The sequence below is a fragment of the Nycticebus coucang genome, chromosome 4 (genome assembly GCF_027406575.1).
Source record: "Nycticebus coucang isolate mNycCou1 chromosome 4, mNycCou1.pri, whole genome shotgun sequence".
NCBI lineage: Eukaryota > Metazoa > Chordata > Mammalia > Primates > Lorisidae > Nycticebus > Nycticebus coucang.
The window spans coordinates 136,250,696-136,372,591 of NC_069783.1; the positions used below are offsets into that span (position 1 = coordinate 136,250,696).

Genomic DNA, 121,896 nt, shown 5'->3' on the forward strand with positions numbered 1-121,896 from the left:
TTGTTGTTTAGACTGTATAATCCAATATTTAAAATTTTTTTTAATCTCCATTTCTTTCCTTTTTTCAGTTTTTGGTCAGGGCCGGGTTTGAACCCACCACCTGTGGTATATGGGGCTGGTGCCCTACTCCTTGAGCCACAGGCACCACCCTGAGTCTCTATTTCAATGTAGTAAGAGATCTTTTCCAAATGACCTTCACAGCCAGGAGCACTGACCCCAGTGCAATGCTCTCAGGACACATTGTTTGACTATATTGCAGTAAGAGAAGAAAATGGCCAGGTATCTGAACTCAGGCATCCCCTCTGCTCTGAAGGTGAGCAAGCATTTAACATACTGTAAGCAACACAGAACTCCATTCGTCTAGAACTCCCTCAAATTCAGAATGCTTCCACTTCATAAGTCAATATATTATCCTTAAAAATTAAGGTTTGATCACCAGGAAGGACTTAACTTTACTTCCCCACAAACACAGGCAAGTAGTCTGAGACTTTAAATCTGACATTTCACCTCCTAAAACATTGCCACTCATTGCTCAAAGTTGCAGGTCTACGTATTTCCTTCCCCAATACTTCCCCATTTTTAAGGGTAGAGAAAAAATCCGCATGACCCATGTTATAGGTGGAAAGGCCAAGAGGTAATGTGTCAATCCGATGTGCTAGAAAAGTCAGTCTAATGTTCTGTGCACAGGGCTAAACTTCAGTACTGGGACAGGTGCAGGGAAACCACCTGATCTCAGCTACATCCAGAGCTGTGGGTCTCTTTCACTGCCAGGCTAACGTCGGGAACCGCTCTCACCAATCTGCTCTCCCGGCTTCTGGGGACGGCACCTTCACTGCTGGAACAGCAATTTAAAACGTGATTATATTTGTTTCCACCATCTGCAAACTCTGGTGAGTATTTAGAACAAAGTACACCCAGGAGTTCCTGCTGCTGTTTTAAAATTCCATCCACCTATCTGAAATTATTAATATTTCTTTCAAAAATACCTTGGGTGATGGTAGACGCTCATGTAGGAGGTGGCCTCAGCCACACTAGGCTCATCTGTCGGAGAAGCTGGGCTTCTGCTCTCGGGGACCACAGGGCTCTCTGCGCAGCTTCTGCAGGGAGTCCCCCCTCTCCCCCAACCCGGCACGGCGACCCTGGTGGTGGCGGCGGTTCCTGCCCATCACCGGGTTGCCGGGCCTGAAGGCGAGTGGCTCAGACCGCGGCAGAGGCGGCGGTGCCACCACGTCCAGGTGAGGGCAGAGCGCAGAGCCCGGAGACGAGGTGCCGGGCGCAGGCGGAGCAGCGCGTGTGACCCCGGGCGTCCCCGCTCCTTCGGTGGCTTCGGGGGCGCTCACTTCCCTCCGCTTGCAACAGCCGCTACAGGGCTTATCACCCTCCCCTCCGGCCCTCGTGGGCCGCCTCTCCGCGTCCCCAGCCCAGCGACCCCCGCGTCCGGCGACGCCCCCAGTCCCCAGCACCCCGCCTGGCGACCCGCGGCCCTGGGTCCCCCGCGCTCCGCCCGGAGACCCCAGCCCCGGGTTCCCCAAGCTCCGGACCCGGCCAGCCTGGTGTCCTCCGCCCCCGCGTCTCCCGACGCCCCGCCTCGCGCCGGGAGACCCCCAGCCCGCGACCCCCGATCCCCCGCCCAGCTCCCCTAGCCCCGCGTCCCTCAACCCTCATCCCCGCGTCCCCGGTCCCGCGCCCAGATCCCTTTCCAGGGCCTACACCTCCCCTAAGGTCCTTTATATTTTCTTTTTTTATTTATTATTATTATTATTTTTTTTATTGTTGGGGATTCATTGAGGGTACAATAAGCCAGGTTACATCGATTGCAATTGTTAGGCAATGTCCCTCTTGCAATCATGTCTTGCCCCCATAAAGTGTGACACACACCAAAGTGATTAGCGTTTTAAATACCTTTAAAGGCCTACCAAAGACTCTGGACTATAAACATGCTTAGTGTAATTATTATTCTCATTCAACAGATGGGACAGGACGTTCAAAGTGCAGAAGGTTCAGGAAAATTCCCCAAACCTGCCAGCAGTTAAAAGAAGCTGAGATTGAAACCCAAGACCATCTGATTCCAAAGCTCTGGGTCCCAACCACAGGGCCTCAGGTCATGTGATACCAGCTGGGTGGGTATCAGCCTTTCTCCCCAATTTAACTATGAGTTCTCTAGGGGTGTAAATGGACGGTAGCATATAACAAAAGTTTGGGCAGACAGGTAACACTAACTGTACGTGATTGATGTAGGATACTGAGATGCTTGGGAATTTTCAACCATATAGAACAATGTTTATTTATTCATTGCATTTTCTTTATCGCAAATTAATTGGCAGAGCTCCTGCAGGAAGATAAATATACTTCAATAAATGCATATATTAGCCACTGCAATTATACACACTTTATTACTTAATCTAAAAATCACAATAGTTTCTTTTTACGTAAGCACTTTCTTCATGGAGCTATTGCTCTTGAAAGGTTTGCCAATGCATCTGGTTTATAATCATTTAAATTTATTCCAATTTAAATATGCAAATATGGTGGCTTTTTTATTTTTTGGAGAAAACAAATTGCTACAAAAACAATTTTTCTGAGAACTTAGTGTGTGAAACTATGGTTCTTTTCACAAATGTCCTTTATTTTTCCCCTGTATTGAATGAAGACAAAATATTTTAGTTCATTGAAGCAGAATGACTGGACGCAAAGCTGGCCCTTTACAACTTGCCAAAGTACAAAAATAAAACCCAACCCTGTAACACCTGGATATAGGCAGGAGAGGCTAAAATGACAGTCTGGTTGAATTTTGTGCCCTGAGTCCAACACGATATTTTCAAAGAGCCATTAAAAAAGTCTATTTAGAATGTACAAGAGAACAAAATTGACTCAAAAGAAAATGAAAAATCCAATAGTCCAGTAACTATTAAATTAATAGGGCAATGTTTTCAATGAATTGCCTCACAAAGATTTCTAGTCTCAAAAGTGTTACTGAAGCCTTTCACATTTTCAGTCGCCAGAACAGATTGCCTTTTCAAAGTAGTGTAGTAACCCACCTGGCAAGAAGACCCCTAAAGGCCCCTAACCGTTTCAGCCTGAGTCCCCATCCGTCTCAAACCCCCCTTATCAGTTTAATTCTGAGAACTGGTTACAAAGACGTTCTCTCTGAATTCCCTGGCTCCCTTGCCAAACAATAGTGAAAACTCACTCAAGCAAAGTTTCCCAGGTTCTGTAAACCCCCTGAACTTACCCTAACCCCCTAGCAGTGGCTAAACAATGGTGGAATTTCCCAAGCCAAGTTTGTCCCCATGCCAGCTGCCACAATGTAACCCCCTGACTTGCTGTAACTCTGCCCTCATGCCAACCACCACGCTGTAGCCCCCCTGAGCCAATTCTGTAACCCCTCCCCTGGGCTAACTAACTGCCACATTCTGCTTTTGTTTTGCTCGCATGACAACAAAAAAGTATAAAAGGCAACCTGCTTTTCTTTTCAGGGCTGTTTGCCTTTGGGCAGTGACCCGCCTGGCCTGCGCTGGTGTAATAAATCACCATCTGATTTATACCTAAAGTGGGGTCCAAGTCTTTCTTTCAGGTGTCATGAGTACAACAGTAGAAAGTATTGACAACTTCCCAGTCGTTAAAGTAGCATTCCCTGATTGCAATGTCAAATGAATCAGAGTGGTGATTAAGGAAAAAGGAGCTGATTAAATAGAGGAGCTGGGAAGAGAAAGGGCCTTATCCCTGAAGGGATGAGGAGATCTCCCCTGCAGCTGGAGGGTCATAGGAAGAGGGGGCACACAGGGGTCCTGACACAGGGCTGGAGGGAGGCAGATCCTCGGTGAAAGGAGGTGTTGAGAGCACCAGATGTGCACGGAGCACGGACGACAACCTTGTCTCTGATGTTACATTTGGCTCTCAGAGCCCAAGGCTGAGGACAAAGAGGCACCAAAAAACCTCAAGTCCTTCACATTTTAAAATAGCTGCTGTTGGCCGGGAGGCTGGTGCCCCCTGAAGGCTAAAGAAGTGCTCTCCCTGGCTCTGTTGCACCTGCTGTCACCCCAGGTCCTCTAACCCTGACCTTCAGGAGCTGGCGTCTTTGTCTCGTTTTTGATTGTAAAGGGACTATGTCAAAGGTGCCTGTCTTTGGGTGGGCGGGTGGGTCATGGTTTGTGACACACCTCTTGGGGGTGGGACACAATTATAAGAGCGACTTTACCTAAAAAATGAAAGCAATGTAACCTGGTTCTTTGTACCCTCAATGAATCCCCAACAACAACAACAAAGGTGCCTGTCTTTAAAACAAACATTTTTTTCCCTAGGTGTTTCTAGGTTTTTTTTATTTGTTTCAATAAATATTATTTTCTATTTAAGAATGTGTAGCTATTTTCTTAATTTAGAAATTGATTTTATGATAAATGAAGGTCAATATGTGTAAGTCAATGTCTTATCAAAGTTTAACACACCTGCAAAAATGGGAGCATAACCAATGTACTACTTGCTAAACTTTGTCAAGATAAGCACATTCCTGTAACCAGCACCAAGACCCAGAAACAGAATGTTGCTGCATCCTACAAATGGCCCATCCTTAAGGGAAAGCACTACCCTGCCTTCTCACCCCATGGGCTAGACTTGCCTGCTTTGTCCTTTTTACAAATGGAGTCACGCTGCACACATCAGTCTGTATTTTCATCCAATAAAAGTATTTCATGGGCTCAGCACCTGTGGCTCAACAGGCTAAGGCGCCAGCCACATACACCAGAGCTGGTGGGTTCGAATCCCGCCTGGGCCTGCCAAACAACAATGACGGCTGCAACCAAAAAATAGCCAGGCGTTGTGGCGGGCACCTGCAGTCCCAGCTACTTGGGAGGCAGAAGCAGGAGACACACTTGAGCCCAAGAGTAGGAGGTTGCTGTGAGCAGTGATGCCACCTCACTCTACCCAGGGTGGCAGCTTGAGGCTCTGTCTCAAAAAAAAAAAAAAAGTATTTCATGGTATAAACATACTGGTTTATGCATCTGTCCATTGCTGGGCACCTGAGAAATTAATAGTTGGACCATACAAAATAAATGGTGCTTTCATAAATGTTTTTTATATATCTTCCGAAGAACATATGTGTACATTTTCTGTGAGGTTATGAACTAGGGATGAAATTGCTACGCATAAGGTATGAATTTGTTGGGCTGTAGAAAATTCGAGCAAATGGTTCCCCAAAGTGTTTGGACCAATTGCACTCCCACCAGCACTTTCTCCACATCTGTGTCAAGACCTGCTACTGCCTGTCTCTCATGTTTGGGCCATTCCGCTGGCACTGAACTGTGGCTTTCATTTGCATCAACCTGATGGCGATGACTTGCAACAGATTCTTGTATTTGAATGTTTATTTTTAGGAATTGTCTTCTCAAGCTTTTGGACCCATTTGGTTGGAGTTGTCTGCATTTATACTATCATTTATATGTATTTTTAATATCTTTAACTACAAGCCCATTTGTCCTGTGTCTGATGTGTGTTGTATGTTTTCAATCATTTTCTCCCACTCTCTTTTGTTTTGCAGATTGATAGGAAAGAACAAATGATTAGGTTCCATTGTTTGCGTTTCTAAGGTAAAGTTCAAGTTGAAGTGAGCCCTTCACCCAGGGGTATACAGGGGGTGTACTGTTTACCCTTACACTGTGCAGGCCCCCTCCCTTCTCCCCTTTCCTTCCTTCTCCCCTCTTCTCTTGTGTGGGCGTGCAGTTGTTTCACATTAGTATTGGGTATATTGGATACTTGTATTTCCATTCTTTTTTTTTTGGCCAGGGCAGGGTTTGAACCCGCCACCTCCGGCATATGGGACCGGCGCCCTACTCCTTGAGCCACAGGCACCGCCCTGCATTTCCATTCTTAGGATACTTTGCTAAGAAGATTATGCTTCAGCTCCATCCAGGTAAATACAAACGATGTAAAGTCTCATCTTTTTTTATGACTGAACAGTATTCCATGGTATACATATACCAGTTGATGGGAACTTGGATTGTTTCCACATTTTGGTTATTGTGAATTGAGCTGCTATAAACATTCTAATGCAAATGTTTTTATGATAAAATGATTTTTTTTTCTTCTGGGTAGATATCTAGTCATGGGTTTGCAGGGTCAAGTGGAAGATCTACCCTGTTTCCCTGAAAATAAGACAGTGTCTTATATTAAGGTGTGCTCCCAAAGATGCGCTAGGTCTTATTTTCAGGGGACGTCTTATCTTTCCTGTGAGTAGGTCTTATTTTCGGAGGATGTCTTATTTTTGGGAAAACGGAGTAGTTTTAGCTCTTTGAGGAGTCTCCATACTTCTTTCCATAGAGGCTTTCTTAATTTGCAGTCCTGATGGCAGTGTGACAGTTCTTACCACATTCTTGCCAATATCTGAAGCTTTGGGACTTTGTGATATGGGCTGTTCTCAGTGGGGTTAGAGGATAATTTTTTTCATTCTTTTTCTTGCCTTTCACCTGTGTTAATATGTCTTCTGACAGCCTGATCACACATATCCGTTCTTTTCCCATTTTGCTTAGCAATTGAAGTATCAAGTTTAAGACTTTACCTAATTCAAGACCATAAACATGTCCTCCTATTTTTTCTTTTTTGAAAAACTTTCTTATTTGACCCTCCATATTTAGTGCAAAATTCCATCTTTGACTTTGCATGTGGTATGAGATAACAGTATGTTTCTCCCTCCCTGTGGATACCCAGTAGACCAAGCACCGTTTAGGGGCAAGACTGTCCTTTCCCTACTACATGGCAGTATCAATTCTATTATAAGTCAGGTGATTAAAAATGTGTGGGTTTCTTTTTTGGTTCTCCATCAGCTTTCACTGTCTATTTGTGTACACTTACACTAATATCATAGTAAAGTCTCAGTTACTACAGTTTTATAAGGATTCATTATATGCCATGTTGCACGTCATGGAGGTTTGTTTTGTTTCTTCAAATTGCCTTGGGTATTCTTAGCATTTTGCATTTCCATATAGATTTCAGACTCAACTTGCTCAATTTCTATAAGCATACAAATATTCTTGGGAAATCCTGATTGGGATTGCATTAAATCTATTCCTTGATTTAGGAAGAACGGTCGCATTTAGATTATTGAGTCTTGCAATTAACAATCATGGCCTATCTATATAACCATTTAATTTTTTTTTTTGTAGAGACACAGTCTCACTGTACCGCCCTTGGTAGAGTGCCGTGGCATCACACAGCTCACAGCAACCTAACCATTTAATTTTTCTAAAAACTTATAGTTGTTATATGCAACAGTGTTTCTCAAGCTGACTATGAAGGACAAGATTTTTGCTTTGTTTTATCTTTTAATTTCGAAATCAGTATGTCTTAAAAATTAAATAAAACATTTGTAGCAATGTCTACATTGTGATAACATTTCTACATGCCTGCACTAAAATTTTTATCTCATCATTAACCATAAAACTTCCCTTTAACATTTCATCTTTGGTATTATTATTTATAAATTCTTTCAAATAAATTATTAACTCTCGTTTCAAGCCAGTTGTTTATACAATCTGAGGTTCAAAATGAAAAAAGAAACACTTCAACAGAGTCGGTGGGTCATGCATAAAATTCCGTTAGTCCTTCAAAACATTGAGATAAGAAACTAAGAACACTTAATCAATCCCGTAGGCTGAAATGTAAATACAGACACTGGAGTGGAATTAAAAGACTAGGTACAGGAAAAGCACAAACAAGATTGGACAAAGAAGAGAAAAGCAGTGCATGTGGTTTGGGTTGCATTGCTGTGAAGATTCTGACCATCTGTGGTTAGTTTAATTGGTAGGTATTTGCCTTTGGTGCTATTTTAAAAGACATCATTTTACACATTTTGTTGTATATTTCTTTGTTTCTGATATACAAAACTCCCGATATCTGGATCCTATTTGTGATCAGTCTGGTTGAAGTGCAGGTGGAGCGTGGGCTCCACGGCTGGGCTCTCGCTGTGCTGTGCACCGCTGTGCTGTGCACCGCTGTGCACCTGCCAGCAGGACTCAGCTCCCACCCAGGCTTTTTCCCCAGGAGGCACCTGAGAACTGGGCAGGTGTCCAGAATCGTTTATTATTGGGCCACAAATCCATGTCCTGAGGGGCTGTCCAGGCTTGTGCTGGAGACAGTGTGAACAATGATCATTTGTAACTGCTGCAGTCCTGAAGCCACAGGTGCGAGTGGGTGTCCCTTCGGATAACAAGATCAGGGAGACCTCCCGAGTCACCATAGCCTGGGAATTGGACTGACTCATGTTAGGAATAAGGGAGCAGGACAGAGGGCTCTCCTGTAAAGGCTGGTTTGAAACCTCCATGAACCTGGGCACAGTGTGAGGAGGAAGTGGGGGAGCAACCTTGGTGCAGACATTAGCAGGGCCCCTTCTCCCCATGGCTGGTGTTGGACCTGGTGGCTTTTGTGTCTCTTCCTTAGCTGAAGGGTCGTGATTGGTGCACAGTGTGTACTTGTGGGCCTTTACCACCGTCACAAACATTAGATTGTGTGTCTTCAGCCCTGAGAGCAGTGCCCGCTCAGGGGAAGGCTGGGGCTGCTGTGAGGTTTGCCCCAGGAGAGGAACTAGGTACCTTGGCCTTTCCTACAGGCCACTGAGCATGGGGGCTCGGGGCCACGACACTGACAGATTTGATCTTCCTTCAGCCCTTTGAGAGGACCCACAGTGCCCTTTGGCGGGCTCCTTGAGGTCCCTGCCCATCTGTTACTATGTAACTATTATTTATGTATTTAAAAACTTTTCCACCTTGTATCTCAGGGCAATCACATTCACTGCTTTTCTTTTCTTTGTCCATTCTTGTGTGTACTTTTCTTGTAGCTAGTCTTTCCATTCCACTCCAGTGTATTTAAATTTCAGCCTACAGGATTGAGTGTTCTTAGTTTCTTATCTCCATGTTTTGAAGGACTAATAGAATTTTATGCATGACCCACCGACTCCGCTGAGGTGTTTCTTTCTGTGTTTTATTTTTGAACCTTGCATTGTATAAACAATTGGCTTAAAACAAGATTTAATAACTTATTTGAAAGAAGTTAGAAATAATATTACAAAGATGAAATGCTAAAGGGAGTACTTGCTATGAGTTCCATGGAGAATAACGTCAGCCATGAGAGTGGCAATCAAGTCTGCCTGACCAAGCCCCAGTCACAACTCTGGACCCCAGCAGCTTGGGGGAGCTTCCCTGGTTGTCAGATTTCAGGAAGGGTGTCACACAGTGCTGCCAGGAGAAGTTAGCATTGCTTATGATGCCACTGGCGGAGAACAAGTGGAAGCTAGCACCTGGATTTTTTTTTCTTTTTTATGAGACAGAGTCTTTGTTGTGCTCAGTAGAGTGCCGTGGCATCCCAGCTCACAGCAATCTCAAACTCTTGGGTTTAAACAATTCTCTTGCCTCAGCCTCCCAAGTAGCTGGGACTACAGGCACAGGCCACAACGCCCGGCTATTTTGAGAGAAGAGGTCTCGCTCTGGCTCAGGCTGGTCTCGAACTCATAAGCTCAGGCGATCCACCTGCCTCGGCCTCTGAGACTGCTGGGATTACAGGCGTGAGCCTCTGCGCCTGGCCTGGAGCTTGGATTTCTTATACACTTTGCCCCCTGAGATTTTTCCCTTGGCTTATTTTCATCTGGATCCTTTCATTATAAAAGTCATAGTCATGCTTCTGAAATCTCAATGTGATGTTCTGTGAGTCCTTCTAGAAAACTCAGAACTGAAGGTGGTCTTGGGGACTCCTAACTTGGCAATTTTTCTCAGAAGTGAACGTAATGATGGGGACACTCAGACTATGCAGAGTCCAAACTAGAGGTCCTCAAACTTTTTAAACAGGGGGCCAGTTCCCTGTCCCTCAGACCGTTGGAGGGCTGGACTATAGTTTAAAAAAAAAATATGAACAAATTTCTATGCACACTTCACGTATCTTATTTTGAAGTAAAAACCCCAAACGGGAACCAATACAATCACACTGCCTCATGGGACCCGCGGGCTGTAGTTTGAGGACCCCTGTCTGAGTGACCTTGAACGAGGCACCCCCCAATCTGTTGGTTTGTGAGGATGCTGCAGGCCCGTCCTGAACAGAAAGACGTGCTGTATTTCACATGCATGTGCCCCTACCCTGTCCTCTGCTATCGCTTTTGAAAACACAGAAACCTCAGGCAATAAAGGTAGATCTTCCTCTTAGTAGAGTTTCTATAAGTGACGACTGACCTCTGCAGTGGGACTGGCTATTTAAGTACCCAGGCCTGCACGTGCTCCCTCGCTGGCCTGCTATCCAATCGCTGCTTCATGCCTCGTGTATCAGATACGTGTTGCTGCCCAGCAAACAATTTCAAGTGTTCACATTTATTAATCGCATATGCGCTTGAAAGGAGCTCCCATTGCAAGCCAGAAGCAATCCAGGGAAAGGTCTTCTTGGTAACAGTAGAAGCAAAAGAGGACAAACTAAGAATCTTTTAAACTCTACTTTTCTTTTTTCTGGTTTAATAGAAATTTAATAGAAATAATGGCAAGTCTATGTTCAGTTCAAAGTTCCATGTGTGGGATGCCTGGCTTGACAATTGTTTGCTTATGAAAGACGTGGAGCTTTGAAATGTGTGCGTCCTCAGCTGTGCCAGCCAGCAGAGTGACCCAGCTGCTAAGAGTGTCAACCAATTATTAATGCATTATTTCATTATTTCATAATGTGTTACATGGTGTGGTGTCAGGGACTACAAAACAGCCATCTGTAGAATAAATCTAGCCTGCAGACAAGTTTTGTTTGACTTTCCAGTACTTACTGGCAAAGCGTTTACATTTTTAAAGAATCATTTGCCTACATATTGGGAGATTTCAGAGAAATGCCCAGATTTCTGTTTTATAATGAAAAATCAGAAGTCCAGTCATCTGGAACCCTTACTCCTACGTGGCAACACTGGTAAACTCTACTTTTCATAAGACCTCTAATATCACCAATATTCCATTGCCGGAGTGGGGGGATAGCAATATTTTTGTTCCTTAGGATGAAATTCAAAGTTACATAACAAAGTCACGGAGGCAAGTAGGTGTGACGCTTGAAGTCAGTAACCCAATCTATTTATCCATCCATTATGCTGTCCGTGGGAATATATAACAATATATTGCCGGGTAAGTGGATAAAATGCAGGTACCCACTGTGATAGCTTCTTCAGGTGGGAGGTGCAGGAAGACAAGTGGGTCACAGTCTCCCTGGAGTCTAGCTCAGCACTCGCCTGATATCCTGGTCTCCAGGCTTAGCAGCACCTAGATCTTTCTTTCATTGGATGTGCCAATGCCCAACAGAGCCATTGTTACGTGAACTTACAGTGTCTGCACTCACTTCCTGGTGGTAATGACTTGATATTAATATGCAAATATTTATGTGTAGTATTTAGCTTTGTGAAGGAAAAATCATATTGAGCATAAATGGAAAATGTTGGGCGGCACCTGTGGCTCAGTCGGTAAGGCTCCGGCCCCATATACCGAGGGTGGCGGGTTCAAACCCGGCCCCGGCCGAACTGCAACAAAAAAATAGCCGGGTGTTGTGGCGGGCGCCTGTAGTCCCAGCTACTTGGGAGGCTGAGGCAAGAGAATCGCCTAAGCCCAGGAATTGGAGGTTGCTGTGAGCCGTGTGACGCCACGGCACTCTACCGAGGGCCATAAAGTGAAACTCTGTCTCTACAAAAAAATAAAAAAAAAAGTAAAAAAATTAAAAAAAATGTTTATATGTCTCCACAATTCATTTTGACATCTACTAATGGTGCTTACACTAACACCTGTGATTCAATTCTAACACTCCACTGTTCATTGCAGCATTTTCATTTCAGTAACAGCTCCTTTGTCTTTTAGGGAGAAAACCAGCTCCCAATAACCGTGTTATATTTTCTTACCCGCTCAGTCTACAAAGCTCGTTACATAGATTCATAACTGCTAATTTATACGACTAATATAACCAAACCAAGTAACTAGAGTTAAATATATTTTTCTGGTTTCTTTATCTCTAATGCTTATAGTCATAGCCAAAATAATCTGTCCCAGAATGACTTTGATTATGTTTGTTTTTCAGTCTATTTATAAAGTGACAATATTTTATTTTTTTACATCGGCCACTTCATTTTTTTTTTATTTGTAGGAGGAATTGAAACAAATTTTAAGTGAGGTTTTCTTTCTTCCCCCAAACATGAATCATTCAAGTAAAACCAACTTAACTACAGAAATGTAGCAAAGTCAGGGGAAAGTAGCAGAGCAGCCCAAGAAGCAAAGGTTGGGGAGAAAGAGATGGGTGCACTCTGCATATAACATATACATAAACGCCATGGGGCCCACCTGCTCTGGACCGCCTCCCCAGAAGATAAGCACAAGGACCCTTTTCAGAGGATGTTTTCCTCCAAAACATCTGAGAATGTTTCAAATTAAAGCTTACGGTTAAAAAGGAAAAAAAGAAAACTAAACAAAAAGACCCAAACCCCAGGAACCGCCCAGCCATCACCACGTTCCTTAATCTATCATAGGAGTTTCTTTTCATTTCATAAAAAGATTAATAAAAAATATTGAAAAATTATTTTCTCATCTTATATTTATAAAGATAATAGAATTCATAAGTTTCTTAGAAAACAGACCAGAAACTGCCCTCCGTTTCCACCCTTGTTGCTGAGCAGATCGGCAGGACTACAAAGTTAAAGGATACTGGAGCTGCTGGTGGAGAAGGGGAAGCCCAGCCCAGAAGAAATAAAAAAATATGAGCAGAGGGAGGGGCCTGTGGGATGTGGTCAGGAGCAACTCCACGTGACACATGGCTGCACAGAAAAAGGGATTGTAAGGTACTAGGGAGGGCCTTAACCTCCTTGACACACAAAACCAGTTTTTTTTTTTCAAATTTTTCTTTTTTAAAATTTTATTTATTTATTTATTATTTTTTTTCTGAGAGAGAGAGAGTCTCACTATGTTTCCCTCTGTAGAGTGCTGTACTGTCACAGCTCACAGCAACCTCCAACTCTTGGGCTCAAGTGTTCTCTTGCTCAGCCTCCCAACTACCTGGGATTACATGCACCTGCCACAACACCCAGCTTGTTTTTTTTTTTTTTTTTTTGGAGACAAGGTCTTGCTCTGGCTCAGGCTGGTCTCGAGCTCTTGAGCTCAGGGCAATCCACCCACCTCGGCCTCCCAGAGTGCTGGGATCACAGGCATGAGCCACCGCGCCTGGCCACACAAAGCCGGTTTTTACAAAGATCCAAACAGTTTGGTCCCAAACTGAGGTGAACACTTCCATGTTTATTCACATGCTTTCTCTTGGGAAACAAAGTTGCCCAAATTAAATCTAATATTATTACGTGTGCTGTGTCCCCCAGGATAGAAAGACAGAAGCACTGTCAGTCCTGGTTGGCTTTTACTGGGACATACACCCGCCTTGTCGTTTTAAAATAAGGCCCTTCTGGACTAAGCCTGGGACTTTTCCGTTCTGCCCAGTCTCCTCAGCTATGGAATATGAGGGTGTAGCTCTTCATCATCATGGGCGGATGCAGAATGGCTAGGAGGCCATTCATTTTGGCAAAGACCATACTTTTTTTTTTTTTTTTATTAAATCATGGCTGTGTACATTAATGCAACTATGGGGTACAATGTGCTGGTTTTATATACAATTTGAAATACTTCCATCAAACTGGTTAATATAGCCTTTTTGATAGCTGACCCACAAATCTCTACTGTTCTCTGGCTTACATGGTGGAATCCAAGGCAAGTTTTTTTTTTTTTTTTTGAGACAGAGCCTCAAGCTGTGTCTGGGTAGAGTGCCGTAGCATCACAGCTCACAGCAACCTCCAACGCCTGGGCTCAAGCGATTCTCGTGCCTCCGCCTCCCAAGTGCTGGGACTACAGGCACCCACCACAATGCCCAGCTACTTTTTGGTTGCAGCCGTCATTGTTGTTTGGCGGGCCTGGGCTGGATTCAAACCTGCCAGCTTAAGTGTATGTGGCTGGTGCCTTAGCCGCTTGAGCCACAGGCACCGAGCCAAGTTTTTTTTTTTTTTTTTTTTTTGAGATAGTCTCACTATGTTGCCCTCGGTAGAGTACTATGGCATCACAGCTCACAGCAACCTCAAACTCTTGGGCTTAAACAATTCTCTTGCCTCAGCCTCCCTAGTAGCTGAGAGTACAGGTGCCTGCCACAATGCTATGGCTATTTTTTGTTGCACTTGTCATTGTTGTTTAGCTGGCCCAGGCCGGGCTCGAACCCACTAGCCTTGGTCCATGTGGCTGGCGCTGTAACCACTGTACTACAGGTGCCGAGCTCTATCCAAGGCAAGTTTTAAATGTGAACACAACATTGCAATGTAGTCTAGAGAAACTGTATGCTGCAATACAAATTTAGGAAGGTAGGAAAGCTAGAGTTAAGCTAAAGATTTCCTTGGGTGATGCTTTTAATGTTTACTAATGAAAAGTTTAGGAAATGGGGATTACTTTATGAATCAGGGCTCTAACTTAGATCACACTACGATTACACTGCCAACTAGCGAGATGAAAACACAACCAGGCAGGGGAAAGGAGATACTTGCCTCTTTGTATAGGCTGCTTCTCCTGCAGTAGCACTCTCCTGCTGAGACGAGCCATGTGTGGAGCCAGGGGCTGGTAAACTCTTACCCACGGGGCTCTTTTGGGATGGACTCAAGAACCCAGAACCATGGTGGAACTGCCCTTGGTGTGTCCCACACTGATACCCAGCACCACTTGCCACAATTGAGCCCATCTGGGATGTGTTGGAAAGCAGAGGACTAGGATTTGGCACAGGGCTAAGACGGGGTGACCTCTGCCTCAGCACCACAGACTGGAGGGGGCTTTTGAGAGCTGAGCTTGGCTTCTGAGGACTCAGCTCAGGAACTGCCAAGGCTGTGTTGCAGAACCAGCTCTGTAGGTGGTGGCATCTGGCCGTGGCTTTGACCAGCACTGCAGGTGGTGGCATCTGACCATGGCTTTGACCAGCACTGCAGGTGGTGGCATCTGGCCATGGCTTTGACCAGCACTGCAGGTGGGGCATCTGGCCATGGCTTTGACCAGTACTGCAGATGGGGCATCTGGCCATGGCTTTGACCACGACTGCAGGTGGGGCATCTGGCCATGGCTTTGACCAGCACTGCAGGTGGGGCATCTGGCCATGGCTTTGAGCTCTCAGACGCTTTTGTGTCTTGAGAGATGCCTCCAGAGACTGTCTGCTCCTTGGGCTCATCCCAGCAGCCTCAGGTGGCCAGCTAACCTTGAAAGAGGACTTCTTCTCCTTTCTAGACTTGAGCTTCGAAGATTCAACTCGTCTGTGGTTGGAGGAAGAATGAGAAGATGAGGAGTGCCTTGACCTGCCAGAAACAACTTACCAGAATTTCTAGAATGCCTCCTGGACCTTGGTGAAGGGGACCTTCTCTTTGGGGACTAGGAATTTGAATGACCCCAATGAGGACTTTTAGCTTGCTGGTAATTCTGCCAATTTGAGCGGTAATTTCCATGTCCTCCTTGGTTATATTGGCCCCACAGATAAAAGCCTCTGTTGTGTCCACAGAAATAACAGGGCCTTCCATAGCCTCTATTGCGGCCTCTGAAATCCCGATTCTGATATATAGTCTTGGGTGATTTCTTTCTCTGTGATGAGTTGGAGTGTACGATGTAGGTCAAGAGCTAGAACTCAGCCTGGCTTCCTTGAACGAGAGACAGATCGGCTTCGGGACAGAGACTTGGTAAATGAACGAAAACGAGATCTTGATGTGGATGTTGAGTGAGAAGAGTGAGATCTAGACTTGGATTTGTTTGTCTTAATGTCTCTGAAGAGAGGGTCACTTTTCAATTACACCTGTGTGAAAAATGATTCAACATGCACTGGATCTCAGATACTATCTCCAAAACATACTGGCAATGCCACTAGTTTCTCCAATTTATACATCAGGATACACTTCTGGGCCCACTGCAGCGATTGCAGCCACAGCCTCCCAAAGGCACAACTGGCCCGAACCTCCAAAGTGACAAAATTTTTAAAACTTATAATTCGTAAGACTCGGTATATCTGGGAGGCAGAGCAAGATGGCAGCCGAGTAACAGCTTCCTTGCATCTGGGCACCATGAGTCTGGGGAGATAGGACTCCAGGCATCTCTGGCTGGTGGGATCTGCCTATCATCACCCCTGAGAGGATACAGGGAGTCAGCGAGAGACTTCTGGACCCCAAGAGGAGGACTAAAACAGTGGAAAACCGGCAAGTGGTCGCGTGTGTTCAAAACATCTAAACCCGCCCGCAACTGTAAGTTCAGTAGCAGCGAGACTGCAAACCAGAAAGGCCTTACCTGTGAACTGTTTTGGTGTCTTTGGACTTGGCACTCAGCTGAACTGCCTTGGGGAGAGCCTGAGCGGGAGTGCAGAGAACTTTGGCCTTTTTCTAGGGCCCCAGTCTGAGCCGCTGAGCCAGACAGAGCTAATAGTGTTTGGCTCTGGGTCACAGGCAGACATTGTGAGCGATCTGCCCCGGCAAGCTCCGCCCTCAGGGTCGCAGAGCTGGAATTGGGTGGGAGCTGGTAACCCAGCGACCAGGTAGCCTCAGGGCCGGGTCTGAGCCGCCTTGCAGCCCTAACCCTCGGGGGCAGAGGGAGACCAGTTTTGACACACAGAGTAAGTGGATAGCCACTTCAGCAGTGATTCCAGCAACAAGCACTTCCCTGAGAAAGCTTCTGCTCAGTAAGTGAACAAGTTCAAGTGGGCTGAAGAGAGATTTAGGGTGTCTACCTGCTGGGGTTTGAGAAATCAGCAGCCTCCAGTCATATCAGAACTGTGATTGACATCTCATACCCCAGAAGACCACGTGTTGCCCAGACAATATTCAATAACATATACATACTGCTTTGTTTTTGGTTGTGTTTTTTTTTTTGTTTATTTTGATGTTGTGGATTGTGGTTTTGTTTTCTAAGTTCAACCTTTTCCATACAGATCCTTTTTCTTTCTCAATTTTTCTAGTTTAATTATAATTTCCCATTGCTGCCTATTTCAATAATGAAAACTTCATTTTTGTTAGTGTATCTATCACTATTATTTGGTTTTTCCAGCCAATTTTATCCCGTAAAGTTTTCTGTTTGCTTGTTTTGGTTTGATTTATAGCATTTTTGTCTTTCCTCTCTACTTGGTGGAGGTGGGGTACTGTGTCTGATCAGGTTAGCAAAGAGCTGCTGACCTCAAGGGAACCACCCAACTGGGCACCCCCAGAAGGTGGTTTTTTTTTAAGGTTGTATCAAAGTACCCTACTGTACACCTATATTGCTCTGTCTCCCTCTTTCTGTGCCTCTCTTCTTTTTGTCAATATTCCCTTTACCCACCCCCTCTCCTTTCTCTATTGTTCTTTTTTTTTCCTTATCACTCGGTCCTCCTTTCTTTCATCCCTTTTTTGCTCTTAAACCTTCTCACCCTTCTGGTCCTGTAACCCTTAGTCCACAGGCATGAGAACTTAAAGAGCAAGAGGAAGTGAAAGGAAAATTAGGGCAAGGAAACAGATAAAAGAAATCACCCATGAGGAAGAATCAGCAGAAAACTCCAGGCAACATAAAGAACCAGTCCAGAACAACCCCGCCAAGGGAACATGAGGTAGCTACTGCAGAGGATTCCACCTATACAGAAATGTTAGGAATGACAGAAAGGGAATTTAGAATACACATGTTGAAAACAACGAAAGAAATGATGGAAACAATGAAGGAAACTGCTAATAAAGTGGAAAATAACCAAAAGGAAATCCAAAAACAGAATCAAATCAGAGATGAATGATATGAAGAATATAAAAAGGATATAGCAGAGCTGAAGGAAATAAAACAGTCAATCAGGGAACTTAAAGATGCAATGGAAAGTATCAGCAACAGGTTAGACCATGCAGAAGAAAGAATTTCAGAGGTAGAAGACAAAGTTTTTGAGATAACTCAGATAGTAAAAGAGGCAGAAAAGAAGAGAGAGAAAGAAGAACTTTCACTGTCAGAATTACGGGACTTTATGAAGCGTTCCAACATACGAGTTATAGGAATTCCAGAAGGGGAAGAAGAATGCCCCAGAGGAATGGAAGCCATACTAGAGAATATTATAAAAGAAAATTTCCCAAACATCACCAAAGATTCTGACACACTGCTTTCAGAGGGCTATCGGACCCCAGGTCGCCTCAATTCTAACCAATGTGTCTTCTCCAAGACACATTGTGATGAACCTGTCCAAAGTCAAGACAAAAGAAAAGATTCTGCAAGCTGCCAGGAGTAAGCACCAGTTGACCTACAGGGGCAAATCCATCCGCAGACTTCTCTAATGAAACTTTCCAAGCAAGAAGACAATGGTCATCTACCTTTAATCTACTTAAACAGAACAATTTCCAGCCCAGAATTCTGTACCCTGCTAAGCTAAGCTTCAAAATTGATGGAGAAATCAAATCATTTACGGATATACAAACATTGAGGAAATTCGCCACAACAAGACCAGCTCTACAGGAAATACTTCAACCTGTTCTGCACACTGACCACCACAATGGATCAGCAGCAAAGTAAGAACTCAGACATTAAAGGACAGAACCTTACCTCCACACTGATACAAAAGATAAAACTAAGCAATGGACTCTCACCAAATAATATGAATAGAATACTACCACACTTATCAATTATCTCAATAAATGTTAATGGCTTGAATTCCCCACTGAAGAGACATAGATTGGTTGACTGGATTAAAAAACACAAGCCATCCATTTGCTGTCTGCAAGAAACACACCTGGCTTCAAAAGACAAATTAAAGCTCCGAGTCAAGGGTTGGAAGACAATTTTTCAGGCAAATGGAATTCAGAAGAAAAGAGGAGTTGCAATCTTATTTTCAGATACATGTGGATTTAAAGCAACTAAAGTCAAAAAAGACAAAGATGGTCACTTTATATTGGTCAAGGGAAAAATACAACAAGAAGACATTTCAATTCTAAATATCTATGCACCCAATTTAAATGCTCCCAGATTCTTGAAACAGACCTTACTCAGTCTGAGCAATATGATATCTGATAATACCATCATAACAGGGGACTTTAACACTCCTCTTACAGACCTGGACAGATCCTCTAAACAGAAATTAAACAAGGATATAAGAGACTTAAATGAGACCCTAGACCAACTGTGCTTGATAGACGCATATAGAACACTCCATCCCAAAGATAAAGAATATACATTCTTCTCATCACCCCATGGAACATTCTCCAAAATTGATCATATCCTGGGACACAAAACAAATATCAACAGAATCAAAAGAATTGAAATTTTACCTTGTATCTTCTCAGACCATAAGGCACTAAACGTAGAACTCAACTCTAACAATAATGCTCGACCCCACCCAAAGGCATGGAAATTAAACAATCTTCTGTTGAATAACAGATGGGTGAAGGAAGAAATAAAACAGGAAATCATTAACTTCCTTGAGCATAACAACAATGAAGACACAAGCTACCAAAACCTGTGGGATACTGCAAAAGCAGTTTTAAGAGGAAAATTCATCGCTTTAGATGCCTACATTTGAAAAACAGAAAGAGAGCACATCAACAATCTCACAAGGGATCTTATGGAATTGGAAAAAGAAGAACAATCTAAGCCTAAACTCAGTAGAAGAAAAGAAATATCCAAAATCAAATCAGAGATCAATGAAATTGAAAACAAAAGATTATTCAGAAAATCAATGAAACAAGGAGTTGGTTTTTTGAAAAAATAAATGAAATAGATAAACCATTGCCCAGACTAACGAGGAACAGAAAAGTAAAATCTTTAGTAACCTCAATCAGAAATGATAAAGGGGAAATAACAACTGATCCCACAGAGATACAAGAGATCATCTCTGAATACTACCAGAAACTCTATGCCCAGAAATTTGACAATGTGAAAGAAATGGATCAATATTTGGAATCACACCCTCTCCCTAGACTCAGCCAGGAAGAAATAGAGCTCCTGAACAGACCAATTTCAAGCACTGAGATCAAAGAAACAATAAAAAATTTTGCAACCAAAAAATGCCCTGGTCCAGATGGCTTCACTCCAGAATTCTATCAAACCTTCAAGGAAGAGCTTATTCTTGTACTGCAGAAATTATTCCAAGAAATTGAGGAAGAAGGAATCTTCCCCAACACATTCTATGAAGCAAACATCACCCTGATATCAAAACCAGGAAAAGACCCAAACAAAAAGGAGAATTTCAGACCAATCTCACTCATGAACATAGACGCAAAAATTCTCAACAAAATCCTAGCCAATAGATTGCAGCTTATCATCAAAAAAGTCATTCATCATGATCAAGTAGGCTTCATCCCAGGGATGCAAGGCTGGTTTAACATATGCAAGTCCATAAACGTTATCCACTATATGAACAGAGGCAAAAATAAAGATCACATGATCCTCTCAATAGATGCAGAAAAAGCATTTGATAAAGTCCAGCATCCTTTTCTAATTAGAACACTGAAGAGTATAGGCATAGGTGGCACATTTCTAAAACTGAAGCTATCTATGACAAACCCACAGCTAATATTTTACCGAATGGAGTAAAACTGAAAGCTTTTCCTCTTAGAACTGGAACCAGACAAGGTTGTCCTCTGTCACCTTTACTATTCAACGTAGTGCTGGAAGTTCTAGCCAATACAATTAGGCAAGACAAGGAAATAAAGGGAATCCAAATGGGAGCAGAGGAGGTCAAACTCTCCCTCTTTGCTGACGACATGATCTTATACTTAGAGAACCCCAAAGACTCAACCACAAGACTCCTAGAAGTCATCAAAAAATACAGTAATGTTTCAGGATATAAAATCAATGTCCACAAGTCAGTAGCCTTTGTGTACACCAATAACAGTCAAGATGAGAAGCTAATTAAGGACACAACTCCCTTCACCATAGTCTCAAAGAAAATGAAATACCTAGGAATATACCTAACGAAGGAGGTGAAGGACCTCTATAAAGAAAACTATGAAATCCTCAGAAAGGAAATAGCAGAGGATATTAACAAATGGAAGAACATACCATGCTCATGGATGGGAAGAATCAACATTGTTAAAATGTCTATACTTCTCAAAGCAATCTACCTATTCAATGCCATTCCTATCAAAATACCAACATCGTACTTTCAAGATTTGGAAAAAATGATTCTGCGTTTTGTATGGAACCGGAAAAAACCCTGTATAGCTAAGGCAGTTCTCTGTAACAAAAATAAAGCTGGGGGCATCAGCATACCAGATTTTAGTCTGTACTACAAAGCCATAGTGCTCAAGACAGCATGGTACTGGCACAAAAACAGAGACATAGACACTTGGAATCGAATTGAAAACCAAGAAATGAAACTAACTTTTTACAACCACCTAATCTTTGATAAACCAAACAAGAACATAGCTTGGGTGAAAGACTCCCTATTCAATAAATGGTGTTGGGAGAACTGGATGTCTACATGTAAAAGACTGAGACTGGACCCACACCTTTCCCCACTCACAAACATTGATTCAAGATGGATAAAGGACTTAAACTTAAGGCATGAAACAATAAAAATCCTCCAAGAAAGCATTGGAAAAACACTGGAAGATATTGGCCTGGGGAAAGACTTCATGAAGAAGACTGCCATGGCAATCGCAACAACAACAAAAATAAACAAATGGGACTTCATTAAACTGAAAAGCTTCTGTACAGCTAAGGAGACAATAACCAAAGCAAAGAGACAACCTACACAATGGGAAAGGATATTTGCATATTTTCAATCAGACAAAAGCTTGATAACTAGGATTTATAGAGAACTCAAATTAATCCACATGAAAAAAGCCAACAATCCCTTATATCAATGGGCAAGAGACATGAATAGAACTTTCTCTAAAGACGACAGATGAATGGCTAACAAACACATGAAAAAATGTTCATCATCTCTATATATTAGAGAAATGCAAATCAAAACAACCCTGAGATATCATCTAACCCCAGTGAGAATGGCCCACATCACAAAATCTCAAAACTGCAGATGCTGGCGTGGATGTGGAGAGAAGGGAACACTTTTACACTGCTGGTGGGACTGCAAACTAGTACAACCTTTCTGGAAGGAAGTATGGAGAAACCTCAAAGCACTCAAGCTAGACCTCCCATTTGATCCTACAATCCCATTACTGGGCATCTACCCAGAAGGAAAGAAATTCTTTTATCATAAGGACACTTGTACTAGACTGTTTATTGCAGCTCAATTTACAATTGCCAAAATGTGGAAACAGCCTAAATGCCCACCAACCCAGGAATGGATTAACAAGCTATGGTATATGTATACCATGGAATACTATTCAGCCATTAAAAAAAATGGAGACTTTACATCCTTCGTATTAACCTGGATGGACGTGGAAGACATTATTCTTAGTAAAGCATCACAAGAATGGAGAAGCATGAATCATATGTACTCAATTTTGATATGAGGACAATTAATGACAATTATGGTTATGGGGGGAACAGAAAGAGGGAAGGAGGGAGGTGGGTGGGGCCTTGGTGTGTGTCACACTTTATGGGGGCAAGACATGAATGCAAGAGGGACTTTACCTAACAATTGCAATCAGTGTAACCTGGCTTATTGTACCCTCAATGAATCCCCAACAATAAAAAAACAAAAAACTTATAATTCACTGTGCAGGAAAGTGGGGATGGAAACTCAAAGCTTCTCACAAGTTGATCATTCTTAAAATTAGCTAATGGTACAAGGTCATCCCTTATTCTATTCTTTTACTTCTCTATGGTTTGGAAATTTTTATTAATAGAGCATTTAATTTGTAATTGACATAAGTAATGATGGGAAAGAGAATTAAAGAGAAGCATTGAGAATTCTCGCTTTCTACAAATCAAAACTAAAAAATGGCAATAATAACAACACTCATCACAGAGCATGATGCCACTGACACCATCCCTGGGAGGACAGTCCCTGCTCTCCACACTCTGTGACCCTCCTGACCAGGAAACCTTGGCTCCACAAGCCGTATCTCTGCCTTCTCAGAGACCAGTACTGGGATGAGAGCGGTGCCTTCTTTTCCAGAACAGGGGTGAGAAACAGACTTGGCACTTGGCATATTGGAAATCAAAAGCTATCAAAGCTTCACTATTTGGTAAATTGTGTAACTGCTCAGCTCTCTCTTCCATCTCATCTCCTCCCTCACTCCACTGGCCTCCCTCAGCTTGCTCTTCCATCTCATCTCCCTCTCTCCACCGGCCTCCCTCAGCTCGCTCTTCCATGTCATCTCCTCCCCTCTCTCCACTGGCCTCCCTCAGCTCGCTCTTCCATCTCATCTCCCTCTCTCCACCCGCCTCCCTCAGCTCCCTCTTCCATCTCATCTCCTCCCTCTGTCCACTGGCCTCCGTCAGCTCGCTCTTCCATCTCATCTCCTCCCTCTGTCCACTGGCCTCCCTCAGCTTGCTCTTCCATCTCATCTCCCTCTCTCCACCGGCCTCCCTCAGCTCGCTCTTCCGTCTCATCTCCCTCTCTCCACTGGCCTCCCTCAGCTTGCCCTTCCATCTCATCTCCCTCTCTCCACTGGCCTCCCTCAGCTCTCTCTTCCATCTCATCTCCTCCCTCTCTCCACTGGCCTCCTTCAGATCTCTCTTCCATCTCATCTCCTCCCCTCTCTCCACTGGCCTCCCTCAGCTCTCTCTTCCATCTCATCTCCTCCCTCTCTCCACTGGCCTCCCTCAGCTCTCTCTTCCATCTCATCTCCTCCCCTCTCTCCACTGGCCTCCCTCAGCTCTCTCTTCCATCTCATCTCCTCCCTCTCTCCACTGGCCTCCCTCAGCTCTCTCTTCCATCTCATCTCCTCCCTCTCTCCGCTGGCCTCCCTCAGCTCGCTCTTCCATCTCATCTCCCTCCCTCCACCGGCCTCCCTCAGCTCTCTCTTCCATCTCATCTCCTCCCTCTCTCTGCTGGCCTCCCTCAGCTCTCTCTTCCATCTCATCTTCCTTCCTTTCTCCACTGGACTCCCTTAGCTCTCTCTTTCATCTCATCTCCTCCCCTCTCTCCACTGGCCTCCCTCAGCTCTCTCTTCCATCTCATCTCCTCCCCTCTCTCCTCTGGCCTCCCTTCACCTAAAGCACATCTGCCTTCTTCCTGCCTCAGACACTTTGCCTGTGCTATTCCCTGCCCTGAAAGTCTCCTTCCTTGATACCCACTCAGCACCCTTCAACTCTTCCATTGATTGTCTGTGGGCAAAAACCAGTATCCTGCCATGAATTCCCACTCACTTTATCTGAGTTGGGTTCTTGTGGTTGTTGGCAAACAACACAAATTAATTCATGATATGATCTCATGCAAGAGGCCCCTCTCTTCTTTGTCATTGATTTCTGTATTCTCAGGACAGACACTAAGTCAGTGTCAGGAATTCAAAAATGAACAAATTCATGATAAATTCAGACTTGCTGTTGAAAGATCCAAAAATCCCCAATAATGTGAGGATGCAGTAAAAATAACTGGCACTACTCCTATCTCTGTTTTTTTTTGCTTGTTTTTTTTAAATCTCATCCTAAACTCTTAAAAGTAGTTTAATTTTCCTTGAGGTTCGTGAATATATTTTTAAATGCATAATCCAGCACACTAACATAGTCTTGTTCCTTTCATAATTTACAGATTTATACCAACTACATAATTCTTTACTGGTGAATTTCCCTGAACCCTATATTCAGAGATAATTCCAGACATCTTTATTATTGTTTTATTATTATTATTTTTTATGGCTACATAAAAGTAATTTCATACATGTGGCATCTCCAAGAGAACTCATAGGTTGATGGTATGTGGTGCTATTGCAGATGTTAAATAATTTATTCATTTATTTATTTGTTTGTTTTTTAGAGACAGTCTCACTTTGTCACCCTTGGTAGAGTGCTGTGGTGTCACAGCTCATAGCAACCTCCAACTCCTGGGCTTAGGCAATTCTCCTGCCTCAGCCTCCCAAGTAGCTGGTATTACAGGCGCCCACCACAACGAACAGCTATTTTTTGTTGCAGTTTGTCTGGGGTCAGGTTTGAACCCGCCACCCTCGGTATATGGGGCCAGCGCCCTAATCACTGAACCACAGGTGCCACCCCAATAATTTTCTTTTTAAATTAGTTTTACCTTTACTAATTCTTCCATGAGATGTCTTCAGTATTTAAGAAACAAAAAGATTTTAATATCCATTCTGTAACTTATGACATATTGTTTTCTTTAATATTTGCCAAAAATAATGCTTTATTTTTAATTTAAAAAAGTGACCTAAAGACCATAAATTATAACTACTAAGGCAAAAAAAAAAAAATCACAGGAAAACATAATTGGATAAAAAACACTAAACTACTAAATTTTAATGGCAAAAAGTAATCAATGACTTTAGTTATGCCGCATGTTGAAGATGAGTCATAGGTGAAAGTGACTATCCTGTCCCTCCTGGGGACATGGTCAGTGAGGGCTCCCGAGTCACTGGACCCTGAAACAGAAACAGACACATGTCAAGAGTGAGGAAAGGGGGCAGAGGGATCACCCCAAAGACTGGTTTGAAATCCCCATGAACCTGAGCACAGGGAGGAGGAGGACTGGGGGCGAGTCCAGGCCATAATGTGGGAGTGACAAGGATATTCTGGCCCACAGCTGGTGCTCGTCTCTGTGACAGCCCTTAATCTCCCCTCAGCTCCCTGGGTGCAGAGTTTGTTTCTCAGTGGTATTTTAGTCCATTCTGAGCCCTTTCCCACCCACAGCCGTCCTGTTCTGTGTCCCCAGCCCCAGGAGCAGCTCCAGTGTCAGGAAGCTCTGGTGGGTTGAGCTCTGAGCGTTTCCCTTCCCTGCAGGAAGCAGCTGCTGTGACTTCCACCTCAGGCCAGTGAGCAGGGACCTAGGGCTCTCTGAATTTGAACTTGCTTCTGGCCTTGCTCACCCTGAGCAGATAATGGCACCCTGGTGACACCCTCAGGAGAAGGCTAGCGTGGGGAGTGCTGTGCAGACTGAGGGGTCACCTTTACCTTTCCATAAATAAATGTTGTTTAATCTATTTAACCTTTCTACCTTATTTGCAAGGTCAAACCAGCTTCATCGGTTTTTCTGTCCTTTCCTAATTCTCATTAGTATCTTTTGTTCTCCCGTTGTGCTAAAATAAATATCCTCCTCTATATCTGAAATGACATCTAACAATGGTCATTGTTCCTGAACTCATCTGATGAGTTTTGCTTCATCTTTCATGGTTTTCAGCCTTATAAGTTTCATGGTGTTTGTATGTATAACTTGTATTTCAATTCTGAGATTTTTCTCATTTTTCATTTGTTTGAAAAGTTTATTATTGCTCATCAAAATGATTTTATGATTTCCTATTTACAATGTGTGTCACATCTTTCCAGTATCCACATCATCTCAGCGTTGGTGTCTACTGATTGTCTCTTCTCATTCAAGTGGTGATTTTCCTGAACATTCGCATGATGTGTGATTATTTATATCGTGCCTTGGGCATTTTGGCTACTGTATTATGAGACTCTGGGTCTTACTCTGTCTGCCTTTGATCATGGAGCCCCCTGTGGAGTGCAGCTCTGGCCCAGGGGTGTGTCCAGCTTCCCCCTTCACAGTGGGGCCCTGAATCTCAGCGCTGTGTGCTGACCCTTCCTGGGGGCGTGGGCAGTGATTTATCCTGACTCCTTGTCTCCAAGGCAGGGGGGCTCATTGTGCCTCAGTGTCCCCCCCATCTCAATCACTATGGCCACTTTGTCATGAACCTTCAGGCAGTGACCAGAGTGTGTGAGCAAAAATGCTGACTGGCACCCACTGAAAGGCTCATCCTGCCTCCCCAAGGGTAATTCTTTTCTCTGAGGTCACACTTTGGTGAATATCCACATCACATACAAACATCTCCTTGTTTTTGTCCATTAAGAGAGGTTCACCCATAAACCTCTTCCTTAGACCTCCTTGTCACCAATTTCCAGCTAGGTCCCTTTCAGGTCCCTAACCATCTAGAGAAATCATTAGCCACAGCTCAGGAATTTCTTTCTGGTTCTCCTCCATTGGGAAATGAAAAAAAAAAATGTGAAAATGCTCTAGAGGTAGGTGGAGGCAGTGCAAAGGCCCTGAGGCAGAAATGATCTTGCTGTGTTAGGGGAAATCCCAGGAGGCCAGCATGGCTGGAATGAAGTGGGTTGGGGAGGAACTAAGTGGGGATGAAGAAGTAAGGGGGAGCCACTCTGTGGTACTTAAAATTAGAAACGAAGGCTTTGTACACCATGGATAATGCTTACAGTTCAATGTTAGGTGAAAAGCAGACTATAAAACTATATACCACGGTATGATGCCACCTGTGTGAATCATCTCAATCTGCTGTAAAAAATAATGAAAAGGGAAATATAGCCAAATATTAATAAGGGGTAAGGGAATTTTGTGTTTTGTGTTTTCCAAATTTTCTACATAGGTTGAGGAATAATTTTTTTTTTATTAAATCATAGCTGTGTACATTAATGTGACCATGGGGCACCATACCCTGGTTTCATAGACCGTTTGACACATTTTCATCACACTGGTTAACATAGCCTCCCTGGCATTTTCTTAGTTATTGTGCTAAGACATTTACATTCCACATTTACTAAGTTTACTAAGTTTCACATATACCCTTGTAAGATGCACCACAGGTGTAATCCAACCAATCTCTTTCCCTCTATAGAAACAAAGGATTTATTAAAACAAGTCACAATCACAAACATGTGGGATTAATAAACTGTGTTATATGTATACCATGGAATAGTTTTCAGACATAAAGAGATGGAGATTTTGATCTTTTATAGCAATCTGGACAGATTTGGAGAACATTCTCCTAAGGGAAGTATTGCAAGAATAGAAAAGCAGGCATCACACGTACTCGGTACTCAATTGCAACTAGTAGATTAACAACCACAGGCTCACATGAGAGAAAAACTCAACTAAATTCAATTAAGTAGCCTTGGGGAGCAGGTTTGGTAAATTCCCACCAAACATGTGCATAGGTATATTTGCACTTCCGGGGTGAAGGACATGACGACAACTCAGACTTTAACCTCCCAGATGTGAGCGATGGAACCTACTCATATGTATCCTCATATTAATGTTAAATTTTAAAACTACAACAGATAAACAAAACATTAAAAAGAAATTAAAACACACTACCAGAGAAAATCACCTTTAACAAAGAAGTCAGGAAGGAAGAAAACAACCAGAAATCAAATAGCACCACGGCAGTATTAAGTCCTTACCTACTGAAGATGACAATCTGTGTGGAAGGGACTAAAATCTCCAATCGAAAGACAGTGGCTAACTGTGAAAAGGCAACATACCAGAATCTGTGAGATACAGTAAAAACAATCATAGGAAAGTTTATCGTGATAACTGCCTACGTCAAAAAAGCAGAAAACCTTTAAATAAACAACCTAACAAAGCGTCTCAAATAATAGCACAACAGCAAACCAAAAAGAGTCTACAAGAAACCCACTTTACCCATAAAGACACACAGAGAATAAAAATAAAGGGATGAAATAAGGCATTCTATGCAAATGGAGACCATTAAAGAGCAAGAGAAGCTATACTTTCAACAGATAAAAGAGATTTCAGGACAAAAAATGATAAAGGGAGACCAGGAAGGTTGTTACGTAATAATAAAGTAGACAGTTCAGTGAGAGGATAACAATTCTAAATATAAAGGCTGTTCATGTGCAATTTCCAATGTAAAACTATATTAAATTGCACATGAACTTTACAGACCCCCTGTATATGCACCTGACACCGGAGCAATCAGATATATAAAGCATTATTAGGGCTAAAGAGATAGATACTTTAATACAATAATTGTTAGAGACTTTAACACTCCACTTTGATCAATAGACAGATCATTCATATAGAAAATAAACAAGGAAACATTGGACTTAATCTTTTCTATAAGCCAAAGGAACCTAATAGATATTTATAGAATGTTTCAACTGATAGCCACAGAATATCTCCTCAGCTCATGGATCATTTTCAAGGATAGACCACGTTAGGCCACAAAACAAGTTTTATAAAATTAAAGAAAAATTGGCTCAGCACCTGTAGTACAGTGGTTATGGCGGGTTCAAAACTGGCCTGGGACAGCTAAACAACAAGGACAACTGCAACAAAAATAGCTGGGCATTGTGGCAGGTGCCTGTAGTCTCAGCTACTTGGGAGGCTGAGGCAAGAGAATTGCTTAAGCCCAAGAGTTTGAGGTTGCTGTGAGCTGTGTTGCCACAGCACTCTACTGAGGGCAACATAGTGAGACTCTGTCTCAAAAAAAAAAAAAAAAGAAAGAAAAATTGAAATCATATCATATATATTTTCTCTGACCACAGTGAAAGAAAACTAGAAATTAATAACTAGCGAGACATTGGAAACTATACAAACATATAAAAACTAATCGATATGTTCCTGAATTACTAGAGCAGTGGTTCTCAACCTTTCTAATGCTGCGACCCTTTAATACAGTTCCTCATGTTGTGGTGACCCCTAACCATAAAATTATTTTCATTGCTAGTTCATAACTGTAATTTTGCTACTGTTATGAATCACAATGTAAATATCTGATATGTAGGATGGTCTTAGGCAACCCCTGTGAAAGGGTTGTTCGACCCCCAAAGAGGTTGCGACCCACAGGTTGAGAACCGCTGTACTAGAGGGTCAGTGAAGAGATTTAGAAGGAAATGTGCTTCTGGGAGCAAGATGGAAGACTAGAGACATCTCTGTACCAATCACTCTCAGCGAACTTAGGTAAAGGGGACTCCAACCACCTCTGGCTGGAGTGTCCTGCCCAGAAACAACACTCTGAGGGCCACAGTGAGACAGAGGGTGACTCCAGGAGCCAAGGAGGAGGTCAGGAGCAGTGGATGACTGGCACAGAAGGCAAGTGCCAGGGTGAGTGTAGAGGCCAGCCGGCCCTCTGGTGAAGGGCTAGAGGCAGGGAAGTCCTGCAGTTTTTTTGGACTTGGGTGCTCACCAGAGCTGCCTTAAGAGTGCTTAAGTAAGTGAGTGAACTTGATAGGTGACAAGTGGCTGGAGGGATTTAACCACTGGGCAGGATGGACCTCCTGGACAGCTCAGCTGCCAGCAGGGAGCCACCTGCCACCCTATGGGAAGACTGTGGGAATAGCCCATAGAGGTGCGGCATGTGGCCAGCTCTGGTGCCCACTGAGTTTGGGCAGCCAACATTGGGGTGAGTCTGGTGGCTTTGGCACCCCCAGGAAAGCCCCTTTTTGGCCAAGAGGCACTGTTTGGAAGGTCAAGGAGTAGCTCCTAAGAAGTCTGATGAGAGCTTCAGGCTCTCAACCCTGCAGGAATTGAATGGTAAGGAAGCAACCACTCCCTGATTGAGGACAAATAAATCAGGAAGACAGGACCAGGTCTCCACAGAAACTATATAGTGGCTTCCCACCTGCATTTTATACAGCAGAATCAGTAAGCTTATTTTGCATCTCCTAACCCTGGAGCGTCATCTGGTGTCCAGACAATATATTGCATTATATTTTTCATTTTTTTCTATCTTCTTAGAGCACCACCTGGTGTCCAGGTAATATATTGATATCTATCTATCTATGTATCTATCTATCTATCTATATATATATATACACACACATATAATATCTATATATAATAAATATTATATATAGAATAATATATATCTATATATAGAATCGATATATAAGAATAAATATTAATAAATATTATTTATTCTTATATATAGAATAATCCATATTTCTTTCTTTTTTTGTTTTTTTACTTTTGTTATGTTTTTATGTTTTCCTTTTTACTTTATTATCCTGAAGTCCACTTTTGTTACAATCTTTCTTTCTTTCTTTCCATTTCTCTCCTTTTTTCTTCTTTTGGTAGAGATATTTCTACTTTTCTCATCTTTCCCTCATAAATTTCTCAAACAACTATGATATCCCTGCTTTTTTCATTTTATATAATGTTATTGTTTTACTTTATTTATTTTTATTATGATTTTTTTCTTTTTTGTTTGTTTATATTTCATTCTGTATTTTATTGATGGAACAGAGCCTGGCTCTGAGACCAGGGCTGGAGTGTCACAGCATTGGCCTGGCCCAAGGAGGCCTGGAACCCCTGGTCTAGGGTGTTCTTCTAGTTTTGACCTTTTGAAGGACTATATTGGTAGGTTACCACCAAGACACTCTGCTAATTTTCTTCTACATTTCATGGAGGTGAGGTTTTGCTTTTGCAAAGGCTAGTAAAGAGCTCCTGACCTCAAGTAACCCACCTGCCCTGGCCCTCCCAGAGCCTTGGAATTGTGAGTGTGGGTCAACGTGCTCTGCTGAACATCACTATCAGTCCTGTCTTTCTCTTTCCATCCTTCTTCTCTCTTTTTCTTCATCTTTTTCCTTTCACCTTTATTTTCTTTTTCATTCTTTTCCCCCTTCTTTACTCTTCTCTTCATTTTGTCCCTCTACCCAAAGGACATTCCAACAGCTAAGCACAGAGACAAGGAAATTTAAAGAGAGGAGATAGTGAGAGAAAAAAGTAGGGGAAGGGAGTGAACAAGAAGAAAACACACATGAGGAGGAGCCAACAAAACAATTTTGGCAACATGAAAAACCAGAACAGGTTAATCTCCCCCCAAGGAGTCATGAGGTAGATACCACACAAGAGTCCACTTATAAAGAAATTATGGAAATGACAGAAAGAGAATTTAGTGTATGGTTGGCAAAATTAATGAAGGGAATTGAAGGGAAAGTGGAAAACCATCCAGAGAAAATCCAAAAATTGATGAAAGAAGTCCATGAAAGGCATGATGAAATTAGAAAGGATATTTTGGAGCTTAAGGAGTCATTCAGGGATCTTAAAGATACAGTAAAAACTATCAATAACAGATTATACCGTAGAGAAGAAAGAATATCTGAGTGAGACAATAAGGCTTTTGAAGTAACACAGACATTTAAAGAGGAAGGAAAAAAAAGTAAAATCAGAGCAATCATTAGAGAATTATAGGACTTCACAAAACATTCAAACATATGAATTATAGTTATTCGTGAAGGGGAAGAAGAATGACCCAAAGGAATGGAAACCTACAGGAAGATATCATAAATGAAAATTTCCCAAACATCACCAAAGATTCTGACACACTCTTTTCAGATGGATGTTGAATACTGGTTCGTCTCAACACAAAAAGAGCATCTCCTGGGCACTTTGTAATGACCCTGGCCAAGGTCAAATTGAAAGAGAACATTCTGCCAGCAGCCAGGAGTAAGCTCCACCTGACCTATGAGGCAGATCCATCAGGGTGACAGTGGACTTCTCAGATGAAACTTTATAAAGCAGAAGATGGTGGTCATCTCCTTTTAACCTCCTTAAATTTTCAGCCCGAGTTTTTGTATCCTGCTAGACTAATCTTCAAATTTGATGGAGAAATCAAATCTTTTACTGACATGCAAACATTGAGGAAATTTGCCACAGCAAGACAAGCTCTACAGGAAATTCTCAAACCTGTTCTCCACACTGACCACCACAATGGACCACCAGCAAAGTACCACCCAGAAACCAAGGGACAAAATCTTGCTTTCACCACGTCACAAGGGATAAAACTAATTGATGGACTTTAACAAACTAAGATAAATAGAACTCTACCACACTTATCGATTCTCTCAATACACGTAAATGGCTTAAATTCTTCACTGACTGGATAAAAAAACACAAGCCATCTATATGCTGCTGTCTCTAAGAAACACACTTAACCTCGAAGAACAAAATAAGACTCAGAGTGAGGGATTGGAAAACAGTATTTCGGGCAAGTGGAAATCATAAGAAAGGAGGGGTCACAATCTTATTTTCATATACAAGTAGATTTAAGCAACGAAAGTTAAGAAAGATGAAGATGGTCACTACATACTTGTTCAGAGAACAATTTAATAAGAGGATATTTCACTTCTAAATATATCTATGCCCAACTTAAGCTAATGAGTATACATTCTTCTCATCAGCCCATGAATCATACTCCAAAACTGATCATATCCTAGGACACAAATCAAGCCTCAACAAATTAAAATAATTAAAATTATATCTTGCATCTTTTCAGACCATTCTTTTTTTTTTTTTTTTTCAGAGACAGAGTCTCACCCTGTCGCCCTTGGTAGAGTGCCGTGGCATCATATCTCACAGCAACCTCCTGGTCTTGGGCTTAGGTGATTCTCTTGCCTCAGCCTCCCGAGCAGCTGGGACTACAGGTGCCCACCACAAAACACCCGGCTATTTTTTTGTTGCAGTTTGGCCGGAACTGGGTTCAAACCCACCACCCTTGGTATATGGGGCCTGCACCCCACTCACTGAGCCACAGGTGCCACCCCTTTTCAGACCATTCTTTACCCAAGATAGGGTAGAACTCAACTTCTTATGGTCTGAAGACACAAGATATATTTGAAAAGCTCCCAACAAAAACCTTCATCCCCACACATAGGCATGGAAAGTAAATAACCTTATGCAGGATGACAGTTGAGTTAAGAATGAGATAAACAAGAAAATTATTAGATTCCTTTAACATAATGACAATGAAGCCACAAGCTACCAAAACTTGTGGGATACTGCAAAGGCAGTCCTCAGAGGGAAATTTATTGTGTTAGATGCCTGCATCTGAAAAACAGAAAGAGCACGCATCAACAACCTAATGACTCATCTCAAGGAAAAGGAAAAAGAAGAGAAATCTAATCCCAAAACTAGCAGAAGAAAGGAAATAACCAAAATTAAATTAAAGCCAAAGAATCACACGCTGTCAACAAACAAGCACAATGTGAATGTGTACGGTGCACCTCCTGGGGACAGGGAACTTACCTGACAGACACAAACATTGTAACTTAATTGTTTGTACCCTCATATTAATCTGAAATTTAAAAGAAAGAAGCAAATTCAAAAATGTCTCAAACACAGATGAAAACACAACTCTATGACATTCAGCAAAAACAGTAATAAGAGGATTGTTTATAGCGCTAAGTGTCTACAACAAAAAAGTAGAAAAGTTTCAAATAAACAACCTAAGAAGTCATCTCAAATAATAGCCAAAACAAAAAGAAAACCAAAATTAAAATTATTAGAAGAAATAATAATCATCAGAGAATAAATAAGTGAAATTTAAACAAAAATGTAAAAGACAGAAAAAATGTATTTTTTTTTTAAAGATAAACAAAGGTGACACAGTTTAGCTGGACTAAGGAAAAAGTGAGAAGACCCAAATAAATGAAATCAAAGATGAAAAAAGAGACGTGACAACTGATACTGCAGAAATCCAAAGATCATTAGAAAATACTGTGAGAAACTATTGCCAGTAAGTTGATGAGCTTAGATGAATATATTTCTGTATTCAATTTAATAAGAGGATATTTCTAGACAAATACAATCTACCAAGATTGAACCAGGAAGAAATCTAAAACCTGAATAAACCAATAACAAGTAACAAAATAGGAGCACTAAAAAATACTCTCCCATCAAAGAAAAGTCTAGGACTCAAGGGCTGCCCTGCTGAATTCTACCAATCATTCAAAGGTTGGTAGATTAGACTAACACTAATTCTACTTAAACTATTCCAAAAAATCAAGGAACAGGAAATACACCCTAACTCATTCTGCAAGGCATGTATCACCTTGATATCAAAACCAAGACAAGACACACACACACACCCCAACAATGGGGTGCAAAACATAGGTGCAAAAATCCTTGACAAAATAGAACTGAATTCAACCACACATGAAAAGGATTATTCATCATGGTCAAGTGGGATTCATCCCAGGGAGGCAGGGATGGTCCAGCATACACAAATTAATGGATTATGGTACAATGTATCAACAGAATAAGGACAAAACCATATGGTCGTTACAACTGATGCTGAAAAAGCATTCAATAAAATTCAACACCCCTTCATGAAAAAAACTCTCAAAAAACGGAGCAGAGAAGAAACTTACCTCAACATGATAAACGCCACACATGGCAGACCCGCCCTAAATGGGGAAACACTTAAAGCCTTTCTTTTAAGATCTGAAACAAGATAAGGATGTCCACTTTCACTACTGTGATTAAACATAGTACTGGAAGTTTTAGTTAGAAGGGTCAGACCAGAGAAAGAAAGGACTTCCAAATTGGAAAGGAAGAAGTTGAATTTTCCTTGTTTGCAGATGATGTGATCTTATAGAGAGAGATACTTGAAAATGCCACAAAAGAAACTGATAACCAGACAGAGCCCGTAGCTCAGTCTGGCACCGCCACATACACCTAGGGTGGCGGGTTCGGACTCAGCCCGGACGTGCTATGTAACAATGACAATTGCAAGCAAAAAATAGCCGGGCGTTGTGGTGGGCACCTGTATTCCCAGGGACTTGGGAGGCTGAGGCAAGAGAATTGCTTAAGCTCAAGAGTTGGAGGTTGCTGTGAGCTGTGATGCCACAGCACTCTGCCCAGGGCTATAAACAAAAAAACCCTGATAAACAAATTCAGTAAAATTGCTGAATAAAAAATCAATGTATGAAAATCAGTAGCATTTTCATATACCAATGGGAAACGATCTGAAAAAGAAATGAAGAATATAATGTCATTTACAATAGTTATGAATAAAATAATATACCTAGGAGTGAACTTAACCAAAGCAGCTAAAGATTTCTATAATGAACACTATAAAAGCATTGATGAAATCAATTGAAGAGGATTCAGACAAATGAAAAGATATTCCATGGTCATGGCTTGGAAGGATCAAAATTGTCAAAATGTCCATACCATCCAGTGCAAGCCTCACCAAAATATCAGTGGTATTCTTCACAGAATTAAAAAAAAAAAAAAAAAAAAAAGTCCTGGCTTGCCATCGTGGTTCACGCCTGTCAGGCTTGTAATCCCTGCACTCTGGGAAGCCAAACTGGGTGGATTGCTTGGGCTCAGGAGTTAGAGACCATTCTGAGCAAGAGTGAGACACTGTCTCTACTAAAAATAGAAAAGTTTGCTGTGCATGGTGGCAGGTGCCTGTAGTCCCAGCCACTTGGGAGGGCGAGGCAGGAGGATTGCGTGAGCCCAGGAATTTGAAGTTGCTGTGAGCTAGGGTGATGCTACGGCACTCTAGCCTGGGAAAAAGAGTGAGACTCCTTCTCTGTTAAATAAATAAATTAAATAAATAAATTTCTAAAACTTATATGGAATCACAAAAGACCCAGAATAGCCAAAGCCATCCCAGAGGAGCAAAGATGGCGGAGTGAGGTGTGCCCCTGCTGACTGGCTCTTGGGAGACCCGGTGCGTTTGTCCAACCATGCAGGTTCCTTATCACAGGAGGAACATTTTCCTGACCTTTAAGTGTGTTTATATTCATCTCAGAAACAAAATGCTAAACTCAGGACTTGGAAAATATCTCTATGCTGTCTCCTGTAATGGGTAGTCCTGCTTCTTTTATCCAGCTACTTTCCCTATTCTTGAAAAGTGGGTATCTCTTCTCTACACATTACCTCTATGATTTGGAATGGAAAAAGACCAGGAATTTTTTGTTCCACCTCTCAGATTCAACACAGAGAAGCCCCTAAAATGCATTTATCCTTGCTACCTCAAACTCTTGGGCTCAAGCAATCCTCTTGCCTCAGCCTCCCAAGTAGCTGGGACTACAGGTGCCCAGCACAACACCCGGCTATTTTTAGAGATGCGGTCTCGCTCTTGTTCAGGCTGGTCTCGAACTCCTGAGCTCAGGCAATCCACACATATCCACGTTTTTAGATCAGAAGAGGGATTTGTCTAGAGAAGAAAGCTGGTTTTGAATTCTTTCTCAGAAGACTTTTGTCATGTGATTTTTTTTTTTTTTAAATGTTTTTCATTCTTCTAAGGCAGGACCAGATTGGGCAGCAGTTAACTCTATGAATTCATGCTTGACTTTAGGGAAAGAGTATCAAAAACAAACAAACAAACAAAACAACAAAAAAACAGTTTGAGTCCAACGATGGACCTTTACACTTCCCTAGGAGGAAAAACTGCTACAATTTGCTTCTTTCCTTTTTTTGCGGAATCTTCTATAGCATTTGAGACTTTGTTTTCCACAAGACTGGAAGAAAAGTGACTTTTGAACTGTTTTTTCAGTTCAGAAGATGTAAGATGTGACAAGCCCAGTAGTATGACCTGCCTTCAACTTTGGAGGCGTGGAGGGAAGGGGGAAAAATGAGAGATTTTTCTTATTCTTTCTCCTAAGAAGCAAAAATGCCTCATGCATCTCCATCTGACTTTACGGTGTGTTATACAGCTCCATATTTTTTTTGTAAAAGCATAAAAATTGATACTGGGACGGACCAATATAGATACATGTATGTTTGATTTATTCTAGGTGATAGGTGTACTGTTATCCTGAAAAGGCTGGCACTCAGGTACCTTGCCCAGTTGGAACCGAATTTTCTTATCAGAGAATGGGCCTCAGAAGCAATTTTCCCAAACTTGTGTTTGGGTCGATGTACCTTCAGGGTGTGGAAAAGAAACCTCTAAAAAAAAAAAAAAATAGTTCCAATAAGAAATACAGATTTTTTTTTTTCCTGGAACGTTTGCTCAAGGCCGTGCATGGGAACTTGGGGGCAGATTCAGCAAAATTTGAGTGATGGAAATGGCCCCATGTGGAAACGTTGAGTGTTCTTAATCATTAGTGAGATTGGTCAACTAATTGGAATTGGAATAAAAAATAATTTTAGTAAAATAATGTAGATAAATATAATTTCTTTTAATTGAGGGTAATTCTGAATCAGAAAGCATAGTACAGCTAACTTTGGTTAAAGGTAACTTAATTGTTTTCTCTAAACAATCTCCCAGCCATGTCTGATGTTTTCCCAGGATTTCGGAATGGTTAAAGACAGAATGGCACCTACCTGCCTGGGTCCCGCTGGGGTGTCAAGAACACCTCCTTGTGGAGAATGTGTACCTTCCCGGGCTCTGTTAGGCCTCTTCCCCATGCTCTCTGGCGACTTCTTGGTATTATTAGCAGGGGGGAAACCAGCTGTGGCCTGTTGTTGGAACAGGTATCAGACTAAGCTTCTCCAGATGCTTTTTATAGTTTTTCATTTCTCAGTTCAGACAACCCATGTTTCATGGTCTTTTTCAGGTTGTTTCTGCATCTTCCATGGCTGACATCCAGTGGCGTTTAACAAAATGGGTCTGTTCCTAGTGCTCCCTTGGTACGTGTAAATTTTTTCTTGTCCGTTTGGTCTCCTGCTTGATAGCAGACGCTGTCGTTTCAGTGCCGTCTGTGGTTGTGTTTTCTTCCTTTTGCTTGCTCTTCCATGTTAGCTTGGAAAAGTCTAACAAAATGAGAGATGTGTCCAATAGGAATATGTATACATACACACAAAAATACATACGTATGTTTTAATACTTGTGGACAAATGCTTCGAGTTGTTTAAGAGCAACAAAATCACCACCGTTTTCCACTCTGAGATGAGCGTGGTTTTGTAAGCGTGAGAGCTTGGTAGTGTGTTATAGCACCTGCCACGTCAGGGGTTAGCGCAGGAGCAACCATTTCACGCTTCAGGATGAATTGTCGATTATAACAAATAGTGGGAAAAGGGTGTAAAGAGTAGACTTTTTTTTTTGTCACAAATTATCTGAATCTGGGCAGCGCCTGTGGCTCAGTGAGTAGGGCGCCGGCCCCATATACCGAGGGTGGCGGGTTCAAACCCGGCCTCGGCCGAACTGCAACCAAAAAATAGCCGGGCGTTGTGGCGGGCGCCTGTGGTCCCAGCTACTCGGGAGGCTGAGGCAAGAAAATCACGTAAGCCCAAGAGTTAGAGGTTGCTGTGAGCTGTGTGACGCCATGGCACTCCACCGAGGGTGATAAAGTGAGACTCTGTCTCTACCAGAAAAAAAAAAATTATCTGAATCTATGATATTCTCCCTGGGGAAGAGAGAGTAAGGCCAAGTAAGACTCATTTATGAACAGAAATGTGGGGTCAAAATCTTGAGATGCTGTGTTTGAGGGTATTTCAGCTTTCCGTGAGCTAGCTGGAAAGAAGCTGCCCTTTTGTTTTATGAAACCTCAAAATGAGACCCCATTTCCTAATTCTGCTTTGCTTTTAGTTTGAGGTTATCTTGTTCTTAAACAGTGTTCCTATCATATGCTTTTTAGGTTGGTTCATTACTTTTTCTACTCCTTGTATGTCAAGAAATTATTTTACTTTTTTTTTTTTTTTTTTTGAGACAGAGTCTCACTTTGTAGACCTTGGTAGAGTGCTGTGGCGTCATTGCTCACAGGAACCTCAATCTCTTGGGCACAAATGATTCCCTTGCCTTGATTCACAGCCTCCCCAGTAGCTGTGATTACAGGCACCCACCACTTTTTAGAGACGGGGTCTTGCTCTTGCTCAGGCTGGTCTTGAACTCCTGAGGTCAGGCAGTCCACCTGCCTCGGTCTCTCAAAGTGCTAGTATTATCAAGGCACCAGCCACACCAGACAGAAATTATTTTACGTTTTGCATGGCGTGCTGAGATGCTGTGTGTGCTGCTGAGGTGAATGCTTTCCCAAACTTTACATTTTCAGAACATTTACATTTCCTGTCTGCAGCGTGCTGTGTGTGAACACTGGCGATAATTCATGTGTCCGAGTTTATCTGTAGCAGTCTCTTACTACTTCCAGATCTGCTGAATTATACATTAATGAGATTTCAGACCTTTTCATGAGAACTGGAGATGTCAGCTGATGGCTCCCACCTAGGTTGCCACATAACCAGTGGACTCTCCCTTGGTTACAGAAAGCCCCGGACAGCTTTCACGTTTTACTACTATCCCCGGGGACAGCCTGTAGAAAAGGAGTTCCTACCTCTAACAGCTACCTTGAGAACTTGGAAGTGGCAATTTTCTGAAGTGACTTTTAAAAGTCAGTATTAAAGACTTGAGTTCAGGGTTTGTTGACACAGATTGTACAGTTAGTGAGATAGGAAACGCCAAACTATTTTAGTGTGGTATTATCTCCCGCACAAGCGGTTAGGGTAAGTAGACTCTGGCCATGGGTTTCCAGGGGCTCAGGTTTGGATTCTCGTGGTTTACTTAAAGTAGTTGTGGTCCTGATGCAGACAGTTTATTGCCTGGGAGAATCCCTTTCTGAAAAACACTTAATTAAAAAAAAAATGCTTCTGAAAAGGAACACAAAATAGCACAGAATATAGGAAATGTTTCCCATTGCAAAAAAAAAAAAGTCATAAAATGAACTAAAAATTTTCAAGAGGAAGAATTTTAGTAGCAATTAACAGTTTTGTTCATGAACAATGCTGTACAATAGAATAAGTGATGCTGCTTGAGTTTGTGGGGCTCTGGAATCAATATAAGGAAAAAGGGTATTCTGGATCAAGGGCATAGAAAAGGCACTTTCTTTAAGAAAAAATGTATTAAAAAAAAAAACCTGGAGCAAACACTTTACCTGACTTCAAATTATACTACAGAGCTACACTTTCCGAATCACATAAGACTAACATAAAAGCAGTCACATTGACTACGGGAGCAGAAGAGAGAAACCAGAAGTTAATCCACACACCTATAGTGAACTTATATTTGATAAAGTTGCCAAGAATATGCTGGGGGGAAAGGATGGTCTCTTCAATAAATGATGCTTGGAAAACTGGATGTCCCTGTGCAGCAGAATGAACCTGGATTATTGTCTCTCATCACATACAAAAAAAAAAAAAATCAAATCAAAATAAATTAGAGACTTAAATCCAAGACCTGGAACTATAAACTACTAAAAGAAAACATTGCAGAAACCCTTCAGGTCACCGGACTGGGCAAGGACTTCCTGGTAATACCTCCGTAGCACAGTCAACCCAAACAAAAACTGCACACGTGGAATCACATCAAGCTAAAAATCTTCTGTCATAGCAAAGGAAGCCATCGACAAAAGGAAGAGACAGCACGCACAATGGGAGAAAATATTTGCAAACTACCCATCTGGCAGGAGATTATCGAGAATACAAAGCAGACAAAAAGCAGACCCATTGGGAAATGGAAAACCTGTATTAAAATGTTAATACTCAGTATTTACTGACAATAAAAGATGAACACCGGTCACTTTTAACTTCTGCAGTTCCACGAGGTGCTCAGAGTGGTCGCCATCAGCGTCCAGACCACGTCCAGAAGGCTCCTGCATCTTCCGTTGTGTGCAACACTCGCAGTACCAGGAGTCTCGCGGTTACTGCAAATGGGTGCAATTCTTAGGCGTGTGGGAGCTCCTGCTGCACACTCAGGCCTCCGTTGCTGTCGTACGTCCACAATGTTCTCAAATTTCAGATGCTGCTTCAAAGCGGTCTTGCACTCGACTAACAGCTGTGCTTCCACGGTCTTCTTTGCCTTGTCTCATGGTGACATTGGCATTCCTTTGATTAATGCCATTTTTTTTTCTGAGACAGTCTGACTCTGTCATCCAGGTTAGAGTCCCATGGCATCACCTTAGCTCACAGCAACCGCAAACTCCTGTGCTCAAGAGATCCTTCTGACTCAGCCTTCCCAGTAGCTGGGATGACAGGTGCCCACCACCACACTTAGCTAGTTGTTTTTTTTTTTTTTTTTCTATTTTTAGTAGAGATGGGGTCTCACTCTTGCTCAGGCTGATCTCAAACTCCTGAACTCAAATTATCCTCACCTTGGCCTCCCAGAGTGCTGGGATTACAGGCGTGAGTGAACATCCTACTACACATTGTTACTGTATTTCAATTCAATTTGAAAAGTAATACATAGATAATATGTCTTAAAACGCATATACTTTTTTTTTTGGCACTTCTGGTATAAGGGCATCCAACAACTCAATAAGAAAAAAAAATCAACTAATTGAAAAATTTACCTAACAAATGCAATCAGTGTAACCTGGCTTATTGTACCCTCAAGGAATCCCCAACAATATAAAAAAAAAAAGAAAGAAAAAAGAAAAATGGGCTGGCCAGGCACGGTGGCTCACCCCTGTCTTCTTAGCACTCTGGGAGGCTGAGCTGGGTAGATTACTTCAGTTCATGAGTTTGAGACCAGCCTGAGCAAAACGTGAGGCCCTGTCTCTACTAAATATAGAAAAACTGAGGCAAGAGGACAGCTTGAGCCCAAGAGTTGGAGGTTCTGTGAGCTATGATGCTGCAGCATTCCACCCAGGGTGAGAGCTTGAGATTTTGTCTAAAAAAAAAAGGAAAAATGAGCAAAGGATCTGAATAGACATTTCTCAAATGAAGACTGATAGGTATATGAGAAACTCTCAACTTTATTAGTTATCAGAAAAATGTAAATCAAAATTATAATATCATCTCACTCCAGTTAAAATAAACTTGTTTTCCCCCCCAAAAGACAGGCACTGATGAGTTAGAGAGGATGTGGAGAAAGGAGAACCCTCGAACACTGTGGGTATAAATTAGTAAATTAGTGCAAACACTATGGGGGACTGTATGGAGATTTTTCAACAAACTGAAAATGGAGCTACCATTTGACCCAGAAATGCCACCGCTGGGCATATATCCCAAGGAGGAGAATTCAATAAATCAAAAAATTATCGCAAACCCACGTTTATTGCAGCACATTCTTAGTTTGGAATCACCCTAAGTGTCCGTTCATGGATGGATGAAGAAATTGTGGTACGTGTATGTAATGGAATATTATATAACCCCCAAAGAGTAAAATCCTGCCATTTGCACCAAGATGGTTGGAGCTGGAGAGCATTGCGTTAGGTGAAACAAGCCAAGCACAGAACGACAAATCTCACATGTGCTCACTCGGGTGTGGAAGCTAAATATTAAAAACAGTTAATCTCATGGAGACAGAGACTAGAATAGTGGTTGCCAGAGGCTGAGAAGGGCAGCAGGGAGCGGGGAGAAAAAGTAGGGTGGTGAATGGATGAAAGAATACAGTTAGATAGTTAGGTGAACGTTTGATAGAACAACAAAGTGACCACGGTCAGCAGTAAGTTAGGGTATACTATAAAATAAATAAACAGTGGAATTAGAACGTTCCTCACATGAAGAAATTATACATGCCTGAAGCAATGAATACCCCAGTTACTCCGATTTGATTCACCCACACCCTGTGTCTGTATCAGAACATCACATGTGCTTTATAAAGATATACAAATTTTATGTACCCCTCATAATTAGAAAAAATAAACAGACAAAAAATATAACATGGAATGTGATCACCACAGAAAGAAAAATAATGAAGAAATGCGAAACTTAACAAAAGAATGCGTGGTCAACATTTGCAATAGAATACTATTCAGCCATAAAAAATAAAATCCTTCCATTTACAGCAACAGGGATGGAAATGGAGGACATTATGTTAAGTGGAATAAGTGGAGAATGGACAGATAAATATGGCATATTCTGACTCACATGTGGAAGGTAAAACAAGATGATCAAAGAGATGATAAAAGTAGAACAGGAAACTAGAGGCTGAGAAGGGGAAGGGAAAGGGGGGACTTATTATAAGATACAAAGTTGCAACTAGATAAGAGGAAGAAGTTGTAGTGTTCCATGGCACTTTAGATGACTATAGTTAAAAATAAAATGTTAATGGTAGTGCCTGTGTCTCAGTGGGTAGGGCGCCGGCCCCGTATACCGAGGGTGACGGGTTCAAACCCGGCCCTGGCCAAACTGCAACCAAAAAATAGTTGGGCGTTGTGGCGGGCGCCTGTAGTTCCAGCTACTCAGGAGGCTGAGGCAGGAGAATCACCTAAGCCCAAGACCTGGAGATTGCTGTGAGCTGTGATGCCATGGCACTCTACCGAGGGCGACAAAGCGAGACTCTGTCTCTAAAAAGAGAGAAAAAAAATATATATAAATATATATAACATATCTATATATAAATATTTATTATATATAAATGTATATAAAATATTTATATATAAATATATATATATATAAAATGTTAATTCAAATAGCTAGAAGGGGGCTATTGAATGTTCCCAACACAAACCAATGAAACATGTTTGAGATGATGAATATGCTGATATGCTCATTCCCAACTCTACATCTCTGTGATTCATTTCCCTGGAACCAAAAAAAAGAAGCCTCTAACTCACTTCCACAGCTGCACTATTCCCAAGAATTATCAGCAAAACCTGGGTGTCCCTCCCCATCCAGTTCTGAGGCTCTCACTCTCCCTGTGTCTCTGATGCTGCCTCAGGGCCATGGTGCAGCAGCTGGGAAAAGAGGGGGCTGGTGCTGTTAAAAGATGAAGGTCAGGGAGTATGAGAGGCCAAGGCGACCTCCAGCATTGGGCCTCCCAGTCCTGGGGCCACAGGAAGGTGCAAGCACTGGGTGGTGCCTGGACGCCATGCCCATGAGGCATTAGACTCATTCCAATATCAAGTGTCATCTGGAACGTTGATGTTCTGACCTAAATACATCAGCATGTGGAGTTTCCTGCATTTTTCTGGTGATCTGAGAATGATCTAGTGTATAATTTTAGTCTTAAGTATAAACGCAGAGAACATCGGGTAGGACCTGATATTTCTAGGAGGGAAATGGTGCTGCTGTACCATCTTTCTTGTCATCCTGCAGACTTAGAGAACTGGAGAGGACAGAGCCTCGTAGGAGGTCACAGCTGCACAGTCACTGGGGGGAGAAGCTGAGGGTTTAAACACTGTGGCTGTTTCTTCCCCAGGTCCCTCTGTCTGTCCACTAACGCCCCCTCACCTCCTAGGAAGCAGTGTGGAAAGAGGAGGATGGGTGGTGTGAATTGTGGGTCATGTCCCCTTCTTGCTGAAAATGCTCCTGTGTGTCAGGGAGGAGAAAATTCACAGAAGCCTCATCAACTCCTCGATGGGCCTAAGACACAGACCCCTGTGCTGTCCTGAGTCCTGTCCCTGCTGTGTTTCTGTTCGCCACAGAAATGAACACCTTCTGCTGTTCTGTCTCAGTTACTTGTTTAATATGCAGGCGGGTTATTTCCTATCTCAGGAAAGTGGAACTTAGCTCCAAGAATTGAAAAATTTTGTGTCTGTCTTAAAAAATATTCCCGAGCACCAGTGCAGTGGCTGGCACACAGTAGGTACTCAGGCAATAATTGTAAATGATACAATTACAATTGAGACTAATAGGGATCAATTATGTGGGTAACACTGGCCCAAATCAATCCAGAAAAATACTTCTAGTATTCTGAGTTTATAAGCTCAGGAATATGGAGCTCCTATTGACAAATAGGAGCAAGTTACCTCTAAGAAAAATGAGAATCTCATTTATGTTTCTGAGAGCAGTAGTTTGGGCCCCAAAACAATGCAGTGGTGCACTTAAGAAATTCAAAAAAAGGAAGTCTGTGCAGGGTGGCTCAGGCCTGTAATCCTGGTGCTCTGAGAGGTCAGGGTGGAAGGATGGCAGGAGCTCAGGAGACCTCCTTTCTACAAAAGATATGAAAATTAGCTGAGTGCAGTGCTGTGTGCCTGTGCTGGAGAGGCTGAGGCAGGAGAATCACTTGAGCCCAGGAATTTGAGGTTGCAGTGAGCTATAATAATGCCTTTGCCCTCTAGCCAGGGTGATAGACTAAGTGAGATGCTGTCTACAAAAAACAAAAGAAGAGAAAGGGAAAGGGAGGAACGGAAAGGAGGGGAGGGGATGGGTAGCAGAAGGGGAAGGAAGAGGAAGGAAGAAGGGGAGGGAAAGGGCAGCGGAAGGGGAAGGGGAGGGACTTTGAACTTTGAATCTTAACATTTGGCAAAACTAGTGTTCAGGTACAAAAGACCCTGGCGTGCCACGTTGCACGGAAGCCCTTAGATGATATTATTTCCATGATCTCTTCCAGAGGAATGAAGAAACTTCAGACGACGAAAGGCCAAAAAAGACAGAAAGGATACATCACAACAACTAGATTTGCTGTTATTTGTACAATTAACTCTAAATGAGGGAGAGATGGGACCTATCTGGTGGTCACCAAGGTGACTGCCTTGTGATAAACTGTTATCTATCAGAGCTTTAGTGCTTTTAAAGTACATATGCATTTTATATGAAAGGTTTCTAAAAACACATATAACCAGGTAAGTACTGTTTAATGGAACAAAGTTCAACATTACATATAACACATCTCTGAAGATAATTCTTGTATAGACCATTGACAGGCGAAATAGCTGGAGCTCCATCAGCTGACTTGGGGAGGACGAGCAGTGGGGCGGCCCCTGTCTCATGGCCTCATGTCTGATTCAAGCTCCCAACCTTGTGCCAGCTGCAGCCCCTTGAGGTCCAGGCTGAGCCCTTCACATCATGGCCAGGTGTCGGTTGAGGAGAGTGCAGAACAGACGGCTGCAGGGAGCACTGAGCAGGGGCTCTCTGGGGGCTGTGCAGGACCCAGCAGGCTCATCGGGATCCAGGGACATTTTATAGGTATTAAAGTCGCAAGTACATCAATTGTCTGATGAGATCAGGTCTTTCAGGGAGAGAGTCAGGAAAATAGGGAAAGAGTGAGTGGGGAAGAGCCACCAAGAGGAGCTGAAGTATCGGAAATAGAATAGAAAAGCGATGCGAACAGGAACTAGATTACTTGTCAGGTTGCTCTCTTCCTCTTCATCTGAGGACCCTGCCTCGGCATGGACCAGGGCAATAACTATGATCTGGTGGCCTTGGGAAAAGAGAAAATAGAGTTAGCTTTCAGGTTAACAAGTGGACTCTGCTACTGCTGGTATTTTATAGCCAATGACAGAAGTCAAGTCTTCCTGTCTCTGCAGACTTGTCTCAGAGACTCATAACTTCACCTCTGCAGTGAGAAATGGCCTGTGGATCTCCAGGGCCCCTTAAGCAGTTAAAATTCTGTAAGTATAACCAGGAGGGGACACCTGTACCATCCTGTCCCTCCAGAGCAGCCACTGTCCCCATGGTCCCCTGTGCCTGGCACTTCCCCTTTCCAGTTTCCCTCCCTCCCTGGCTCCAGGCTCAGCTGGTGCTGGGGAGGGTGGTGCTTCCTGGGAGGTGTTTTCCAGTGAGGTTCAACATCAAACATTCAAACCATAATCTCTCGTGCACACTTCCCAAGTGCTGCGAACCAATGAAAAGCTGAAGGCTGTCATGTTTGCAAGAGGCAGATGAGAAAAAGCAAGTCTGATAGGAAAGATCACCATTCACTGATAAAGCAAGAAAAGAAGCTACAATCAGCATGCTCTGTGCCAATACACACTAGCTCTTATTTTCCTGTCATTACAATGTGAAAAGGTCACATAATTTTCCCTTAGGATTTCATGCACCTGCCTCAGTGTCCAAAGCAGCAGGAGTGACCCAGCCCCTCCCAGAACCGCTTTCTCCTGGGGACCTGGCTCAGACGTTGTCCCTACCTGCAGGGTCTTCCTTCTCCTCACTGGAGGGGTACTTGATGTCATAGGTCCACTCTGCAGAGACACAAACAGGAGCCAGCAGGTTACCCAAGGGACTGACTCTCCCATCCCTCCTGCTCCAGGTGAGGTCAGCAGGATCACACATGGTCACCCTGCCCTTTCCTCTGGGTTCTCCAGACCCTCCCTGGGCTCTGCGGAGTCAGAGGTCTTCAACAAGACATGGCTCACAGTTGCAAGCCACCAAGGGAGGGGACCCCCCCCTGCATCTTCTCACTTCCCCATTTCCACTGGATCAGCACAGTTTTAACTCCGTTCTCATCACCCCGAAATTCTCTCACTCAGGCGCGCTCACCGAGTCAGAGGACTTTAACAAACACTCTCTGTGCCAGGCTGCCCAGAGAGCCTGCTGCAGGGACGGAACTGCTCTCTGGAGTTCAGACATGTCACTCTGGGGCTCTGGACATGCGGCTAGTATGATGAAGTTGTGAATTTTTAAGTTTATTTTAATTAATTAATTAAAATATGCATAGGCACAGCTGTCCCGTGATGACCACACAGGACAGTACAGCTCTAAGGATCTGAAGATCTCCCCGTGTCTCCTGGCAGAATAGTTGGCTATTCTGACCAGTCATTCACTGTGGCACCCCCTGGGCACAGGGTCAGGGCCAGGCAGTCCCTGAGGCCTGGGACACTACCGCAGTGACGGTGTCCAGGGTCTGAGGGATTCCCTGCAGAAGGTGCACTTTAAACAGAGAGGGAGAGTGTAGCCCTGGGGACAGTCCCTGGGCAGGATCAGAGCAGCTGAAGAGAGGGGACAGGGGACACCTTGCTATCCCGAGGATCCCCCCCTGACCACCCTTGACTGAATCAGAATCTGGGATAGCACCTGGACTAGTGTTCAGCCAACAGGTGGATAAGCTGAGGGGGCCCTTTCCACACCTGAGCTCATTCCTACCCGGGGGGTTATTTATCAAGCTCTACAGGGGCCTAAAACAGGTTTCCCAGGGCTGAGCTCTGGAAGAGGGGGGACAAGAGAGGAGGACCCGGCCACTGACCCTGCTGTGACCAGCCACGGCCTATGAGTGGGATGACAAAGACAAAGTTTGGGACTGACAGTCCTATGACCATCCCATACCCACACTCACGTTTTGCCCGGTGCGTCCTACCAGAGAGTCGCAAGGACCCCCTGGACTCCAGGACCAGCCACCGGCACTGTGCTGAGCTCACCCTGCTCTGGAGCCTGTGCCCCTCTTGAGGTCCCTGCAGCCAGAGTGCGTTACAGCTGCCTGGACAGGTGCTGGGAGCCTCCCTCCAGCTAAATGCATTTCTACCCCAAACCACAGCCCAGCACCGTCCGCTTGTCAGACGACTCCCAGAAGCAGGTGAAAAATAAAAACTGGCCCCTGCCTCAGCCACAGGGTGACCAGGCCTGGGAAGCCCTCTGTGCCTGGGCTGGCCTCGAGGGCCACCCCTGCAGGCTTATGGCCTTTCCCATCTGAGTGAGGATACTGGGGACCTCACTCCTGTTCTCTGCATCTCACGGAGTTCTATTCTCATTGCCGTCCTCAAGAGGGAGATGGAAGGTGGAGGAAGTTCCTCCCTCCAGGTGAAGGGCCCGGTGGGAATCTTAACCCTGCGGTGGGGCAGAGAAGTGGGGGGAAAAGCGGCTACAAGTTTAAACAGACTATTTTTTTTCCCTCTAGTTTTAAATAAGTAATTGACCTTGGGGCTTCTGCAGAATCCCAGCACCTTATCTCAAGATAGTTTGTAACACAGCAACCACAGTTTTTTTTTTTTTTTGCAGCAAGAGGAATCATTTTTAAAAACTTTGTAGTAACTATTTTTTTTCTCAATAATTTTAATTTCGTCATGTTGGTAAGGAAAAATACTTGCTGGTAGAGAGGAAAATGATATTGTACAGGGAAAAGTGATTTGGGGGTCAAAAGAACAAGGTAGTTTTTGAGCAAAATTTAAACACACACATACACATTCCCCCTAAACAAACATGTATTGAGCATCTAGCGTGTGCTGTGAGTTTTCCTAAGGACAAAAACAGAGGATAGCCCCCAAAAATGTACACACATTTTCATGAGGGAAAAAATTCGTATTAAAATTTTGCTGCTCAAGGCACATTTGACTTCTGCAATTATCAGAGGTACAATGTACGCTATACGGGAGAGCAAATGGTGTTGGTATTTAGTTAGTACAATTTTAATACAGTTTTTTTTTCCTTTTATAAAACATGTACATACTTTTTGGCACGCTATAAATATTGAGTGTTCTAAACCTTGTAGTAACTCTTTAATTGCTGGAAAGAGAGGGCTTTGACTACAAGTGAGTTATTACACTACAATGCTGACTAACTCCCACCCAGAGATGTTGAGGGCAGGGGGAGACACAGGGGGTATAAGAGAGAAGGTAGAAAGGTTAGTTAGCAGGGTGAGGCAGGGGGACAGAGTCCGTCTTTCATCAGGGGCTGAGAGATTCTCAGCGGCCACCCCCTGGGTAAAAGTTAGCCCTTGTACCCTAACCACAACCAGAGGCCCGCCCTCCCGGGTCTCATAGCCTCGGAGCGGGGTCCAAATAGAGCCAGCCAATCCAACATGCACTCCTTGGTTCTCGCAGCTTCTGGGTGGGGCCCATCCTAGACAGAGCTAGCCAGTCCTAAACCTCCTAAATTACCTCAATCCCTGCGCCAACCAACCCCCAACTTGGTCCCGGTTTCCCCCGGGAAATTCCACCCCCCCTCCGTTTTGTTGCAACCCAAAATGCATCACGCCAAAAAGTATAAACCCTGACATCATCTCTACCTCGGGGTCGTCCCCTCTGAGCAGAGTCCTGCCGGAGGTACGGGCCCAAGCCTGCTTGAATAAAGTCACTCCTTTGTTTTCTGCATGTGTCTGGTGATCTCTCGGTGGCGGAATTTGGTCTTAACACAGGCTATGAGGAAAACACACAGACAGCACTCCTGCCGGCCACAGAGGCCATGTCCTGCTCATCCCCACTCAGAAGAGGCCCAGCCACGGTGTGGGACTGAGTCTCCTCACTCGCCACGCTGGGATCCTCCCCAGACTATATATTTCCACAGAACACAGGCTCCAGAAGGAGACTCCAGCCACAATTTGGTTCACTTTATGTTCATATTGACTACGAGTAACTGCCTTCACTTCTTTCTTCACAAAAGTCTTCAGAAGCAAACAAGAACCCATTGCAAGAACCTGAAAGGCCTCCTCTCTCTGCAGCAGCCTCTAAATGAACTCAGGCTGGGCCTCTGCGCTGCTCTCTCTCATCAGTGCCACCAGTCAACGTGAAGTCTTGCCACCCCGGTGTTGGTAACACTGATATCTACCTTTTTATTTTTATTTTAAGCACAGAGACTCACTCTTCTGCCAGGGCAAGAGTGCAGTGGTGACATCAGAGCTCACCGCAACCTCAAAACTTCAGGCTCAAGTGGATGTTCCTGCCTCAGCTTCCTAGTAAGCTGTGACTACAGCCGTACAGCACTATGCCTGGCTAATTTTTCCTCCTCCCCTTCACCTCCCCTCCCCTCCACTTCTCTTCCCCCCACCCGCTCCTCTCTTTTTTTTTTTCTAAGAGATGGGTTCTCACTGAGTTGTACCTATCAACGTCTTGGGATGACAGGCACAAGCCACCAGGCCCCGTGATATTTACCTTTAATCACACACAGCAGGGGGCCCTTCAGCACCATTGGGAAATTGTAATCTAGACATTCAAGGTGTTCAAGACTCTCCTGTCTTGAAAAGACAGTGTCTGGGGTAAATTATTAAATCAAGCAGTCTCTTGAAAATCATCAGCACTTACAGGGCAATCTTGTTCTGTAAAAGTACAATGGTTTCAGCAGAATGCAGGCTCCAAAAGAAAACTCAAGCCGTCATTTGGTTTACCTTATGCTTCTTTTGACCAGCAGTTCCTCAACCTTCCTAATTGCTGTGTTGTTACAAATTGAACAAAGGTGTCGCGACCCACAGGTTGAGAACCACTGCTTTTGACTGAAAACATCTACCTTCACTTGTTTTTCACAAAAGTCTTCAGAAGCAAACAAGAACCTACTTTAACTGGCAGGTTCCACGGGGACATCATGGAGACCATCCTGTCCCACAGCTGGCTTTGCCCTTCCCCACCCTGCAGGGCCCGGCCTGCCCCTCACCCTCCTAGGGAGGAGGCCACGTGCTCACTCTGGGGCTCAGATCCTCCCGCAAACCTCTGGTTTCTCCTTCCATTTCACAGGCATCCTCAGGGGAGCACACACCATGACTGGGCTCAGTGCCGGGAGACTGAGTGTTCCCGTGAATGTGCCATTTCCTATTCTCGGGAATGTTATCCGAAGCTAAATATTAGACCTCGGGGAGAAAGGTGGATGGATTTCCCCCAGCTCTGCCCATAGGCTCGTCCTATTCAGCATCCTAAAAGAACTGGGTGTGGGATGTGGCTGGACCAAGTGTAAGTGGGGAGGAAGGAGCCGGCCCCACTCTGCAGGCTGAAGAGGGTTGTGCAAGATTAACTCTGAGGCTTTTGCTATAAAAGGCTGTGAAAGGGGAACATGGACACAGCGAGGCATTGTGATTGTGCAGTCAGGAGGGGGCAGAAAGGCCGGTGAAGAAGTGAGATTATTAAATATATAAACCTTTAACTGATGTTAGCAGGGAGTCCCAAAGTGAATCCTTGTAGACATCAGTGAACATTTTCCAGGTGCAGATGGGATTCAATTTAAAGGCTAATTGAGGCACATGTGACATGTAGTTTACTAAAATGCAAACATGTCAAACATTAAAGTTTTGAATTTCTACAAATGCATATTTGCATCCTCTGTAGGATGCCACAATAATAGCTGGGTTTTTAAAATTAAAAATGCAGATACTGGGTAGATAGTTCAATGTGTATCTGGGGAAACACTCAACCATGCGAACACACACGCTCTTGAAATACATGAGTGGACTCACACGCAGACACACTCCAGCCTGAGCATGCCACCCTGCCCCACCTCCAGGGAACACAGTGGGGTCTGGGGACTACTCAACGTGAACATGGTCCCTCATCTGGAGAATCGATTTCTATCATCACAGCCCCCATCCTCCTCTCCACAGGGAAGCCATCCGGGCAGTGCCCCCTTTCCATCATCTAACTCGTTCCTGAGCAAGGGAGTCCAGCATACATACCCTGTCTCCTCACTCCAGAGGCCACCTGTAAGTGCAGAAAGGAATTAGCATGAGCTTTAGAGCATTCTGTGCCCTGTTCACACAGGGGTTTCGCTCACGTGGTGACATTACAAAGCAGATGGGAAACAGCGGTGAAGACAAGGGAACCCAAGGGGAAGCTCACTCACGCCCAGAGACACAGCCTTTTTGTGGGCGATGTGTCTGCTGAGTGCATTTTGGTTGGCAGTTATAAAAACTTTATCCAAAGAGGGGAAAATGCTGCTGAGGAAAATCGTCACCAGCATGCAGTTTGTACCTGATGCCGTCATTGTCTAAGTAATGTCTTGAATCCCTGAATCAGGTCTCACTTGTAAGGACACTCTCAATCAAATTTTCTCCTACCATACAAAACATGTAAGCCATCTACACTCTGGGTGTCCGGGTTTGCCCGTACTTTGTCAACTGCAAAGGAAAGAAACCAAGACAGCGATATTTCCATTTCTGACCTTGGTCGTTGATGGAATCGCATCTGCTCTGGTGCCAGTGCTCTTATCCCGTGGGTCCTGAGTTGGAGCTAAGAAGGAGGGTGACTGTCAGGGCCTCGCAGGGGTCGGTCATGAGTAATTCAGGGGACATTGCTTGGTGTGGACGTGGGATGAGAGAAAAGGCAAATGAAGGACCAGGAAAGGCACAAGAACAAAGCCTTTGCTGTCTGGCTGAAGGCCACTTCACCAACGTGAACTAATCTATCTAAACACTAGATGCCCTAGAATTGTCTCCTGTGTGTTCAGTGACAGGGTCTCTGGCTCCCCTTGCCCGTGAGGAAGGCAAGTTAAATGTCTCTACCTTCCTAACACCGGCCAGGATCCTTTCCACTCTGGGAGCCACCTGTGCTGCTACTGTCTAGGTCAGCTCTTCTAGAAGGCTTTCCACCGGCTACAGGCATCTTTACAGGGGACTGGGTTCAATTCTGGGTAATACAGCCAATGATATTTGCTCATCTTTTGTTATAAAGATAATTAAACGATAAGCATTAGAAAATGGTGAATTCTCCTACCATTTAGAGATAACACTACTGACCCCGTGACACTTTTCCTTCTGGATCTCTGTTCAATACGTGGTGTGTGTCCCTTGGTGAGTTGGTGCTCATGCTCGGGCTCTGGCAGAGGGACAGTGTGGCGTGGGGATCAGAGTGTGGTGAGGGCTGACCCTCTAACCAGCTCTGTAGGAAATCTCATGGGGGCACCAGGCTGACAACCGCATTGTCCTTTGAGTGCTCATTTGGAAGTGATCTATGGATTTGTGCAATGCTGGATTCGAGCATTTCTAAGGCTTGAGGTGATTGCGTAATCAAATATAACATCTCCTTGGGTCTTCCCTGCTTTTGAGAAAGGGTTGAGGGATGATATCAGCTTTACCAGATGCTGACCTCACTGTCCTATGTGTATTTCACATTAATCATCATACTTCAATTTGCTGCAAAATGTACCCATTGCTACCCTGAGTGAAGTGACCACTGAGGCCACCTTATATTGATGGACACTGTGGGGATGTCTGTGCACCATGGCATCCTGGACATGTAGGCAAGTGCTCCACCCTACAGGCCAGTGGTGATTTCAGTTCAATGTCCCAGCACATCGACACTGTCACTAGAACTGAGTTCACATGTGCCTCTTCTTAGGTCAGGACCTTGACCCTTTCATCTCTGCACCATCCCCTTGGAAGGGGTGACAACAGTAAACCAAACTTCAGATGTTTTTGTGCTGATGGATGACTGCGTGGATTTATGTAAATTGTGCATTGGTGTTGCAATGATTTTTTTTTTTTTTAAGAAAAGTGACGATTGGCTCGGTGCCCGTAGCACAATGGTGACAGAGCCAGCCACATACACAGAGGCTGGTGGGTTCGAACCCGGCCCAGGCCTGCTAAACAACAATGACAATTGCAACAAAAAATAGCCAGCCTCCTGTAGTCCCAGCTACTGGGGAGGCTGAGGCAAGAGAATCGCTTAAGTCTAGGAGTTTGAGGTTGCTGTGAGCTGTGATGCCGCAGCACTTGACTGAGGGCGACATAGTGAGACTCTGTCTCAAAAAAAAAAAGAAAAGTGACAATTGTTCTGTGCTGTGCATGTTGGTACAAATCTTAGGAAATACATTCACAACTACATTAATAATCACTGCACACAGGCTTACCCCTAGATACCCTCCAACCCTCACACACACAATCCCTGCCATGTAATAACTCAGGTGTTCCAGGGACTCCTATCTATGGCCCCAGCTCTTTAATGCACCATCAGTTCCCTGCCCCACACCCCGGTCCCTGTCTCCAGCAGGTGGCTGCAAGCAGGAGGCTCTACCGATAACAGCAAGCAAGTCCCAAATTGTCACCACTGATGGTGAGAGATTGACGTGAGGATACGTACAGTTGACGTTTGTTCCGGAGTCCTCCTGCAAGGAAAGAGAGAAAAACACTCTGAGGCCTAGCAGTGAGCTGTTTGCAGAGGTTTTTTGTCCAGTTCCTAACCTCAGAAAATCAGATGGGTAACAGTGATGGAGGCAAGGGCCCCAAAGTACAGCACAGAAGATCATGTGTAAAAGTTGATCATTTTCATGAAGGATTTCTTAAGCCCATTCTGGTAAACGCAAAACTCTTTTTCAAGAGGGAAAAATTACGGCCAAGGAGAATGCTCACTAACATACAGTTTGTAACCAACGTTGTCATTTTCTTTCTTTCTTCTTTTTTTATTGAGACAGAATTTGGAGTTTAATATCAGAACAGGGTTACATTAAACCGACAAACAAAAAGAAATACTTTTCTGGTTATCAATCTTTTAGACTCAAGGGTATTCCCCAAAACATTGGAGATCCAGCTTATTCCTGAGAGACATCAACCATCACAAAAGGTTTTTACTCTTTGCATTATTCACATTTTGTAGCAAAAAACAAACAGAAAAAAAAAAAACAGAACAAAGTTCTGCAGACATCCTCCCTTTCCTTTCTAAATGTATTCACAAATGGGGTCTTTCCATAGTTCAAGAGAAACAAATAGCTTTCTTGCTTAGCCAGCTGGCCTGTTACTCTCACTCTGGGATCAGATTTCTCAATGAGGGGGTTCAGGGCACCAGACCCAACCAGATATTTCCAGGACATGAGGAGCTACTGCACTTGTCTTTCCAGGAGGGAACGGGTCCTTCAGTCTTTCTCTGAGGGGGTGTCACTCTCCTGAGATTATTGTGCCAGTCAATAGTCCTAGGAGAAGTGGGGAGGAGGTGAAAAAGTTGCTGTTCAAAACTGTTTTGAAAACATATCTAAACATAGGTCTGTAGTCATCTTAAAGATAAAAGGTCACTCCTCAGATAAGAGGAGTTATAGATATTATCAGATACCAACACCTGAGGTATCTTTGAGTAAATCTGAAAAATGGCCTGGCAGGGAGAAAGAAAGGAAGGAGAGGGAGGAAGAGAGGGAGGGAGGGAGAAAGGGAGAGGCCAGAGCACCGGGAAGAACGCATTTTACAGCCCATGCTTAGGGCCGTGCCTGTGGGTAGGGCACCGGCCCCATATACTGACAGTGGTGGGAACAAACCCGGCCCCAGCCAAAATTGCAACAAAAAAGTAGCCTGGTGTTGTGGTGAGCACCTGTAGTCTCCGCAACTCGGGAGGCTGAGGCAAGAGAATCGCCTAAGCCCAGGAGTTGGAGGTCGCTGTGAGCTGTGACGCCACGGCACTCTACCCAGAGTGAGATCCCAGAGTGAGAGTAACAGTGAGGGCAAAAAAAAAAAAAAAAGCCCATGCTTATCAAAGCCCAGCAGCCAGACAAAGCATATCCACAAAGGGAAAAAAATGTAGTTATTTTTAGGAACATTCTGAAAACCAACATTTTAAAAATTGAATCATAACTCCGTGCATGAATGCATTTAGGGGGTACCATGTACTGATTTTATATACAATTTGGAATGCTTACATCAAACTGGTTACCATAGCCTTCACATCACTTATTTGTCGTGTTAAGACATTTATAATCTACTCTTAGTAGTTGTGATGTGTAACCTGCATTGTGCACATTAGGTGAGGTTCCACCCAATACGCTCCCTCCTCCCCTCCCCTTTCCCACCTCTTCCCTCCTTCATTCTGGACTACAGTTGTGTTTTAGCATTTGTATGAAAGTGTAGGTGATTATGTATTGGTTTCATAATAAGATTGAGGACATTGGATACTTTTTTTCCCCATTCTTAAGATACTTTACTAAGAAGAATATGCTCCAGCTCCATCCAGGTAAACGCAAAAGATATGAAGTCTACATCTTTTTTATGGCTGCATAGTATTCCATGGTGTACATATACCACAATTTATTCATCCATTCATGGGTCAGTGGGCACTTGGGCTGCTTCCATGACTTGGCAATTACAAATTGGGCTGCAATAAACATTCTGGTGAAAACATCTGTGTTGTAAAATGATTTTTGGTCATCTGGATATATACCTAGAAGGGAGATTGCAGGATTGAATGCCAGGTCTATAAAACCGTGGCCGCCGCAGCTGAGGCTGCTGGTGGAAGCCAGAGGATCCGGCCACAGCAGCGGCGGTGGGAGCTGAGCAGGACCAGGGAGCAGAGGAAGCCAGCGAGGAGCGAGTCCAGGGCGCCCTTCCCATGTTGTCACTTTCAAATGACATCCTCAGTCAGGCTCAGTTAGTAACAAACTCTCACTAGACATTCCCTCCACTAAGAAATTGTTGACATCATTTGCAATGTGCATGGTCAGACTGTCATGTCTTAAATGAAAATAAACCAAGAGAAACATTTCTCTCTCTGACAAAAAAGACCCTCTTAGTAGGGCTGAGTACATTGGATACTTTTTCTTCCACTCTTGAGATACTTTACTAAGAAGAATATGTTCCAGCTCCATCCATGTAAACATGAAAGAGGTGAAGTCTCCATCTTTCTTTAAGGCTGCATTTGACATGAAAGCTATAACCCAGTTATAACCCAAGAATAGGGGAGAGGGGGAAAGGGAGGGAAGGGAGGGGGGAGGTGGGCAGAGGGAGGGAGATTGGTGGGATTACACCTGCGGTGCATCTTACAAGGGTACATGGGAAACTTAGTAAATGTAGAATGTAAATGTCTTAACACAATAACTAAGAAAATGCCAAGAAGGCTATGCTAACCAGTGTGATGAAAATGTGTCAAACGGTCTATAAAACCAGTGTATGGTGCCCCATGATCGCATTAATGTACATGGCTATGATTTAATAATAATAATAAAAAAAGACCCTCTTACCTTCACAGCAGGTGGGGCCTCCTCTGAGCTCAGCCCTGGCACCTTTTCCACCACAAGCTCTGGGGAAGCTGGGAGAACACAGAGGAGCTGTCAGAGTTGGGGTGCTGCTGGAGACTATCTCAGGGGGGTCGGGGTGATTGCACCTGGGCTGCAGTGTGTGCAGGTGTGTGGGTCACAACACGGCCTGATCTGAGGGGCAGCCTACCCAAGGTGAAATTGTTAGTTTACAAACAGGTTGATATGAAAATGCACTTTATGACTCAAAGACTGTGAGTCCTTGCTCCTCTGGCTCATTCCAAAGCTCAGGCAGTACATGCTGATTTCTTGAAATGTTCCAAGACCAATTCGCTTCTGTGTAGCTATATATGAATATATCATCACTTCTGTTGGATTTTCTTTTAAAAAACATTGTGGTGAAATATTTATTACTTTATTATTATTATTATTTTTTTGTAGAGACAGAGTCTCACTTTACTGCCCTCGGTAGAGTGCCATGACGTCACAGGACTCACAGCAACCTCCAGCTCTTATATCATCCGCCCCCTGCCACGCTCCTCCGGTTGTTATGGGCCCCAGACGACATCCACATTTTAAACCACAAAGAGTTTCTTCTTACTAAGCAACTTCTGGTTCTGCGATTCTCCTGTCTCAGCCTCCCGAGCGCCTGGGTTTTAATCATGAAGTATATACTTTAGTGACATCAGTTACATTCACAGTTATGTGTAGAAAATAAGAGAGAATTAAATTTAATAATCTAAGCTTTCACCTTAGTAAACCAGAGATAAAAGGAGAAGACAGGAATTTAGGAAGAAGTTGGTCAGGCGTACATAGTACCAGGTTGCAGGAAGAGCTATGAATACTTATGACAGAGACCCGTTCACAGGCGTATTAGGTTTCCATATATGTAATGTACATCTCATAATCACTTTGCGATGGGGATTTAACATTTATATACATTATAATTAGGTGCTATACATGAAAGGCTGAAGTGTCCAGTACAATCCAGGAACTTCACACCTCCATGACACCACACAGAACCACTTCACAACCAGAAGTTGCTTAGTAAGAAGAAACTCTTTGTGGTTTAAAATGTGGATGTCGTCTGGGGCCCATAACAACCGGAGGAGCGTGGCAGGGGGCGGATGATATAAGCAGAGGGGTCTCCTGGCCTTTTGTTCTCCCATGCTGGTAATGATTAGTAAAGGGAGGGGACGAATGTACCCTGTTTCCCAGAAAATAAGACATCCTCCGAAAATAAGACCTACTTACAGGAAAGATAAGACACCCCCTGAAAATAAGACCTAGAGCATCTTTGGGAGCAAACCTTAATATAAGACACTGTCTTATTTTCGGGGAAACAGGGTAATAGTAAAGTGAGCATACTCCCATCCTACCACAACCTGAAACTCTAAAACGTGCATGTTTACCTCAGGGGGGAGTCTCTTGGTCTCTCAAGGGAGTTTGGGACCTTATCTCAGTTCTCATTATCAATATAGGCTCAAGTCGCTGTAACACAATGAAAGACGTGACTTAAACAGGGGGACAGTGGAGATAAGGGTAAGAGAACTTTCCGTCCGGTCTGTTTGATTTATATGTGAATCTAAAAACTCTTCTACATAACGTCTATTAATTTTAAAAAATCTAACAACACTGTTTCAGGAAGAAATTCATTTCAGCTCATCTTTGAAAATGAGCCAAATTTCTAAATATTACATTAAGACGCGATGTTGTTTACTATTAAAAGTGTATGAAACCTAAACACATATTTATTTCTGTAGTTGTATCACCCATCATTGTTCTGATAAATTCAGATCTGCACACAGGAAATAAAAAAACAATGCAACATTTTTAGAATTTACCTTAAATATGGGACACTGAATAAACTAAAATTAGAATTCTTTTTGGTTTTCTTTTTTCTTTTTGAGTCAAGAGTCTTGCTCTTTGGCTCACACTAGAGTTCAGTGGCATTATCATAGTTCACAGCAACTTCAAACTCCTGGGCTCAAGAGATCCTCCTGCCTCAGCCTCTTGAGTAGCTGGGACTACAGGCTCCTGCCACCACACCTGGATAATTTTTCTATTTTGTAGGGATAGGATTTCACTCTTGCTCAGGCTGGTCTGGAACTCCTGACCTCAAGTGATACGCCCGCCTTGTCCTCCCAGAAGTGCCTGGATTACAGGCGTGAGCTTCTATGGCTGGTCATAGAACTATTGTTCTTAAATTAACTTAATAACTGCATTTAAACCATACCTTCATTTGGTTTGTTTTCTGAGCACCCTCTTTTTCGTGGCCACTTTTGAATTATTTGACCCACCTCCTGGAGCCAGCAGACTTTCTTGTCCCCAGAGGAGAAAGACTCCTTATAGTATCTGGGGGCAGGATCCTGCAAAATGGATTACAATAAAGACAGCTACGGACATCTTGCTGGCAGAAGACCACAGAGAAATTGGAATAATTTATTCACAGGTTGAACTATGGACCCTATGTTTTTAGCATCTTCTTAGAAATCAGAGTTGGGCTTTAGGAAGAACCTGCAGTATTGAAAACCCAACAGACTAATCGTATAGCAAATACGTCTCCTTAGACCTGACAAGATAGAAAATCAGCAGAGCAGAGGGAACAAGAACACAGAGGCTGGTATCTAAGGGCCAACGTCCAAATTCTCTATGGACTGTGCATAGAGTCCTGGGACAGTCATGGAGATGCCCTATTCCTAAGTTCCCTGTCCTGAGACATGGACATGGTAATATGTCTAACAATGATCAAAACATGTAAGGCCTTAAGAAGACAAATGCTGGGTGGCGCCTGTGGCTCAGTGAGTAGGGCGCCAGCCCCATATACCAAGGGTGGCGGGTTCAAACCCAGCCCCGGCTGAACTGCAACAAAAAAATAGCCGGGCGTTGTGGTGGGTGCCTGTAGTCCCAGCTGCTCGGGAGGCTGAGGCAGGAGAATCGCGTAAGCCCAAGAGCTGGAGGTTGCTGTGAGTCCTGTGACGTCATGGCACTCTACCCAGGGCGGTAAAGTGAGACTCTGTCTCTACAAAAAAAAAAAAAAAAAAAAAGACAAATGCTTCATAAGGGCCTGGAAGGATTCAAACTTGATCTTTGAAATAATAACCCAGACACTCGAGAGTGACTGAATACACAGATAGGGCTTGGAGGCTGCAGGGCAGGGAAGGTTGGATGTTTACTTCATCCTTTCCAGGGGTGTGATGCTTTCTAGCTCATGGAGACTGTCCATGATACCAACATCAGCCCTGAGGGATACGTACAGCAGGGGTTACAACCCGTAATTTTCATTTTCAGGAACTGAAATTTAAAGATTTTTAAGTGACTTTTTTAAAGATACAGCACTGATAAGTGATGGATCTGGGCCAAGAATGGAGTTGATTTACTGGAGACAAACATCTCCAGACCAAGAGCTCTGGTCATGCGCCTCCTCGAATACACCTACTTCGAGGTTTCTTCAGAAAGGCTGATGCCCTGGACCAGGTGCTGAGTCAGGAGAAGGGGTCGCAGCATAACTCAGCCTCCTGCCTCGAGAATTCTCTCCCTGACCTCAAATGTGACAGTTTCCTGCAAACAAAGCCTCTCTGAAAGGCAAGTCAAAGTGTGTGGCCATCCTGCCACGCCATCTTCACATGGTCAACTGCCTTTCCGTCCTCAGTTGACCATGTGGCTAGGAGTCAGTTTGGCTTGTAAAGCTGGCTCAGAATTCTGGCTGTTCCGAACCAACTGCCACCTGGTGGCTAAGCCAAGAATTAACTCCTCTTTAACTGTCCCAGCCTGGATGGGCAGTTGGTGGGAATTCATGGGAAGGTGGCCCTCTGGGCCGGGGCCTCAGAGGCTCAGTGAATGAAGTCTGAGGCCCCCCCGTCACCCCAGTGACTTACCTGAGCAACTGTCTGCGTGGCCTTGGCTGAGAAGGGGCAGTTCTCAGCAGTGGTGGCAGCACAGACGGTGCAGCTCCCTGCTCACATCGTTCCTCTCCAAACTCATTCTTTACAGACTTCCCATCCCTCCCAAGGTCTCACAGGGCTAGCAGGCAGAGGGGCTTGCCCATATTGCAAACTTGGAAACCCACCCAGGACCCTCTTTCCCTTTCCACCGAATGTCCATCCCACTAGGCCTCAGCACTGTCCCTTCTCACCACTGTTCCCGGCAGCACACAAACAGCCAACGATCCTGTTCTCGTTAACCCTGTAGATATACCACCATGAAATCTTTGTTCTTTTTTCCTTTTGAAAATCTGGCTTTGGAGTGCACTACAATCTGGTTTTGGATTTTGACATCTACATTCGGAAGAGTGTGGCCTTTCATTCCCTTCCCAGTAGTGTCTCTTGCTGCTTTCGGTGTCAGGATTCCCCAAATCTAATGAGGGCATTGTGGGCAGGTTATTTCTGTATCTTTGTAAGACCATGTACAAAATTGGCATTACAAAATACCAGCTCATGCCTATGATCCTAGCACTCTGGGAGGCTGAGGCAGGTGGATTGCCTGAGTGCAGGAGTTGGGAGATCAACCTGAGCAAGAGTGAGATCCCATCTCTACTAAAAATAGAAAAACTAGCCAGGCATTGGGGCGGGCACCTGCACTCCCAGCTACTCAGGAGGCTGAGGCAAAAGGATCGGTTGAGCACAGGAGTTTGAGGTTACTGTGAGTTATGATGCCAGGACACTCTACTCAGGGAGAATGAGTGAGACTTTATCTCAAAAAGAAAAAAAAAAAAGAAAAGAAAAGCAAAGAGTACATCTACCTAAATTTAGGAAACTATTTGAGGCAGTCAACTAGATAGAAGAATCGGCAATAGAAATTGAGTAATAAGACATAACTATAGAATATATTTATACATCTGTAGACAAAGTAAACAAAGTGAAAAAATAAGATTTGGAGCATTAGCTAATGAGCATATTTGAAGAATTGGCAATCAGAAAATCAATATGAGCATACCTGACCAACAAGAATTCAGATTTCCCATACTGAAGACCTACAGATAAATGAATGACAGGAAGATAGTAAGAGTGCTGTGAACTTCCTAGCCCAGGTCATAGGTGAAAGGTCAGGTAAGATACACATCCTCAGGTCACATCACTGTGGCAACAGGTCATCATAGAACTTTCAGGGTGAACACAGGCCGCCCATGTGGTCCAACTACTGCTATCCAGAGAAACGTATTTTTGTATGTGCCAGAGTTTTAGGTGTTATTTGAGAGAGCATTTTTTTTTTTGGAGGGGAGGGTCAAAAACTGAATCTCAGGCTCACACATCATTAATCTCTGTTTCTGAAACAAGTGAGCAAAAGTGACCAGCCCCCAAATAAAGTTGAGAGTAAAACCTTCGATATGAAGAGGGACAAAGCTAACATGTTGAGAATAAAAACAAGTTCCCCTCTCAAATTAAAACACCATTCTCGTCCATGAAGAGCGTTTTTGAGTCATCAGATATTGCTAGACCTAATAATTTAAAAATTATTCCAGTAAGTTAAAAAACACATTAAAAAATTGATTATGTTTATCTAAGCTACATTAATTGTCAAAATATATACATTTTTCCCTTATGACCTATTTATATTTCCTTCGTATGCATTTAAATCTGTGTACTTAGGTCTGTGAATTTATTAACAGACTAGCTGACCACTGAGTAATTTAAAAGATATACATATATATATATATATACACATATACATCTCTGTTAAATATATATATACCATCTCTCTCTCTTTTAAATTATATATATGTAATTATATATTATATATTACAAGTTCATAATTATAATTACATATGATGTAATAAATTCATATATGCATATACATACACATACGTATATATAATTATATGTTCTCCTTTGGTTAGTACAAAATAGATAATTAATAACTTTCTAAATGGAGATTTTAGATGACCTCAAATTCTAGGATTAAACATGTGTCCTGGCTCAGAAGTCAATAATCAATGACACCCAGGCTTAAGATTTGGTCATAAATTTAAGTATAAGAAGGGAACAGCATCCCCCCCTACAAGGACCAAGAAAAATTATTAGTATTAAAATGAAAGAGTTACCTTATTTAAAACTAAGTAGGTGTCTTTCCAGATATGAAACGCTATAGCACAAATCTCCATCACTGCTGGTTTTTCCCAAATTTCTAGAGCTAATTAATCAAATAATTCATTGATTATGTATAAAAACTATAGTAATATAGATGTTGCCATATTTTCTCTAAGGATTATCAAGTTGAGAGGGTTGAGAAGGGAAAGTGGTGTTACATTCTTCTAAATGGAGGACTTTTAATGGTCCCCAGATAGACAAATGTGTGTACATGTGTGAATTTTTTACATAGACACACATACGTTTAAGAGAGAGATACATCTTTGAATACCAAACTGGAGGAGAACATGAAAAAAAGAATTTGGGAATGAATGTATTAATACATGTGAAACCATCTCCCCAGAGGAACAGCATTTGAAAGACAAGAACAGGTCAGACTCCCACTTGTAGGCAACTGTCAGACTCCTGAGTGTCCACATTAAAGGAACAATTAGTAAGTGAATGTAGGCAAAACCTTTAGAAAGCTTTGCAGCAGTGTCAGCACTATATGACTGCTCATTTAATACATCTGGAAGGATGTGCAGATTCTAATTGTTTCTACTTCCAGAGGAAGGCTGAGAGGCTGCAGAAGAGGGAAGGATGGAACCCAGATTTTAATGTACACCCTTTTGTACTTTTTGAATTTCTTTGTGCTCTCACTATAAATTTAAAAAAAACAAATTCCTCCCCAAATAGAAGTTTCAAACAACCATTTTATTTTGCTCATGGTTCTCAGGGACGGGGACTCAGCCAGGAGGCAGTGGAAATAGCCCTCTCCTGCCTACTGATGTGTCTGGGGTCTACAGAGGAGACTCGCTGCTTGAGGCTGAAGCTACAGCAAGGGGTTGGGATCATCTGGAAGTGACCTCACTCACAGGTCTGCACTGGACTGTGGGTTTGGCTTAAGGACCTACAGGAGACCCCCCTACGTGGCCTGCCATTCCTGGCAGCGGAGAAGGTCCAGGACATTCAGAGCTCTGATTTGGTGGCCACGGGATGCACAGGTGAGGGATAGGAATAGTCCAGGCAGAGGCTCTTGGCCTTTTCATAATCTTGGAAGGCACACAGTCTCACGTTCTGCCTGGATTTAAATCCCAGCTTGGACATTTCCTAGTGAGCAATTAGCTTTCCCATTACTCACTTTCCTCGTCTGTAAAATGGAGATATAATAGCAACTACTTTATGGGACTTCTAGGAAGACTAAAGCAGTTAGTGGGGGTGAATTAGGAAACAAGGCTCGGCACAGAGCAGGCACTCAGGGCACACTGGCTGTCATCATCAGTGATATTATACAGGTGAGGATGGTGAGGCCCAAAGAGATGACATCACTGATGAATTTCACATGGTTAAGTCAGTGGGGAGCCAGGCCAGTGGGCGGCCCTGGTCTGACAGAGTCTTAATGACAACCCTGTCACTCCTGGAAGTCCAAAGACTTTCCACCACACAGGCCTCTGCCTCTGAGGGCCAGAGTCTGTTTCCCAAGGTCAAATGAGGACTCACTCTTTAAATCCAAGCCACACAATTAGATTGCAGACCAATTTCTAAGAAATCACATCCAGGCTTCAAAAGTTGTCTAAAGACCTCTGCTCTCGCATTCGTCACGTTATGTGGCCTTTCTCACCATCTTCTCAACTAATAGAACGGCTCCCATATCTCACGGTCTCTGTGTGCTGACAAACCATCTCCACACACTGCCTCAGTCATTCTGCACACGGATCCCACAAGGGCATCGATTAGAACTACTCTGGGAATCAAGAAACTGAAGCTCAGCATGCTGAACAGCTTTTATCACCTCATGTCTCTTGTGAGTCAGGAGTTTGGAGTCAGCTCACCTGCCCGTTCCTGGCCCAGGGCGTCCGGTGAAGTTGCCGTCGGACGAAGGCTGCGCTGAATCTCCAATCCACCTCCACGGCGGTTCACACACAAGGCTGACAAGCTGGTCCTGGCTGTTGACCATGTCCTCAGTGGCTTGTCAGATGGGGTCTCTCCAGGCTGTATGTCCTCATGACATGGCAGCTGGCTTCTCCCAGTCTAAGAGACTTGTCAACAGACAAAGGGAGAAACTGTGATGTCTTTTACAATGTAGCCTTGAAAGTAACACCTGTGGCTCAGTGAGTAGGTCGCCGGCCCCATATACCGAGGGTGGCGAGTTCAAACCCAGCCCCGGCCAAACTGCAACAAAAAATAGCCGGGCGTTGTGGCGGGCACCTGTAGTCCCAGCTGCTTGGGAGGCTGAGGCAAGAGAATCACCTAAGCCCAAGAGTTAGAGGTTGCTGTGAGCCGTGTGACGTCATGGCACTCTACCTGAGGGCAGTACAGTGAGACTCTGTCTCTACAAAAAAAAAAAAAAAAGAAAGAAAAGAAAGTGACACACTGTCACTTCTGCTATGTTCTATCGTCCAGTTAGCTCAGCTCTTAGTGTGGAAGGTGACTTCCTGGGGCATGAATATTTGCAGATGTGGCTGCTGGGGTCATCTGAGAGACAAGCTTCTATGTCTGAGGACACCCACTGTGTTCCAGGGACAGCGCTAGGCACTGGCCACCAGTGTGTCTTGTGGGTTCCTGGAGCCCAGTCTAACTGGTTTCCTTCCCTGAAAAGCACTTTTTAACCCAGAAACCTCAGAGATCTCTAGCACAGTGATGTCCATAGAACTTTCTGTGATAATAGGACTGTTTTCTATATGTGCCGTGCAATAGGGTAGCCATGGGGAAATACCAAGCACTTGAAACATGGAGCATTCCACTGAGAAAGTGAATTTTTGATTCAATTTAATTTAAATTTATTTAAATGAAGCTCCAAGGCCCTGCGTGTTTGGTGCCCTACCCCCTGCCTGGCCTGGCTCTTTCCTTGGCTTACTGGCTGCTTAGTGTGTTGAGGCCACAGCACTGCTCCCTACCTCAGGGCCTTTGCACCAGCTCTTCCCTTTGCTCAGGATGCACTTGCCCACCTCCCTCTCCTCACCCAAGTTCCAAATCCTGCATCCCTGGTGGACTTCTGTGAAGGGCCTGCCTCTATTCTGTTTGGAAGATTTGAGTCACGGTTTTGGGCTGTGCCACTAAAACCTTATTCACGCTGTCAGCCCTGCCCACCAGGGAAGTTCCCTAGGGAATCCCGGGGATAACTCCCCAAGGGGGAACGATGTAATTGTTAGGTATGATAAGTATAGAAGGAGCTCTGTACTGTATTTTGAAGAGAGGGAGGACCAGATACTGCCATCCTAACCTCCACCCGGAGACCTCCTCCCATAGAAACGAAGTTTTTGGGGTTTAGGGGAGGAAGAGCACAGTCCTCCACTCATAGAAAGGTGTCCACAGCTGTCTTTGTTGTAATACATGTCCCAGAATCATATCCCCAGAATATAAAAATACTTCCTCAGGGGACAAGAAAATCTACCATTGGCCCCGTGAAGTGGGTCACTGTTAGAGTGGAAACTTACTGTGTGCTCACAGCAGATTAGAGAAAGAATTCTCACGTGGTGATTAGGATAGAAAGAAGCACCAAATGTATTTATTTTCCCAAGAGAGAAAGAGAGAGAGAGGCCACAGCATGAAGGAAGGAGAAAGTGCCAAGCAGTTGAGAAAAAGCTGCCAGCGTCTTAAAGAGTAAAAATGGGTCTTTTTTTCTCTGCTTTAGCGGACTGATAACAAAAGCAGTGATGAGTGATTGCAGCTGTTCTTTCTGGCTTATCTGAGTCCCTGGGATCTTGCGCTGATGAGAACTGAGGCACAGGGTTGGTGTGGGGAGCTCCCGTCCCTACTGTCCACCGAGGGCTCTTCAAGGTTGAAAAAACGCAGTCGTGAAGATAATGAGTCAGGCCATAGGTGAGGCCACAGGTGATTTTGTTTTAATTAAACAAAACAAAGGGGGTAGTTGTGTTGTGGGTTTTCCTTACCTTCTGTTTGATGGTTTATTTTCCTTTGCTAGCCAGGTTGTTGGGAAGATCACCTTTAAGTCAGAAAAGATCACAACTGGCCACAGAAGACTGTGAACCCCACATATGAATCAAGTGAAGGCACTGTGAAAATTTATTTATTAATTCATCCAAATATAACGATTCAGTGTCCCATATTTAAGACAAATTTATTTTTTTATTGAGACAGAATCTCACTCTGTCACCCTCGGTAGAGCACTGTGGTGTCACAGCTCAAGCAACCTCAAATTCCTAGGCTCAAGTGATTCTTCTGCCTTCTCTCCCTAGTAGCTGGGACTACAAGTGCGCCCCACAATGCCTGGATCTAATTTTTTTTTTTTTTTTTTTCTGTTTAGCAGGCCCAGGCCAGGTTCAAACCCACCAGCCCTGGGGCAAGTGGCCAGCACCCTAACCACTAAGCTATGGGCACCCAGACAAGACAAAATTTTAAAATAGCCACACCATGTTGTCCAGATATTTCATATGTGCAAATTTAAAATTAATAAGTCAGTCACTAGTGCTGCAATTACAGAAGAAAAGACAGATTGGCAACCTATCATTTGGTTCACTTTTAATAGTAAAAATAATCTTAATCAAATGTTTAGACATTTAGCTGATGGTTAAATGTTCATGAAAATGGGTCTCTTCCAGATTGTGTTTCCAGATTTTAAAAAATTGATGTGATGCAGAACAGTTTTGAATTAGCATAAAAACTGAAGATGTCATAGGGTAAGTTTACATATACCGTTATTAGGCCTAGACTAAGGTAGAAAATACCAGTTAACTCCTGACAAATTCCTGGGCCGCAAGCCCTCAACAAAATGGAGTAAGTCTGGTTCACTCCCAGGATAGATGGGAAAGTGCTCACTAACTTCTTACTTGGCTAACTCCCCTGAGAAACAGGACTGGGAAGTACCAACTGTCCCTGGACTGACCTTTAAGAAATACCAGATGAGGAAAGTACTGAGAAAAAGATGTATGACTAACTAACTGCAAAATTCTGCTTCTGTACAATGCTTGCTAACCTCCCCGAATGCACCTTGGACAGCCTGCATGCCAACCAGGATGCAGACCAAGCCTGAAAAACCTGACTCCTTCAGATAAGTAATTCAGCTGCTGGGAAACAAAACAAAACAACAACAACAAAAACAACCCCTTAAGCACTCAGGGCTACTCTCAGAAACCCCAGTCGCCGGCCAGCTCTTCAATAAAGGACTCTTCTGTTAATTTCACTAGCATGGTGGTGTGGTCTTTGGGAATTGCTGGGCACAACACCCTCCCCTGGCTTTCTTTTTTAAAATCACATCATATATTAAGGGGGTTCAAGTGACCGAATCAAGATCAGTGCATTATTGTGAACTAAACTTCAGAACTTTCATTACAGCTTACTCTGGGTTACACAGTCTATGCAATTTGATGAACTCATGTTATTCATTGATATTACGAAACAGTGTCACTTCCTAAACATCACCCATACTGCTCTTCCATCTCCCTTCTTACCAGAACCTCTGGCAACCAATAATCTTTGCTCTATCTGTATAATTTTTCTCTTCCAGAATTTTATACAGTTGAACTCATACTATGGATAGCTACTTCAGAGGTACTTCCTTCGCAAAGCAATATATAGTTAAAAGTTGTTTATTTCGTATCTTTAAGTAGCTGAATTCTTTGTATTACTCCGTAATATGCCATTTGATCCAATTAACAAAGTCTGTTGGCGCCTGACCTCTTGTAGGACATCTTGGTTAATTCTGTTTGGGTGATTATGAATGAAGATGCTATAAAACTTTTTGTGTCGTTTCTGGTGCACATATATATTTATATAAAATTATAGTTATATAAAAAATATATATTTTTGGTTCAGTTGGGTAAAAACTTAGGATTATGTTCACTTTTTGGTATGGTAACACTCACTGGTTTTTATTTGTAATAATTTGGTAGAATTCAACGGTGAAACCATCTGGATCTGGTGCTTTTTTGTTGTTGTTGTTGTTGTTGTTAAGTTGTCAATTACTGATTTAATTTCCAAAGTAGATATAAGTCCATTCAGTTTATCTATTTCTCCTTAGGTGAGTTTTGGATTCTTCCTTCTTTCCTTCCTTTCTTCCTTCCTTCTTTCTTCTGCTTTTTTTATTGAAGGAATTGGTGCATTTCATCTAAGATATCAAATTTGTGACATAAATGCGTTCAACGTATTCTTTCATTACCTTTGAATACCCATGTGAACAGTAGGAACCTTCGTTCTGCACATTTATACTTTCTGTTCCTTATCATAAGCCCCTCTGTGTGGCCCCCTCCCCATTCCCTCCTTCCCTCCTGTCATGATTGTCATCCTGAAGGTCAGGCTATATCTAGGCAGTAGAGTCCTTGGTCGTCACTCACTCTACATCTCTCCAGCCTCCTCCCCTCTTTCTCTGAATCACTCTGGCTTCTGGCCTGTAGGCTGCAGCTGTGACCCTTGCTAAAAAGCCCCAAATGTTTAGCCCCGGTGGAGCCAGGCCCACCCTGTTGGAGAGGCCCCAGTGGGTACTGGGTCTGCTCTGGGCCCCTCTCCCGATAGGCCTGTCCCTGCAGTTGGGGGATCTGGACAGCCACAACTCTTCTCTCCCCTCCAGATGTCAAGGTGCTCTTCAGTCCTGTATCTGGGAGAAGAAACGGAGGGTATAAAAGACGGAGAAGAGGAAATGTGAGTGTAGAGCAGGCAGCAGGGAGATGGGAAGGAAGACAAGTGCACGCGTCCCCAGTTGAGTCCCTGAATTTCTTGTCATCCCAGCAGGAAAAGAATCACACACAAGGACATCGTTGGAGTGGTTCCTTTGGGGCATGACTATTTGCTTATAATATGATGCTAAAAGTCCTTGCAGGTAAGTGAAGGGTGCCCTGGGAACATCCTCCCAGGGAAAGAATATCCATTTCATAGAAGACCCTACAACCTTTCAGCTAACCCCCCCACAGGTTGCTTTATTTAGGAAAGAGGCTGTGTGTGATGGTAAAGCCACAGGGTGCATGATGTAGTGGGGGCCCCTTTGTGTTCCCTGTGGACACTATGGCAGAGTTAGCCAACATCTTCCTCTGCAGGACCCAGCCCTTCCCTCCCATACCCCTAAAGGCAGCAGGAAAACCTCCAGTTAATCATAAAGACACATTGGAGCTGATCCTGAACTCCCCTGTTTCAGGCCTCCTGTCAGGAAGCGAAAGGCACCCCAGGGCCCTTGTCCTGCAAGCAAGTGGCCCCCTGGGCCCAGCTCTGCTAGCCTGTGGGCACTGAGTAGGTGCTGGCATCAAGTCAGGGACACTACAAGATCCCAGACCACTGGGATTTTTCCAAGCCCTCAAGGGGCCCCACCTTGTTTCAAGATGAGGTTCCTTAGAAGTTTCACATACACATACATGTAAAAATCAAAGAAAACACACATGAAAGGAAGGAAATTCCGTGCAATGGTGACTTGCAATGGACACAAACTCATCCTAGAAAAAGTGCTACATGCCTCACTTCTGAATGTCACTACAGTCACCTTCAAAGTGCTCCTCTTGGGAAGCTGTGCACCAATGCCAGCACCTAGTGCACCCTCAAAGCACTTGTTCTAGGATGAGTTTGCAAACTTAATTGTCAGACCTCATACGAAATGACAGCACTGCTGGCCATTCCAGAAAAGGAGTTCTAAAGTTGCTTTGAAGGGCGGCCTAACCACTGGCCTCGGTGCACAGCTTCCCAAGGCGAGGGCTTCAAAGGCGATCGTAGTGATATTCAGCAATGGGGTATGAAGCACATTTATCTGGGATGAATTCGCGAACTTAATTGTCTGATCTTGTATGTTCAGGGTTTTAGAATTACAAGGTACTTATATTCTTCTTATTTTTCAAATTAGTTAATAAAAATCGTAGCTGGTTTTATTATCTTTTAAACAATAAAGTAAACTCTGTTGTTTTTATACTGGAATACATGAAGCCCTAAGATTTAACTTTATCTCCAAAAACAGAATGAATTTCTTTTAATTAAAAGTCATAGGAAAGGTATAATTATGAGGGAGAGAGAATACAGATTTTTAGCAGAAAAGGAGAAAAGCTCTGGGAAGCTTGTCAGTATTTCCTGGGCAGGTCTCCTGTGGAGGTTCTGTGGGGAGGAGGAGGGTCACCTCTCCCATCCCTGTGTCATCAGACCTCCTGTCCCTCGCAGTGTCCTGCAAAGGACTCTACCTTTTCATTCTGGGGTCCTAGAGACCTCCACTTTCCCTTTTTTTTAATTATTAAATCATAGCTGTGTACATTGATATGATCATGGGGCATCATACACTAGTTTCATAGACCGTTTGACACATTTTTATCACAATGGTTAACATAGCCTTCCTGGCATTTTCTTAATTATTGTGCTAAGACATTTACATTCCCCATTTACTAAGTTTCACATATACCCTTGTAAGATGCACCGCAGGTGTAATCCCACCAATCCCCCTCCTTCTGCCCACCTGCCCCCTCCCTTCCCCCTATTCTTAGGTTGTAACTGGGTTATAGCTTTCATGTGAAAGCCCTAAATTAGTTTCATAGTAGGGCTGAGTACATTGGGTATTTTTTCTTCCATTCTTGAGATACTTTACTAAGAAGAATATGTTCCAGCTCCATCCTTGTAAACATGAAAGAGGTAAAGTCTCCATCTTTCTTTAAGGCTGCATAATATTCCATGGTGTACATATACCACAATTTATTCCTGTCCAGGGACCAGTCCCCTGACACCTGTCCATGTAAAGCCCTGGGTTACTTCACTCTGGCCTTCCATTTACAGACACTTCTCTAGAAGCCACACCCTCATTAGAGAGCAGAAATCATTAGAGAGCAGAAATCAGGTATCAGCACCTTGTGGTTCTGAAATCAGGGGCCATGGGGACCAAAGTCATCTTTCTAGGTCTGAGGAGACTTCTGGGTCCTGCGCTGCACCCCGCTGAAGCTCTCCTCCCTCTGGGTGTCACCCCAGTGATGCTCTCAGCTCTGCCTGGTACAGATTCCTGTACAGCACCTGTGAAGCCATGATGTGAAGATCTCGGTCTGTCACAGAGAGATGGGGAAGCCTGACAAGTTTGGGGAAGAGCAATTCAGGCAGGAGGCTGCTGCCGTCCCCCATATGCGGTTTTTTGGTCATTCATCTGTCTTCTTAGAAGCAGGTTCTTTTCAAATCTCCTGCCCATTGATAGACAGGATTGTTTGCTCTATTCTTCAACAAGATTCAACAGATGAATTCTCTGTAGATTCTGGCTATCAGCTCTTTGTCAGATTCGAGTGGGTTAAAGGAGTCTTGAGCACTTGCAACAGGTTTGGGGAGAACTTTCTCTTTCTTGTGTGATCATTTTTTGGTGTCTCAAGAATTTAGAAGAGGCTGAATGACAGCAGAGGAGTGGATGTCCAGTGACTATAGTGACTGAGAAAAACATCACTGATGTGGACAAAATGATTTGTGAAAACACTGAGTGACATTTAAAGGCACTGAAGCAGCAGTGCAGATTAGATTGCCAGGGGTGTCAGAAACCCTGCTCCCTCATCTTCGAGTGGGTGAACTTTCATCCGGGTGGTGCCGCACACACTTTGACAGATGAGCAAAAAGCACATCGTGCTGAACGGTATGAAGAGAAGCTGGTCAGGTTCAAGGAGGCAGATACAGGTGCATTTCTGACATCGTTGCTGGTGAAGAAATCAGTTGACAGTGTGGATTTTTTTTCCCCTGGTGAAAATCCACCAGCAAAAAATGAAGCAACCTAAAGAGCAACAAAGAAAACGGGGGCTATTTCCTTGTCCAAAGTGGTCATGTTGCAACTGTTCCCTGGAGCAGGAAAGGACTGTTACTGCTCAGTGGTATTAACAGTACACCCACCAAAAGTTTTCAGGAAGCTCTAAGAATGGCGGCCAGGGACAGGACTGTGGTTGGGGGTGGAGGGCACCTTGACCCGGGACAATGCGTCCACCCACTCAGACAACATCACCATTCAGTTCCTGGAGTCCACAGAGGTTAAACTTATGACTCATCCACCTTACAGTCCTGACCTACCTCCACACAATTATGTCCTGTTCCCTACGATAAAACAATCACATACATAGAGAAAAAGGTTCTCCAGCTCTGAAAAGCTATTCAGCACTTGAAGAAAATGAATGCAAAGAGCATTCTCAAAAATGGCTTACAAGAATGGAAAAGTACATAGAATGTTGTGGTGATTGTGTTGAGAAAATGTAGTAACCAAAATGATTGTATGTTTCTCGATTTTTGGGTATCTCAAAACTTTTGTAGTGTCCCTCATATATACACGGTGCACAGACTGTTCAGGGTTCTATTTTCTGGTAAATATTCCTATAGCATACATAAAATTATTTCATGACTTCCAACTGGTTAGCATCTCACATCTGTGTGTGGGTTACAAATTCCCCTTGTGCTGGAGACCTGGGCTGCTTCCCACACTGTGGTCCCAGGACTGACCTTCTCACAAACAGTTTTTGTGTCACCGTGCAGGGTGGACATTCCATGACCAGTGCAGACACAATCCAAATGTAGTTTCCCTTGTGTGCTGAGGAGCGTTTTCCAATGTGATTCCCCATGTACTCACTGCCAATTTATTTATTTATTTATTTATTTATTTTTTTGTGTGTGTTTTTTTTGGCCAGGGCTGGGTTTGAACCCGCCACCTCCGGCATATGGGACCGGCGCCCTACTCACTGAGCCACAGGCGCCGCCCTTATTTATTTTTTTTTAAATGTGCAGTCTGATTTTACTCCTTCACACTTTGCGTGGCTTCATGATTCACTCCAAAGTGTGTCCGCAGTACTTGAGGTCCCACGTGATCCCACGTTATCCGCCTCCTCCCCCCACCCTGCCAGCGTGCGCTCATGTGCATGTCCTCTGCCTCTGGCTGTCCCACTGTCTCTCCGTCTCTCTCTTCTCTCTAAAAAGCTCCTCATGCCTTTCTTGCTCTTTGGTCTTTGCTCTGCTTGGGCAATGCACCCCCCCACCGCCACCAGACATACCTGTCTGACTCCCAGACGCTCCTGGAAGATTCCATTACTCTCTCCTTGCCTCTGTCTGGTGGAAATTAACACGTGTTGATGTTATCCTCTGTACTCCATTTATTAGCTTTATTCACTCACAGTGTACTTTCTGTGAATTTTTTTTTTTTTTTTGGCTGGGGCTGGGTTTGAACCCACCACCTCCAGTATATGGGGCCAGTGCCCTACTCCTTTGAGCCACAGGTGCCACCCCTTTCTGTGAATTTTTATGAACAAGGTGAGTCATAATTCGAAGATAACATAAAAAATTATAGATCCCATCTATAGCTCAAGCAATCCACCTGCCTCGGCCTCTCACATTGCTAGAATTATAGGCAGGAGCCACCATGCCCGGCCGATTGAAAATATGCATCCAATGTTGGACTCGAACCCACTACTCTGAGATTAAAAATCTCATACTCTACTGACTGAGCTAGCTGGGCAGTCATCCAAATATATACATTGCCAAGAGCCTACTGATGCCTGGTCTAAATTTGAATTGCTTTTCAAGATATCTCAGTACCTGAATATCATTTCTTTTATTATTATCAGTTTTACAAGTAACCTTAACTATTTTTTTTAATTTCTTTTTTTTTTATTGTTGGGGATTCATTGAGGGGACAAGAAACCAGGTTACACTGATTGCATTTGTTAGGTAAAGTCCCTCTTAAAATTGTGTCTTGCCCCCAAAAGGTGTGGCACACACCAAGGTGCCACCCCCCTCCCTCCTTCCCTCTCTCTGCTCTTCCTTTGCCCCAACCTCCCTCCTTCTTTCTCTCTCTGCTCTCCTCTTCCCCCATCCTCCACTGTGGCATTAATTGTCATTAATTCCCCTCATATCAAAATTGAGTACATACGATTCATGCTTCTCCATTCTTGTGATGCTTTACTAAGAATTATGTCTTCCACTTCCATCCAGGTTAATGCAAAGTCTGTAAAGTCTCCATTATTTTTCATGGCTGAATAGTATTCCATGGTATACATATACCACAGCTTGTTAATCCATTCCTGGGTTGGTGGGCATTTAGGCTGTTTCCACATTTTGGCGATTGTAAATTGAATTGCAATAAACAGTCTAGTGCAAGAGTCCTTATGATAAAAATTTTTTTTCCTTCTGGGTAGATGCCCAGTAATGGGATTGCAGGATCAAATGGGAGGTCTAGCTTGAGTTCTTTGAGGATTCTCCATACTTCCTTCCAAAAAGTTTGTATTAGTTTGCAGTCCCACCAGCAGTGCAAAAGTGTTCCCTTCTCTCCACATCCATGCCAGCATCTGCAGTTTTGAGATTTTGTGATGTGGACCACTCTCATTGGTGTTAGATGGTATCTCAGGGTAGTTTTGATTCATATTTCTCTAATAATTAGGGATGATGAGTATTTTTTTTATATGTTTGTTAGCCATTTGTCTTCTTTAGAGAAAGTTCTATTCATGTCTCTTGCCCATTGATATATGGGACTGTCGGCTTTTTTCATGTGGACTAATTTGAGTTCTCTATAGATCCTAGTTATCAAGCTTTTGTCTAATTCAAAATATGTAAATATCCTTTCCCATTGTGTAGGTTGTCTCTTTGCTTTGGTTGTTCTCTCCTTCGCTGTACAGAAGCTGTTCGGTTTAATGAAGTTCCATTTGTTTATTTTTGTTGTTGTTGCAATCGCCACAGCAGTCTTCCTCGTGAAATCTTTCCCCAGGCCTATATCTTCCAGTGTTTTTCCTATGCTTTCTTTGAGGAATTTTATTGTTTCATGCCTTAAATTTAAGTCATTTATCCATCTTGAATCAACTTTTGTTAGTGGAGAAAGGTGAGTCCAGTTTCAGTCTTTTTTATGTGGATAGCCAGTTCTCCCAGCACCATTATTTGAATAGGGAGTCTTTCCCCCAAGGTATGTCCTTGCTTGGTTTATTGATGATTAGGTGGCTGTAAGGTGTTAATTTCATTTCCTGGTTTTCTATTTGATTCTAAATGTCTATGTCTCTATTTTTGTACCAGTACCATGCTGTCTTGACCACTAGGCTTTGTAGTACAGCCTAAAATTTGGTATGCTGGTGCCTCCAGCTTTGTTTTTATTACTAAGAACTGCCTTAGCTATATGGGTTTTTCCTGGTTCCATACAAAACACAGAATCATTTTTTCCAAGTCTTGAAAGTATGATGTTGGTATTTTAATAGGGATGGCATTGAATCGGTAGACTGCTGTGACAAGTATAGACATTTTAACAATGTTGATTCTTCCCAGCCATGAGCATGGTATGCTCTTCCATTTGTTAATATCCTCTGCTATTTCCTTTCTTGGGATTTCATAATTTTATTTATAGTGGTCCTTCACCTCTTTTTTAGGTATATTCCTAGGTATTTCATTTTATTTGAAGCTATGGTGACGGGAGTCATGTCCTTAAGTAGCCTCTCATCTTGACTGTTATTGCCGTATACAAAGGCTACTGACTTGTGGACATTGATTTTATATTCATGAGACATTACTGTATTTTTTGATGTCTTCCAGGAGTCTTGTGGTTGAGTCTTTGGGGTTCTCTAAATATAAGATCATATCGTCAGCAAAGAGGGAGAGTTTGACCTCCTCTGCTCCCATTTGGATTCCCTTTATTTCCTTGTTTTGCTTAATTGTATTGGCTAGAACTTCCAGCACCATGTTGAATAGTAAAGGTGACAGAGGACAACCTTGTCTGGTTCCAGTTCTAAGAGGAAAAGCTTTCAGTTTTACTCCATTTTAAAATAGTAGCTGTGGGTTTGTCATAGATAGCTTTCATCAGTTTAAAAAATGTGCCACCTAGGCCTATACTCTTCAGTGTTCTAATTAGAAAAGGATGCTGGATTTTATCAGATGCTTTTTCTGCATCTATTGAGAGGATCATATGGTCTTTGTTTTTGCTTCTGTTAATACGGTGGATAGAGTTTATGGACTTGTGTATGTTAAACCAGTCTTGCATCCCTGGGATGAAACCTATTTGATCATGATGTATGACTTTTTGATGATAAGCTGTAATCTATTGGCTAGGATTTTGTTGAGAATTTTTGCATCTATATTCATGAGTGAAATTGGTCTGAAATTCTCCTTTTTAGTTGGGTCTTTTTCTGGTTTTGGTATCAGGGTAATGTTTGCTTCATAGAATGTGTTGGGGGAAGATTCCTTCTTCTTCCATTTTTGGGAATAGTTTCTGCAGTATGGGACTAAACTCTTTGAAGGTTTGATAGAATTCTGGTGTGAAGCCATCCGGATCAGGGCATTTTTTTGTTGGAAGATTTTTTTTATTGTTTCTTTAATCTCAGTGCTTGAAATTGGTCTGTTCAGGAGCTCTGTTTCTTCCTGGCTAAGTCTAGGGAGATGGTATGATTCCAAATACTGATGCATTTCCTTCACATTGTCAAATATCTGGGCATAGAGTTTCTGGTAGTATTCAGAGATGATCTTTTGTACATCCGTGGCATCAGTTGTTATTTCCCCTTTATCATTTCTGATTGAGGTTACTAGAGATTTTACTTCTCTATTTCTAGTTAGTCTGGCCAAAAGTGTATCTATTTTATTTATTTTTTTCAAAAAACCAACTCTTTGTTTCATTAATTTTCTGAATAATTCTTTTGTTTTCAATGTCATTGATCTCTGATTTAATTTTGGATATTTCTTTTCTTCTGCTGGATTTAGGCTTAGATTGTTCTTCTTTTTCCAGTTCTATCAGATGGCTTGTGAGTTTGTTGATGCGCTCTCTGTTTTTCGAATGTAGGCATCTAAAGCAATAAATTTTCCTCTCAGAACTGCTTTTGCAGTATCCCCCAGGTTTTGGTAGCTGTGTCTTCGTTTTTGTTATGCTCAAGGAAGTTAATGATTTCCTCTTTTATTTCTTCTTCCACCCATCTGTCATTCAACAGAAGGTTGTTTAATTTCCATGCCTTTGTGTGGGGTTGAACATTTTTGTTGGAGCTGAGTTCCACTTCTAGTGCCTTGTAGTCTTAGAAGATAAAAGGTAAAATTTCAATTCTTTTGATTCTAGGATATGATCAATTCTTTTGTGTCCTAGCATACGATCAATTATGGTGAATATTCCATGGGGTGGTGAGAAGAATGTATATTCTTTGTCTTTGGGATGAAGTGTTCTATATGCATCTATCAGGCACAGTTGTTCTAGGGTCTCGTTTAAGTCCCTTATATCTTTGTTTAATATCTGTTTAGAGGATCTGTCCAGCTCTGCAAAAGGAGTGTTAAAGTCCCCTGTTACTATGGTGTTATAGAATATAATATTGGTCAGACTGAGTAAGGTCTGTTTCAAGAATAGGGGAGTATTTAAGTTGGGTGCATAAATATTTAGAATTGAAATGTCTTCTTGTTGTATTTTTCCCTTGACTAATACAAAATGACCATCTTTGTCTTTTTTGACTTTAGTTGCTTTAAATCCCATGTATCTGAAAATAAGATTGCAACTCCTCTTTTCTTCTGAATTCCTTTTGCCTGAAAAATGGTCTTCCAACCCTTAATTGTGAGTTTTAATATGTCTTTGGAAGGTAGGTGTGTTTCCTGCAGACAGCAACTGGATGGCTTGTGTTTTTTAATCCAGTCAGCCAATCTATGCCTCTTCAGTGAGAAATTCAAGCCATTAACATTTTTTGAGATAATTGATAAATGTGGTAGTGTTCTAGTTATTTATTTTGTGAGAGTCCATTGCTTAGTTTTTATCTTTCACATCATTGTGGAGGTTAGATTCTGTCCTTTAATTTCTGAGTTCTTACTTTGCTGTTGATCCATTGTGGTGGTCAACGTATAGAACAGGTTGAAGTATTTCCATAGAGCTGGTCTCATTGTGGCGAATTTCCACAATGTTTGTATATCCACAATGTTTGTGTAAATGATTTGATTTCTCTGTCAATTTTGAAAATTAGCTTAGCCGGATATAGAATTCTGGGTTGGAAATTGTTCTGTTTAAGTAGATTAAAGGTAGATGACCATTGTTTTCTTGCTTGGAAAATTTCATTAGAGAAGTCTGCAGTCACTCTGATGGACTTGCCCCTGGAGGTCAACTGGTGCTTACTCCGGGCAGCTTGCAGAATCTTTTCTTTTGTCTTGACTTTGGACAGGTTCATCACAATGTGTCTTGGAGAAGCTCGGTTAGAGTTGAGGTGACCTGGGGTCCGATATTCCTCTGAAAGGAGTGTGTCAGAATCTTTGGTGATATTTGGGAAATTTTCATTTATAATATTCTCTAGTATGGCTTCCATTCCCCTGAGGTATTCTTCTTCCCCCTTCTGGGACACCTATAACTCGTATGTTTGAACACTTCATAAAGTCCTATAATTCTGTCAATGAATGTTCTTCATTCTCTCTCTTCTTTTCTACCTCTTTAACTATCTGAGTTATCTCAAGACCTTTGTCCTCTACCTCTGAGATTCTTCTTCTGCATGGTCTAATCTGTTGTTGATATTTTCTGTTGCATCTTTAAGTTCCCTAATTGACTGCTTCAGTTCCTTCAGCTTTGCTATATCCTTTTTATATTCTTCATATCATTCATCTATATTTGATTCTGTTTTTGGATTTCCTTTTGTTTATCTTCTACTTTATCAGCAGTATCCTTCATTGTTTCCATCATTTCCTTCATTGTTTTCCTGATCTGTATTCTAAACTCCCTTTCTTCATTTCTAACATTTCTTCGTAGGTGGAATCCTCTGTAGTAGCTACCTCATGGTCCCTTGGGGGAGGGGGGCATTGCTGTGGACTGTTTTTTCATGTTACCAGGATGTTTCAGCTGTTTCTTCCTCAGGAGTGTTTTCTTTTATCTGTTTCCTTGCCCTAATTTTCCTTCCACTTCCTCTTGCTCTTTAAGTTACCATGCCTCTGGAGTAGGGTTTTGATGAGTCCTTTTGGTACAGGATCAGAAGGATGAGAAGACTGAAGAGCAAGAAGGGAAAAAAGAAAAGAAAAAAGAGAAAGGAGAGTGGGTGAGTAAAAGGGAATATTGACAAAAAGAAGAGAGGCACAGAAAGAGAGAGACAGGAACAATACAGGTGCACAGTAGGGTACTTTGGCCCAACCTTAAAAACCCCCAACCTTTGGGGGTGCTGGGTTGGGTGGTTCCCTTGAGGTCAGCAGCTCTTTGTTAGCCTGTTCAGACACAGTATCCTACCTCCACCAAGTAGAGAGGAAAGACAAAAATGCTATAAATCAAACCAAAAGAAGCAAACAGAAAACTTTACATGATAAAATTGGGGGGAAAAAAACAAATCATAAGGGTAGAAACACTAGAAAAATGAAGTTCTAATTGTTAAAAAAAGACAACAATGGAAAATTATATTTAAACTAGAAAAATGAAGAAAGAAAAGAAAGAGAAAAAAAGAAAATCTAGAGGGAAAATGTTGAAATTTTAAAAAAAAGCAGAATATATATCCTGCTGAATATTGTTTGGGGAACAGGTGATTACTGGAGTGTGAGATGTTAATCACAATGGTGATACGGGTATACAAGATGGAGACTGGAGGCTTCTGCTGATTTCTCAGACCCTGCAGGGTGGAGAACCAAAGTCTCTCCTCAGCCCTCTTAAAAGACACTTTTAAAAATTATTTTATTAAATTATAGCGGTGTACATTAATGCAATCATGGGGTACCATGCACTGGTTTTATATACAATTTGAAATATTTTCATCAAACTGGTTAACATAGCCTTTATGACATTTTCTTAGTTATTGTGTTAAGAGATTTATATTCTACATTTAGTAAATTTCAGGCATACCCTTGTAAGATACACCATAGGTCTGGTCCCACCAATTACCCTCCCTCCACCTATCCTCCCCCTCCCCTCCCTTTCCCCTTTCCCCATATTCTTAGGCTGTAATTGGGTTATAGCTTTCATATGAAAGCTATAAATTAGTTTCATAGTAGGGCTGAGTACATTGGATACTTTGTCTTTCATTCTTGAGATACTTTGCTAAGAAGAATATGTTCCAGCTCCATCCATGTAAACATGAAAGAGGTAAAGTCTCCATCTTTCTTTAAGGATGTATAATATTCCATGGTGTACATACACCACAAGTTATTAATCCATTCGTGAGTCAAAGGGCACTTGGGCTTCTTCCATGACTTAGCAATTATAAATTGGGCTGCAATAAACATTCTGGTGCAAATATCTTTGTTATAATGTGGTTTTTGGTGTTCTGGATATATACTTAGTAGAGGAATTGTAGGATCAAATGGCAGGTCTATTTTTAGTTTTCTAAGTGCTCTCCAAACATCTTTCCAAAAGGAATGTATTAGTTTGCCTTCCCTCCAGCAGTGTAGAAGTGTTCCCTTTTCTCCACATCCATGCCAACATCTCTGGTTTTGGGATTTTTTGATGTGGGCTAATCTTACTGGAATTAGATGATATCTCAAAGTGGTTTTGATTGGCATTTCTCTGATGATTAAGGATGATAAGCATTTTTCATATGTCTGTAGGCCGTATGGCTGTCTTCTTCAGAGAAGTTTCTCTTCAAGTCCTTGCCCAGCCTGAGATAGGATCACTTGTTCTTTTCTTGCTAATACATTTGAGTTTTCTATGGATTCTGGTTATTAAACCTCTGTCAGAGACATAACCTGCAAACATCTTCTCCCATTCTGAGGGCTGTCTGTTTGCTTTACTTACTGTGTTCTTGGCTGTGCAGAGGCTTTTTAGTTGATCAGGTCACAGTAGTGTACTTTTGATGCTGCTTCAATTGCCTGGGGGCTCCTCCTTATAAAATATTCACCCAGGCTGTTTTCCTCAAAAGTTTTCCCTGTATTTTCTTCTAGTATTTTTTTATAGTTTCATGTCTTAAGTTTAAATCTTTAAACCAGTGTGAGTCTATCTTAGTTAATGGTGAAAGGTGTGCGTCCAGTTTCAGTCTTCTACAGGTCACCAGCCAGTTCACTCAGCACCATTTGTTAAATAGGGAACCTTTTCCTCACTGAATGTTTTTAATTGGCTTGTCAAAGATCAAATAACTGTAAGTAGCTGGGTTCATCTCTTGGTTCTCTATTCTGTTTCATACACGACCTCTCTGTATTTGTGCCAGTACCATGCTGTTTTGATCACTATGGATTTATAGCATAGTCTGAGGTCTGGTAGCAAAATTCCTCCTGCTTTGTTTTTATTTCTGAGTAATGTCTTGGCTATTTGAGTTTTTTTCTGATTCCATATAAAATGAAGTATTATTTTTTTGAGATCTTTAAAGTATGACAATGGAGCTTTAATAGGAATTGCATTAAAATTGTATATTGCTTCGGGTAGTATAGACATTTTAAGAATGTTGATTCTTCCCAGGCATGAACATGGGATGTTTTAACATTTGTTAACATTTTCAGCTATTTCTTTTCTTAGAGTTTCATAGTTCTTTTTATAGAGATCTTTTACATCCTTTGTTAGATAAACTCCCAAATATTTCATCTTCTTTGTCACTACTGTGAATGGAACAGAGTCCTTGATTGTTTTTTCAGCTTGACTATTGTTGGTATATATAAAGGCTACCGATTTATGAGTGTTGATTTTGTAACCTGAGACACTGCTGTATTCCTTGATCACTTCTACGAGTTTTGTAGTAGAATCCCTGGTGTTTTCCAGATATACAATCATATCATCTGTGAAGAATGAAAGTTTGATCTCTTCTGACCCTGTATGGATACCCTTGATCACCTTTTCTTCCCTAATTGCTATGGCTAAAACTTCCATTACAATGTTAAAGAGCAGTGGAGACAATGTGCAGCCTTGCCTGGTTCCTCATATGAGTGGAAATAATTTCAATTTAACTCCATTCAATACAATATTGGCTGTGGGTTTGCTGTAGATGCCCTCTATCAGTTTAAAAAATGTCCTTTCTACATCAATTTTCTTAAGTGTTCTGATCATGAAGGGATGCTGGATATCATCAAAAGCTTTTTCTGCATCAATTGAGAGAATACGCATCAATTTAATTTATTTATGTGATGAATTATTTTTATAGATTTATATATATTGAACCAGCCTTGAGACCCTGGGATAAAACCGACTTGGTCATGGTGTATAATTTGTTTGATGTGTTGATGGATTCTGTTTGTTAGGATCTTGTTAAATATTTTTGCATCAATATTCATTAGTGATATTGGTCTATGATTTTCTTTTCTTTTTGGACCTTTTCCTGGTTTGGGGATCAAGGTGATGTTTTCTTCATAGAATGTGCTGGGTAGTATTCCTTCTTTTTCTATATTTTGGAAAAAGTTGAGTAACATAGGTTTTGTATTTATTTGTATCCTCTTTAAAGGTTTTGTAGAATTCTGACGTGAAGCCATCTGGTCCCAGGCTTTTCTTTTTAGAGAGATTTTGTATAGTTGATGCTATTTCAGAACTTGATATAGGCCTGTTCAACATTTCCACTCGATTCTGGCTAAGTCTTGGAAGGTGGCATGCTTCCATGTATTGGTCAATTTCCTTCAGATTTTCATATTTCTGAGAATAAAGTTTCTTGTAATATTCATTAAGGATTTTTTTGAAGTTCTGAGGAGTCTGTTGTTATTTCATCTTTGCCATTTCTGACTGATGAAATTAGAGATTTTACTATTTTTTATTATTTTTATTTTTATTGTTAAATCATAGCTATGTACATTAGTGCAATCAAGGGGTACAATGTGCTGGTTTCATATACAATCTGAGATAATCTCATCAAACAGTTCAATGTAGCCTTCATGGCATTTTCTTAGTTGTTGTATGTAGACATTTGTATTCTGCATTTAGTAAGTTTCACCTGTTACTCTTTTTTTCCTGGTTAGATTAGCCAAAGGTTTATCTATTTTATTGACCTTTTCAATAAACCAACTTTTTTATTTATTGATTTGTTGTATAATCCTTTTGTTTTCAATTTCATTTAATTCTGCTCTAATTTTTTGTTATTTCTTTTCTTCTGCTGGGTTTGGAATTGGAATATTCTTCCTTTCCTGGTTGCTTGAGATGTCCCATTAAGTTGTTAACTTCTTCTCTTTCTGTTCTCTTGAGGAAGGTTTGCAGTGCTATAAATTTCCCTCTTAGGATTGCATTTGTGGTATCCCAGAGGTACTGATAATTCATGTCTTCATTATCATTTTGTTCCAAAAATTTGGTAATTTCCTTCTTAATCACATTTCTGTCCCAGCTATCATTCAGCATAAGGTTATTTAGCTTCCATGTTTTTGAATGAGTGTGCATATTCCTAATGTTACTGAGTTCAACTTTTATTCCATGGTGGTCCAAGAAGATGCCAGGAATAATTTCTATTCTTGTAAATTTACTGAAGTTAGACTTGTAACCTAAGGTGTAATCAGTTTTGAGTATGTTCCGTGGGCTGATGTGTAGAATGTGTATTCAGTTTTTTTGGCATGAAATGTTCTGTGGATGTCTGTTAAATCCCAATGTTGAATGGTTAATTTGAAATCTAAAATTTCTTTGCTCAGATTCTCATTGGAAGATCTATCCAACATTGTCAAAGGAGTGTTAAAATCTCTGACTATTTTGGAGCTGGAGGAAACCAAGTTACTCATATCTGTTAGAGTCTCTCTTATAAATTATGGCGCATTCTGGTTGGGTGCATAAATATTAATAATAGAAATCTCAAGGGTGGGGAGCAAGATGGTGGCCAAGTAATAGCTTCCTTGCATCTGGGCACTGTGAGTCCGGGGAGATAGGACTCCAGGCATCTCTGGCTGGTGGGATCTTCCTATCATCACCACTGTGAGGATACAGGGAGTCAGTGAGAGACTTCTGGACCCCAAGAGGAGGACTAAAACAGTGGAAAAATGGCAAGTGGTCGCATGTGTTCAATCGGTCTAAACCCGCCCGCAACTGTAAGCTCAGTAGCAACGAGACTGCAAACCGGAAAGGCCTTACCTGTGAACTGTTTTAGTGTCTTTGGACTTGGCACTCAGTTGAACTGCCTTGGGGAGAGCCTGAGCGGGAGTGTGGAGAACTTTGGCTGTTGTCTATGGCCCCAGTCTGAGCCGCTGAGCCAAGATGGAGTTAATAGTGTTTGGCTGTGGGCCACGGGGAGCCACTGTGAGTGATTTGCCTTTGCAACCTCCTCCCTCAGGGTCACAGAACTAGAATCCGGGTGGGAGCTGGTAACCTAGCAGCCTAATGGTGGGGTCTGAGCCTCCTTGCAGCCCTAACCCTCAGGGACAGAGTGAGACTGGTTTTGGCACACTGGGTAAGTGGATAGCCACTTCAGCAGTGATTCCAGGGACCAGCACTTTCCTGGGAAAGCTTCTGCTCAGCAAGTTTACAAGTTCAAAGTGCCTTTTAAGAGGGCTGAAGAGAGATTTAGGGTGTCTACCTGCTGGGGTTTGAGAAATCAGCGGCCTCCAGTAATATCAGAACTGTGATAAACATCTCCTACCCCAGAAGACCACATGTTGCCCAGACAATATTCAACAACATATACATACTGCTTTGTTTTTGGTTGTGTTTTTTTTTTTTTCTTTTTGGTTTGGCTGTTTTTGGGTTTATTTTGATGTTGTTGATGTTGTTTTGCTTTTTAATTTCAACCTTTTCTGTACAGATCTTTTTTCTTTCTCATTTTTTCTAGTTTAATTATAATTTCCCATTGTTGCCTTTTTCAATAACTAGAACTTCATTTTTGCTAGCGTTTCTACCGCTATTATTTGGTTTTTCACCCCATTTTATCCCGTAAAGTTTTCTGTTTGCTTCTTTTGGTTTGATTTATAGCATTTTTGTCTTTCCTCTCTAGTTGGAGGAGGTGGGGTACTGTGTCTGATCATGTTAGCAAAGAGCTACTGACCTCAAGGGAACCACCCACTGGGCAGCCCCAGAAGGTGGGTTTTTTTTTTAAGGTTGTGTCAAAGTACAGAACCCAGAATTCTGTAACCTGCTAAGCTAAGCTACTGTACACCTATATTGCTCTGTCAAATTTCCAGCCCAGAATTATGTACCCTGCTAAGCTAAGCTACTGTACACCTATATTGCTCTGTCTCCCTCTTTCTGTGCCTCTCTTCTTTCTGTCAATATTCCTTATACCCACCCCCTCTCCTTTCTCTATCTTTTTTTTTTTCTTATCACTCGCTCCTCCTTTCTTTCATCCATTTCTTGCTCTTCAACCTTCTCACCCTTCTGGTTCTGTACCAAAAGGACTCATCGAAACCTTAGTCCACAGGCACAAGAACTTAAAGAGCAAGAGGAAGTGAAAGGAAAATTAGGGCAAGGAAACAGATAAAAGAAATCACTCATGAGGAAGAATCAGCAGAAAACTCCAGGCAACATGAAGAACCAGTCCAGAACAACCCCGCTGAGGGACCATGAAGTAGCTACTGCAGAGGATTCCACCTATACAGAAATGTTAGGAATGACAGAAAGGGAATTTAGAATACACATGTTGAAAACAATGAAAGAAATGATGGAAACAATGAAGGAAACTGCTAATAAAGTGGAAAATAACCAAAAGGAAGTCCAAAAACAGAATCAAATAAGAGATGAATTATATGAAGAATATAAAAAGGATATAGCAGAGCTGAAGGAACTGAAACAGTCAATTAGGGAACTTAAAGATGCAATGGAAAGTATCAGCAACAAGTTAGACCATGCAGATGAAAGAATTTCAGAGGAAGAAGACAAAGTTCTTGAGATAACTCAGATAGTAAAAGAGGCAGAAAAGAAGAGAGAGAAAGTAGAATGTTCACTGTCAGAATTATGGGACTTTATGAACCGTTCCAACATACGAGTTATAGGAATCCCAGAAGGGGAAGAAGAATGCCCCAGAGGAATGGAAGCCATACTAGAGAATATTATAAAAGAAAATTTCCCAAATATCACCAAAGATTCTGACACACTGCTTTCAGAGGGATATTGGACCCCAGGTCACCTAAACTCTAACCGAGCTTCTCCAAGACATATTGTGATGAACCTGTCCAAAGTCAAGACAAAAGAAAAGATTCTGCAAGCTGCCAGGAGTAAGCGCCAGTTGACCTACAGGGGCAAATCCATCAAAGTGACCGCAGACTTCTCTAATGAAATTTTCCAAGCAAGAAGACAATGGTCATCTACCTTTAATCTACGTAAACAGAACAATTTTCAGCCTAGAATTCTGTACCCTGCTAAGCTAAGGTTAAAAATTGATGGAGAAATCAAATCATTTACGGATATACAAACATTGAGGAAATTCACCACAACAAGACCAGCTCTACAGGAAATACTTCAACCTGTTCTGCACACTGACCACCACAATGGATCAGCAGCAAAGTAAAAACTCAGAAATTAAAGGACAGAACCTAACCTCCACACTGATGCAAAAGATAAAACTAAGCAATGGACTCTCACAAAACAAGATGAATAGAATACTTCCACACTTATCAATTATCTCAATAAATGTTAATGGCTTGAATTCCCCACTGAAGAGACATAGATTGGCTGACTGGATTAAGAAACACAAGCCATCCATTTGCTGTCTGCAAGAAACACACCTGGCTTCAAAAGACAAATTAAAGCTCCAAGTCAAGGGTTTGAAGACAATTTTTCAGGCAATGGAATTCAGAGGAAAGAGGATTTGCGATCTTATTTTCATATACATGTAGATTTAAAGCAACTAAAGTCAAGAAAGATCAAGATGGTCACTTTATATTGGTCAAGGGAAAAATACAACAAGAAGATGTTTTAATTCCAAATATTTATGCACCCAATTTAAATGCTCCCAGATTCTTGAAATAGACCTTACTCAGTCTGAGCAATATGATATCTGATAATACCATAATTACAGGGGACTTTAACACACCTCTTACAGAGCTGGACAGATCCTCTAAACAGAAATTAAACAAAGATATCAAAGATTTAAATGAGACCCCAGAACAAATGTGCTTGATAGACGTAGAACACCCATTCCAAAGATAAAGAATATACATTCTTCTCATCACCCCATAGAACATTCTCCAAAATTGATCATATCCTGGGACACAAAACAAATATCAACAGAATCAAAAGAATTGAAATTTTACCTTGTATCTTCTCAGACCATAAGGCACTAAAGGTCTAACTCAACTCTAACAAAAATGCTCGACCCCACCCAAAGGCATGGAAATTAAACAATCATCTGTTGAATAACAGATGGGTGCAGGAAGAAATAAAACAGGAAATCATTAACTTCCTTGAGCATAACAACAATGAAGACACAAACTATCAAAACCTGTGTGATACTGCAAAAGCAGTTTTGAGAGGAAAATTCATAGCTTTAGATGCCTACATTCGAAAAACAGAAAGAGAGTGCATCACCAATCTCACAAGCCATCTCATAGAATTGGAAAAAGAAGAACAATCTAAGCCTAAACTCAGTAGAAGAAAAGAAATATCCAAAATCAAATCAGAGATCAATGAAATTGAAAACAAAAGAATCATTCAGAAAATCAATGAAACAAGGAGTTGGTTTTTTGAAAAAATAAATAAAATAGATAAACCATTGGCCAGACTAACAAGGAATAGAAAAGTAAAATCTCTAGTAACCTCAATCAGAAACGATAAAGGGGAAATAACAACTGATCCCACAGAGATACAAGAGATCATCTTTGAATACTACCAGAAACTCTATGCCCAGAAATTTGACAATGTGAAGGAAATGGATCAATATTTGGAATCACACCCTCTCCCTAGACTTAGCCAGGAAGAAATAGACCTCCTGAACAGACCAATTTCAAGCACTGAGATCAAAGAAACAATAAAAAATCTTCCAACCAAAAAATGCCGTGGTCCAGATGGCTTCACACCAGAATTCTATCAAACCTTCAAGGAAGAGCTTATTCCTGTACTGCAGAAATTATTCCAAAAAATTGAGGAAGAAAGAATCCTCTCCAACACATTCTATGAAGCAAACATCACCCTGATACCAAAACCAGGAACAGACCCAAACAAAAAGGAGAATTTCAGACCAATCTCACTCATGAATATAGATGCAAAAATTCTCAACAAAATCCTAGCCAATAGATTACAGCTTATCATCAAAAAAGTCATACATATGATCAAGTAGGCTTCATCCCAGGGATACAAGGCTGGTTTAACATACGCAAGTCCATAAACGTTATCCACCATGTTAACAGAAGCAAAATAAAGATCACATGATCCTCTCAATAGATGCAGAAAAAGCATTTGATAAAATCCAGCATCCTTTTCTAATTAGAACACTGAAGAATTTAGGCATAGGTGGCACATTTCTTAAACTGATTTAAGCTATCTATGACAAAAACACAGCTAATATTTTACTGAATGGAGTAAAACTGAAAGCTTTTCCCCGTAGAACTGCAACCAGACAAGGCTGTCCTCTGTCACCTTTACTATTCAACATAGTGCTGAAAGTTCTAGCCAATACAATTAGGCAAGACAAGGAAATAAAGGGAATCCAAATGGGAGCAGAGGAGGTCAAACTCTCCCTCTTTGCTGATGACAAGATCTTATACTTAGAGAACCCCAAAGACTCAACCACAAGACTCCTAGAAGTCATCAAAAAATACAGTAATGTTTCAGGATATAAAATCAATGTCCACAAGTCAGTAGCCTTTGTATGCACCAATAACAGTCAAGATGAGAAGCTAATTAAGGACGCAACTCCCTTCACCATAGTTTCAAAGGAAATTAAATACCTAGGAATATACCTAACGAAGGAGGTGAAGGACCTCTATAAAGAAAGCTATGAAATCCTCAGAAAGGAAATAGCAGAGAATATTAACTAATGGAAGAACATACCATGCTCATGGATGGGAAGAATCAACATTGTTAAAATGTCTATACTTCCCAAAGCAATCTACCTATTCAATGCCATTCCTATCAAAATACCAACATCGTACTTTCAAGATTTGGAGAAAATGATTCTGCGTTTTGTATGGAACTGGGAAAAAACCTGTATAGCTAAGGCAGTTCTTAGTAATAAAAATAAAGCTGGGGGCATCAGCATACCAGATTTTAGTCTGTACTACAAAGCCATAGTGCTCAAGACAGCATGGTACTGGCACAAAAACAGAGACATAGACACTTGGAATCGAATTGAAAACCGAGAAATAAAACTAACATCTTACAACCACCTAATCTTCGATAAACCAAACAAGAACATAGCTTGGGTGAAAGACTCCCTATTCAATAAATGGTGTTGGGAGAACTGGATGTCTACATGTAAAAGACTGAAACTGGACTCACACCTTTCCCCACTCACAAAAATTGATTCAAGATGGATAAAGGACTTAAATTTAAGGCATGAAAGAATAAAAATCCTCCAAGAAAGCATAGGAAAAACACTGGAAGATATTGGCCTGGAGAAAGACTTCATGAAGAAGACTGACATGGCAATTGGAACAACAATGAAAATAAACAAATGGGACTTCATTAAACTGAAAAGCTTCTGTACAGCTAAGGAGACAATAACCAAAGCAAAGAGACAACCTACACAATGGGAAAGGATATTTGCATATTTTCAATCAGACAAAAGTTTGATAACTAGGATCTATAGAGAACTCAAATTAATCCACATGAAAAAAGCCAACAATCCCATATATTAATGGGCAAGAGACATGAATAGAACTTTCTCTAAAGATGACAGACGAATGGCTAACAAACACAGGAAAAAATGTTCATCATCTCTATATATTAGAGAAATGCAAATCAAAACAACCCTGAGATTTCATCTAACCCAAGTGAGAATGGCCCCACATCACAAAATCTCAAAACTGCAGATGCTGACGTGGATGTGGAGAGAAGGGAATACTTTTACACTGCTGGTGGGACTGCAAACTAGTACAACCTTTCTGGAAGGAAGTATGGAGAAACCTCAAAGCACTCAAGCTAGACCTCCCATTTGATCCTGCAATCCCTTTACTGGGCATCTACCCAGAAGGAAAGAAATCCTTTTATCATAAGGACACTTGTACTAGACTGTTTTTTGCAGCTCAATGTACAATCGCCAAAATGTGGAAACAGCCTAAATGCCCACCAACCCAGGAATGGATTAACAAGCTGTGGTATATGTATACCATGGAATATTATTCAGCTATTAAAAAAAATGGAGACTTTACATCCTTCGTATTAACCTGGATGGAAGTGGAAGACATTATTCTTAGTAAAGCATCACAAGAATGGAGAAGCATGAATTGTATGTACTCAATTTTGATATGAGGACAATTAATGACAATTAAGGTTATGGGGGGGGAGGAAAAGCAGAAAGAGGGACGGAGGGAGAAGGGTGGGGCCTTGATGTGTGTCACACTTTATGGGGGCAAGACACGATTGCAAGAGGGACTTTACCTAACAATTGCAATCAGTGTAACCTGGCTTATTGTACCCTTAATGAATCCCCAACAATAATAAAAAAATAGACAAAAAAAAAGAAATCTCATCATATTGAGTATTACCCTTAACAAACATGAAGTGACCATCCTTACTTTTGTTGGTTTAAAGCCTATTGTATCTGTGAATAGAATCCCAACACCTGCTTTTTTCTAATTTCCATTTGCCTGAAATATTGACGACCATCCCTTCACCCTGAGTCTATATTTATTTATTTTTAAATTTAAATTTAAATTTTTACATATACATGTGTTAATTAGGTGTACTTTTTTTTGCCTTCACTAAATTAAAAAGACTTAAAATATAATAACGATAAACAAAAACCTTGTAAAGGATGAATGAACCTAAATACATTCAGAAAAGGAATCAGACAATTGCTACATTGTAAATATTAAGCAATAATAATAATAATGCAGAGAAAGTAACATCGACATTGTCAAATAAGAGTATGTCTATTATAGAATGCTTTGAATCTGAGATTCATTAAGGAGTCATCAGTTAATTTCTCATTTTTTTTAAGTATCAGAAAATAGACAACTAATATTTATAAATAAATTAGAAGATAATTACAAAAAACAGATCATGCTAAATCTTATAGACAATAGAAAAAGAAGAAATACATCCAAATCTTGCTACTTGATCCGGGTACACCCAATATTTAAGTTGGAGAAAATATATTATTACAGAGGAGAAATTACAAACATATGTCACTTGTAAATGAGGATACAATATCCTAAACAACATATTAACATGTTGAGTTGAAAATTAATGTGTAAGTAATATACTTGCTCAAAATTAAAACCAATTTATGTGAAGATTAGTCACTATTTTCTTTTCTTGTCTTGTTCTTTTTTTTTTACTTCTTTCCTTTTCCCTCAGCCCTTCCCTCCTTCTCTGTCTGCTCTCTTTTTCCCCCCACCCCACCGTGTCATGAATTGTCTTCAGATCAAAATTGAGTACATAGGATTCATACTTCTCCACTCCTGTGATGCTTCACTAAGAATAATGTGTTCCACCTCCATCCAGGTTAGTACAAATGCTGAAAAATCTCCATTTTTTTTATGTTTGAAAAATATTCCATCGTATACATATACCACAGCTTACTGATCCATTTCTGGGTTGAAGGACATTTAGGTTGTTTCCACATTTTAGCAATTGTAAATTGGGCTGTGATAAACAGCCTAGTAAAGGTGTCTTTATAATAAAAGTTTTTTTTTTTTTCCTTCTGGATAGATGCCCAGTAATGGGATTGCAGGATCAAACGGGAGGTCTAGGTTGAGTTCTTTGAGGTTTCTCCATACTTCCTTCCAAAAAGGTTGTACTAGTTTGCAGTCCCACCAGCAGTGTAAAAGTGTTCCTTTCTCTCCACAACCGTGCCAGCATCTGCAGTTTTGAGATTTTGTGATGTGGACCACTCTCACTGGGGTTAGGTGATATCTTAGGGTGTTTTTAATCTGCATTTCTCTAATAATTAGGGATGATGAACATTTTTCATATGATTGCTGGCCATTTGTCTGTCATCATTGGGGAATATTCTATTCATCTCTCTTCCCCATTGATGTATGAGATTGTTGGTTTTTTTCCTGTGAATCAATTGATATTGTGCATAGATCCTGGTTATTAAGTGTTCGTCTGATTCCAAATATGCAAATATCCTTTCCCATTGGGTAGGTTGTCTATTTGCTTTGGTTGTTGTCTCCTTGACTGTACAGAAACTTTTCAATTTAATTAAATCCCATGTATTTATTATTGCTGTTGTTGCTATTGCCATGGCAGTCTTCCTCATAAAATCTTTCCCTAGGCCAATATCTTCCAGTGTATTTCTTAGTCTTTCTTTAAGGATTTTTTTTGTTTCATGCCTTAAATTTAAGTCCTTTATCCATCTTGAATCAATTTTTGTGAGTGGAGAAAGGTATGGGTCCAGCTGCAGTCTTTTACATGTGGATATCCAATTCTTCCAGCACCATTTATTAAATAGGGAATCTTTCCCCTAGTGGACACTCTTGTTTGGTTTATCAAAGATTAGGTGGCTGGGCGGCACCTGTGGCTCGGTCGGTAGGGCGCCGGCCCCATATACCGAGGGTGGCGGGTTCAAGCCCGGCCCCGGCCAAACTGCAACCAAAAAATAGCCGGGCATTGTGGCGGGTGCCTGTAGTCCCAGCTACTCGGGAGGCTGAGGCAAGAGAATCGCTTAAGCCCAGGAGTTGGAGGTTGCTGTGAGCTGTGTAAGGCCACGGCACTCTACCAAGGGCCATAAAGTGAGACTCTGTCTCTACAAAAAAAAAAAAAAAAAAAAAAAAAACAAACAAAAAAAAAAACAAAACAAAAAAAACAAAAACAAAGATTAGGTGGCTATAAGTTGTTGATTTCATTTCCTGGTTTTCTATTTGATTCCAAATGTCTATGTCTCTATTTTTGTTCCAGTACCTTGCCGTCTTGACCACTATAGCCTTGTAATACAGCCTTAAATCCGGTATGGTGATACCCCCAGCTTTGTTTTTATTACTAAGAACTGCCTTACTATATGTTTTTTTTTTTTTCTGGTTCCATACAAAATGCAGAATCATTTTTGCAAGTCTTGAAAATAGGATGTTGGTATTTTAAGAGGGATGGTGTTGAATCTGTAAATTGCTCTGGGAAGTATAGACATTTTAACAATGTCGATTCTTCCCAGCCATGAGCATGATATGTTCTTCCATTTGTTAAGGTCCTCTGCTATTTCCTTTCTTAAGGTCACATAATTTTCTTTATAGAGGTCCTTCACCTCTTTTGTTAGGTATATTCCTAAGTATTTCATTTTCTTTGGGGCTATGGTGAAGGGAATTTTGTCTTTAATTAACATCTCATCTTGGCTGTTGTTGGCATATACAAAAGCAACTGACTTGTGGACATTGATTTTATATCCTGAAACATTACTGTATTTTTTAATGACTTCCAAGAGTCTTTTGGTTGAGTCTTTAGGGTTCTCTAAGTATAAGATCATATCATCAGCAAAGAGGGAGAGTTTGACCTCCTCTGCTCCCATTTGGATTCCCTTTATTTCCTTGTCTTGTCTAATTGTATTGGCTAGAAATTCCAGCACTATGTTGAATAGTAAGAATGACAGAGGACAACCTTGTCTGGTTTCAATTCTAATAGGAAAAGCTTTCAGTTTTACTCCATTCAGTAAAATATTAGCTGTAGGTTTGTCATAAATAGCTTTGATCAGTTTCAGAAATGTTCCACCTATGCCTATACTCTTCAGTGTTCTAATTAGAAAAGGATGCTGGATTTTATCGAATGCTTTTTCTGCATCTATTGAGAGGATCATATAGTTTTTAGTTTTACTTCTTTTGATATGGTGAATAACATTTATATACCTGTGTATATTAAACCAGCCTTGCATCCCTGGGATGAAACCTACTTGATCATGATGTATGACTTTTTTGATGATAAGCTATAATCTGTTGGGTAAGATTTTGTTGAGAATTTTTGCATCTATATTCATTAGTGAAATTGGTCTGAAATTCTCCTTTTTAGTTGGGTCTTATCCTGGTTTTGGTATCAGAGTAATGTTTGCTTCACAGAACGTGTTGGGGAAGATTCCTTCCTTCTCATTTTTTTTGGAGTAATTTCTGCAATATAGAAATAAGCTCTTCTTTGAAGGTTTGATAAAATTCTGGTGTGAAGCCCTCCGGACCAGGACACTTTTTTGTTGGAAGATTTCTTATTGTTTATTTGATTTCAGTGCTTGAAATTGGTCTGTTCAGGAGATCTATTTCATCTGGAGTAAGTCTAGGGAGAGGATGTGATTCCAAATATCGATCCATTTTTTTTCACATTGTCGAATATCTGAGCATAAAGTTTCTGGTGGTATTCAGAGATAATCCCTTGTATCAGTTGTTATTTCCCCTTTGTCATTTCTGATTGAGGTTACTAGAGATTTTACTTTTTTATTTCTAGTTAGTCTAGCCAAAGGTTTATCTATTTTATTTATTTTTTTAAAAAACCAACTTCTTGTTTCATTAATTTTCTGAATGGTTCTTTTGTTTTCAATTTCATTAATCTCTGATTTGATTTTGGATATTTCTTTTCTTCTGCTGGTTTTAGGCTTAGATTGTTCTTCTTTTTCCAATTCCATCAGATGGCTTGTGAGTTTGTTGATGTGCTCTCTTTCTGTTTTTCAAATGTAGGATTCTAAAGTGATAAATTTTCCTCTCAGGACTGCTTTTGCTATATCCCATAGGTTTTGGTAACTTGTGTCTTCATTGTTATACTCAAGGAAGTTAATTATTTCCTTTTTTATTTCTTCCTGCATCCAACTGTCATTCAGCATAAGGTTGTTTAACTTCCATGCTTTTATGTGAGGTTGAGCATTTTTGTTGGAGTTGAGTTCCATTTTTAGTGCCTTGTGTTCTGAGAAGATGCAAGGTAGAATTTCAATTCTTTTCATTCTGTTGAGGTTTGTTTTGTGTCCTAGGATATGATCAATTTTGGAGAATGTTTCATGGGGCAATGTGAAGAATGTATATTCTTTATATTTGGGATGGAGTGTTCTATATGAGTCTACCAAGCACAGTTGTTCTAGGGTCTCATTTAAATCTCCAACATCTTTGTTTAATTTCTGTTTAGAAGATCTGTTCAGCTCTGAGAGAGGGGTATTAAGGTGCCCTGTTACTATGGTGTTAATGGATATCATATTGCTCAAACTAAGCGAAGTCTGTTTCAAGAATCTGGGAGCATTAAAACTAGGTGCATAAATATTTAGAATCGAAATGCCTTCTTGTATTTTTTCCCTTGACCAATATGAAGTGACTATCATTGTCTTTTTGACTTTAGTTGCTTTAAATCCACATGTATCTGAAAATAAGATTGCAACTCCTCTTTTCTTCTGAATTCCTTTTGTCTGAAAAATTTACTTCCAACCTTTATCTCTGAGTTTTAATTTGTCTTTTGAGGTGAGGTGTGTTTCCTACAAACAGCAAATAGATGGCTTCTGTTTTTCAATCCAATAAGCCAATCTATGCCTCTTCAGTGGGGAATTCAAGCCATTGACGTTTATTGAGGTAACTGGTAAGTGTGGTAGCATTCTATTCATCTTATATTGTGAAAGTTCATTGCTTAGTATTATCTTTTGCATCATTGTAGAAACTAGATCTGTCCTATAATTTCTGGGTGTATACTTTGCTGAAGGTCCATTGTGATGGTCAGTGTGTAGAACAGGTTGAAATATTTCCTGTAAGGCTGGTCTTTTTGTGGCAAATTTCCTCAATGTTTGCATATCAATAAAAGATTTGATTTCTCCATCAATTTTAATGGTTAGCTAAGCAGGATATAAAATTCTGGACTGGAAGTTCTGTTTAAGTAGATTAAAGACAGAACACCATTGTCTTCTGGCCTGAAAAGTTTCATTAGAGAAGTCTGCGGTGATCCTGACGGGTTTACCCTTGTAGGTCAGTTGGCGCTTATTCCTGGCAGCTTGCAAAATCTTTACTTTTGTCTTCACTTTATTTTTTTATTAAATCATAGCTGTGTACATCAATATGATCATGGGGCACCATACACTTGGTTCATAGACCATGTGACACATTTTCATCATGTTAGTTGACATAGCCCTCCTGGCATTTTCTTAGTTACTTAGCTAAGACATTTACATTCCACATTTACAAAGCCTCACATATACCCTTGTAAGATGCACCACAGGTGTGATCCTTTCAGTACCCCTCCCTCTACCCACCTTCCCCCTCCCTCCCCACTCTTTCCCGCTTCCCCCTATTCTTAGGTTGTAACTGGGTTATAGCTTTCATGTGAAGGTCCTAAATTAGTTTCATAGTAGGGGTGAGTACATTGGATACTTTTTCTTCCATTCTCGAGATACTTTACTAAGAAGAATATGTTCCAGCTCCATCCATGTAAACATGAAAGAGGTAAAGTCTCCATCTTTCTTCAAGGCTGCATAGTATTCCATGGTGTACATATACCACAATTTATTAATCCATTCGTGGATCGATGGGCATTTGGGTTTTTTCCATGACTTAGCAATTATGAATAGGGCTGCAATAAACATTCTGGTACAAATATCTTTGTTATGATGTGATTTTTGGTCTTCTGGTTATATGCCCAGCAGAGGAATTACAGGATTGAATGGCAGATCTATTTTTAGATCTCTAAGTGTTCTCCATATATCTTTCCAAAAGGAATGTATTAATTTGCATTCCCACCAGCAGTGCAAAAGTATTCCCTTTTCTCCACATCCATGCCAACATCTCTGGTCTTGGGATTTTGTGATATAGGCTAGTCTCACTGGAGTTAGATGATATCTCAAAGTAGTTTTGATGTGCATTTCTCTGATGATTAAAGATGATGAGCATTTTTTCATATGTCTGAAGGCCGTGTGCCTGTCTTCTTCAGAGAGGTTTCTCTTCAAATCGCTTGCCCAGCCTGCGATGGTATCACTTGTTTTTTTCTTGCTAATGTGTTTGAGTTCTCTGTGGATTCTGGTTATTAAACCTTTGTCAGAGACATAACCTGCAAATGTCTTCTCCCATTCTGTGGGCTGTTTGCTTGCTTTACTTACTGTGTTCTTGGCTGTGCAGAAGCTTTTTAGTTTGATCAAGTCCCAATAGTGTATTTTTGAAGCTGCTTCACTTGCCCAGGGGGGGTCCTTCTCATAAAAAACCCGCCCAATCCAATTTCTTCAAGGGTTTTCCCTGCACTCTCTTCTAGTATTTTTATAGTTTCATGTCTTAAGTTTAAATCTTTAATCCAGTAAGAGTCTATCTTGGTTAATGGTGAAAGGTGTGGGTCCAGTTTCAGTCTTCTACAGGTTGCCAGCCAGTTCACCCAGCACCATTTGTTAAACAGGGAATATTTCCCCCACTGAATGTTTTTTTTTTTTTTTTATTGTTGGGGATTCATTGAGGGTACAATAAGCCAGTTACACTGATTGCAATTGTTAGGTAAAGTCCCTCTTGCAATCGTGTCTTGCCCCCATAAAGTGTGACACACACTAAGGCCCCACCCCCCTCCCTCCATCCCTCTTTCTGCTTCCCCCCCATAACCTTAATTGTCATTAATTGTCCTCATATCAAGATTGAGTACATAGGATTCATGCTTCTCCATTCTTGTGATGCTTTACTAAGAATAATGTCTTCCACTTCCATCCAGGTTAATACGAAGGATGTAAAGTCTCCATTTTTTTTAATGGCTGAATAGAATTCCATGGTATACATATACCACAGCTTGTTAATCCATTCCTGGGTTGGTGGGCATTTAGGCTGTTTCCACATTTTGGCGATTGTAAATTGAGCTGCAATAAACAGTCTAGTACAAGTGTCCTTAGGATAAAGGATTTTTTTCCTTCTGGGTAGATGACCAGTAATGGGATTGCAGGATCGAATGGGAGGTCTAGGTTGAGTGCTTTGAGGTTTCTCCATACTTCCTTCCAGAAAGGTTGTACTAGTTTGCAGTCCCACCAGCAGTGTAAAAGTTTTCCCTTCTCTCCACATCCACGCCAGCATCTGCAGTTTTGAGATTTTGTGATGTGGGCCATTCTCACTGGGGTTAGATGATATCTCAGGGATGTTTTGATTTGCATTTCTCTAATATATAGAGATGATGAACATTTTTTCATGTGTTTGTTAGCCATTCGTCTGTCGTCTTTAGAGAAAGTTCTATTCATGTCTCTTGCCCATTGATATAAGGGATTGTTGGCTTTTTTCATGTGGATTAATTTGAGTTCTCTATAGCTCCTGGTTATCAATCTTTTGTCTGATTGAAAATATGCAAATATCCTTTCCCATTGTGTGGGTTGTCTCTTTGCTTTGGTTATTGTCTCCTTAGCTGTACAGAAGCTTTTCAGTTTAATGAAGTCCCATTTGTATATTTTTGTTGTTGTTGCAATTGCCATGGCAGTCTTCTTCATGAAGTCTTTCCCCAGGCCAATATCTTCCAGTTTTTTTCCTATGCTTTCTTATAGGATTTTTATTGTTTCATGCCTTAAATTTAAGTCCTTTATCCATCTTGAATCAATTTTTGTGAGTGGGGAAAGGTGTGGGTCCAGTTTCAGTCTTTTACATGTAGACATCCAATTATCCCAACACCATTTATTGAATAGGGAGTCTTTCCCCCATGGTAAGTTCTTGATTGGTTTATTGAAGATTAGGTGGTTGTAAGATGTTAGTTTCATTTCTTGGTGTTCAATTCGATTCCAAGTGTCTATGTCTCTGTTTTTGTGCCAGTACCATGCTGTCTTGACCACTATGGCTTTGTAGTACAGACTAAAATCTGGTATGCTGATGCCCCCAACTTTATTTTTGTTACTAAGAACTGCGTTAGCTATACGGGGTTTTTTCCGGTTCCATACAAAATGTAGAATCATTTTCTCCAAATCTTGAAAGTATGATGTAGGTACTTTGATAGGAATGGCATTGAATAGGTAGATTGCTTTGGGAAGTATAGACATTTTAACAATGTTGATTCTTCCCATCCATGAGCATGGTATGTTCTTCCATTTGTTAATATCCTCTGCTATTTCCTTTCTGAGGAGTTCATAGTTTTCTTTATAGAGGTCCTTCACCTCCTTCGTTAGGTATATTCCTAGGTATTTCATTTTCTTTGAAACTATGGTGAAAGGAGTTGTGTCCTTAATTAGCTTCTCATCTTGACTGTTATTGGTGTATACAAAGGCTACTGACTTGTGGACATTGATTTTATATGCTGAAATATTACTGTATTTTTTGATGACTTCTAGGAGTCTTGTGGTTGAGTCTTTGGGGTTCTCTAAGTATAAGATCATGTCGTCAGCAAAGAGGGAGAGTTTGACCTCCTCTGCTCCCGTTTGGATTCCCTTTATTTCCTTGTCTTGCCTAATTGTATTGGCTAGAACTTCCAGCACTATGTTGAATAGTAAAGGTGACAGAGGACAACCTTGTCTGGTTCCAGTTCTAAGAGGAAAAGCTTTCAGTTTTACTCCATTCAGTAAAATATTGGCTGTGGGTTTGTCATAGATAGCTTCAATCAGTTTTAGAAATGTGCCACCTATGCCTATACTCTTCAGTGTTCTAATTAGAAAAGGATGCTGGATTTTATCAAATGCTTTTTCTGCATCTATTGAGAGGATCATGTGATCTTTATTTTTGCCTCTGTTAATATGGTGGGTAACGTTTATGGACTTGCGTATGTTAAACCAGCCTTGCATCCCTGGGATGAAGCCTACTTGATCATGATGAATGACTTTTTTGATGATAAGCTGTAATCTATTGGCTAGGATTTTGTTGAGAATTTTTGCATCTATGTTCATGAGTGAGATTGGTCTGAAATTTTCCTTTTTGTTTGGGTCTTTTCCTGGCTTTGGTATCAGGGTGATGTTTGCTTCATAGAATGTGTTGGGGGAAGATTCCTTCTTCCTCAGTTTTTTGGAATAATTTCTGCAGTACAGGAATAAGCTCTTCCTTGAAGGTTTGATAGAATTCTGGAGTAAAGCCATCTGGACCAGGGCATTTTTTAGTTGGAAGCTTTTTTATTGTTTCTTTGATCTCAGTGCTTGAAATTGGTCTGTTCAGGAGGTCTATTTCTTCCTGGCTAAGTCTAGGGAGAGGGTGTGATTCCAAATATTGATCCATTTCCTTCACATTGTCAAATTTCTGGGCATAGAGTTTCTGGTAGTATTCAGAGATGATCTCTTGTATCTCTGTGGGATCAGTTGTTATTTCCCCTTTATCGTTTCTGATTGAGGTTACTAGAGATTTTACTTTTCTATTTCTAGTTAGTCTGGCTAATGGTTTATCTATTTTATTTATTTTTTCAAAAAACCAAATCCTTGTTTCATTAATTTTCTGAATGATTCTTTTGTTTTCAATTTCATTGATCTCTGATTTGATTTTGGATATTTCTTTTCTTCTACTGAGTTTAGGTTTAGATTGTTCTTCTTTTTCCAATTCCATAAGATCTCTTGTGAGATTGTTGATGTGCTCTCTTTCTGTTTTTCGAATGTAGGCATCTAAAGCGATGAATTTTCCTCTCAAAACTGCTTTTGCAGTATCCCACAGGTTTTGGTAGCTTGTGTCTTCATTGTTGTTATGCTCAAGGAAGTTAATGATTTCCTGTTTTATTTTTTCCTGCACCCATCTGTTATTCAACAGAAGATAGTTTAATTTCAATGCCTTTGGGTGGGGTCGAGCCTTTTTTTTCGAGTTGAGTTCCACCTTTAGTGCCTTATGATCTGAAAAGATACAAGGTAAAATTTCAATTCTTTTGATTCTGTTGATATTTGTTTTGTGTCCCAGGATGTGATCCATTTTGAAGAATGTTCCATGGGGTGATGAGAATAATGTATATTCTTTATCTTTGGGGTGGAGTGTTCTCTATGCGTCTATCAAGCATAGTTGTTCTAGGGTCTCATTTAAATCTGTGATATCTTTGTTTAATTTCTGTTTAGAGGATCTGTCCAGCTCTGTAAGAGGTGTGTTAAAGTCCCCTGTTATGATGGTATTATCAGATATCGTATTGCTCAGACTGAGTAAGGTCTGCTTCAAGATTCTGGGAGCATTTAAACTGGGTGCATAAATATTTAGAATTGAAATGTCTTCTTGTTGTAGTTTTCCCTTGACCAATATAAAGTGACCATCTTTGTCTTTTTTGACTTTAGTTGCTTTAAATCCACGTGATATCAAATCTGAAAATAAGATTGCAACTCCTCTTTTCTTCTGAATTCCATTTGCCTGAAAAATTGTCTTCCAACCCTTGACTCGGAGCTTTAATTTGTCTTTTGAAGCCAGGTGTGTTTCTTGCAGACAGCGTATAGATGGCTTGTGTTTTTTAATCCCATCAGCCAATCTATGTCACTTCAGTGGGGAATTCAAGCCATTAACATTTATTGAGATAATTGATAAGTATGGTAGTATTCTATTCATCTTATTTGGTGAGAGTCCATTGCTTAGTTTTATCTTTTGCATCAGTGTGGAGGTTAGGTTCTGTCCTTTGATTTCTGAGTTCTTACCTTGCTGCTGATCCATTGTGGTTGTCAGTGTGCAGAACAGGTTGAAGTATTTCCTGTAGAGCTGGTCTTGTTGTGGCGAATTTCCTCAATGCTTGTATATCCGTAAATGATTTGATTTCTCCGTCAATTTTTAAGCTTAGCTTAGCAGGGTACAGAATTCTGGGCTGGAAATTGTTCTGTTGAAGTAGATTAAAGGTAGATGACCATTGTCTTCTTGCTTGGAAAGTTTCATTAGAGAAGTCTGCGGTCACTCTAATGGATTTGCCCCTGTAGGTCAACTGGCGCTTACTCCTGGCAGCTTGCAGAATCTTTTCTTTTGTCTTGACTTTGGACAGGTTCATCACAATGTGTCTTGGAGAAGCTTGGTTAGAGTTGAGGCGACCTGAGGTCCGATATCCCTCTGAAAGCAGCGTGTCAGGATCTTTGGTGATGTTTGGGAAATTTTCTTTTATAATATTCTCTAGTATGGCTTCCATTCCTCTGGGGCATTCTTCTTCCCCTTCTGGAATTCCTATAACTCGTATGTTGGAACGCTTCATAAAGTCCCATAATTCTGACAGTGAACGTTCTGCTTTCTCTCTCTTCTTTTCTGCCTCTTTTACTATCTGAGTTATCTCAAAAACTTTGTCTTTTACCTCTGAAATTCTTTCTTCTGCATGGTCTAACCTGTTGCTGATACTTTCCATTGCATCTTTAAGTTCCCTGATTGACTGTTTCATTTCCTTCAGCTCTGCTATATCCTTTTTATATTCTTCATATCGTTCATCTCTGATTTGATTCTGTTTTTGGATTTCCATTTGGTTATTTTCCACTTTATTACCAGTTTCCTTCATTGTTTCCATCATTTCTTTCATTGTTTTCAACATGTGTATTCTGAATTCCCTTTCTGTCATTCCTAACATTTCTGCATAGGTGGAATCCTCTGCAGTAGCTACCTCATGGTCCCTTGGCGGGGTTGTTCTGGACTGGTTCTTCATGTTGCCTGGAGATTTCTGCTGATTCTTCCTGATGAGTGATTTCTTTTATCTGTTTCCTTGCCCTAATTTTCCTTTCACTTCCTCTTGCTCTTTAAGTTCTTGTGCCTGTGGACTAAGGGTTAGAGGACCAAAAGGGTTAGAAGGTTGAAGAGCAAAAAAGGGATGAAAGAAAGTAGGACCGAGTGATAAGAAAAAAAAGAAAGATAGAGAAAGGAGAGGGGGTGGGTATAAGGAATATTGACAAAAAGAAGAGAGGCACAGAAAGAGGGAGACAGGGCAATATAGGTGTACAGTAGGGTACTTTGACACAACCTTAAAAAACCCCACCTTCTGGGGGTGCCCAGTTGGGTGGTTCCCTTGAGGTCAGCAGCTCTTTGCTAACCTGATCAGACACAGTACCCCACCTCCACCAAGTAGGGAGGAAAGACAAAAATGCTATAAATCAAACCAAAACAAGCAAACAGAAAACTTTCCGGGGATAAAATTGGGTGAAAAACCAAATGATAGCGGTAGAAACACTAGCAAAATGAAGTTGTAGTTATTAAAATAGGCAGCAATGGGAAATTATAATTAAACTAGAAAAATTGAGAAAGAAAAAGTGATCTGTATGGAAAAGATTGAAATTAAAAAACAAAAGAACATCAACAATGTCAAAATAAACAAACAAAAAAAACCCCAACCAAACAAAAAAAAGAAAAATATACACAACCAAAAACAAAGCAGTTTGTATATGTTATTGAATATTGTCTGGGCAACACGTGGTCTTCTGGGGTATGAGATGTTAGTCACAGTTCTGATATGACTGGAGGCTGCTGATTTCTCAAACCCCAGCAGGTAGACACCCTAAATCTCTCTTCAGCCCACTTAAAAGGCACTTTGAACTTGTAAACTTGCTGAGCAGAAGCTTTCCCAACTTTCTCGCTGGAATCACTGCTGAAGTGGCTATCCACTTACCCAGTGTGCCAAAACCGGTCTCACTCTGCCCCTGAGGGTTAGGGCTGCAAGGCGGCTCAGACACCACCCTCAGGCTACTTGGTGGCTAGGTTACCAGCTCCCACCCGTCTCTAGCTCTGCGACCCTGAGGGCGGAGCTTGCTGGGGCAGATCACTGACAATGGTTCCGTGTGACCCACTACCAAACACTATTAGCTCCGTCAGGCTCAGCGGCTCAGACTGGGGCCCTAGACAATGGCCAAAGTTCTCCGCACTCCCGCTCAGGCCTTCCCCAAGGCAGTTCAACTCAGTGCCAAGTCCAAGGACATCAAAACAGTGCACAGGTAAGGCCTTTCTGGTTTGCAGTCTCGCTGCTACTGAACTTACAGTTGTGGGTGGTTTTAGACGGATTGAACACACGTGACCACTTGCCGGTTTTCCACTGTTTTAGTCCTCCTCTTGGGGTCCAGAAGTCTCTCGCTGACTCCCTGTATCCTCATAGGAGTGATGATAGGCAGTTCCCACCAGTCAGAGATGCCTGGAGTCCTATCTCCCCAGATTCACGGTGCCCAGATGCAAGGAAGCTGTTACTCGGCTGCCATCTTGCTCCTCCTCCCCACTGAATGTTTTTAATTGGCTTGTCAAAGATTAAATAACAGTAAGTAGCTGCATTCATCTCTTGGTTCTCTATTCTGTTCCAGACATCTACTTTGTTTTTGTGCCAATACCATGCTGTTTTGATCACTGTCGATTGGTAGTATAGTCTGAGGTCTGGTAGAGTAATTCCTCCTGCTTTGTTTCTATTTTTGAGTAATGTCTTGGCTATTCGAGGTTTTTTCTGATTCCATATAAAATGAAGTATTGTTTTTTTCAAGATCTTTAAGGTATGACAGTGGAACTTCAATAGGGATTGCGTTGAAGTTATATATTGCTTTGGGTAGTATGGACATTTTAACAATGTTGATTCTTCCCAGCCATGAGCATGGTATGTTTTTCCATTTATTAACATTCTCGGCTATCTCTTTTCTTAGAGTTTCATAGTTGTCTTTATATAGGTCTTTCATGTCCTTTGTTAGATAAACTCCCAAATATTTCATCTTCTTTGGCATTACTGTGAATGAGATAGAGTCCTTAATTGTTTTTTCAGCTTGACTATTGTTGGTATATATAAAGGCTACCGATTTATGAATGTTGATTTTGTAACCTGAGATGTTGCTGTATTCCTTGATCACTTCTAAGAGTTTTGTAGTAGAGTCCCTAGTGTTTTCCAGATATACAATCATATCATCTGCGAAGAGCGAAAGTTTGATCTCTTCTGACCCTACGTGGATGCCCTTGATCGCCTTTTCTTCCCTAATTGCAATGGCTAAAACTTCCATTACAATGTTAAAAAGCAATGGAGACAATGGGCAGCCTTGTCTGGTTCCTGATCTAAGTGGAAATGATTTCAATTTAACTCCATTCAATATGATATTGGCTGTCGGTTTGCTGTAGATGGCCTCTATCAGTTTAAGAAATGTTCCTTCTGTACCGATTTTCTTAAGTGTTCTGATCATGAAGTGATGTTGGATGTTATCAAAAGCTTTTTCTGATCGATTGAGAGAATCATATGGTCTTTGTTTTTTACTTTGTTTATGTGCTGAATTACATTTATGGATCTTCGTATATTGAACCAGCCTTGTGACCCTGGGATAAAGCCAACTTGATCATGATGTATAATTTGTTTGATCTGTTGCTGGATTCTGTTTGTTAGGATCTTGTTGAATATTTTTGCATCTATATTCATTAGTGATATCGGTCTATAGTTTTCTTTTCTTGTTGGGTCTTTTCCTGGTTTGGGGATCAGGTGATGTTTGCTTCATAGAACGTGTTGGGTAGTCTTCCTTCTTTTTCTACCTTTTGGAACAGGTTGAGTAGTATAGGTATTAATTCCCCTGTAAAGGTTTGGTAGAATTCTGATGTGAAACCATCTGGTCCTGGGCTTTTCTTCTGGGGGAGGTTTTGTATGGTTGATGTTATTTCCGAACTTGATATGGGCCTGTTCAACATTTCCACTTGATTCTGGCTAAGTCTTGGAAGGTGACGAGCTTCCAAGTATTGGTCCATTTCCTTCAGATTTTCATATTTCTTAAAGTTTCTTGTAATATTCATTAAGGATTTTTTCAATTTCTGAGGAGTCTGTTGTTATTTCGTCTTTGTCATTTCTGATCGATGAGATTAGAGATTTTACTCTTTTTTTTCCTGATTAGGTTGGCCAACGGTTTATCTATTTTGTTGATCTTTTCAAAAAACCAGCTTTTTGATTTATTGATCTGTTGTATTATTCTTTTGTTTTCAATTTCATTTAGTTCCGCTCTAATTTTGGTTATTTCTTTTCTTCTACTGGGTTTAGGGTTGGAGTGTTCTTCCTTTTCCAGTTGCTTGAGATGTCCCATTAAGTTGCTAACTTCCTCTCTTTCCATTCTCCTGAGGAAGGCTTGCAGTGCTATAAATTTCCCTCTTAGAACTGCCTTCGCAGTGTCCCAGAGGTTCTGATAGTTCGTGTCTTCATTGTCATTTTGTTCCAAAAATTTGGCAATTTCCTTCTTGATCTCTTCTCTGACCCAGCTATCATTCAGCATGAGGTTATTTTACTTCCATGTTTTTGTATGAGTATGCAGATTCCTGTTGTTACTCAGCTCAAGTTTTATTCCATGATGGTCCGAGAAGATGCATGGAATAGCTTCTATTCCTGTAAATTTACTGAGGTTAGACTTGTGACCTAAGATGTGATCGATTTTGGAGTAAGTTCCATGGGCTGATGAGAAGTATGCATATTCAGTTTTGTTGGGATGAAATGTTCTGTAGATGTCTGCTAAATCTAAATGCTGGATGGGTAGATTTAAATCTAAAATTTCTTTACTCAGCTTTTTGTTGGAGGATCTATCCATCACTGCCAAAGGAGTGTTAAAATCTCCGACTATTATGGAGCTGGAGGAAATCAAGTTGCTCATGTCAGAGTTTCTCTTATAAATAGAGGTGCATTCCGGTTGGGTGCATAGATATTCATAACTGAAATCTCATCATATTGAGTGTTACCCTTAACAAATATGAAGTGACCATTCTTATCCTTCCTTACTTTTGTTGGTTTAAAGCCTATTGTGTCTACAAATAAAATTGCAACACCTGCTTTTTTCTGGTTACCATTTGCCTGAAATATGGATGACCATCCTTTCACCCTGAGTCTATATTTGTCTTTTAAATTAAGATGTGACTCTTGTAAGCAACAGATATCTGGTCTGAGTTTTTGTATCCAGTCACCTAACTTATGTCTCCTCAGAGGACAATTTAAGCCATTCACATTGATGGATACTATTGATAAGTTTGGTGAAATTTTGGGTATTGAGTTTTTCAAATGTCCAGTGGACATTTTTAATCTTTTCACCATTGTAGAAGTTGGAGTTTGATCAGGAGTTTCTGAGTGAGTTTATGTTTGTATTAGAGGATTGGGATATTCATTATGGAGGATAGGTCTGAGAATATCCTGAAGAGCTGGTTTGGCTGTGGCAAATTTCTTCAACATATGAATGTCGTTAAAGTATTTAATTTCTCCATCATAGATGAAACTCATTTTAGCTGGGTACAAGATCTGGGGTTGAAAGTTATTTTGCTTTAGGAGATTAAAAGTTGATGACCACCCTCTTCTGGCTTGAAAAGTTTCAGCAGAGAAATCTGCAGTCATTCTAATGTTCTTACCTTTGTAGGTAATGGCATTCTTTCGCCTGATAACCTTGAGAATTTTTTCCTTCATGTTAACTTTAGTGACGCTAATTCTGATATGTCTGGGGGATCACTTATTGGGGTTGAATCGTGATGGATTTCTGAAACTGTCTCCTATCTGAATTTCAGAGTATTTAGGCATGTCTGGAGAATTCTCTTTCATAATTTCATGCAGAAGGGCCTCTGTGCCCATCGATGCCACTTCATCGTTTTCCAGAACTCCTATTATTCGTATATTAGCCTTCTTTGAATTATCCCAGAGCTCTCTAAGAGAATGATCCGTTTTTGCTCTCCATTTCTCTTCCTCTTTGAGAGTTTGTGAGCATTCAAAGGCTTTGTCTTCAATGTCAGAAATCCTTTCTTCTGCTTGGTCCATTCTGTTGCTGAGGGATTCTACTGTATTTTTCATATATTTTAGGGCCAAAAATTCTTGCTTCAGTGTGTCTAAGGCTTTGGTGGTTTTGTCTTTATATTCATTAGATTCTTGAGACAACTTTTGAATTTCTCCTCGGATTCCTAATTCCATTTTATCAATCTTGTCTGCAATCCAAATTCTGAATTCGATTTCTGACATGTCTGCCAGTTGTTTATGAATGGGATCTTCAATTACATCCGCCATATCTTTCCTTGGGGGGTTGATCTATTCTGGTTATTCATGTTACCAGAGTTTTTCTGCTGATTCTGCCCCATGGTTGTTTTACTCCCTTTGATTTTTCCCCTGGGGTTTAGTTGAGGGCCCGTTCAGTGTTGTGGCCTGAGAAACTTGGGCCCTGTCTGGTGTGGTGGGGCTAAGTGGTTCTGACTTATTTTCAGGTGGCTTCTGTTTGACCCCAGTGAAGCACTTGCTCTGGGTTGAAGTCTCAGTTCTCTGAGTCGGCCCTGCCCTGTAAGTTTTCTGGGTCTGTGAGTCACCTTAGGCAAATCCTATACTCAGGGGTGGCCTCCTCTGGTTGCCCAGGGAGGCAGGGTGTGTGGCTTCAGCCGTCTCAGGAACCTGCCGCTCTGATGTTGTTCTCCCCCAGCCTCACTCCTGTGTCCCAGAGTCAGGACCAACCAGCCGCAGTTCGGACACTGTCCATGCTCTGACAAATCCCCCAAGGATCTGGAATCCTGGAGGACAGGTCTCCATATCCCAGAGTGAGGGTGGGGTGGGGCGCCAGGAGCCCAGAGCTGCCGGCAGTGAGCACACTCAGTTCCTCCCAAACTTTAGCTCCGCTGCACCGCCACAGCCCAAGCCTCCAGGTTTCAGAGTGAGGGTGGGGTGGGGGGAGTGGTGGGAGCCCAGGGCCGCAGGCAGTGAACACACTCAGTTCCACTTAATTCATTGCCCGGCCGCCCAGCAGGCACTCAGGTCTCCAGGTAACAGAGCAAGGGCAGGGGGAGCACCGGGAGCCCAGAGCCCGGAGTCTCTCACCCAGCCGCACTGCCGCAGCTCAAGCCTTCAGGCTTCAGTGTGAGTGTGGGGTGGGGGGATCAGCTGGAGCCCAGAGCCGCCGGCAGCGAACAGACTCAGTTCGACCCAGTTCCTTGCCTGGCCACACAGCAGGCACTCAGGTCTCCAGACCACAGAGCGAGGGTGGAGGGAGCACCTGGAGCCCAGAGCCGCTGGTAGTGAGGTCACACAGTTCTGCTCAGTTTTATGCCTGGTTGTATTGTTGCCCAAGGAGGGCTGCTGCACCACGCTTCAGGGTAGCACCGCCCTAGTGAGGGTTGCCCTCCGCTGACAGTCCTCACCTCAGCGCTGACCAGCTGCAGCTCGGGGACTGTCCTCTGCCCTCTAGAAGTCACCCAAGAATCCGAACTCCTGGGGGACAGGCTTTTAGACCTCAGAGAGAGTGGAGGGAAGTGCTGGGAGCTCAGAGTTGCCGGCAAAGGATATTTACAGTTTTATACAGTTTTATGTCTGGCAGGAGAACGCCTAGGCACCCTAGTAAGGGAGGTAGGTCCATATTTTAGTAGGTCTCTCCCGTGAAATGTAGTGGGAGGGCCTTTGATTTCTGCCTGTTTGTTTGTGGGGTTCTTAAGCCGATCAGGTGGGAGAGGGGGGACTCCCATCTGCTTTGTGGTGGGTTTTGTACCTTTTGTTTGCATCCTTGTGGTCAAAGCTCTCCTCAGAGGGGTTGATGTGCGTTCTTCAACTTTCTCACTTGGTGCTGCTTGAATCCATCAGATTACTTGCTAAATTTTCGTCCCTTAACTCTCCTTCAGGATGGGAGCCTCTGTGGAAAGCTGGCTTCAGTTCACCATCTTGTCTCTGCCCTTGTCTTTACTTTAGATAGATTCATCACAATGTGCCTTGGAGAAGCTCTATTTGAATTGAGGCAATCAGGAGACTGATGTTCCTCTGAAAGGAGTATGTCAGAATCTTTGGTGTTATTAGGGAAATTTTCATTTCTCTAGAATGGCTTCCATTCCTCTGGGGCATTCTTCTTCCCCTTCTGGGATACCTATAACTCATGTTTGAACAATTCATAGAGTCCCATAATTCTGTCAGTGCATTTTCTGCTTTCTCTCTCTTCTTTTCTGCTTTTTTAACTATCTGAGTTATCTCAAGAGCTTTATCCACTACCTCTGAGATTCTTTCTTCTGCATGATCTAATCTTTTGCTGATACTTTCTATTGCATACTTAAGTTCCCTTATTGACTGCTTTAGTTCCTTCAGTTCTGCTATATCCTTTTTATATTCTTCATATCTTTCATCTCTTATTTGATTCTGTTTTTGGATTTCCTTTTGGTTATTATCTATTTTCTCAGCAATTTTCTTCATTGTTTTTTGATTGTTTTACACTTTCTCAGCAATTTCCTTTATTGTTTTCATCATCTGTATTTTAAATTCCCCTTCTGTCATTTCTAACATTTCTTTATAGGAGGAGTCCTCTGCTGTAGCTAACTTGCGATCCCTAGAAGGGGTTACTCTGAACTGGTATTTCGTTTTACCAGGATTTTTCTGCTGATTCTTCTTCATGAGTGCTTTTTTGTATGTGGTTTCTTACCCTAATTATTCTTTCACTTCTTCTTACTCTTTAAAGTTTTAATGAGTTCTCTTGGTAGGGGACCAGAAGGATGAGAAAATTGAAGAGCAAGAAGAGAAAAAGGATTTTTAAAAGAAAGAAAAAAGAGAAAGCAGAGGGGGTAAGTAAAAGGAAATATTGACGAAAAAAGGAAAGGCACTGAAAGAAAGAAACAGGAGTAATATAGGTGTATATTAGGGTGCTATGACCCAACCTCTGGGGGTGCTGGGTTGGATGATTTCCTTGAGGTCAACATCTCTTTGCCAGACAGATTAAACACAGTACCCCGGATAGAGAGGAAAGCCAAAAATACTATAAATCAAACCAAAACAAACAAGCAAGAACTTTTATGGGGTAACATCAGAGGAAAAAAAATAATAGGGGCAGAAACACTGGATAAAATGAAATTCTAATTGTTAAAGAAGGCAAAAATGAAAGATCGTATTTAAACTAGCATAGTGAAAAAAGAAAAATACCAGGGAAAAATGTTGAAATTAAGAAAAAACCCAAGCAAACAAACAAAAAAAGAAAAACCCAAAAGCACCCCCAAATACCCAAACTGAAGAACCAAATAGTATATATCTCTTGCTGAATATTCTCTGGGCAACAGGTGATCTTCTGAGGTATAAGGTGTTAATCACAATGTTGATACAGCTGTACGAGATGGAGACTGAAGGCCTCTGCTGATCTCTCAGACCCCACAGGCTTGGGAGCCCAAAAATGTCCTTATTTCACTTAAAAGACACTCTAAACTATGAACCTTGGCCAAGCAGAAGCTTTGCAAGGAAAGCATTTATCCCTGGGATCTCTCCCGGTGTGGATTCCTGCTTATCCAGTGCACCAAGTCCAGCCTCCCACTATGCCCCTGATGGCCAAGGCTGTTAATCTGCCACACTTGCAACTCTGCACTTCCCCAGTGTCTCAGTACCCTCCTTTCGGCAGCTCAGTCACTAGATTGCTCGCCCAGGTTTCCCAGCTGATCTCTCCACTGTGACACACAGGGGCAGCTCTCCCACAGCAGCTGTGCTGGCAGCCCACAGCTGAATTACATTAGCTCTTTTCCAGCTCAACTTCTCAGACTAGGGCCCCAGACAACACCCAAAGTCATCTGCACACACGGGCCCAAGATCTCTCAAGGCAGTTCAATCGAGAAATCAAGTCTAGGAAAACCAAAACAGCCCACAGGTAAAGATTTTCCTGCTTGCAATCTATCTGTTGCTGTGGGTAAATCTGCAGGCAGCCTCCAACTGAACAAATGCACCTACCACTTGCCAGATTTTCTACCACTTCTGTCCTCCTCATGTGGCCCAGAAGTCTAACAACGGCTTCCTATGTCACCAAATGGAAGCCTCTGGGAAAAATCCACCAGCCAGAGATGCCTGGAGTCTTCTCTCACCACTCTTACTGTGCCTGGCTGCACAGAAGCTGTTACTCAGCTGCCATATTTTTTCAGGCCCGCGCTGGCACAGTTTAGGAAGATTTGCAAACAAGGCTTGAACTCAGGCAGTCTGACTTCGGATTCTCTGCTCCTATCCATCCAGTCTATATTTATTTTTTAAGGTAAGATGAGATTCTTGTATACAGCAGATATATGGCCTGAGGTTTTATATCCAGTCAGCCAACCTGTGCCTCTGTAGAGGACAATTTAGGCCATTCACATTAATTGAGAATATTGATAAGCCTGGTAGAATTGTAGGTATTGAGTTTTTCGAAAGTCCAGTGGACATTTTTAATCCTTTGGCACTGTGGAAGTTGGCATTTGATCAAAAATTTCTGAGTGAGTTTACTTTTGTGGTGGAGGATTGCACTGGTCATTATGGAGGATAGATGTGAGAATATCTTGGAGAGCTGGTTTAGTCATGGCAAACTTCTTCAACATGTGAATAACATTAAAGTATTTAATTTCTCCATCATAAATTAAACTAAGTTTAGCTGGATACAGCATCCTGGGTTGAAAGTTATTTTGTTTTAGGAGATTAAAAGTCCATGAGCACCTCTTCTAGCTTGAAAGGTTTCAGCAGAGAGATCTGCAGTCATTCTAATATTCTTCCCCTTGTAGGTTATGGTTTTCTTACATCTGGATGCTTGCAGAATTTTCTCCTTGATGCTAACTTTAATGAAGTTAATTATGAGGTGCCTAGGAGATATGTTGTTTGGGTTGAGTCATGCTGGGGTTCTGAAACTGTCTGCTATCTGAATTTCAGAATCTCTTGCCATGTCTGGAAAGTTCTTCATAATCTCATGAAAAAGAGCCTCTGTGCCTTTCAAAGCCACTTCATCATCTTCAGGGAGTCCTATAAGGTGAATATTAGTTTTCTTCAAATTATCCCAGAGCTCTCTGAGAGAATGATCCATTTTTGCTCTCCATTTCTCTTTCTCTTTGAGAGTTTGGGAGCATTCAAAAGCTTTGTCTTCAATGTCAGAAATCCTTTTTTCTATTTGCTTCATTCTGTTACTTAGGGATTCTATTGTATTTTCCGGATCTTTCAGGGCTGCAAATTCTTGTCTCAATGTGTCAAAATCTTTGGTGATTTTGTCTTTGAATTCGCTGAATTCTTGAGACAACTTTTGAAATGCTCCTTGAGTTTCTAATTCCATCTTTTACTCTATTCTATTAATCTTGTTTGCAATCCAAATTCTGAATTCAATTTCTGACATCTCAGCCATCTGTTTATAAATGGAATCTTCAATTGTGTCCGCCAAATCTTTCTGGGGAGCGGGGGTTGATCTACTCTGGTTTTTTATGTTACTGGAGTTTTTCTGCTGATTCTGCCCCATGATTATTTTACACCTTTTGACTAGGTGAGCAGATAAAGAAAAGTTGTGCTGGGGACTCCAGGAGTAGAGATTAACCAGCCCTTTGCCCAAAAGCTGGGACTGGTATCTGTACCTTTTCCCCTAGAACTTTTCCAAGGACCTGTACATTGCTATGGCCTGAGAAACTAGGGACCTGCTTGGTGTGGTGGGGCTAAGTCGCTCTGTCTTGTTTTCAGCTGGTCTTTGTCCTACCCTAGTGAATCAGTTACTCTGGCTTGAAGTCTCAGCTGTGGAGAAATACCAGCAATTAAGTCACCCCGCCCCCCACAGGCAACAACTGGAAAAGGAAAATCAAATCTTCCCACAACCATACACCCAGGGTACCACTTTGGATAGTCCTCAGGTGATTTGCCCAGTTCAAGAGGTCCAAATCAATTGTCCCAATCAGCGCCAGTCTCAGGGGGGATACTTCAAAAGGTCTCTGGCAACTAGATAGCAGGGGTCTGCTGGCAGCTCAAGTATGACTTGCTCTGGTGCTCCATGAGATCAGAAGTACCCACCCAGCAAATAAATTAGTCTGGGAAGTTTGATGCCTCCTTCCACACCTTGGACCTCTGTCACACCCAGTCACTGGTAACCCTGGAGGGCTGTGACCAAGTTCCCTCCAATGAGGAGATGCTCCAAGGGTTTGCACCTGCCTGAGTCACAGGGAGATCTATGTTCCTCAGCCAAGCCACTGCTCTCTGCCACTGTCTGGCAGGGGGAGGTGAGACCTGACAACTTCGGGCACTTAATTGAGGATGGGGTGGTTCACTCAGTTCCAGCCCCATCCCTGATTGATGTTGCTGACAGAACACAACAACTTCGCAGAATTTGTTTCTGTCCTGGCTATATTCCCCTGCAGATCAGATGCTGTTTGAGTTCACAGAAACTGTGACTTAGCTCTGGTCTGTACTGCTGCCCGGTCTTGGCTACAGTTTGTGTTGGGGTGGCATGGTTAGAGCTCACACTCAGCTGTCGGTTCCAGCCTCTGCCTGCCCGCCTTTGTCTCAGCTATGATCCCCTGAGGGCCGGGTATGTCCTAGACTCAGTAAATCAGTTCTCTTGGACAGCCCCTCCCTGGAAGTCTGCCATCTCTGTGTGCGCATTCTAGTCCCCCTGCTCCACCCAGGCCAGTACAGCCTCAGGCATACCCTTACTCATGGGGACTCGGTTTCCATCCCATATCTTTTCTGCCAGTGGCTGCCACTGGAGAAGATGCCTGGCCTCCTGTGGTTGCCCAGAGAGACGGGGGTGTGTCTCCAGACTATTTCCAGGGGTGTGAGCCCTATTGTCACCACTGTTGTGGCTGCTACTCTGTGCCTTGGGGGACTGCCTCTCCTGTATGATTCCCTCTCAATTAAAAGGCACTTTAAACTTTCAACCTTGGCTAAGCAGAAGCTTTCCAGGAAATCACTTGTTGCTGGGATCACTCCTGAAGTGGTTGTCCATTTACCCAGTGTGCCAAAACTGGTCTCACTCTATGCCCCTTAGGGCCAAGTCTGTAGGGTGTCTCAGTCTCCACCTTTGGGCTCACTAGATTACTCGCCCAAGGTCTCCTGCCTGATCCTCACTCTGTAACCCTGAGGGCAGAGCTTGCCGGGGGCAGTTCTCCCACAATGGCTCTTCGGCCCACAGCCAAACGCTATTAGCTCCATCTGGCTCAGTGGCTCAGTCTGATTTATTACTAATGATCTTTCTGTGATCACACTGCAGTTACTAGGATTATCTTGACATAATTTCACATAAATAACAAACTGGGTAAGTTTGTGCAATCGGCTCATATCACCACTTATAATTTTCTTTTTTGTAAAATTTCAGATTAATGTGAGGGTACAAACAGCTTCCACAGTTTGTATTTGTAAAGTTAAAGTCTATTTCTAGGTGTGTCCTGCACCCAGGTAGTGTGCCATATACCCATGCAATGTAGCCATTGGGGAGGAATTGACCAACACCTTCTCCCTTCCCTACTCACCACTGCTTGGATTTCACTGAGTTTTTCTCTCATGTGAGCATGTAGCATCTGCTACAAGTATTCCCACTGCATCATTTTATATTCAGTAGCTACCTACCTTTACATTCTACCTGTCCAGGGGTGACCTTTGATATTGCCACATGCAACTCCACCTTCTTAGCGCCACATAAAGTTAATACTTGGCTATGTTCCATGTATCACAGAACCTTACAAATGTTTACTCATTGCTTGTCCTCTGCGGTAAGTGTTATTGCCAGATGTTACAAATCCCCATGTGCATAAACTGTGAAAACTATTAAAACTTTTCTTATAGCTGGTAATGGTGTTGTCTCTGACATCAGTATAAGTTGTATATCCAAAGCATTTCCTTTCTTGTGTGTTCTGACCCTGTAGGATTTTCACATGAGTACCTGGCAGGGCTCTGTCATTTCAGCACGAGGGAACTAAAGACAATCTCTCCACCTGCCTTCCAGAAGTTTCCTTTCATCTCTGTGGCCTCTCCCCTCATGTGGGTTGGAACTCAGCATCTGCTTTCACAGGACCTCATGGGGATATGAAGGACTTTGTCTCTGGTTTGTTTTCAATCCCAAAGGACATTGATTATACTCAAATGTATTTTGGTTTCCTTTGGCATAACCAAGGGTTTTTGTTTCATTCTGTCTGTTCTAAAGTCTGTACCTTCCTCCTGTCTGTCCTTGTTGTGGTGTCCCAGTCATTCTCTGGGGAGAATCCTCCCTTGTCCATTTCTGGGCAATCACAGGAATCCACAGCCTTCAGGAAGATGTAAGCATGGCTGTAACTGTGTGATTCTGTCACACAGTCTGTACCTTACATAAAGACAAGAGCTGGGGTGTGAGTGTGTCTCCTGTTTGACTTCACTAAGCTAATGCCTTTTTCCTGGACCATATAATGACCATTCTCACTAACCACATTCCAAATTTGAGATATGGATGCAAACACATAACAAGGCCACAGGCTGGGAAATGTGGAATGACCGAGGTCATTTTCCAGCTGCTCCTGCCTGTGTAACAGTGACCAGGCTGGGATATTTATTCCAATAGCTTGGTGTTAGGACTGGCTGGTGAGAAGGTGCCAGATCCAGGGAGGGCCTCAGAGCCTCAGTCCTACAGGGAGAAATGACTGCAGGAATGTCCCTGAGCCTGGTGTTGGTCACAGGAGGTGAGAGTGGGTGTATGGAGCAGGATGGGGATCAGATGGGAGACTTGTGCCCCATTTTCCTGTTGGCAGGTGTCCTGGTCAGCACTGGGCTCCTCCCACACCATGAACAGTAACCATCATCTTCATCCTCATACAGGACCCCAAGTATTGCAGGAGCCCAAGTGGCTGGCCCTGAAGCAAGGGCTAAAATACGGGGCCCTGGAAATTGAGAACCACCAGGGATCACTATTTGGGGCTTCTCCACAGATATAGTGGGGCCAGGCCACACTGGACACCTGAATTTGATTTAGATCAGATGTCACATGAAAAGGGACAGGATAGATCTGATGGAACAGGGTAGCAGCATAGAACAAGGGGACAGATCTGAGGAGTGTAGAGGATTTCATTCTCTGGCTCCCATGGCCAAATATATTTGTGATATGTTTGAAAGAGAGAGTCAAATCAGGTTCCTAGGCTTGCAATGTCTGTTCCTGAGAATGTGGACATGTCATAAAAGTAGACAATACATATTATAACTGGTGTGTCTTTGGTAATATGGTATAACCCTTCCAGCTTGGAGATGAATGTGGTATTTTATTTAAATACAACATGGTAGAATATATTGCTTTTACAAAGCATTTTAATATAAGACAGCCCTCCAATATTCCTTGGTTTGAAGAAAGGACTGTTTCAAGGAGTGGATGAAAGATGTCACATCTTAGAGTGGCCATCCATTCTGACACATGATTGATCAAAGAGATGTTTACCTGAAATATGTCTAATAAGATGCCAACACCAGTAGTAATTTGATTAAAATAAAAAATAAAACAAAAACCATCATTTCATGTCAGATTTTAAATTGAAATAACAACAACTTAAAATTCAGCTGCAATCATTTTCGCCACTGGTTATGCAAATGCTAAAGATAAATACACATTTTGTAAACATCACAGTGTGTGTGCAAAAGGATTATCAGCCCTATTATTGTTCAACAACAAAGTAAGATGTGGATTTGACTAGGACAACAAGATGCTATTTCAAGTCAATTTATCTCTTAATTAAACACCAGGTCAATAACATGATCATGGAGCTTCAAATCGTCTCCACAGTGATTAATGCATAACTGATATGACCATGGAAACGAACTGCATTTCTCTCTTCTACTTGGCATATTTTAATCTAAATGTTTAATATATAAACTATTTCTGCACCTTCTGATAGCAGGTGAGAACTTAAAATTTGGGATAAAGAGGGGTGGATGATTTGTGGCATACAAGAATAGTAAGGGCTAAAAACTTCCACGTGGAGTTACCACTGAAAGGGAATTTCTCCCTGTGAAAATATTAATGGGGTGAAACAAGATGAGGAATGGATCAATCTAAATGTTGAACTGAAGAAAAATATATGAACTTGTCAAATCTGTTATACTGCAGAAAACAAAATGCTCTCTGAAGATGCCATCCCTGAGTTGGACTTGGTTAGAGCCATCAGCAAGGGGGGACTGCACCAGGCCAGGAGAGCAAGGATGTTTTTGTCTCACTTCCCTATGTGGCTGAAGCACTATGTAAGTCTTAGAGCTCTCATGCCATATCAGACAGTAATAGTCAGCCTCATCCTCAGCCTGCAGCCCAGAGATGTGCAGGATCCCTGCATTGGCTGAGGCATCTTTGGATCCAGAGAAGCGGTTGGGGACCCCAGAGCCCTGGTGCTTATCTGAGTCTGACTTGAACCTCAGGAGATACCGGGGAGGGCTCCCCGGATTCTGCTGGAACCAGTGTATCCAGAAGTCCCCAACACTGAAGCCACTGCTCAGGGTGCAGGTGAGTCTGGCTGATGCTCCCAGTGATGCAGAGAGGGAGGGCGGCTGAGTCAGGACAGGCTGAGAGAGGGAACCTGCAAACACAGACACAAGTGCTTACTGGGTCAGAATCAAAGGTCTCGTGTCTCAGAAATCTTTGCCAGAAGATCAAGAATCAGGATAGGAGTTGTTCTTGGAGGCTGAGAACTGTCCCCACCTGAGCAGTGAGAGAGGATCACAAGGAGAACAGGAGCCCAGGCCATGGTGGACAGTGGGTCTGGGCTGACCCAGGCCCCCTTTTCTCCCCACCCTCTGCACAGGAGGGGCTGCTCATGCAAATGTGTTTCCACCCAGGGACTGCCCAGCCCCTCCCGACCCTGGGTTGGGGCTCAGCTCTCCCTGCAGACTGAAGGGGAGGTTTGCTTTCCTCCTTGGGGGACCCCTGGGAGGAAGCACCTGCTGAGAGGATACGAAGTTCCCTGCTCAGGAGGCTGTGCCGGGCCAGAGAGGACACAGCTGCTGAGACCTCATCAGTGAGCACAGGCCCAGCATTGGGGCCAGGCTCCTTGGAGGGACTGGTCCTCCCTGAGCAGGTATGTAGCGACCACAGGGCAGTCCTCTAGCGCCCCCTGCTGGTCTCCACAACTCCCCAGGTCACTGTCTTTTTACAAGGCACAGTCTGAATCTTATAACATACTGGGATTCCAATTCTGACACTTTGTGTCTAAGTACAGGCATTCTCACTAGCAGAAGGACTCTTGGACTATGAGAGGTGCAAACCTGTGTATCAGGGACAACTTACTTTGTTAGCCTCCTTAGAAGATGCTACACATATAAATGCCTTCCTTGATATGTTAATTAATATAGACATATATATGTGTACTTTTTCAGGACCATGGTTCTTAGAGGAAATCTATTCCAGCTACTCTGAAATGAGTCCACTTGTGTTTTGATTTTCTTATTTTGTGCTGTGGTGATTGCTGTGCTGATTGACACAGTGAAGGGAGCGTAGCAGATCCTGAGGTTTGTACCTGCGGGGCTCACACATGGTACCATGTTGCACTGGAATAAAGTCCGGCCTGTGCTCCATCCTCAGACACACTTTCCTCAGCTTCCTCCATCTCCCCACCCCGTTCAGAATCAACTCCTCTATAGATTTAGAGCCCAAGAACCCACCACTATTTTCCTCACCAGTTTTCTCAGGAGAGTTTTTTAGGAACTTGGGATTGAATGGTGGAATATGAGATATCTGGGAATCATACAGTGAATTTTGAGCATGATATTTACTATTTTGATGACAATGACTATTACCCATGTTCTTAGTTCAACAGAATGTTAGGTGACATTCACCCCCAGCTTAGCCAGCTGACTTCTGTCCCCTGAACCTGCTCCTCCATCCACCTGCCCCCTGTGGTGTTTTTTACTTGGTACCTAGAGGCCAGTCACGTCCTTCTCCACTGTCTCCAGGAGCCCCTGTGGTCCAATCCATCCTACTGGTCACTTCCCCAGGACTCTAGTCCATGTTTCTCTTCTGTTCTTTAGCCCGTGAGATCAAATCTTTTATTAACATGTAATTTGAGTGAGTTCAGAATCACAAATTGAAATGTCCACAAAGAAGAAATTGTCCTCTTGGACTCATACCTGTGCCTCTTCCTGGGATTGGGATTCAGGTGAACTCACCTGCTCATTCATCAGGTGGGCTGAGTTTGCCCTTGGTGCCAGGTGGTGCTTTGATCTCCATGGCAACAGAAGTGAAAAACCAGAGAAATAACTGTGATAAAGAGCAGCCCCCTAAAAGACCCAGGTTTGTCTCAGCCTGTTTCAGCCTTAGTCCCCCACATGTTCCCCCCAGCTAATTTCAAAGGCAAGGTTTCAGAATAGAACAGGGAAGTTCTCCGAGTTCCCCCAACTCCCTAGCAATGGCTAAACAATGGTGAAAAACTTGCCCCAACCCCAAATCCCTAGCAATGGGTAAACAATAATGGAAAAATTACCTACACAAAGTTCCCAGGCTACTGTATCTCCCAAGCTGTCTCCATGCCAACACGATATACACCACGCAGTTGCCACTCTGTAGCCCCTTGATTGTAACCCCACCCCTGAGCTAACCAGCCACGTTCTGCTTTTGTTTCTGCTTGCTTGTGTGGCAACAAAAATGGTATAAAAGTCCACCTGCCCCTCACTTTGGGTCCATTTGCTTTTTGGGCAGTGGTCCCCTGTAATAAATCACTATCAAATTTATACCTGAAGTGGGGTCTGAGTCTTTCTTCCAGGTGGCAAATGTTTACAACATTTATGGAGGCCCCAGCGAGATTTGCCACCCCTGGACCCAAACCTAGGCCTGCCGCAGCCTGACAGCTCCAGGGGAAGGCCTCAGAGAAGATGTTCCTCCACCCCCGGAGTCCTTGGATGTGTGGAGTCAGGGCATAGGTTTCCAAAACTTTTAAATTGGTGATTAATCAGTAACACCCGAGTGAATTTTATAAGTTCATTGGATCTCTAGAGGTTTTGGGGGTGGGGTGGGAAATAGACCAGTTGGATGCAACTACACGGTCA

The 121,896-nt window shown here is 42.1% G+C and overlaps 1 long non-coding RNA gene, 1 pseudogene and 1 gene segment (V, D, J or C); 1 reads left to right on the forward strand and 2 right to left on the reverse strand.

Annotated features, from left to right (window-relative positions):
• Positions 1 to 770: 770 nt before the first annotated feature.
• Positions 771 to 5,900, forward strand: LOC128584954 (uncharacterized). The gene is made up of 3 exons (XR_008379774.1): positions 771 to 890; positions 5,534 to 5,582; positions 5,779 to 5,900. It is a non-coding gene; the product is annotated as an uncharacterized LOC128584954 (long non-coding RNA).
• Positions 5,901 to 14,496: 8,596 nt separating this feature from the next.
• On the reverse strand, positions 14,497 to 23,612 carry LOC128584448 (thyroid hormone receptor-associated protein 3-like; annotated as a pseudogene).
• A 22,560-nt stretch (positions 23,613 to 46,172) lies between these two features.
• On the reverse strand, positions 46,173 to 119,614 carry LOC128584449 (immunoglobulin lambda variable 5-45-like). The segment is given in 6 exon segments: positions 46,173 to 46,252; positions 46,457 to 46,534; positions 47,241 to 47,294; positions 48,386 to 48,500; positions 119,083 to 119,435; positions 119,558 to 119,614. Coding segments are annotated over 6 exon segments (726 nt in total).
• Positions 119,615 to 121,896: the final 2,282 nt, after the last annotated feature.